General features: G+C 45.7%; 1 protein-coding gene and 1 long non-coding RNA gene across 8 annotated transcripts; both read left to right on the top strand.

Annotated features, from left to right (window-relative positions):
- The first annotated feature begins 17,718 nt into the window (after nucleotides 1-17,718).
- LOC122918732 lies at nucleotides 17,719-28,657 on the top strand. 2 transcript variants are annotated; one of them, XR_006386674.1, is made up of 4 exons: nucleotides 17,719-17,976; nucleotides 24,991-25,092; nucleotides 26,469-26,663; nucleotides 26,890-28,657. It is a non-coding gene; the product is annotated as an uncharacterized LOC122918732 (long non-coding RNA). The 2 variants fall into 2 exon arrangements; XR_006386675.1 differs by lacking the exon at nucleotides 26,469-26,663.
- A 4,496-nt stretch (nucleotides 28,658-33,153) lies between these two features.
- Nucleotides 33,154-73,904, top strand: LOC122918729 (membrane cofactor protein-like). Of its 6 annotated transcripts, XM_044267500.1 has the most exons (15): nucleotides 33,154-33,410; nucleotides 41,252-41,437; nucleotides 41,821-41,923; nucleotides 46,719-46,813; nucleotides 48,343-48,540; nucleotides 56,078-56,260; nucleotides 56,648-56,692; nucleotides 56,893-56,937; nucleotides 57,046-57,090; nucleotides 58,204-58,257; nucleotides 62,779-62,832; nucleotides 64,270-64,305; nucleotides 64,841-64,895; nucleotides 65,482-65,514; nucleotides 71,254-73,904. In XM_044267500.1, exons 1-14 carry the CDS (start codon nucleotides 33,290-33,292, stop codon nucleotides 65,489-65,491), a joined length of 1,230 nt encoding a protein of 409 aa, XP_044123435.1. In that variant the 5' UTR covers nucleotides 33,154-33,289; the 3' UTR covers nucleotides 65,492-65,514; nucleotides 71,254-73,904. The 6 variants fall into 6 exon arrangements, with proteins under 6 accessions (XP_044123435.1, XP_044123432.1, XP_044123434.1 ...); XM_044267497.1 differs by lacking the exon at nucleotides 65,482-65,514; XM_044267499.1 differs by lacking the exons at nucleotides 56,648-56,692; nucleotides 65,482-65,514 and having other exon boundaries at nucleotides 33,155-33,410.
- Nucleotides 73,905-132,555: the final 58,651 nt, after the last annotated feature.

Here is a 132,555-nt window from a genome sequence, read left to right as displayed (position 1 = left end):
TAGGGATGCCTGGGTGCCTCAGTCATTGTTTGCCTTCAGCTCAGGTCATGATCTCAGACTCTCTGCTCAGCAATGACTCTGCTTCTCCTTCTCCCTCTGCCTGCTGATGACCCTGCTTGTGTTCTATACTCTCTCTCTCTGACAAATTAAATAAATAAAATCTTAAAAAAAAACACTAATAATTTTAAGGCTCTTGGTATTCATGGTTTTATGATATAATTTGCCTTTTTATTAATTGTCTGGTTTAAGCTATATAAAAAAACCATATTCTTTAGGGGCACCTGGATGGCTCAGTGGGCTAAATCCTCTGCCTTTGGCTCAGTCGTGATCCCAGGGTCCTGGGATGGAGCCCCACAACGGGCTCTCTGCTCAGCAGGGAGCCTGCTTCCCTTCCTCTCTCTGCCTGCCTCTCTGCCTGCTTGTGATCTCTCTGTCTGTCAAATAAATAAATAAAATCTTAAAAAAAAAGTATATTCTTTACATGTAAAGGACTCAAACTTTTTTATATTATTGGTTATTATTTTTAAACCATAGTGCCTTTGTTTGAATCTTCAATCTTATATTTTTAGAACACGTGATATGCATATTGGATTTCTCAATCAGTAGTATATTTTTTAGTACATATACACAATAGCATGAGAAGGAAATAGTGGAATAATTTTACGAGTCCAAAGGTTTTGTGTAGAAATAACTTCTCAAGAAAGCAAAACAAAATAGACTTCTGCTTCTTACTTTCCTTTTTTGCTTAAATTCTCTGTGTCAAAATACTTACTGGGTCCTTAGCAAGTATTACTTAAACTCTCTGTAGTTGCCAGTTAATGGGTCTTGTAACCTGAGCCTCTGGTTTAAGATGGCATCATAAGAGGATCCTGAACTCACCTCTTCTCAAACACATAGAATCTACAGCTACGTACAGAACAATTCCCTCTGGAAGAAATCTGAAAACTAACTTGATGAACTCCTACACATTTGTTGGACAAAAAACCCACATCAAGGGGCACCTGACTGGCTCAGTCAGTGGGGCATCTGACTCTTGATCTTGGGTTTGTGAATTCAGGCCCCATGAGGCATGGAGCCTACTTTTAAAAAACACAAAATTGTACATCAAAATGGGTAGGAGATGACTGAGATAGTATCTCACCATAAAATCCTCCCCAAACGTGGTAACAGTCAGGCGGGAACTCAATTCTGAGCTTCATGGGAAGAAAAATGTTTGAACCCCACATCTGGCACCCCATCTTTTAAGACCTACACCTGACAGATGGGTCTGCAAACACATCTAGCTTTGAAAGCCAATGGGGCTTATGTCTATAAGGTTATAGCGAACCAAGAAACAGTTCCTGAAGTGCCCGTGTGGATGACCCGCCAGGGTCCGGTGGAGAGGTAGCTGACTGAAACGCCTGGTCTTTCTGTGAAAGAGATCTGTTTGCTTCTCTTAAAAGCTTTAGGCTGAAGGGCAGGTATCTAATGTCACCCTCACCTAACCCAGCTGAAATACTCTTCAAAGCCGGTGGAGGCTGCAGGGTGCCATCTTCCTGCTGTCCCTCTGCCTGCTCTCAGCTGCTGGTATCTTTCAGAAGGGAGCTTGTGCACACATCCGGGGCTTTGGCGTTTATAGCTGCCACCCAGGGAACACCGCCTGATTGCCTGGCAGTGGTGACCAGGGAGGCTGACATTGCAGGTCCCGCAGCCATAACAGAGAAGGACCTGTTAACGGGCCACACCCCAGGACACAGCACAGAGGCAGCCAACTGAAATGTGCCACCAGTCTTTCTGGAAGGAGGCCTCTTAGCGTAGCCACATCTCTGAGGCCTGAGGGACAGGCTTCTCACTAAAAAACGGCTGACTGCGGTCCTCTCCAGACACCTCGCTGTCTTCCTCTGTCCCTCTGCTGGACTCCGTATTGCCAGCAGCTCCAGGAAAGAAGCTCACGCAGCTATCAGGTGGCCCGTGGGGCTTATATCTGCAGGTCACACAGGACTGTAACAAACTGACCGTTGTTAACCGGCTGCCCAGTCCAGGACACAGCACAGAGGTGGCGACTGAAGTCATCCCAGTCTTTCTGTGACAGGCCTTTTAGCTTATCTGCATAGCTGTGGCCTAAGGAACAGGCTTCTAATGAGACACATGTGGGTGAGCCCAAGACAGTCCTCTCCAGAGACTGGCAGACTGACAGGCACCTTCTTCAAACTCCCCTTCTGCCCAGTCCCAGGTTGTACATGTCTCTGGGAAAGGAGCTTGTGTACATGGCTGACGCCGCAGCTTTTGTGGCTGCTACCCATAGGACATATCCCTTGATAACCGGCCCTGGTGGTCAGCGGGACAGTAACAAATAAAGCAATGGCTCTTAACTATCGCCATAGGGCCCCGTACAGAGGGAGCACCCCGAAGTGTCCAGTGCCCAGCATTCCCCTGAAGGAGGTATATTTGCATGCTTTCTAAGCTGCCACCCAAGGGGCTGGCTTCCAACCAGCCTAGGTGCTGACTGGGGTCTTCCTCTCCTGGACACTGACAAGTCTTGACAACACCCTCAACTCCTGAGAGCCACTGAGAATAAAGTCGGCAGCTTGGACAATCACAAAGGTTTGAGAGACAACCAAGAGCTAGGGCTGGGTTGAACAGTAAGTTATATCCCTACACCGGGGTGCTGCTTTAGGACTGGGAGAGCTGTTTCTCGAACACCTAGAAACCAACAAGGTCAAGAAACATAAGAAACAAAGGAACATGTTCCAAATGAAAGAACAAGATAAAGCCTGGGGAAAAGATCATAGTGAAATGGAATTAGTGATTTACATGTTCATCAATAGATGAGTGGATAATGAACCAGTGGTACATATACAATGGGATATTATTCAGCCATTAAAAAAGGAGGAAATCTTGTTATTTGCTACAACATGGATGGACGTTGAGGGCATTTGGCTAAATGTAGTAAGACAGAGAACACAAATAGCATATGATCTCACTTATATGTGGTCTCTTGAAAAGACAAAAACACAACTCTTAGATATAGGGAGCAGATTACTGGTTGCCAAGGAGGGTGGCAGGGGTGAGTGAAATGGGCGAAGGAGGTCAAAAAGGTACAAACTTCCAGTTACAAATAAGTCACAGAATGTAAAGCACAGCATGGTAATATAGTTAATAATACTGTATTGCATATTTGAAGGTTGCTAAGAGTAGACCTTAAAAGTTTTCATAATAAGAAAAGAATTATACCTGTATGGTGATGGATGCTAACTAGATTTATTCGTGGTGATAATTTTGCAAATGTACAAATCTTATTTAAGTATGTTGTATACCCGAAACTGATGTGTTATATGTAAATTACACCTCACATTTTTTTTAAAAAAAATGGACAAAGTGAATACACATTCTTCTAAAGAAGACATAGAAATTGCCAACATGTGTATGAAAAGATGTTCAAAATCACTAAACATCAGGGAAATGCAAATCAAAACCACCAAGAGAGATTATCTCACAACTGTTAGAATGGCTACTTGAAAAAGATATGACAGTAGAAAGGTGAGCCCTTGTACACTATTGGTGGGAATGTAAATTAGTGTACCATATGGAAAATAGTATGGAGGTTCCTGAAAAAAGTAAAAATAGAAATAACTTGCCCATCAATTCCATTTGTGGGTATTTATCTAAAGGAGATGATATCACTGTTTTGAAAATACACTTGCACACCAGTGTTCATTGCAGCATTATTTACAATAAGATGTGAAAACAACCGAAATATTCGTCAGTGAATAAATGGATAAAGAAAATATTGTACATATATATACATCATAAAATGAAAATATAGTGTCTGTGTATATACTATATACATATATATATTATAGAATGTGGTACATTTAAGTGTATAATGGAATATTATATGTAATTGTATAGCCCATTATATAGATTCCAGCATCTGATGATATGTTATTCAGCCATAAAAAAGGAAATCCTGCCATTTGTGACAGCACAGATGGACCTTTGAGCATTATGCTAGGTGAAATAAAGCAGAGAAGGACAAATACTTTATGATATCACTTATACGTGGAACCTTAAAAAAATGAACTCAGATACAGAGAAAATTTTGGTGGGTGCCAGAGATGGAGCAGAGTGGGAGAGGATGGGGAGAAGGGGTCTTAGTTGAGCTGAGTGAAGGTGGTCAAAAGATTTGCAGTTTGTAGGACGTACTACATCGCTGAGGACATAATCGACAGAATGGTGACTATAGTTAATACCATATGACATATTTGAAAGATGCTAAGGGAGTATATCTTTAAAGTGTCTGTCACACACCCACGATATATTTGTAACTGTGTTGTGGTGAATGATAACTAAACTTATTGTGATTATTTTGCAATATATATATTTCTCAAATTATTATGTGTTCATCTAAAGCTAAAACAGTGGTCTATGTCAATTATCTTTCAATTTTTTAAAAAGGCCATACTTGACTGCTTATCATCCAAATTTTCTTTGTAAACAGAATATTGCAATAATAAAATTTTTAAATATTTTCAGAAAATATATCTTTAACTGGTGCAATGTAATTAATCCTATATATGGTAGCATAATTTGGAGGGAAAAGAGTTTTTTAAAAAAGAGTGTGGGAAGGAAAATTCATAAATGCCTAATGAGCTAATTTATGAAAAATATTTTAGGATGTTACCCTTTTCATGACAGGAACATACTGCATTAGAAAATCAGTATTCTAGAACAGCTTTATCAATTTTAGATTCTCTAAATTATTTCATGTCAGGACATTGAACTATTTTACCAAACTCTTTAGGTTCTATGATGTTTCAAAGCTCAAGTCCCTCTCATGTGGGTTGATATTATACCTTTCTCCTTTACAATCTAGAACAATGCTTCTCTAACATTCATGTGCACATTAATCACCTGGGGTCTTGTTAAAATGCAGACTCTGAGTCATAGGTCTGGTGCAGAGACAGATACCCTGTCTATCATGAGTGCCCAGCGATGTTGCCGCTGGCCTGGGCTGCAGTCTGAGTCACCAGAGGGGGTGACTTGATGGAGACACTAACATTCCTAAAACCTGAAGAAAACACCGTCAAGCTCAGCAAAGTTTTTCTCCTATTTAAGATAATTGGACTTTTTAAAGATTCCTATGAGAGAGAGATTCTTTGAAAGAGAGTGTGGGCTAATATTTATATTTACATTGCTGTTGTTTAGAAAAGTAAAGATTTGTATTATATTCTTTGTAGTGCCTAATGCCCATCACCTTTCTCCCTGAAACTGAGCGTTGTCGCCTGAGAAACTTGCTTACGAGACTATAAAGTGTAAGCAGGCACTGCTCTGTTTCTAGGGGTAACTCTGGAAGCAGGGCACTAGGCACAGACCGTCCCAGATGGCTGCTGGAACTTGGTACAAAATGGATTTTGGTGGAAACTTGCACTTGTGATGACTTGGGAACAGGTCACCCTTCTGCAGCCTCCATCCCAAAGCACAAACATCATGGAAGTCCTCACGTTTCAGGTCCATGACCCCACACAGACGGGTTCTGCTGTGGTCATCTGTTCTTAGTCTCAGCTAGAATAGAATGGGATCCCCAGGGCATGTGAAATGGGCCCTTTTCCTTCAGTTTCCTTGTAGAACTCACTTGCCGCCAGACTTTCTCATCCAGGAGTCCGCTCCCCTTGTCCAGTGCTTTGCTACTGCTTGAGTCCTGTCTGGCTTCTCATGACTGTGTGGCTCTGGAAAACAGATGCATTTGCCTGGCATTAATGTGTTCACATGTGGGTGGTGATTTTCGTTTCATAAATGTATGATTTTCTCTACTCTGGTGACATCATCCCTGGAGAAGCCAGAGTTTGCTGAAGTCCCTTAGAATCATTTACATACTTTATGTATTTTTTTACCGGTGATGAAGCAGTTTTCCCATTTTTTTTTCTGTTAAGGGTATTTATTATTTGGTTTAACTCAGACCGATTTTTACAATAATGACTGAGCCAGTCACTGTAATCTTTAAGCCGTCAGTGCTTCAGTGAAGGTTATAGAGGTCTGGGAAGTCCTCCATCGAGTGGCCAGATCGGGCTGTGGGGAGAGGGGTGACAAGGGGCAAAAAACGGAAGGATCACATCAACTTGAACCTTTTTCTACGTGGCTCTCAAATTCTTGAGCTCTCAACAAACTCTTCAGACCATTTTAAACAGCTAATAGATAAGAAAGGATTTTGTGGTTAGTCGAGAGAGCAAACTTTAGATCCATCCCAGGAAAATGGGGTGTCAGGTAATAAGTTTTACGGAGGTCTTCCCTGGGCGGGAAGCAGATGTGCCTCAGGGAGAAAATGCTCGATGCGGAAGTCAAGATCTATCTGAAGATGTCTGCTTGTCATAAAACTGACTTCTCAGACAGTGTTCCATGGATCTCATATGTGCTCTGCGTGTTCCCTCTGAATCTAATGTGTGAGAGGCAAGGACCCTTTGTCCTCACAGAGAGTTTACACGATTTGCATCAGGCTAAACGGTTTCGGGGGTAAACAGATTGCACAGAAATTTAAAATGAATTCAAGTACAGGGAAGAAAAATGTCCTTTTTCAGAAGCCAAAATACATTTTATTTAATTTTATAAATGCATTTGACTTCAATTCATAAATATTAGCTCTGTAAATGCATATATTTGTTTTCCTTTACCAGATATTTTTAGCATATGAAAGAGACCAACAAAAAAGTTTAGATTTTGAAAAAATTTGAATTGCATTGCCTTAGACCTTTTGAGCCTCACTGCCCTCTGTCCTAATGAAAGGAACTGGAAGCCGTCCTCTGTGCCAGAATGTGTGTCTCCACGGCCAGGAAGAGACAGACACATATGCCACCACTTATGTGAGGTGCTACCCCACCTTACAGTCAGGAGTCTGGGAGCAGACTCTACAGAGGCCAATAGGAAAGGCAGTTTCTTGGCAAAAGCAGAGTGCTGTCTGGGGTCAGACGAGCACAGGGGAAGACCCATCGTACCAACCGGAAGTGGCAGGACGCGCCTCCCCGGTCCTGTGCACTTTCTTGGTCTCTCAGAATTCCTTTGAGGCTAAGGCCAACCAGGAAAGTAGATTTCAGTCTGTTGTGAGCTTCAAGGTGTCTGCAAACATCTGAAGGTCATATAATGGATGCTGAAGGTCATATAAGACATCTGTGATCAATAATCCAAGGTTAGATTTTACCATCTTTAAACTGCTTCATCGTCCTATCAAATAAGTGTTACCTTAAAATTTAGCTGAGTCCTTTTTATCTTTCTCTCTCAGACTCTAGTTAAAATTCTATGTGAAAAGGATCCCACCACCGCACAAACAAAAGGAAACACATGATTTCCTTGGCGGTGAGGGCTAAATGGGGCATTATTGGGCTCGAAGGCTGGTGGAATTGTTACCAAAAGTTTCTTCTCAGAGCCAGATTTAAGATTTTGTTTTTAGGTCCTACCTGTGTTTCTCCCCAGTCTTCCCAGTTAGCTCTCATTTTAATTGAAATGAAGAAATCTTTACTAAGTGCTTTGTATCATACTGCTCTCTTTCTTGCTTTGGAGAGACTCAGAAATGAGACACAAGGATACGACAGTTTCTATACTGAGACTAGTTGAAATTTTGCTACTAGAAATACATGTTTTGAATCGTCCATTCTCTCAGTGGGCTTCTGGATTTAATTTCTTTACTTCACTGATGTTTTCTGGGTAAATTGCCTTGTAGGAAACAAGAGGTTGGAGGTGAATATACCACTTAGCTGAGTAAATCAACCACTGAGGCAGAGCAGATGCACTAAATTGTTTCCACAAACCAGTGCCTCAGTTTATCTTTTGATCCTGTTAAAATCTCAAGTTCCTTCAAAATTATTCTGTAGTTATTGCACTCTCGTGAATGTAGCCACTAAGCCATAAGGCTGAATGTAGTCAACATCCTTTGATGATGCTTTGAATGGGGGATGAACTTCAGTATGGACATCAGGCCTATTTTCCCTTAAAGAACACTTGAATTTATAGGACAACTCAACAAGGTAACCCTGGTAGTATTTAGGTGGGGAAATCATTTTAAAAATAAATCTCCATAATTAGAGAACTATAGTTCAAAATGAATTACATTTCATTTGTAAAGAAAGTGATTTTGAAATCCTTTTTGTTCAAAGATTAATGCCAAGTCTGAAGATTCATTCTTCCAGGAACTCTAAGATGTGTTTTATATATTGTTTAGTGTTAAATGCCTTTACTAATATGTGTATGGTACTTCAGCCCTTAAACATTAAAAACAGGAACACTGCGTATTGGGAATTTGAACAAGTCTGACTTCCTTAACTAAGAATATTAGTGGAAAATGTTCTAAATAAGGTTTTTATTCAATTAGCCAACATATAGCACATGATTAGTTTTTGATGCAGTGTTCATTTCATTAGTTGTATGTAAAACCCAGTGCTTGTCACCTCATGTGCCCTCCTTAATGCCCATCACTCAATTACACCATCCCCCAAACCCCCTCCCCTCTGGAACCCTCAGTTTGGTTCCCAGAGTCGAGAGTCTTTCATGGTTTGTCTCCCTCTCTTGTTTCTTCCCATTCACTCTTCCCTTTCTTCCCCTGTGGTCCTCTGCTCTATATGTGTTTTTTTTTTTTTTTTAATTTCCTGGTGATTTAAGGAAGCTATAAAGTGTACAGATCTGTGCTTCACTTTTTAAAGCATCGGCAAGCTGTCTAGACATGCATGAGGCATCAGATCTGTTGCAAACTCCTGTACGACGTCAGGGAGCTCGCAAGAACGCCAGCCCGTGCCAGAGGGAACACTGTGGCCTTGCAGTTTTCTCTAAGAGGATTCCACTCTCAATTCTGGCAGGGGGCCCTCTTCTCCTGGTACTTAAATGCAGAGAGGTCTTACTTTAGACAAGGCTGTGTTAAAGGGGTGAGGTTTGCAGGAACATGGCCATCGGAGAAGCTCAGGTTCTCTCAGAATCTGAGTGTTCAGGCGCATCTCACCTTCTGTGCTAAAAGCAGAGCAAAGATTAAGGCGCGCGTTTCAGAGGAGGAGACTGCCTGCCGTTGGTCGTGCAGAGGGACAGAAAGGGCCAGCAGCTGAGGTGGCAGCGGATGCTTGGTTGGGACAGACTGTGGCCCCTGCATCCTCACCCCAGGCAGGGTCTCCTTCAGAGAAGCCCGAAGGGGCAGAGGAGGGACGGCCACTCAAACTCACATGACACTTGTATGAGTTTCATCTTTCACTTGGACGGTTAGTAGGGCCAGTTCGGCAAAGCAGCGTTGCCCAGAGAAGGATAAGGTTGGGAAAACAGCGCGGAGCAGCGTAAGTCCTGTCTGCAGATGAAGGCGTGTCTGTGGTGCACTGTCCGTGTTCCTTCCCTCTGGGATCCGCCAGCTGGAGCAGAAACAAACAGGAATTCTGAAATCAGTGCGGAGGGGAAGCCATACCCTCCCCAGTGGTACCCTCCCCATTGCCGCCTACTCTTCAGGGGGGTAGCACTGGCTCAAAGCAAGGGATGGCTGGGCCCTTTATTTGTAACAGGCCGAACTGAATCTTTTCAACCAAAGATTGTTATGCTTTCAAAAATAAATAGACTTGTACAGTAGTTTCTGCTTCAAATTTAATTTTCATTTTAGTAGATTTATATGGAAATTGTTATATATGTGTAAATATAAATTATGTTCTTTGTCAGGCAACTTGTCAATCACCTAACATAAGGGGAAAACAGAAAGTTTCTGTAATGACATAAAAACGTGTATGTAAATTTGCAAGTTTGCTGAAACTGTAAGAATGTATTTGCAGTGAAATGAGACGTCCCATGTGTCGGATCTTTATTGCTCATTGTTTTGAAAACTGGATCTTCAAATGTTGCAAAAAATAAAGTGTAGATTGGAGACTTTTCACTTGTGATGATGTGTTATTTCCAGCGTGCTTGATCTCAGAGGACACGTGCTTGCCCCTGGGGCCCAGCTTCCCTTAGCAACCCACTCCTGCCCGGAGGTGTTCAGCCACAGTACGTGACCTACAGCATCAAGTCCAAGTTGCTTCGTGTGCTCCCTGAAGGCTTCCTATGATTAAGTCCCAGCTTTTCTTCCTAAGATTTCTCCTCCTGCAGCTCCATGTACTTCTTCAAATAAGCTGCGTCTGCCAAGCAGACCGTGTGCCCCAAGTGCTCTGCTGAGTTCGTGGTTCATGGCTGCCTGGAGCCCTCATGGTCCCGCCGGGTCCTGGGCATCTTCCAAGGCTCAGCTCCCACTGCCCACCCACTGAAGCTTTTCCTGATTCGCCCAGCTCTCAGCCTCTGTGATCTCCCAAATCAGCCTTTGTGATTGCCCAGCTTCACTACACACCACCTCTGTATCCCTGCCTCTGGGAAGGAGACGCGCCTTCCTCATCACTGGAGTGCATGGGTGTGGTCAAGTACAGAAAAGCCCAAGTCCCAGCAATGAAAGTATAAAATTTGATTTGTGTAACTAATAATGGGCTTTGCTTTTGTTTATGCAGAAAACTTCCTGGTCCTTTTGCAAATTTAAATAAACTCAGAATGTTAAATGCCTGAGATTAGGCCTCAGTGCTCTGCACCATGTTGCACAGGGAATGGCCTCAGAAGCTTTACTGATGCTGGGGTCCCAGCCCCCTGGGTTTTCTTATGTAATTCGCCTGGGATGAAGTCTGGGCATAGGGAATTTTTTAAGCCTCCCAAGTGATTCTAATATGCAGTTAAGACATAGAACCTCTGCATTCGTGATTCTCAAGCTCCATAACCCATTTCTATATATAAATTCATAAAGACAGAGGTAAAGCTTATATATACAAAATGCTGTTTTTTATTTTTTTAAAGGTTGATTTTGGTTGGGGGGGAAGGACAGAGGGAGAGGGAATATGAATCTTAAGCAGACTCCTGGCTGAGCACAGAGTCCCATGCTGGGCTGGATCCCATGACCCTGAGATCATGACCTGAGGTGAAATCAACCGTCAGACACCTAACTGACCAAGTTACCCAGGTACCCCACAAGATGCTGCTTTTCAAATATAGCCTATTACATCAGAATATAGTCTGAGACATAAGATGTTGCCTAAGGAAACAAGGTTAATTGTAGTTTGAAAAAACAGAGGTAATCTTTCTGATAACACTGCATGAAAATTAGGTTGTCTATCAGTAAATAAAACAATTTATTAAATTGTAATTGGCTTTCACTTGAGACTATAGAATATTTTTTTAAATTGGCATAAAATGTACAGAGGAGCTTTTAAGGTAACAACCAGAAAGTCTTCTGTAAGAAAGCTGGAGAGAGAAAGGATGGGCAGGAATCTGAATTTGAATTGTTCCAGAATATTTTAGCTTTAAAGAAAATAGGTAGCTTTGTTATTTGAAAACTTAGTAATGACCCACAGCTAACATTTTAAGCAAGAATGAACTCTCTTATAGATTTTCACATTTGCATATTTCTATTCAAGAGCAGTATTTAACATAGTCTACCGACTCCCAGAAATGATGAAAAGTCAACTACCTGGGCACATCATTTTTTCTCTACTTAATTTTGCTTTCATCATTTCAAATTTCATCCTGAAAAGTTGAACTGAACTGAAGCGGTCCTTCTTTCTACGGCGTAGCTCTGCTGCCCTCCTGTGGACGCTCCAGGCATATGACAGTCCCCAAATCCTTCCAACCAGGTCATTATTCAGAGGTTCCCGTCCTTGCTATGATTCCCAAAAGACGTTTTAAATTTTGCTTTGGATCCAGCATTAACTAGGTCTTTTCTGCTTTCCTTCTGTGAAATAAATATTTTAAAAGGGCTAATCTCTGCCCCATCTTGCTTGAAAATGGGGAAGCAGAATACTGGGGGAGGTGGTCCTTTCCCTCCCTCTCACTTATATACCCAAAGATAAAGGAATCACCACAAGTATAGGTCCCAACCAGAAAGTTACCACCGCCCCCCCAAATTCCTGGCTCACTCTCTCCCTTATACAGCGTTTGAAAACTGGAATAGTTTTCTGTGGCAGTGGCAGCAAGGCTTGAGCTGAACAATGGGAACCAAGCAAGGGCTCTGGCATGCCGGTGCGTAAGGCTGGCGGCTTCAGAGAGAATCCGGAGACCGTCATTCAGATGAGCACTTAGTTACGCTGGCTGGGAAAATGCTGGTCATCAGATTACCCAACACCAGCGGAAAATGCTCCTGGGAAAACACCCCTTCATTCTGTATTTGACATGGGGCTCAATTCCTTACTGTAGAATTTCTTGGATGAGACCCCATGGGACCCCGCTTCTCCAATTGCAGTTTGCAGGTAAGTCTTGTTACAAAGCATATTCTGGGGGCACCTGGGTGGCTCAGTCGGTTAAACTGCTGCCTTTGGCTCAGGTCATGATTCCAGGGTCCTGGGATTGAGCCCCACATCGGGCTCCTTGCTCAGCGGGGAGCCTGCTTCTCTCTCTGCCTCTGCCTGCCACTCTGCCTGCTTGTGCTCTCAATCCCTCTGACAAATAAATAAATAAAACACTTAAAAAAAAAAAAAAAAGGCATATTCTGATGTAGCAGGTCCCAGCTGGGGCCCAAGGTTCAGCATTCCCAGGAGTTGTTCTACCTCCTACTGCTTGCGGTAGGCTAATGGCCTGCAGAGATTTCGGAGTCCTAATACCTGACCCCTGGAAATGGCCCTCCTTTCTGTGCCATAGGGTCTTTGCACCTGGGATCTTGGCTGGGGCCCTGAGTGTAATGAATGGCTCAGTTCCCTGGAAGGGAGGACAGTGAGGAAGCTGAGTATGGCAGGAGGCGGCCGCGTGTCCCAGAGGCTGAAGGCTCTGCTGGGGACCTGGGGGCCTGCAGAGCCAGGACCACAAGCCACAGGCGCAGCTCTAGAAGCCAGAAAGGTAAGGAAGCAGATTCTGCTAGGACCTCTCATGGGAGCCTGGCCCCGCCAATGCCTGAGTTCAGCCTAGTGGGATGATGTCGCACTATGGATGTCTGAGCTGAAAACAATGACCTGTGTTATTTTAAGAGTTACCGTGTGAATGTTTGGGTCCCGCCAGAATCCCCAGGTTCAAATCCTAACCCCCAAGGTGACAGTCCTAGGAGGTGGAGCTTTGGGAGGTGGGGTCATGGGGGCAGAGGCTTCATGAATGAGCTCAGTGCCCTTGTAAAGAGGCCCAAGAAAGTTCCGTCAGCCCCTCTGCCCTGAGAAGGCAGGGTCTTTGAACCAGCTAACTGCTCCCAGCCAGCACTGAATCTGCCAGCCCCTTGATCTTGGCCTTCCCGCATCCCAAAGAGAAGTATCTGTTGTTTAGAAACTGCTTGGGCTACAGTATTTTCTCAGAGCGGCCCAAGGAGACGAAGACCAACCCCAAGTTGCTGCATTTGTTACCGGAAACACACACCTGCGCTAGGGGTCCTCACAGCACTGTTTGAGTAGAAAAGCAAGACCACAGAGAGGGGGTTGTCTACAGTGGCTGCACCTGAGAGTCACCTGGGGAAACTAGAACAAAAATGTAGGTCCGATCCCAGAAGAGTATAACTAGATCTGCATGGTCTTGAAAAACAGATTCAAGATGTCTTCAGACTTCTTTGCAAAACACTTGCTCAACAGGCCACAGCCCTTTGACCTGCAGATTCTCCAGGTCTCACCCCCCATGAACTCAAATCTGCCTAATCTTTTGAATACCTTCCCAGAACAGGTTCACCCTCTCTTCAAGGGTTCACGGAGACTGCACACCAGAAGTAGACCTCCCGCGTCTTTTGTAAGTAAGGGGAGTCCTCAGTGCTCTCCTTTACCAGCCGTGGGACAAGGGTGTTCAGTTCGGCAAAATTTCTCAAAGGATCACGGGCCACCGAGGTGCCAGGGCTCGGGCCCGTTGGGAACCAGCCTCGGTTTCCCCTTCCGTGAGCAGCATCCCTCGGCCCAGGCTGGAACATCTCTGTTCTGGGATCTTTTCTCTCGTTTGTGTTTCTTGGCTCACAGAATTCCATCCTTGTCCTAACGGGCTGCCTTCTCAAATGCTTAGGAAGCGGCGAAACCTACACGGACCCCACTTATCACGGAAGTATGGAGAGGGAATGACCAATGAAAAACAGAGACGTGATGACTCGACTAGAGGGAAATATTTATTCAGGCAGGAGCACCAGCAGACCCGTCACAGAAGGAGAATTCAACAGCAACCACGGACCGCACGGGCGGCACCTACCACCTTCCAGCACCATGAAACCCGGACAGCAGATCCAGCACAGCCACTTCTCAAAATACATTCGGTTCTCTCTTACCTCTGCAGCAAGGGATCATAAATGCAGTTAAAGAAGTTAGGGGAAACGGCGCGCGGTGGTCCTTGCGCGCTCTCTGCCCGTCCGTCCTCCCGGAACCCGCAGGCGGTGGCTCCCCAGAGCCGGCACGAGGCTTTGGGGCCGCTGCTTTTCCCCCTACATCATAACCGATTTCAAATGGTGCTAGACAAAAACAGACTCTGAACACCAGGAGAAATCGGTCAGCCTGTGTAAGAGATGGGTCCGTCGGTGCTCCCGGGGGTCCCGCACTTAACCGTGCAGGTGGCGAGTCCGATTCCAGCCGCAGTGCCACAGCAGCGGAATGTTCCGGGGCGTCTGGAGCAGGCGCAGTGCGGACGCGGATGGGACCGTCCTCTGGGTACCACAAAAGAGAAAATCCCAGTGTTAGGATGAATCCCAGCGTTAGGATGAATCCCAGCGTTAGCTCTTAGGCCAAAGTCCAAACACCGGACAAGAAGCAGTTCTTCTGATTCAGGAAGATACAAAGAATTCAAACAGGCCAAGTAACTGTTAAGCAGAAGATTCCTGGAACCCACACCTTAGCATAGACTCATCTATTGGGTAGGACCACCTGTGAACTCTTTCATCCCTCTGGACTTAAAACAGACCCAGACTGGGGGCACCTGGATGGCTCAGTGGGTTAAGCTGCTGCCTTCGGCTGGGGTCATGATCTCAGGGTCCTGGGATCGAGTCCCGCATCAGGCTTTCTGCTCAGCAGGGAGCCTGCTTCCCTCTATCTCTCTCTCTCTCTCTGCCTGCCTCTCCGTCTACTTGTGATCTCTGTCTGTCAAATAAATAAATAAAATCTTTAAAAAAAAAAAAAAAAAAAAACAGACCCAGACTGAAAGGACAGCCCCTTGCACTTTTCGTTCTTTGTCTCTTTCTCCTCTGTAATCCTGGTCCTTGAAACCTTAAACATTTTGTGTGAGAAGAGGCAAGCAAAGATAAAACAGTGGAAAACAGAGATAAAAGAGTATTTTCCCTAAGGCTTAGGATTGCTCAAGATACTAGTCCTAGGCCTTCCTAAAAAGGAAGCTAGGGAAGTAGACCAGGGACTTGGAAGAATTCCGAGAGGGCAGTTTGAGAGAAAACAACAAGCCAAGTAAGAAAAGAATTCTTTGGATGCTAGCATCACAGAATGAAGAATTTCCTGGATTTCTCAAATCTACCACTTCTCGGGGCACCTGGGAGGCTCAGTGGGTTAAGCCTCTGCCTTTGACTCAGGTCATGATCTCAGGGTCCTGGGATGGAGCCCTGCATGGGGCTCTCTGCTCAGCAGGGAGGCTGCTCCCTCCTCTCTTTCTGCCTGCCTCTCTGCCTACTTGTGATCTGTCTATCAAATAAATAAATCTTTAAAAAAATTCTCCTATTTCAATGGCCCAATTATACCAGACACCTGATTGATATCATCTTCCTCACTGTAAGGGGTGATCTCAGGCTCCCCTTTAGGGCTAGAACATGCCACTAACCTATATTGACCTATATGACCTATATTTAACTGCGCTGTCTCAAGAGTACCATAACAGTATTGCCTGAGAGCTAAATAAATTTAACTCCAGAAATAATATAAAAACTAAGACTTTACTGGAATATCTCAGTGAGGCTCAAGGAAGTATTTTATCATGTAACACTCATAAAAATGTCACTAAAATCCACTTCACCCATTTCAGTCCCCCCAAGGATCCATCTGTTAATGCAACTGCTTTCCTAGAACCTAGCTTCTCTCTTCCACCCAGATTTTCTCAAAAGTTCCAGCTCAAGTTGGCTTATAGTTGGTTCTACTACCTGCCCTCACTATCTGGATCTCCTAATTTACAAAAAGTCTCCATGATCTTACTAAGGTAAGTTAAATTTTTTTAGCAGCTTTCAACAGAACACAGCACTAAAAAAGAAGCAGGGAGGGGTGGCCGGGTGGTTCAGTGGGTTAAAGCCTCTGCCTTCAGCTCAGGTCATGATCCCAGGGTCCTGGGATCCAGCCCCACATTAGGCTCCCTGCTCAGCAGGGAGCCTGCTTCCCTTCCTGTCTCTCTGCCTACTTGTGATCTCTGTCTGTCAAATAAATAAATAAAATCTTTAAAAATAAAAACAAAATAAAAAAGGAACAGGGAAATGCAGAAACTATCTTAGAATGCAGGATAGGGAGACAGAATATAAGCATATATTCACCCTGGCCCTTAGATCTGGAAATTTTCACCTCATGAAAACTAAAGAATTGCAAAATCAAAGAACAAGATACCTTTAATCCCCATTATATTAAAACAACAGATAGCTTCTTATGTGAACACCCAATAAAAAGCAAGGAGGTGATGAAACAGATATCTTCATATGTTGAAAGTACTGCAGCAACTGGCAAAAAGCCTATGAAAAACAATAAAGAATAATACAAATATTCATGCCAATTAGCCTTCCTAGGAATCCACTCTAATGGAATACTTTTTTTTAAAGTTTATTTATTTGACAGACAGAGATCACAAGTAGGCACAGAGGCAGGCAGAGAGAGAGGAGGAAGCAGGCTCCCGGCTGAGTAGAGAGCCTGATGTGGGGCTGAATCCCAGGACCCTGGGATCATGACATGAGCTGAAGGCAGAGGCTTAACCCACTGAGCCACCCAGGCGCCCTAATGGAATATTTTGATATGAAAAATATTTCATGCATTTTTAGCAAGGGCTTCATTACCAGTAAAACTGGAACAACTTAAATATATAAGAGCAATTTTGGACTACCAAGATACAGCCACTAGAATAAGTTTATATTTCCCTGTCATGATTTAGATTTTTATTGCATAACTTTGTAAAAACTTAGATGCCTGGGAAAATGTACTAGAATGGATGGCACCAGAACATTTCAGGGTAGGAGGAGTGTGGGTGATATTGTGTTCTGTTTTACAAATTCTCTGTAATTTTATGAAAAAATATTAAGTTAAAAGAAGAAAACACATACTTTGCTGAGTGCACAAGATAAAATGAGGTTGTATGAGGGAAATAAATGGCTTTTCATACTAGAACAACATCAGACCGTATGCTGAAAAAATCAGGATGAATCATCAGCGACTGATCTCCTGTTGGTCATGCTGTGGGCCACACTGACGCTGTCCTGCTTTTGTCTTCCCCCAGGCACAAGTGCTCTCATAGTCGGTAAGTTTTGGGAAGGGCTGGATGAGGAGCTCTAGCACTGTGAACAGTAAGTATGCTCTTACACGACTGAAACCTAAAAGGAGAGACCTGTGTCTCCTACATTACAATTTCGGTTAGAAGGAAAGTAAGTCAAAATTCAGGCCACAGTGTGGCAAGACTGGTATCCTCACAGGCATACAGAGTGAGTGTCCTTGACGGAAGGTTCTATACTGCCTTTAAACTGTTACAACCGAATAATCATCCTTCGTGTTGGTAGCTGGAGAGCCCTACTTCCTCTTTGGTTTATAAGCCAGGAGGTTTCCTCAGGATGGTATCACGCCCACTCCCACAAAGTGGAAGCCACAAAGACCGACTTCCTTAGCCCATTTAAGAGGAGTGGTTTGGTGGCAGACTCTGTGGCGGAGGACAGCTCCTCCCTGGGCCTTACACAAGGCGGGAGCACAGGGCCCTTGAGCGCCGGGGCCAGGAGCTCCAGGGCTGTTGTGACCGAGGGGTTGAAAGGCTGCTGTGGACTAAAGGTTACCGACTGCCCTGCTCACCCCTTATCAGCCACCCTGCGGCAATAAGACTAATGCGCTAGATTAAACCGTGGGCAGAGGGAAACTCCTAAAGGTAAGCCCGTGGGAGGTGTTTCTTTTTTTTTTTTTTTTTTTAAAGATTTTATTTATTTATTTGAGAGAGAGAGACAGTGAGAGAGAGCATGAGCGAGGAGAAGGTCAGAGAACGAAGCAGACTCCCCATGGAGCTGGGAGCCTGATGTGGGACTCGATCCCGGGACTCCAGGATCACGCCCTGAGCCGAAGGCAGTCGTCCAACCAACTGCGCCACCCAGGCGTCCCTTTTTTTTTTTTTTTTTAATTAAAAGATTTTATTTATTTATTTGAGAGAGAGAGACAGTGAGAGAGCGTGGGAGGTGTTTCTTAAAAGTAGAATTTATCTGCTTCCTCCTCTCTCTCTGCCTTCCTGTAATCTGTCAAATAAATAAAATCTTTTTTTTTTTTTAAGTAGAATTTATACTTTCATTTAAAGAACTCACTGGCAACCTTGAGTGGGACTAGATGTTTAGAGTTTAAAACGTATGGGTTATATTTTCTGTGCATTCAATGACCCTGTTTTACTGCCTAGGTATTTTCTTTGGCGTGATCTTCTTTCTTTCATCTGTCATTGGCTCTTGTTGGATAACTGTAAAGCGCAAAAAAGGATAAGCATAGCCATATTGTCCTAGAAAATGTCTACGACTATACCTGCCTCCTCTTGAGAGCCAAAGAGAAGTGAAAGTAAACCTCAAAAAAAAAAAACAAAAAACAAAAACAAAAACCAAAAACCACTACTACATAACCAGATGTAATAATTCATAATTATAAAGAAGGCCCTTGATGTACATTATGGACACTAAAAGAAATACATATGATATTAAGAACACCTAAAAGTTCTTAAATATATATGATATTAAGAACACCTAAAAAAAAAAAGTCTAGGATTTTATGGAGGATTAAAGTTTTACCAAAAGGAAAATTAGGCAGGAGGAATTTTTCCAAAAGTGTTGATGAGACACTTGGTATCTCAGTCTTGCTGAAACATTCCCGGCTCCGAGCTCCATACACAGACCTCATCCAGGCTCTAGAAGTTACACAGTGTGTCCTGCAGGCCCACACAGCACAGGCTGCCAGTGTCAAAGAACTGAGGCTTTTTTTTTTTTTTAAGATTTTATTTTATTTTTTAAATTTATTTGACAGAGAGAAAGATCACAAGTAGGCAGAGAGGCAGGCAGAGAGGAGGAAGCAGGCTCCCCGCTGACCAGAGAGCCTGATGCGGTGCTCCATCCCAGGACCCTGAGATCATGACCTGAGCCAAAGGCAGGAGGCTTAACCCACTGAGAACTGAGGCTTTTTACAGGGCATTAAAAAGTAAATATTTTATAAACCCACCTAATTTTGAAACTTGCTAAAACCTTCCAAGGATTAGATCTGAATAAACATTTGTGACCAGGAAGAGAAGGCATTCAGCTTTTGTATTCGCTGATGTATTTAGAACATCTGTGAGGTCAAAGTCAGTAAGATCAATGTTCAACGGTGATAAGCGAATTCTATACCCATGAGACATAGCTCACACCTTCAAGCAGTTTGCTTCAGTAAACATTCTAAACATAGACACACACAGTCCCCCAAAACAAGCCTGACAGAAACTAAAGTTGCTACTTCACACAGGATGCCACGGTACATGTTTTTGGTTTTGTTTAAGATTTTATTTATTTATTTGACACAGACAGAGAGCACAAGTAGGCAGAGGCAGGCAGAGAGAGGAGGGGAAGCAGGATCCCCTCTGAGCAGAGAGCCTGATGTGGGCCTCAATCCCAGGACCCTGAGATCATGACCTGAGCTGAAGGCAGAGGCTTAACCCACTGGGCCACCCAGGCGCCCCAGGGTACGCGTTTTAAAAGCAGAATATCACAGCCGAGGGTCCTACAATCTAGTCAGGAACTCCATTTCATGATAAAGTAATTGGTAGAGATTTACATTTAAGTTCAATCTTTAGCCTTCCTAAGTAACATTCTCTGTATGTTGTGGTTTGACAGATAAAAACACGTTGCTCTTCTTCATTATTTAAAAAAAAAAAAAAAAAAAGTGAAAGTAACCCTGATACTTTATATAAGCAAAAGTCTTTGTGCCAAAAAGGTCTTCCCCTTAACGTTTTTTTAGTGCTATCGTTTGTGAGTCACTTTTTTTAAAAATTAGGCTTTTAAAAAAATTGAGGCTGAATGAAAGTAGTTGGGGCTTCTAATTTTCTATTTCCAGACCACTGTCCAGGTAAAACCAGCCAGGGCAAACGATTCTCTTTCTCTTAGAGACATTTACGGCAGTCTCGCCCCTCCTCCCTTCTCCCAACGACTCCATTCCGCTTTCCTAGGGCCTGTTCCTAGTTCATCGACTGAGGGCTCGAATTCCCGAATCTAGCTGTTGTTTCCCTCATGTAACTTAAGATTATTTCCTCACATTATTATCTACAGGCATAAAAAGGACTCGATATCCATTTCATAAAAATCATTTCTTTAGAAATGATTATCCTGTCTCATCAAAACACCCTCCGATCGCACAATTTCTTCATACGCTCCGTGTCTTAAAATCCGCCTCCTGTCGTTGCCATGTTCTTTCCGAGTGTGACGTGTGATGGCCTCGCACGAGCCTTCTGTGAGCAGCAGCAACCAGGGATGGGGCGGGGAAGATGATTATGGTCTTCCCTGACCCGAAAGCTCAGGGAGCAAACCCCCAACCAGTAAAGTAACCCACTATCGAACCTATCGTATAGTGATCCATAAACATTTCAAAACTTCTCTAAGCCTTTATTTTTTGGGCCCGTGTTTCACTTCTTGGGATAATGAGTGGATTACTATAAGAAAATGTTTTGTTTTCATGTTAGAAATTATATATAACTAACAGGAGGAAGTGCTGAGTTTAAATAATCAGAATCTCCAAGGTCCTTCCCTTGGAAGCAGTTGCGTGATTAATCATTGTTCTATGTCCATGTATGGCGAAGCTGATAGACTATGGAGCGGAGCTGTGGCTTCTTATCTGGATCTCAAGCTTTCCTCACAGGAAGGGCAGGGAAGCCCTCTCACAGAAATGAGAGGGAAGTCATATGAGGCACAGAATAGAAGTGGAGGGGACCTTGGCTCTTGCCCTGCCAGCAGAGCAGTTTACGTCAGTGCCCCAAGACGGACAGAATAGTGTAGAAGGAACGGCCTGTTCTGTGGGAGCTACAGGATCAAACCAGGCCTGGGGTCGGGGAGGGGGGGGAAGGGTGTGCAGGCACAACTCGGCCTCTGACAGGAGACAGCTCAGAAACTGCCCAGTTTCATTTTGTGGTAGCCCTCTGAGGGGATGTTTAGCACACTCATTTCATTCTGTAAACACTTGAGCAACTGCTCTGTCCCAGGGACAGCTCTGAGGCTGGTGTGAATGTCCATTAGTGAAGATGGACTCCTTTAGGGAGTTCTCATTCCAGTGACGGGAGACAGAGCACAAACGAGACACGTAATTAATTAATTATAATAAAGGGGATAAAGACTAGGAGAAAATAGAGCAGAGTAAGGGAGCTCGGGAACATGGGTGTGGGGGAGACGCCAAATTTAATACGATTAGGTGGGTCCCATTTGGGAGGGCTTTAAAGTGAGGTCATGTCTATGGGTGTATATATAATATAGCCTTTCTATGTTTGTCTAATTTTAATTTCTTATAAATCTTCAAACTGCTTATTTTTTTAAATTACTTTTTGTATGCCTTGTACAACCAGCAAGTGAGGAGTGAAGTAGCCAGAAGTGGTGTTAGCAGGGAAAAGTGCAGCTATAAATCCAAGTCACCTGCCCGAGGTGGTGGTTAGGGTCCAGCCGAAAGCGGTGTTGTAATTAGTGGCGTCTTCCCACGGTGGCGGTGTGATCCAAGACTGAAGGACCTGATGGCTGTAACTAGCCCTCTCCTCCATCACAGGATTCTGCTCCAACTGTTTACCAGGTAGTACATTTCTAATTGTCCTATACTTACCCTAGGTTTCAAGGTTGCTCTTTGTTTGAATATACTAATGCTGAATTTGGGGAGCAAGCCTGTTCTATTCTTTTTTTTTTTTTTAAGATTTTATTTACTTATTTTACAGGCAGAGATTACAAGTAGGCTGAGAGGCAGGCAGAGAGAAAGGAGGAAGCAGGCTCCCTGCTGAGCAGAGAGCCCGATGCGGGGCTCGATCCCAGAACCCTGGGATCCTGACCTGAGCCGAAGGCAGAGGCTTTAACCCACTGAGCCACCCAGGCGCCCCGAGCAAGCCTGTTCGAGACTAACATCACATCACTGATGATTTCCTATGCCTCCTTGATCTTTAGCTTTCCGAGTTTCAGGATGTCTAATTACTCCATGCATTTCCTCCCTCTGCCCTCACACCGCACTGCCCAGTCTATTAAATTATTATTATTTTTTTAATCTCTTGTGTCCTTGGTCTCTATTATACTCCTTAACAGTGCCACCGGCAGAAAATGAGCTTCTTGTGAGCAGAGACCACCTATCATATCAGACTCAAAATCATTTTTATTTAGTGATTTCTGACTTCCACTTCTACAATAGTTAGGATTAATAATAAGAATAACAATAGTGGGGGTACCTAGGTGGCTCATTCAGTTAAGCGTCTGCCTTTGGCTTAGGTCACGATCCCAGGGTTCAAGGATCAAGTCCCACGTCAGGATCTCTGGTCAGCACAGGGAGTCTGTTTCTCCTTCTGCCCTTCCCTGCTGCTCACTGTCTGCCCCTACCTTACAAAAATAAATAAATGAAATCTTAAAAAAAAAATAACAACAGCTAATATATTTGCTTACAAAATACTTTAAAATGTATTGTCTTTGGTCTCCAAAGGAACTCTGCGATGTAGATAAGCCAAATAACATCGTTATCCCAAAGCAGAGAAGACTCCCAAAGCAGAGAATTTCAGTGACTTGCTTAAAATCATACCAGCGGGAAGCTGCTCAGGGTTAGGGCTTTGGTCTTGATGATGGAACTCAGAATCCTGAGCCCATTCGGCTTCCCGGTAACAACTGCAACTGTCACGACTTCTGAATCTCATTCTGTATCACCCAGAGCTGCATATAGTACAAAGGGGGAATATTTCCTTTTTTCTTTCAATATTGTCCCCCTATCAATTTTACTGAATTTTTTAAAGCTACTCTGGTACATTAGGCCAGTATCCTTCTAGAAAACAGTAGGAAATCTCTCCCTTTTTATGCTAGTCTGTTATTAGCTTATAAGAAAATGACAGTATTTCTGTAAAGGACTCTGTCCCTAGTAAGGTTTGGTGAAAATGTTCCTGTCCCTTCACACAAACTAGCAAGTTCTGTAATTTAACATTACTGGCCTTTCACTAGCGAAAAATGTGTCATCTGCTTACTGTATATTTCACTGTATATTTATACAATAATTTGTGACAAAGATTAATTAGCAGAAGTCATGCATTGGTCACTCAGGAAAAATGTTCGACTCCTCCATTCACAGCCCATTTATCCCTGCCTCTTGTTTCTGCCTCTGATCTATTCCTATTCCTATACAAATGAGCCTTCTTGTATATACTCAGATAAGTCATTAAAATCTTCATTAGTCTGAGGCTTGGAGTACAAAACTATTAAGACCACTCACTATAAAGCATCCGTGCATTACTCCATGTTCCCATTGACTCCCATCAGTCAGGTGGCTAGCCATCCCACATCTATGTCCCACTCATCACTCAAAACCACTTAGAACCATTCCTCAGAGAACCACTTAGCCATTGTTCCTTGGAAGCCCCTCCCTGAATACCAGTCAGTCCAACCCTCTGCTCTTCCTCACGCAAGGATCTCCAGTTGCCCTTCCTTGCCCTCTGAAAACTTTGGCTCCTGATTCACTCTTGCTCTTTGTCTCAAGGGATGCCCTCCTTGTAATTTCTAAGAAAGGATAAAGAGTAACCTAGTAATGAAGTGCTGGCAAGTGGCCAAGTGACTTAACTCTTTGTGCTTCCACCCTGAAATCCTTAATACCAACACATACTCAAAACCTAAAGGTACCAGGATTGCATCATGTCTCATTAGCCCTTGAAGAGGGAGAGCAGCACACCACGTGAGATCCTAAGACTTTTGAGCAGTGAGCGCTGTGTTCACTCCCACCTATTGGCTATGAAACCCCCAGGGAGACACTTCCCTTCTCTGAACTTCATTTTCCTGGTCTGTGAAATAGGGACAGTATTTCCAAGCTCACTTAACACAGTGCCTCGCTTAGGATGAAGGTCAGAAAATGTGAGCTATTGGGGCACCTGGGTGGCTCAGTGGGTTAAAGCCTCTGCCTTCAGCTTAGGTCATGATCCCAGGGTCCTGGGATGGATCCCTGCCATCCAGCTCTCTGCTCAGTGGGGAGCCTGCTTTCTCCCCCTCTCTGCCTGCCTCTCTGCCTATTTGTGATTTCCATCTGTCAAATAAATAAATAAAATCTTAAAAAAGAAAGAAAGAAAGGAAGGAAGGAAGGAAGGAAGGAAGGAAGGAAGGAAGGAAGGGAGAGAGAAAGAAAGAAAGAAAATGTGAGCTATGGTTCTTCAAATGTGATCATTACTGATATCTCAAAGCATTAAATCCTTGGAAATACTGTCAGTCTTCCTATGCTTCATGACAAGGACTGCTGCTCTCCAAACTGTGGACATTAATTGGACAGAACACAGAACTTCTACCTTCACTAAAGCAGAAGAGGAAGCTTTGAGTCAGACCCACTGTACAGGGCCCCTGACCTTGTGAGGCTTCAATGTCACAATCCAGCGGTACAAGGTTATTTGCCAGTCAGAGCTGCTTTGGAAGGAAGTGTTGCTTTAGGCAGGGACACTTCTCTGTAAGAATTCAGACTCTTCTGACACTATGTACAGGGGAGTTTTCATAGCTTTTTCTCCTTCAAGTTTTGACTTAGTCTTGAAAGGTGGGATTTGGTTATGTTTTCCTTTTACATATCTCACAAAGATTTCAGAAACTTAGGCAAAGTCTGCCCTAAATTTCAAAGTGAAGGCCACTGACGAACTTCTTCCAAGACTGAAATGTATATAATTAAGCTATTTTCCTGTTTTTCCTCTTCTGCCCATTAGCAAGAATACAGATGGGAAACCTAAAGAGATGATCCATTTACATCCTCAAGAAGACAATAGTGTAAAGCCTCAGACTCTACAAACCAATCAGGAAGACAGCAGGTACCTCATGTAAATCCTGAACTCATGTCTTGGAAAGCTCAAGTACTGAAAAATGAGAATAGGATCTGCATAAGTTGCTGGTCTAGCTGGATCCCTGGGGCTGGGGGTCAGAAGGTACTACAGGAAGTGGAAATGCCTTGGTTGCTGTTGTGTTGGATTCTGGCTGTTTCCAGCAGTTGGGTGAGGACTGCCATCTGTGCTGTGCACGGGCACTGTTTTCACAGAGTATTCCTGTATTTTTGTGCAGGGGTGCCATAAACCTTTGAGAGGGAAGCTTTTGTTTTTCTTGTGGAACCCAAGCATTTGCCACACGGATGTGCCTCCGGGTCCCCCACTCCCCTTAAGTGCACAGGGTCACCTCAGGATCCTGTGGAGACTTTGCATTTCCTGCTTCCCAGCTCTGACTCAATTCTCTGCCTCACCTGTCCTCCTAGGACTGCTCTCTCCCTTCTGTGCCCCTCCCCTGCCCCCAGGGGCTTGTCACCACACCTCATGCCTGCATTCCAGGAATGAGAGCCCCAGCTTGGCCTCACAGGTGTTGTGTAGTAAATGTTAAGCTGTTTGCTAAAGGATTGGGATATAAAGGGAGATTATGCTACAACCCAAATGGGCATACAACGTATAACTGAATAGTAGAAATCATGGAACCTAAAAGTACCTGTTTTTGTAAATAAGGTCTTACTGGAACACAGCCTCCCTCGCCTACTGTTGACCTATTTACAACTACAACAGCAAAGCTGAGTAGAAACCACAGAGCCCCAGAGACTGTGTGTGTCTTTACAAAACTTAATTTAAAAACTGTTTCACAATGCTTTAAGTAGCATTTAATTCCTCTTCATTCCTGCCAGGTTACTGACATACTAAACACTTTACCAGCTTTCTTCCCATTTAAGGTGCATTCATCAGGCTCAGACTCGACTCACCCAAGGAGCTCTCCCCAAAGTGCCCCAGTCCAAAGTGATGTCAATCTTTAAAACTCCCTGCACTTGCTGTCTATAACATTTTTAAAATAAACTATTTCCTTTTAAGAAGAAGAAGTGCCCATTAAGGAAAATATAGAAAATAAAGAAAAATATTAAAAAATATAAAAATGACCTGAAATAGCCTCCACCCACTGGGTGGTATGCTTACGCTTGTTTGCCTACATTTACATGTGCAGGGCTATACACTGAAATTGTACTTACTTTATAATAGTGAATATTGATTTTGTTTTCACCAAATGACAACCATTTCCTTTATCAGAAAACCTATATTCCATAGTATTCAACACAATATTTCTTGTTTTTTTGCCTATTAACACTCTTCTATTCACTTGGTCACTCCTACATTCTACAAACATGGATTAGTCACCTTTTTTTTTTTTTTTAATTTCATAGAGAGTGAGAGAGAGCACAAGTCAGGGGAGAAGGAGAAAGAGTAATTCATTCCCCACTGAGCAAGGAGCCTGATGTGAGCCCGTACCAGGACTTTGAAATTATGACCTAAACTGTGGTCAGATGCTTAACTGACTGAGCCACCCAGGCACTCCTGGATTAGTCAATTACAACATGCACCACACTTTGTATTTATGGGTAAGGACCTCCTTTTAAAATTTCCCTAAATTTCTGAGTAGAGACTTTATCAAATGAGAAGTATTAATATGTGAGAGTAAATTTACCAAAATTTTATTTTAACTAACATTTTGGAAGTGTTCTTTTGGATCAAGGTACATGTCAAACTGTTTACCTTCACCGTTGACAAACTTTTAATAAATGGTAGGAAGTCCTTAATGAATTTGTCTCCAATCTCTTTTCTCAGACTGCAGTTTTGGCCATAATGTTCTCCAGGAGCAGGGCTGATCATCTGTGGCAAGATCCGGTAGACAAGAAATGAGTCAGAATCTGCACCCTGTGCCCAAGCCAGGTGCAAGGGCCGAGAGGGTGACACGGGTAAAGAGGCAGATTCAAAGACACAGCTGCACGCTAAAGGACATGAGAATGTTCAAAGATGACGCAGGTAACAAATGATGTTGGGCAATCTTGTGAGGTGGAGAGAGGAACACCGAGGGATCAGGTAGCAGTAATAATAGGGGGTGTCAGGTGAGTGGCTGGGCCTCCACAGGGATCTGTCCCCTGGTGGGAGGACAGTCATCCTGGCCTTAAGCATGGCCGGGGAAGTGTTTGGACATCTTGGACTCTATGGTATCTTCTGCAAATCGTGACTGCAGTAGGGGGAGGACATGCTCTCAGAGGCAGAGCCTCGTCCAAACTACCAGCTCCTGTTTACTCTCCCTGCCATGGCCTGGCTCAGAGAAAAGAGAGAAGATATATTTTGTGTGTTATGAGGGACCTCTATGTTTCTGGAACAAGGCTCTTTCTATTTAGTTGCTCAATGGTGAGAACACTTTTCCTTTGGCAAAAAAAAGGCGACGAAGAAAGGTCAACTTCTTCATTAATCTCTCTCTTATCTACTCAGTGTCTCAACTTTGGCCGTATTTTCTTGGGCCCTACACAGCAACCACTTCAAGGAGGGCAGAAACACGTCTTATGAACTCGTAATTATGTATCACCATTTTAAGCAGTATCACCATTTTAAGCAGCAAATTCTTGGGTCGTTCCCTTGTCACCCATGCTGTCACCTGAATAAAAATATCCTGCTATTTCAGTGCCCTTCCTTGACAAAGTACCACAGAGCTGAGGAACATCTTGAATCACAATGTTGTTGGAAAGGAGCCTATTCAACAGAGTAAGATGTGAGAATCATACAATGACAGACGTGACCTCGCAGACACCAGACATGTGCCCAAGAAGATGCTGACACATTCCCAGGAGCCCGTAAAAACTCCCTCCTCTTAGCCTGGATTACTGTCAGTCCTCCTGCTCTCCCCTGCTGAATGCACACCTCAGCTAGTAAGGGGAAAAGACTGCACTCAGGGTTTATAAATAGTCTCAGTTACGTAAAGGAAGACGGCGTCACTTTGGATTTCTGTTTACAAGTTTGTGATTTCCCTTTCTCACTTTCAAATAAATGTTTATACTATGGAATGGGCTCATTAATGAGAGGATCAAAATCCAGGAGGAAGAAATGAAAAACAAATAAGTCACACATAATTATACTATTCAGTGATAACAACTGTTAATATTTTGCTTTTGGCTAACCTTTCTTCATACATGTTTGCTTCTTTATACACAGATCTTTCTTAATAGTCACTTTTTCTTCTGTAGAGCAAAATCTATTAGAACAGAAAAATATAGCTAGATCCGTTTTTGCTATCACTAGGAAAAAAGTATTTTCTGTTTATTATATACAATGCTGAAGCAATAACAGTGTCTTTTGTTTAGACAGAAGGGGGAGAGGTTTTCAAGAGAAACATCTTAAACAATGAGATCTGGGTATTTCCTAAGCTCTATTTCAAAAGCAATTTGTACTGTGTGTCTGAAACATACTAACTTAAATAAAAGGATAACTTTATTATAAAGCAAGTGACTTACTTTTTGTATAGATTCAGAATATACCCAATAAACTAGGAAACCCTGAATTTAAGAATTGCAACATTAATGTACAGGTCTCTAAATAAGTGGTCCTGGAGTCCATAACGGTCCACACACTTATAGATCGGCTAACGATCTAGAAGATACCAGAATCTTTCTGGGTAGTTAACAATAGACTTGCATATGACGACTGCTAACTGCTGTGTAATTCTGGGTTGCTTTTCAAGTGCCACACTTACCTTGATAAATATAAAGAGGGAACTGGACATCAACTTGAAGTTTTCTTTAAAATCATAAAAGAGGGGCGCCTGGGTGGCTCAGTGGGTTAAAGCCTCTGTCTTGGGCTCGGGTCATGATCTCAGGGTCCTGGGATCGAGTCCCGTGTGGGGCTCTCTGCTAGGCGGGGAGCCTGCTTCCCTTCCTCTCTCTCTGCCTGCCTCTCTCCCTACTTGTGATCTCTGTCTGTCAAATAAATAAATAAAATCTTTAAAAAAAAAATCATAAAAGAAAGGGGAAAAAACAGCATTAACGAAGTCAACTGACAAACTAGGAGGAAAAAATTACAACTTATATCATAGACAAGGGTAACTGAGATATTTAGAGAGTAAAAAAATAAAAGACCAAACCTCCTCACCTCTCCTCCCTGTAAATAGGCAAAGGATATCCAACTGGGCCTTCAATAAAAGAAAGGCAAGTAACCAATCAATATATGAAAAGATCCTCAATGGTTTTGCTGAGTTGAAACTTGGGGAAACTTTGGGACCTAATATATTAGGTCTTGAGTTTCTGAAGAAGTACACTTTAAACAAGGGCTAGAAATTAACTGATGGGAATTGGCCTTTCTTAGAATTAAAATTCCCTATCACAAGAAAAAAATGTAAATTCCTTTATCCCCCCAGAATTCAGTAGGTCAGTAAGTATTGTGATGACCATGCCATTGAATTTCAAGGAATTCATAAGATTTTTTGCCTGTGACATCAGTGATCCATGGGAAATACTGCTAATACTAATTATGGGTAAAATACCAACCTAACTTCATTTGTATTGCTGAGTAATTCTGTTAACCTCTGGCCTTACATTTTTCATCTGAGAAGCAGGTCTCCAAGATTATTCTTAGTGCTAACAATCTAATTTTGTTTCTCATTTCCTTTTTGTGTACATGTAATTTTGACATGTAAGTTAAAAATTCTATGACATTTAAATGGTATGTTCTATTTTCATCACTATAATGGGATAGGAATAAAAGATTTTTTTTCCTTCTAAATCTGTCTGGAACATGGTTTGCAATATATTTACTTTTTAAAGCTTTCAAAATCCAAGAGGAAACAAAATGAATATGCTTTCCTTCTGAGAAGTGCCGCCCTCTCTGCACCTAATGGTTTCAGAATCCCTCCCTGCATGGGGTGTGGCTTATCACTGGAATGTTCTTGCCAGTAACAGCTAAATATGAAGGTCAACTGTCTGGCAGGTGCTCACCAGGTACAAACGGAGGTGGCACAGCTCCCAGGGCCAACATCAAAAAGATGGCTTATCTTAGCTCTGTTTAGCCAGTCTAACCTAGTGTGTAATTCACTGTGACAGTGGAAAGCCTTTTCTGAGAGTCCTCACAGGCCCATTTCTCTGAAAAGCATGATGGAAATACACTAATTTAGGAGGCCAAGAAGCATCTGGCATTCAGATTAATTTTACACAAGTTGGCCTCTGTTTCATGACATTCCCACACCCTTCCCTCCACCCTAGTGCCATTCATAAGGCCTTAAAGGAGATCTAGCACACAGCTCCAAACCTGTTCGACACACAGGCGTACTCTCCATGCTCTCCTCTTTGCCACTTGGGCAGGGTGACAAAACTCTTTAGGGGAGTTGCAGGCACCAGGAGCCTTTACTGCCCCAACTCACTCAAAGCCTTGGCTCCTGAGTTCTATTCCTGTCCAGGCTACAGGATGTTCAATGTCAACACTCTCCCTTTGAACTAAGTCACTGAAATGAGCTCAAGGCTAAGGACAGACAGTAGCTCCACTTCCTATCACAGCTTGCACTGCCTGAGACAGGACGTTTTCTGGGCAGACAGTTGTAGCTCCCTCCTTTAGAGGCAAACCCCACCGTGTTCCTAGTGTCTAAGATTATTAAAACAAAATCTCTCAGAACCTTCCCATCCCTTATTTGGTAAATCCATGCTGGGGGAGAACTGGCAGAGACAGGTTAGAGGCATTTGACAGCAACACCCATTTATTTCATGCAGTATTCATAGGCATTTATTATGCACCTACGACAGACCTAGAACTGTCTTAGCACTGGAGCTACAGCAGGAAAACTCTATCCCTGTGTCAAGGAGCTTGTCAGAAAAATACGGAAAAGGGCTCCAAATTTCCAATGGAGCCTTTATTGAGGCAAATGAAAATAAATTAATCTATGTGAAATTATCCAATTATATTTAGAGTGTCTGGATGATCCCCCAGTACAGATTTTACTGATTGAAAGAAAGTTCCAGTAAAACCCCAATTCTTGACTCTAATCTAGTTTGTGTAACTAGGAAACCAAACACCAGCCATACTTTGCCACCTTTTAATTTACTCATGAGAATAAACTTACTTCTAAGACTAGAAATAGATGGGAAAGTATTTTCATCTTACTAAGATGTAACTGACATATAACCGTTGTATACAGATGGTGGCCGAGAAAAATAGACTCTCTGTTTTTACGGTTAATTGTCAACATTGGACAACAGGACATTTCTGTTATATAACTCTTTGTAACAGTAATAACAGAAATAATCCCCTTTCATTTTCTTACTCACTCTCTCCTTAATTATATCTCCTTTAAATCAGTGTTGTGATAGAGTGTCTGGATTTTAGAATCTAAGACAGTGAGATGTTTTAGGTATTATTTCCACAGCTTTTGTTTCATAGGCCATCAAGAATCCAAACATTGTGTTGTTCTGGGAAAAGAGACAATTCCATGGTTTGATGAACCCACAAAGTGTTTAGTACCTCTCAGCTACAGAAATCTTTAAATATACAGAGAGTTTTGTAATTCCAGAAGATGCATTTGAGGTTAATACAGAAAGCTTACCTTTCCGCAGCATTCTGTTATACCCTAATTCTGTGTGATGCGGGATCAAGCAGCATCATTCTATGAACAAAATAGTAGTTGATACATAGGTTGGACTGAAAAAATTTTTTCTTCCTCTCATTCCTAAAACACAGGGTCAATATAGAAAACTGAATAGCATAAAGAAAATGAAATACCCATAATCCTATCACTGATGGTTAATTTTAAACTAATTGCTCTATGAGAATGCCCAAGACAAACATTTATTTGGAGTCAGTTATTTTTTTTTTAACTTACATATATATTGTAGTTTCTCACGTAGATTTTTTTTAAAACTCCTGCTGCATAGATGTGCACAAAACCACCTATCAAAAATTCCTTGTTCTTTGGCTAGACACTGAAGATTTATTTATTTTTCCCAAAATTATACATCTTTGGTCACAGCTCTGATGATTTCTTTGGGATAAAATTCAAATGCAACCAGTGGTTTAAAAGTCACGGCCATTTAAAAACTTAACATATGGAAAAGTTAAATTGAAAGCCTAAGTTTGAAGGTGTTGTTCCCCCCCAATACATTTACTCACACTGGCTGACATTTGTCCTTCTTTGCCAGCTAATGGGAAGAAAATGTCAATTCCTTTTGTGTACTCTTCTAATACAGGTTGTGACTTTTTTTCCCCCCCTTCCTAGTCATACTGGTTTAGTCAGAATGCTACAAACAGGTCTGACTCATTCTTAATTTTCCACTGAGAGATTGGGTCATCAGGAAATTTCCCCTTATGGATTCCTCTCCATTCCAACAATAATGGCTTTAATTAAAGCACTTCCAGGAGATGAGCAATTAATACACCCTTGTCCTTACTTTTCTCATGCATCTTTTTTCCCTCTTCAATAAAGCATTTAGTTGCTCAAGGGCAGGGACCCCAGAGAGGTGAGGCCCCAAATGTTAATGGCCCGGTGTTGTTTAATAATTCATCTACCTTCGCTTTACTTGAGCGGTCGGGAGTGCAGTGGCCAAACCTTTGAGATTCTGAAACCTATCAGGCCTCCAGATCATCCCAGAGCAGATGCTGAGAGCCCCGCAAATCACAAGCACTGTCCCTCCATATGCCCGACTCATGCCAACTCTTGAAACAAGGGCCAGGGAGTCCGGGCCGTTCCGAGGCCCCAATACACACAGCACCCGCGAGGGATGCGACCCCATGACGACCCGCCGCCTAGCCTTGGGTTTCTAGTTTCAGGTCACTGAGGTCGCCTCGCTCAGTGAGGCATTCGGTTCCGGAGAAGGGACAAAGAGGACCCCGCCAGCTCTGCTTCACTTCGCACCCTCCTGAGTCCGGGCGGTGAGCCCGCCGAGCCCCGCAAGCCGCCGGGGACGTCGGGTCAGCGCGCAAGGCATCGTCGCAGGGCCGCCTGGCGCCCGCGGAGAGGACCTAACAGCTCTGTGACGCCGCAGCCAGACCCTCCCCTTCCCACGCCGGGTCGCAGAGGTCAGCGGGGCTCCGCGCCCAGGCCCCGCCCAGTTCGGAAAGGAGCGCCACTTCCGCGCAAACGGCGCTGAGGCCACGCCCCAGGGCTGGCGCCTGACACCGGGCCCCTGGGGATTGTTGCGTCTGCTCCCCGACCTGGGAGAGTGTCGCTTGGCCGACTCTCAGGTTCCCGCGGGTCTCCGGGAAGATGACGGTGTCCTGCGCGCCGCGCGCAGCCCATCCCTGCTGTCTGCAGAAGCGCTTTTCCTTTTTGTGTTGCTTTGGGATCTCTTTGATGGTCGCAGTGCTCCTGATACCCAAGCCCTCCGGTAAGAGCCTGGAGGGGGTGTGCGCTTCCGCGGCGAGCTGAACGGGTCGGGGAGCTGGCCGACGGGTCCGGGAGCTGGCCGACGGGTCCCGGAGCTGGCCGACGGGTCCCCAGGGCCCGGGAACTTTGCTTGGTGGTCGGGAACAGGCGCGGTGCTGGGGCGGCCCCAGTCGTGTTTTGCGGGTACCCAGGGGGTGGAGGCCCTGTGGTGCGGGAGCTGAAGGTTTGGGAGCACTTGGGCAGTGACCCGGGATGGTGTTGGGTGCGGCTTGTGCTTTCCCGTGGCGGAACTGTGACCCCAGCGAATGCTTGCAATTTGCTTCCGGGCAGAGGCACCCGGGCCAGGGGAGCGCGGACGCGGGGCCTGGGGAGACTGCTTGGTCTCCGTACCGAGTGCGTGTGGCTGTTGCTAGGATCCGCGGTGTACCCGTGGGAGGTTTTCCTGTGTTCCTTGCCGGGGTGATGGCACTGGGGAGAGGGGCGTTGTTTGTGCCGGGCTGGGAGACCCCGGGTTGGGTGTTACCGGGTGTGTGCTTTATGGAACTAACCAGGCTTGTGGTATGGACGTGGTGTGGGGTAAGAAAGCTCACCGTCTGCTGTGCATGGGGGCTGGGAATCGAGTGTGGCAGCTCTTGGGTGAGTGGGCTCCAGGGGCAAGCATGCTGCGGGCCCCTGGGGCTTAGAAGGTTTTGTGTCTAAAGGCACAAGTCTCCTTGCTGTCCATGATCATACTGGTATTGGTTTGAAGGGTGTTCCTCTTTCAGTTTTTTTTTTTTATATATATATAAAATCATCTTCCTGTTCCATTCAAGAGACATTATCCAATTCCATTACCCAATGGCTTTTTGCTACTGTTTTCATTTGGGTGGGCCATATTTGAGGGGAATTCTAAATTAATCTTAAAAGCTTTGGTAGCTTACTGTCAACTGAGTAAGAATAACCCATATATAATGTCATTCTGGTTTCCCCTACACCCATTAACGGAAACTGAAGATTCCCACCCAATAAATTTGTTTACTGTATCGCTGAATAAGAATTAGTGTTCATGCTAAAAAGACATGCTAGGTGTGTAACACATTTACAATGAAGTGTCGACCATTTTCAGTACTTTGGTATATTTCTGTCTTTATCTGCACCTGTGTTTCTCTGCCCAAGTTATTTCTAGGATCCTGTTGCATGTACAGTTTCTATGCTGCATTCTTTCCTTAGTAGTATTCATTCTACACATATTTGCCTTGTATGTGCTAGGTTCTATACTGGGTCCTGAGGATACACTGGTAAGTGATAAAAAAACTGTCCGTTTTATGATCCTGATTTCACTATTGATCTGCTTGCACTCACACAAATAGAAGCAGACACATTTGCTCACTTTTAGAGCCCCAGTGCCAGGCACACAGTGGTGGTGGAGAAATAGTTGTTAAAATTGATCAGGAGTGGCAGAGCAAACATACTACTCGCGAGTACGTTATAACCCAAAAGGAGTGCTTTGGGGGAAAGGAGCTTGATCCTCTGATAGCATTTACCAATTACTAGGAACCGTTGGTGGGCCAAACTCCACCTCTGTGGGGCTTCTGTACCTACTATTCCCTCGGACTTGGAACATTCTCCCCTGGCTCCTTCTTATCTCTCAAGCTCAGTGGAGGTGTCAGCCCCTCAGGAGGCCCCTCTCTGACCACCCTATCTCAGACAGACGCACATGCTCCAGCTCAAATCCCCCGAGAGTCACCCCTGCAAACATGTTTTCTGCTCTCCCCACGAGAATGTAGAGAGCTTCTCTGTCTTGTCACACTTGCGGTTCCAGATTTGCAATTTTTTGCCCAGTGTCAACGCTCTTGTATAAGTATTGAGTACCAGAAAATGAATTATAATAATATAATATATATAATATAATGAAATATATAATATACATATTATATATATAATATATATAATAATGAAACTGGGGCTTAGAGTGCCAGCAATAATTCCTTCCGCTTCCAGGAAGGAGGTTCTTTAAACACCTGTCCTCAGGATGGCCTTTCTACGGTGCCTGGTGCCCAAGCTAAGCCAGGGGAAGCTGACCATCACAGAGGCTCTGTCTTCCCTGTTCTGTAGAGTCTGCAGAGCTCACCATACTCTAATCTTGCTTGTTCCTGATCATGAAAAAGTTCATTTCTGTGGGGGAAGTAGCGTGGGAAGGGACCAGAGGCAATAAAAAGAAAACAAAAAAGTGTTGTAAAAAAGGATCAAGTTTAGGTGAGCCTTGGAGCTAACGTTGGATGTTGTTTGGAAGAGAAAAAATAAAATGACTGGGGTGCAACATGGAAGGTAGCAAAACTTAAAAATGCAGAAAAGGAAACACAAGACCAAGTGGAAAGTTCAAAGGTAAAATCAGGATAGGTATGAAATTAGAGAAAGTACAAATGAGCCTCCTTATGTCGGGCAGGGAAAATACGGGACTAGAATACACATTCAGTTCTGAAGCAGCTCACAGGCCGGGAAGCAGGTTTGTAAGCAGGCAGTGTTGTGCCTGGAGGCTTCCCATCTCAGAGGTAGTCAGTTGCCAGTTGCATGAGGTGGTAGAAGCCAACATTCGTCCAATTCAGAACCAGTCTCATTCTTCTAGAAGGGGTCTGCGTTTTGGACAGAACCCACCACCTCCTGCTGAGTGGGGTCTCTTTTAGGTCTTTTCTTTCTCTCTGGTGGATGAAGCCAGGATAGATCCATTAAGTGTTTCCAGGGTAGTTTCTTACTTCCTAACTCTACAGGTTATAATGCAAGGAGAGCATGACCTTATCTGGTCAGTTGCTAGGTTACCAGAATACTGGGAGTTAGGCAACAGAGGAAATCTCTGGCCAGGTCTTTCTGGCCAAAGCTTAAAGATGATGCTTTTCAGTATTAGATACATCTCAGTATGTTCTTTCAGCGAGGTGTTCTGTTGGACACCAGTGGTCCTTTGAATGCCAGATGGTTTTGCCCAGCTCCTCTGAGGGACATGCTGTGCTTGGTGTTATGGCCGCATGGGTGAATGGAATCGGCCAGGGGAACTACTGAACACAGAAACCCGTGATAGTGACTGAGTGATCCATGCGGAGGACAGTCCAAGAGGAGGCCACTGGGCGCTGCCTCCCGAGGGAAGCAGATGGTGCTTGCTAGAGGAGTAGCTGAGTGGATTCAGTATAAGGAGACAGGAGTTGAGTGGGGGTTGCAGCTGAGCAGGAAGGAAGGATGTTCAGAGGGGAGCAGTGTGATCAGAGGCTTAGAGCTGTGACGTAGCTGGGGACTCCCAAGGACCACGGAGCGGCCCGGTGTGGCAGCTCGAGGGCAAGGGAGGCAAGGGAAAGGCCAAGGCCTAGAACACAGAGCCAGTCACTGTGAAAAGCAACAGGATAGTTTGGAATGAACAATCCCTATCGTTAAAATTCAGGCATGATGTTATCTGTCCCTTCAGGGCACTTGAGCCCTTATGTTTGACTTAGCACACAGCAAATCTAAACCAGGGTTCCTTTAATTTCTCCAGACTCGGTAGAAGACCATTTCTTGAGGATGGCATTGCAGGGTGTTGGTGTAAGCGTGGGAGGGTTTTAGGTGAGTGTGGTGAGAAGCAGTGTCCGTAGTGGAAGCAGGCTGCCTGGCTGCTGGAGATGTTGGCCTGGGCAAGTGACTTAACCTACTGTGCCTTAGCTGGCCCATCTTAGAGAGGAGGCAATAGTGCCCAACCGTAGGATGAGTATGAAGACAAGTTAAATTGTACTTAAAATAATAGTATAGGTAGTGTTGAACGTTTGCTATTTTAAAAATTATTAATACTAGCACAACTATTGTTTTAAGAAAAAAGACGTAGAGTCTTCAGTTACCATACTTGGGAAAAAATAAAATCTCCATTATTTGGAGTTCTCCATTCGTAATATAAAAATGTTGTTTCTAATAATAGCAGTAATGGAGAATGGGCCCAAAATATAACAAGAAAGCGTAAATATTTTGACATCATAGAAATCAAATATCCTGATTAAGGAAAAGAGCTATCATTCAACCAATGAAAAAAGTTGAAGCCAGGTATACAAGAACGAAGAAAAAAATTATGATTTGTAGATGTCTCTGAAAGAAGTTGGCTGAGCAGAAAAGGATGTGAGCTTTGGTCTAAGATAGCGTCTGGAACTGACAGCGGCGCTCATTCAGCTCTGGTGGTTGGTGTTACAGGTGCAGTAAGGTGTCCCCCATAGTCCTCAGAGGTAACAGTCTGGTAGGGAGCAGAGACAATAACGAGTCCCACTGTGGGGTAGTCTGTGGACGAAGTAAATGTGGATCATGAGGAAACTTACCGCGGTTCTTTGCTGACACATGTCAAGAGCCACAAGAAGCGGCCTGTCAGCTGAAACTGAAGGATGAGTGGGTGAGAGGGTGGGAGGCACGTGGGGTCTCTGCTCAAAGCTGAAGTTAATTGAGGCAGGGAGGTCCGGAGTGCGGACATAATTGAGGTCATTTAATGGACACTGCCAGGAATTGAATAGGGCTTGGGAATAGGATGCACGAGTGAGCAGAGTCCCAGTAATGACGAGCTTTACAAGACTGCCGGCCATGATAGGGAGCCCTAGACATTGTCATGAGGGTATTGGGAAGTCATTGAAAGATATCAGACTTAGATGAGCTTTGGTCACTGTGTCCTGTCAGCATGACTCTGGCATGAAATGAATGAAAGGTGGCGAGGTGGCTAAGGGGGCCTGTTCAGAAACGCTGGTAGCACTCTAGAGAAGAAATGGCAGTGGTTTGAACTGGAGCGAAAGGTGGAATTAGAGAGACGGAATCAGTATTTGAATTGTCAACATCAAAAAAAGAAAAACAAAAAAACCCAGATAATCTATTTATAATGGACAGGAGACATGGACAGTTCTCCATAGAAGGGAGACAGATGGCCAAGAGACTCATGCAAAGGTTGATCAGTATCACTGATCATCAGGGAAATGCAAATCATGTCACACTTGGCAGAATGGGCAAAATCAAAAGGATAAAGATGTGGATAAATGCCTCCTCCTCCACTGTTGGTTGGAATTCAGACTAGTACAGCCATTGTGGAAAACATGGAGGTTCCTTAGAAATTTAAAAATAGAATTACCACATGATCCAGTAATGTCATTACTGAGTATTTACCCTAAGAATGTGAAAACACTAATTTGATAAGGTATATGTACCCCTGTTTTTACGGCAGCATTATTTACAATAGCCAAAATATGGAAGCAATCCAAGGGCCTATCAATAGATGAATGGGTAAAAGAAGGTGTGATGTTTATATGTTTATACACACACACACACACACAGTGGACTGTTACTTAGCTATGAAAAAGAATGGAATCTTGCCATTTGCAGCAGCATGGATGGATCTAACGGGTATAATGCCAAACGAAATAAGTCAGTAAGAGAAAGGCAAATGCCATATGTTTTCATGCACATAATGGAATTTTTTTTTTTTTTTTTTTTTTTAAGAGAGAAAGCATTGGTAGAGGGTTTGGACAGAGGGAGAGGGATTGAGAATCTCAAGAAGCTTCAACACTCAGCACAGAGCCTGATGGGAGGATTGATCTCATGACCCTGAGTTCATGCCCTGAGCTGACATCAAGAGTCAGATGCTTAACCAGCTGAGCCACCCAGGCACCCCCATATATGGAATCTAAAAAACAAAACAAATGAACAAAGAAAAAAGAGATAAACTAAAAAACAGACCCTTAAATTTAGAGAGCAAACTGCTGATTACCAGAGGGGAGGTGGGTGTGGGTATGGGGGAAGGAATGGTTGAAATAGGTGAAGGGGATTAAAAGCACATTTATTGTGATGATTACTGAGTAATATATAGAATTGTTGAATCTCTATATGGTATACCTGAAAACTAATATAATACTGCATGTTAATTATTGAGGAATTAAAAATTTAAGAACTCATCTGTCTTGCTTGCTGGACCTGTGTGAGTGTGAATAATCAAGAGTCTACACTTTGGCTTCAAAATGTTATATGGATGGGGTGCCTGGATGGCTCAGTTATTAAGGCTCTGCCTTCTGCTCAGTTCCTCATCCCAGGATCCTGGGATCAAGCCCTGCATCCAGGTGTTTCTCCCTCTCCCGCTCCCTTTCCCTGTGTTCCCTCTCGTGCTGTGTCTCTCTCTGTCCAAAATAAATAAATAAAATCTTAAAAAAATTTTTTCTTTAAATGTTGTATGGATAGCGGTATGTGGGGAGGCAGTTGAATATAAACAGTTGGCCCCTGGGCTAGAGGTCAAGCATGGAGACCAGGATTTAGGACAGCTCTTCTCAGTGGTGATGAGGTCATGGGAGTGTGCACACTCCCTCACAGGGATGTGCAGAATGGAGTAGCCAGGATTCCTACAGCAACCCATTAGGAGCATACATTATCCAACTGGGCAGAGAAGGAAGGGTAGCCAGAGGATAAAAAACATCAGTGTCCTGAGGAACAGAAGTAAGTTTATTGTGAAATAGTGTAATATTTGGCACAGTTATTATAGTGTGTAAAGCTTACAGAGCAAGTTGTAAACTCTGCATATTTTTGAAAGCGTGTCATATAACTGCAAATGCGAGGAAGAGAAATACTGCAAATTAGTTGGATGGATAAACCATCCCATTGACATTTCTTTTCCCAAACAGGTGATTTTATATGAAAGTCATACTTGGAATTCTGTCTTCTTCTTTTTTTTTTTTTTAAACTCTAGGTGTGTGTGTGTGTGTGTGTGTGTTTTAAGATTTTATTTATTTATTTGACAGACAGAGATCACAAGTAGGCAGAGAGGCAGGCAGAGAGAGAGGAGGAAGCAGGCTCCCTGCTGAGCAGAGAGCCCGTTGTGGGGCTCTATCCCAGGACCCTGGGATCATGACCTGAGCCGAAGGCAGAGGCTTTAACCCACTGAGCCACCCAGGCGCCCCTAGAATTCTGTCTTCTTTATCTGCTTTCAGAATAGTTAATGAAATTGCATAAAGCAAGGAATACTTGTATTATTTAATCAGTGGCATGCTGCTGCTTAATTCTTTCTTGGTGGTTCCATGATTTTTATTGATGTAATGGATTGGTATCTAGAATGGAATTATATAGAATTTCTAGCTGAAGGAATGTGGGATCCATTAATGAGTGGAGGAAGATGAAATTATATTTAAAATAGTGCCCCCAAAGCAACATTTTTTTCTTGTGAGGATATTCATGGTAAATTTTGATATTTGAGTGGCATCCGTTCACTTGTGAGAAGCTCAGTTCACTTATATGAAGCATGAAATGAAGTCTTACATGGAAGAGTTTGTGCATATTTATCTTGATCTGTGAACTACACAATGCTTGTTTAAAAATCACTTGATACTCTAGCATTTCTAAAGTGCCCACTGGATACTGAGTGATTAGAAGAAGAAGACGTGTGATCTCGGGTCTCTAGATATTTGCCTTCTGCAAGGAGGAGACTGAGCCAGAAGTGACGGGTTGTCATTAGTATCTTTCAGACTGTGGGAGAGTCATTGGAGCAGGGTGCTGTGTCCTATAGAAGGCTTCTTAAGGGAGAGGCGAGTTTTGACATGAATTTAGAAAAAGTGGGAAAGGATGTTTATCTACATATATTGTTAGACCTAAACCATTCATTTTGTTTCTTCAGTTATTGTCGAAAGAAAATTCATCACCTAGTAGGACGTTACTGAAAATAAGCAAGGCACAGCCTCAACTACTATCACCACTTGGTTAAAAGCTTGGGAGAATCATTTAAAATCTTGCCAAGGATCATTCCGTTTATTCTGTATTACCTTTCTGCTGGGACATCATCGTTCCTGGTTGGCCAAAGAGAGAAAATACTTCATTTTCACGTTCTCGTTCTCTTATCTCTAGATGCCTGTGATCCTCCTCCAAGATTCGAGTTTATGAAGCCAAATGCTACTAAATCCAGTTATAATCCTGGGGACGTGGTATACTTTGTTTGTCGGCCAGGATACAAGCCTGTTGTACCTTCTCTTCCCATGTTTTCCGTTTGTCAGGATAATAACATGTGGACACCTCTTCAGGAGGCTTGTACAGGTAAGGCTACAAAAGTTTTGTTTTGTTTTTTCTAGAAATTTCACATATTTTAGGTTGCATACTGCACTAGCACAATGATTGTTTTCTCATGTGAATGTAGGTTTTAGATAACAATGTAGCTTTTCAGGTTTTGAAAAATCCCCAGGGAATCTTTCTTGGCAGTTGGTTACCTGGTTAAATGTGAATATTAAGTTTGGCCTTACAATAATCAAAGAAAGAAAGTAACACTCTCCTGAATTCAGAAGAGCAGTGTAAAATTTTGATTTTAATTTAAATGTTTTGAAATTGCTATGAAATAGGCTAATTTAAACATTTAAGCATTTAAATATTTTGAAGTGTTTTGAATTCACTGTGAAATAATGAATTTATAAATTTTCTTTTAGCAAAACAATGTCAGCATCCAAGAGAACCCATAAATGGCCAGATAGTCGCTGTAAATGGATCTTTTTCCTATGGTTCACAGATTCACTATTCTTGTAATGAGGGGTAAGTTGTTCCTTATTGGAAATAAGATAAATACTACTAATTCCATTTTTTTGTTCTGCTTCTCTTAAGCATTCCCATAAAGTTGACTTCATTTTTGTTTTATATGACAAGTCATACTTACAGCCTAACAAGTCTCGGGCTTTTTATTGAAACTAAGAAGATGTGTAATTAGTAGAAAGAAATATAAATTGAAGAAAAGGAAAATTCTATAATACTTACTATATTTACTATAAACATACTGGAAGCATTAACAATGATGACTTCATTTTTTTTAAAGTGGCTCCTTTCTTTTTAAAGATTGTATTTATTTATTTGACAGATAGAGATCACAAGCAGGCAGAGAGAAAGGTGGGGGAAAACAGGCTCCCTGCTGAGCAGAGAGCCTGTTGTGGGGCTCTAACCCAGGACCCTGGGATCATGACCTGAGCCACCCAGGTTCCCCTGATGACTTCATTTTTGACAACAAAGTGCACCCTATTTAAAATGACCAACTTATAGAAATGGGAGGTCGAATCGCCAACTATAGATATTCTTGCATTGAGATAATTCTAAGGTGTTACCATGTCAGAATTCACCTGGTTAGCCTGGGCCATTATGTTGATGAGGATTTGTTAGTTGGATTTTTGTGACTACTATGAAGTTTAAGTATGTCAAAAAGAGATACTGAGCCCTTAATAATAAAAACCTCCATTCTTTAGGGCTCTTTTAATATTATATATTGGGGATACTGGGCATTTATGAAGCGTTCACCTAGAGGACAATACGGAAATGTATCTTTTACTTTTCTTTTCTTTTCTTTTCTTTTCGAGTGATTGAGTGAGAGAGAGCGTGTGTGCATGTGAGTGGCGGGGGGAAGGGGCAGAAGAGAGGGAGAGAATCTTAAGCAGGCTCCACTTGTAGCAGAGAGCTGGAAGCAGGCCTTGATCTCACAACCCTGAGATCATGACCTGAGCCCAAATCAAGAGCTGAACAACTGAGTCACCCAGGTGCCCTGCATCTGATTTTTTTTTAATATTGATTTTGTATCCTGCTACTTTGCTGAATTCATTTATTGGTGCTACTAACACCCTTGTTCTGGTGGAATCTTTAGGGTTTTCTATAGAGAAGATTGCATCATCTGCAAACTGATAATTTTTCTTCTTCCTTTCCAGTTCGGATGTTTTGGATGTCTTACTTCTTTTTCTTGTCTAACTGCTATGGCTTGAATTTCTAGTACTGTGTTGAATAGAACTGGTAAAAGCAGGCATCCTTGACTTACTCCTCATCTTAGAGGAAAAGCTTTCAGCCTTCAGCTTTTCACCATTGAGTATGATATTTGCTGTGGGTTTCTTATGAATGGCTTTTATTATCTTAAGATAGTTTTCTTGTCTTCCTACTTCATTGAGTATATTTATCATGAAAGAGTGTTGAATTCTGTCAAGTGCTTTTTCTGCATCACTTGAAGTGATGATGTGGTTTGTGTCCATTCTGCTGATGTGGCATATGGCACTGATCATTTTTCATGCTGAAATATCCTTGTATCCCAAGAATAGATCTTGCTTGTTCATGGTGTATATAATATGCTACAGAATTTTGTTGTTTAGTATTTTTTGATGATATACGCATCACTGTGCATAAGAGATATTGGTCTGTAGCTTTATTTCTTTGCAGTGCCTTTGTCTAGTTTTGGTATCATGTTGATGCTGATCTCATAATGAATTTGGAAGACTTCCTCTTGAATTTTTTGGAAAAGTTTGAGAAGAATAGGTTTAGTTCTTCTTAAATTGGTGGAATTCATCCATGAAACCATCAGGTCTAGGGCTTTTTTTTATTGGGAGAATTTTGATTGATGATTCAATCTCCCTACTAGTTATAAGTCTATTCATATTTTTTGTTCCTTCATGGTTTAGTTTTGGTAGGCTTTGTCTTTCCAGGGATTTGTCTGTTTATCTAGGTTGCCCAATTTGCTGGCATAAAATTGTTCAGAGTGTATTATATTTTTATTATATTTTATTATATTTTGTATTTCTGTAGAGTTGATAGTAACCTTCTTACTTAAATTTCCGATTTCAATGAATTGAGTCTTCCCTCTCTTTTTCTTAGTCCACCTATCTAAAGGTTTGTGAATTCAGTTGATCTTCACAAAACCAACTTTTGGTTTTGTTGATTTTCTGTATTGTTTTTCTCATCTATTTTATTTATCTCCCATCTAGTCTCCCATCTGCTACCTTGGTTTAGTTTTTCTTTTCTAATACCTTTAGTTGTAATGTTTGGTTGTTGATTTCAGATCTTTCGTTTTTTAAAGTAAGTCTTTATGGTCATAAATCTCCCCCTTAGCACTGCTTTCACTGCATCCCATAAGTTTTGGTAAGCTGTGTTTTCATTTTCATTCACCTGAAAGTATTTTCTCATTTCCCTTCGATTTCTTCTTTGATCCACTGGTTGTTTAAAAGCATGTTGTTTATTTTTCACAATTTTGTGAATTTTCTGGTTTTCCTTTTAATATTGGTTTCTCACTTCATTCCATCATGGCCAGATATATCTATCTTTTAAAATCTACTGATGAATTAATATTAATTTGTGGCCTAACATAATTATCTTATTAACTATTCATTGTATAATTGATCATGTTATTAATATAATTATATTATTATTTTGTGGCCTAGCTTATGACTATCCTGGGAAGTGACCCATATGCAATTAAAAGGAATGTGTATTTTGTTGTTGTTGGATAGAATGCTCTATATATTGTCTGTGTCATCTTGTTGGTTTATTACTTCGTTGAAGTTCTCTATTTTCCTTATCTTCTTTCTAGTTGTCTTTCCATTCTTGTGAGTTGGGTCTTGAAGTCTCCAACTATTAGTATAAAATTACCTATATGAGAAATGTGTAGTCCCCCCTTAATTCTGTTTTTGATTCATATTTATTTATGTCATGGCATATATAAATGTTTGTAATTGTTATATTCTTTGAGTATTTAACCTTTACTAATATAATGTCCTCCTTTGTTTCCTGTAATCGTTTTTTAATTTAAAGTCTATTATATCTGAAGTATAGCCACCCCCGCTCTCTTTTGGTTACTATTCATGTGGAATATCTTTTTCCATCCTTTCAGTTTCAACCCATATGTGTCTTTGAAGCTTAAGTAAGGCTCTGGTAGATGTTGTATAGTTGGATAATGTGTTTCTTTCCATTCTGCTGATCTCTGTCTTTTGCTTGGAGAGCTTAATCCATTTACACTTAAAGTAATTAGTGACAAGGAAACACTTCTGAAATTGTGCTGTTTTTTCTATATTCCTTATAGCTTTTTATGTTCCTCATTTCCTGTATTGTTGTTTTATTATGTGTGTAGTTGATTTTTGTAGAGTTATGTTTAAATTCCTCTCTCATTTCCTTTTGTGTATATTATAGTTGTTTTGTTTGTAGCTCCTATGGGGACTACAGTTAACTTTCTACAGGCCTAGCACTCCAGTTTGAATTTCAATAAATTACAAAAACTGTTCATTTACAGCTTCATCCCCACCCCTTTTGGTTACTGATGTCATACTGCTCTCTATACTAATTGTAATATTAGCTTCTACACTAATAATCTATTTTCTTCTAAAAGATTACCGTCTTAAATCACATAGAAAACAAAAATTTTACTTATAAACCATTGTTACAATAATATTAGCTTTTATAATATAATTACTCAGGTATTTACCTTTAGTGAGATCCTTATTTATCCATACAGCTTCAAGTTACTTTCTAGTGTCCATTCATTTGACCTTGCAGACCCCCTCGTACATTTCTTGCAAGTTAAGTCTAATGGTCACAAACTCCTCAGATTTTTTTCTCTATTGGGGAAATCTTAATTTTTCCCTCGCTTTCAAAGGATAGTTTTGCTGGATAGAGGAATTTTGTTTGCAGGTTTTTTTTTTTTCTTTTAGCAACTTGAATATTCAGTCAGCCCACTGTTTTCTGGCCTCCGAATTTCAGGTGTGAAATCTGCTGATAATCTTATTTAGGATCCCTTGTAGGTGATGATTCATTTCTGTCTTCAAGCTTTCAAGATTCTCTTTCTTGGTCTTTTGAAAGTTTGATTATTATGTGTCTTAGTGTGGGTCTCTTTGAGTTCATCTTACTTGGAATTTTGGAGCATTTTAGATATTTATATTCATATCTATCATCAAATTTGGGTTTCCAGACATTATTTCTTCAAATACTGTCTGTGCCCTTTCTATCTTCTTCTGGAAGTCTTAACAGTGTATATCTTGGTCTGCTTATTGGTGTCCCAGTAGTCCCTTTGCTTGTGTACTTTTCTTTAGTCTTTTCTCTTTCTGCTCAGTAGTTTCCAGTTTGCCAGTTCTTTTCTTCTGTGTGCTCAAATCTGTGTTTAATTCCCCCAGTCAAGCCCTACATCAGGCTCCCTGGTCAGCAGGGAGTCTGCTTCTCCCTCTGCATCTCTCTGCTTATGCTCTCTCTCTCTCTCTCTCTCTCAAATAAATAAATAAAATATTAAAAATAAAAAAAAGGTCAGGAGCATAGGCATAGAAATGAATGTGTAAGGTGATTGCTGGAGATAGCAAAGTGGCCAGACTGAGAGATAGAACAGATTTATTTGGACTTCTTTGATCTAGGCCAATGTATATTTAAAGCAGAAACTCTTTGGTTAAATTACTGATATAGTCAGCATTCTCATTATATGTCACTTAAAGAACATCTTCAGCAAACTACTATAGCATAAGAAACAACCAAACAACCAAATTTTTTTTCATTATTATATACATCTTGTTAACGGCTAAAGAATCCAATAACTTTTTCTTTTCTCATTCAGTTATCGGCTTGTTGGAAAAAGAATTCTATACTGTGAACTTTCTACTAATGACGAAAAAAAAGTGACTTGGAGTGATGATCCCCCACTATGTATAAGTAAGTATATTCTTTCGTTAGAATCTAGAGCACTAGTTCTTAAAATTTTGTTGTTAGGATCCCTTTATGCTTTAAAATTAGAAACCACAATGCACTTTGCTTTATGTGGTTAGGTCTGTTGGTAGTCATTATATTAGAAATAAAAAGTTTTTAAAATAAATATTTATTAATTCACTTTTAAGAACTGTAAGCCCAATGCATGTCAATATATGCCACATATTTTATTTTTTTATATTTTTTATAAAAAAAATTATTTTCCAAAGGAAAGAGAGTAGTGACATTGTTTCACAGTTTGGCAAATCTCTTCAAAATCCGGCTTAAAGGAAGCTGTGTGGATTCAGTCTATTGTGCTCTCACATAATTTATACATATTTGGATAATTTCACCATAGACTCATTAGGATGAAAGTGAAAACAGACAACAGACAATAGCATCTTGATACTGTATACTGTACATATACAATTGATCCTTCAACAACACATATTTTAACTGTGTGAGTCCACTTATATTTTTTTTAACTGTACAGTACTATAAATGTATTTTCTTTTCATTATGATTTTCTTAATACTTTCTTTTCTCTAGCTTATTTTATTGTATGACTATAGTATGTAGTACATACACACAGTGTGTGTTAATCATCTCTTTATGTTCTTGATAAAGTTTGTAGTTTAAAGGTTAAAGTTAAAGGTTAAAAGTTAAAGTTAAAGGTTAAAGGTAAAAGTTAAAGTTAAAGGTTAAAGTTTAAAGGTTAAATACTCAAAGAATATAGCAGTAGGCCATTAGTAGTTAAGCTTTGGGGTAATCAAAAGATACATGAGGAGTTTCCACTATACAGAGGATCAGTTCTTCTAACCCCTTCGTTGTTCAACTTGTCAAGTATATTTATAAATTATAAAGCATTTCTCAGCCCTGAGTTTTATTTTTAGTCACAAGCATATTTTCTCATTAAATTCTCATTCGAATTTCTCTTTTTTAAAAGATTTTATTTCTAAATTGTCAGCATCTCTTTTTTTTTTTTTTTTTTAAGATTTTATTTCTTTCTTTGACAGACAGAGATCACAAGTAGGCAGAGAGGCAGGCAGAGAGAGAGAGAGGAGGAAGCAGGCTCCCTGCTAAGCAGAGAGCCTGATGTGGGACTCGATCCCAGGACCCTGGAATCATGACCTGAGCCGAAGGCAGAGACTTTAACCCACTGAGCCACCCAGGTGCCCCATCAGCATCTCTTATAATGAGAACTTAAAATGGCTTTTCTGGTAAACATAGGTATTTCATAGGTATCTTATATAGGTATTTAAGAAAATGAGTTCTATTAAAGTTCACATCTACCTTACTGGTCTGAATTTGGGATAATATATTCTCTCACAGAAACCTTTTTCTAAATGAATATTGGAGTTACACCTAGCTTGAAGAAATCATATGTTAATGAATTTATTGAAGGCAGTTCATAGGTCTTCACTAACGCTATTGTAATCTTTTCCTTTCCTTTTGCCTTTTGTGTCCTCTCTTTTTTTTTTCCCCCACTTTCTAAGGGATAATGTGTCCACCACCTGGAAAAATACCAAATGGAAGATATACCGGTAGTGAGAAGGATGAATTTGAATATAATGAAGTGGTAACTTACAGTTGTAATCCTTCAAATGGACCAGATGAATATTCACTTGTTGGAGAGAGTAATCTTATTTGTACTGGCAATGGTGTATGGAGTAGTAACCCTCCTGAGTGTAAAGGTAATATTTTCATTTCTTTCCTTCTTCATTTATAAATATTTTGGAAACACTTGGTAAATACTTACCTACCAGTAAACAAAACAGCCACATGCGCTTGCTCCTCCCATTAAATTGGCTTCTCATTTAATTTTTTAAAAGATTTATTTATTGAGAGGGAGAGAGAATATCTGTAGCAGACTTCCACTGAGCAGGGAACCTGAGGCAGAGTTCACTTTCACCACCCATTTAATTTTTTAAAAGATTTATTTATTGAGAGGGAGAGAGAATATCTGTAGCAGACTTCCACTGAGCAGGGAACCTGAGGCAGAGTTCACTTTCACCACCCATAAGATCACAGCCTGAGCCAAAATCAGGAATCAGATCCTTAACCATCTGAGTCACCCAGGAGCCTAATTTAGTTTAATGTAGGTCCAAGCGACTCAAAAGTAGTTCTGTTTATAGAACTCCCCAGCGCTTACCCTACATGTTTTTGGCCTTCTAATTAATACATTGTGAACTCCTGTGTGTGTGTATGACTTAGGATTTTTTTCTTTGGAAACATCAAAAGAGCATACAGTGGCTTAAAAATAAGTTTTATCCAAAACCCATCAATATGCTCTCTACAAGAAACTCATTTTAGATCCAAAGACACCTCCAGATTTAAAGTGAGGGGCTGGAAAACAATTTACTATGCTAATGGACATCGAAAGAAAGCTGGGGTGGCAATGCTTATATCAGATAAATTAGATTTTAAGCCAAAGACTATAATAAGAGATGAGGAAGGACACTGTATCATACCCAAATGGTCTGTCCAACAAGAAGATCTAATAATTTTAAATATCTATGCCTCTAACATGGGAGCAGCCAACTATATAAAGCAATTAATAACAAAATCAAAGAAACACATTGACAATAATAAAATAATAGTAGGGGACTTTAACACCCCCCTCACTGAAATGGACAGATCATCCAAGCAAAAGATCAACAAGGAAATAAAGGCCTTAAATGACACACTGGACCAGAAGGACATCACAGATATATTCAGAACATTCCATCCCAAAGCAACAAAATACACATTCTTCTCTAGTGCACATGGAACATTCTCCAGAATGTTCTCCATGAATTCGCCAGAATCTCAAGAATTCTCCAGAATCTTCCCAGAATTCTCCAGAATCTCAACTGGTATCAAGAGATTGGGATCATTCCCAACATATTTTTAGACCACAATGCTCTGAAGCTAGAACTCAGTCACAAGAGGAAATTTGGAAAGAACCCAAATACATGGAGTCTAAAGAATGAATGGGTCAATGAGGAAATTAAGAATTGAAAAAATTCATGGAAACAAATGATAATGAAAACACAATGGCTCAAAGTCTGTGGGACACAGCAAGGGCAGTCCTGAGAGGAAGATATATAGCAATACACGCCTTTCTCAAGAAACAAGAAAGGTCTCAAATATACAACCTAACCCTACACCTGAAGGAGCTGGAGAAAGAACAACAGAGAAAGCCTAAACCCAGCAAGAGAAGAGAAATAATAAAGATCAGAGCAGAAATCAATGAAATAGAAACCAAAAAAACAATAGAACAAATCACGAAACTAGGAGCTGGTTCTTTGAAAGAATTAATAAGATTGATAAACCATTGCCAGACTTACCAAAAAGAAAAGAGAAAGGACCCAAATAAATAAAATCATGAATGAGGGGCGCCTGGGTGGCTCAGTGGGTTAAAGCCTCTGCCTTCGGCCCAGGTCATGATCCCAGGGTCCTGGGATCGAGCCCCGCATCAGGTTCTCTGCTCAGCAAGGAGCCTGCTTCCTCCTCCCTCTCTCTCTGCCTGCCTCTCTGTCTACTTGTGATCTCTGTCTGTCAAATAAAATAAATAAAATCTTTAAAAAAAAAAAATTAAAAAAAAATAAATAAAATAAAATCATGAATGAAAGAGGAGAAATCATAACCAACACCAAAGAAATACAAACAACTGTAAGAACATATTATGAGCAACTATACACCAGCCATTTTGACAATCTGGAAGAAATGGATGCATTCCTACAGACATTTAAACTACCAAAACTTGAACCAGGAAGAAATAGAAAACCTGAACAGACCCATAACCAGTAAGGAGATTGAAGCTATCATCAAAAAGCTCCCAGCAAAAAAGGGCCCAGGGCCAGGTGGCTTCCCAGGGGAATTCTACCAGACATTTAAAGAAGAATTAATAACTATTCTTCTAAAACTATTCCAAAAAATAGAAATGGAAGGAAAATTTCCAGTTTTATTTTTTGAGGCCAGCATTACCTTGATACCAAAACCAGACAAAGACTGCATCATAAAAGAGAATTACAGACCAATATCCCTGATGAACACAGATGCAGAAATTCTCACCAAAATACTAGCCAACAGGATCCAACAGTACATTAAAAGCATTATTCACCACGACCAGGTGGGATTTATTCCAGGGCTGCAAGGTTGGTTCAATATCCGAAATTAATCAATGTGATATGATACATTATTAAAAGAATAAGAACCATATGGTACTCTCAGTAGATGCTGAAAAAGCATTTGACAAGGTGTACAGCATCCTTTCTTGATCAAAACTCTTCAAAGTGTAGGGATGGAGGGTACATACTTCACTATCATCACAGACATCTATGAAAAACCCACCATGAATATCATTCTCAATGGAGGAAAAACTGAGAGCTTTTCCGCTAAGGTGAGGAACAAGGCAGGGATGTCCATTATCACCACTGTTGTTCAACATAGTAGTAGAAGTTCTAGCCTCAGCAATTAGACAACAAAAAGAAATTAAAGGCATCCAAATCAGCAAAGAAGAAGTCAAACTATCACTCTTTGCGGATGATACAATACTTTATGTGGAAAACCCAAAGGACTCCACTCCAAATCTGCTAGAACTTGAACAGGAATTCAGTAAAGTGTCTGGATATAAAATCAATGTACAGAAATCATTTGCATTTCTATATACCAACAACAGAACAGAAGAAAGAGAAATAAGGAGTCAGTCCCAATTACAATTGCACCCAAAACCATAAGATTCCTAGGAATAAACCTAACCAAAGAGACAAAGAATCTGTACTCAGAAAACTATAAAGTACTCATGAAAGAAATTGAGGAAGACACAAAGAAATGGAAAAATGTTCCATGCTCATGGATTGGAAGAACAAATATTGTGAAGATGTCTGTGCCACCTAAAGCAATCTACACATTTAATGCAATCCCTATCAAGATACCATCAATTTTTTCCAAAGAAAAGGGACAAATAATCCTAAAATTTATATGGAACCAGAAAAGACCCTGAATAGCCAGAGGAATGTTGAAAATGAAGCCAAAGTTGGTGGCATCACAATTCCAGACTTAAAGCTCTATTACAAAGCTGTCATCATCAAGACAGTATGGTGCTGGCACAAAAACAGACACATAGGTCAATGGAACAGAATAGAGAGCCCAGAAATGGACCCTCAACTCTATGGTCAACTAATCTTCGATAAAGCAGGAAAGAATGTCCAATGGAAAAAAGACAGTCTCTTCAAGAAATGGTGTTGCGAAAATTGGACAGCCACATGCAGAAAAATTGAAACTGGACTGTTTCTTCGCACCACACACAAAAATAGACTCAAAATGGATGAATGACCTCAGTGTGGGAAAGGAATCCATCAAAATCCTTGAGGAGAACACAGGCAGCCACCTCTTTGACCTCAGCCACGGCAACTTCTTCCTAGAGACATCACCAAAGGCAAGGGAAGCAAGGGCAAAAATGAACTATTGGGCCTTCATCAAGATCAAAAGCTTTTGCACAGCAGAGGAAACAGTCAGCAAAACCAAAAGAAAACTGACAGAATGGGAGAAGATATTTGCAAATGACTTTATCAGATAAAGGGCTGGTATCCAAAATCTATAAAGAACTTATCAAATTCAACACTCAAAGAACAAATAATGCAGTTAAGAAATGGGCAGAGGACACGAACAGACATTTCTGCAAAGAAGACATCCAGATGGCCAATAGACACATGAAAAGGTGCTCCACATCACTCAGCATCAGGGAAATACAAATCAAGACCACAATGAGATTCTGCCTCACACCAGTCAGAATGGCTAAAATTAAGAAGTCAGTAAATGACAGATACTGGTGAGGATGTGGCGAAAGGGGAACCCTCCTACACAGTTGGTGGGAATGCAAGCTGGTGCAACCACTCTGAAAAACAGCATGGAGGTTCCTCAAAAAGTTGAAAATAGAGCTACCCTACGACCCAGCAATTGTACTACTGGGTATTTACCCTAAAGGTACAAATGTGGTGATGCGAAGGGGCATGTGACCTGAATGTCTATAGCAGCAATGTCCATAACAGCCAAAGTATGGAAAGAACCTAGGTGCCCATCAACAGATGAATGGATAAAGAAGATGTGGATATATACAATGGAATACTACACAGCCATCAAAGAAATGAAATCTTGCCATTTGCGACAATGTGGATAGTTTAGGAGTATTATTATGTGAGTGAAATAAGTCGATCAGAGAAAGACAGTTATCATATGATCTCCCTGATATGAAGAATTGAGAGGCGACAGGCGAGTTTTGGTGGGTAGGGAAGGAAAAAATGAAACAAGATGGGACCGGGAGGGAGACAAACCATAAGAGATTCAATCTCACAAAACAGACTGAGGGTTGCTGAGGGGAGACGGGAGGGAGAGGGTGATTGGGTTATGGACATTATGGGAGGGTATGTGCTATGGTAAGTGCTGTGAAGTGTGTAAACCTGGCGATTCACAGACCTGTACCCCTGGGGCTAATAATACATTATATGTTAATAAAAAATAAGAAATTAGAAAAAATTAGTTTTATCTTGTATTACAAGACGTCTAAGAGTTCCAGCTACAGGAACTGGTAGAGCAAATTGTAAAAGACTAACCCTCTCCCAAGTAAGAATGGTAAACTCTGGACAAAACGTATTTTAATAATAGTGTGTAAGGCTGTAAAGAGTGGCCAAAGGCAGGGAGACTCTGGAAGGGATTTGACTCTTGGAAGAAAGAACCACTGAAGGGCAGCAAAATATTTACTCTATTGAGGTACATGCGGAACATTCTCCAACACCATATTCTACAAAATATGGTAGTTTAAAAAAATTTTAATTGAAATCATGCAGAGTATAATGTCAGATCACAATGAAATGAATGTAGAAAACAAAGATATATAAAAAAGCCCCAAATATTTGAAAATTACACAAGACACTCAATCCATGAGTCAAAGGAGAAGTCACAGGAAAATCAGAACATGCTTTGAATTGAATAAAAATAAAGAGCACAACATATCAAAATACCACTCTTTGTGCAACACAGCAAACCAGGAATTGAGCAAAACTATCTGAACCTGACAAAGATGCCACAGCTTGCACTATATTTAATGATGAAAGACTAATTTATTTCCCTCTAAGGTAGGAACAAGACAAGCACGCCCGCTATCACCACTGTATTCAGCATTCAGCAAGAGATGGATATAGGAACACACTGGAAAGAGAGAAATAAAATATACTGTGTTCACTCATGAGATGATTAGGTGGTAGAAGATTTGAAAGATTGAAGTTTTAGCAAGGTTGTGAGACAGAAGATCAATGTACAGAAATCAACTCTATGTCTACATACTGGCAATAAACCATTAGAGAATGTTGATGTTCCATTTAGAACTTCAAACTTGTATAAATACTTGTGTATAATTCTGACAAATGTGCAAGATTTGAGTGACTAAAAACAGCCAAACACTTAATAAAAGAAAGAATATCTCAATGATATCAATAATAGAAATTCAGTAACATTAATTAGAACACTCAGTATAATAAAGATGTCATTTCTTCATAACGGATCTGTATATTCACAACCCCAATAAAACTCCCAGCAGAATTTTCTATATAAATTGACAAGCTGAATCTAAAGTTAGTATGAAAAGACAAAGCAAAATATTCAAAGCATTTTTGGAAAAAAATTAGAACTCTCCTTCTTCCTGGTTTAAGGACTTAATTATAAAACATAGTATGAAGCATATTATCAAGACAGTGTGGTATTGTTGAAAGAGTAGCCTTATACAGCAATGGAATGGAATAAAGTCCAGAAATAAACCCTTCCAGGTCTGTCTAGCTGATCTTAATCACAGTTTACAAACCAATCAATGGAAAATGATAAAAATACAGGCATATTTAGATATGCATATTCAAAAATACAAAAAGAACCCTTAACTCCTGTTAGTTTAATATAAAAATGTTTACTCAAAATGGATAATAGATTTAAATATAAAACCTAAAACTATAAAAGTTTCACTATAAAACAGAAAATGTTTGTGACCTAGCCAGAGATTTAAATATAACCATATAACCATAAAAGCTTGATCCTTTAATGAAGAAATAAATTAATGAAGTTGACTTTTTAAAAGTCCGCTATGTCTGTTCTCACAAGACACTGATAAAAGAATTTTTAAAAATTAGCCATGGACTGGAGACAAAATATTTGCAGAACTCACACCTGATCATGGATTTATATCTACAATATGTAAAGAACTCTTAAAATGCAATAAGAGATGCCTGGGTGGCTCAGTCAGTTAAGTGTCTGCCTTTAGGTCTGGTCATGATCCCAGTGTCCTGAGATCAAGTCCCACCTCAGGTTCCTTGCTCAGCGGGAAGCCTGCTTTGTCCCTCTGCCTGCTACTCCCCCTGCTCATGCTGTTTCTCTTTCTATTTCTCTGTCTCTCTGACAAATAAGTAAAATCTTAAAAAAAAAAAAAAAAAGCCCACAATAATAAGAAAACAGCCCAGTTTTTATTTTATTGTAATGGGCAAATGTTGAATGCAACTGTTTCATCAAAGAAAATATATGGGTGGTAAAAAGTACATGAGAAGTTGCTCAATATCATTAGAATTACAGGTATGAGGCTAACTTGTATTTCAGGCCTATGTGCTCATACACCAGTTTACAGCAGGAAATGTGTTGTTTGATCTCTGGATTGCCGGCCAAGATGTTTGGAAAATGCTGCCCTAACTCCATTGGCCTTTCTCCATTTGTGTATGTTATTGCTACCTGAGAACTTCCTTTTTGCCTCTCTTTGCATGGCTGCCTGCTTTTCAACTTCTAACTTTGAGCTCAAGTATTGCCTTCTCAGAAGGTGTTCCCCAGCTTTCTAGAAAAGCAGTGTCAACATGACCTTGCGAAAAATCCTAGAACAGAGGGGGATTTAAGGTTGCCCTTGAACTTACCCCAGATTTGTATGTGGCGGTCAGGCTTTCTCAAGCCTTGTCAGTAATGGGAAAAAATACAGGAAAGCCAATAAACTATAATGCTAGTCTTTCTAGGTGGAAAAAAGTTACTAGATATCTCTAAATCTGAGGGCTAAAATGTTTATATGCATACAGATTTCTTTGGTGTTTTTAAATTTTCTTTTATTTAACACCTTGCCTTTCATTCCTTGTATGTCTCTTCTGGCAGGAAATTATTTCGTACCATTTCTTCTGTTCCTGTGTTCAAGTAGCTTTCCATTAATTCTGGACTTTCTTTACATTTCAGTCGTCAAATGTCCATTTCCAAACCCTGAAAATGGAAGACTGTTATCAGGATTCAGAAAAAAATACTACTACAAAGCAACAGTCACATTTGAATGCTACCCGGGTTATTACCATGAGGGTGAGAACACAGCAGTCTGTGGTAGTAACAGTACTTGGGAGCCTGCGAAGCCAACATGTCTTAAAGGTACAGTGGGTGTCACTTACCTTTTTGTCTTTTTTTTTTCCTTTTAATTTTGTTTCCTCGACATTAAATAACAGTGATGCCAAATAGTTGAATAGAAGCAATTTTAGTATTTAACTTGTATTCATTTCCCTGACAGATGTATGACAGAATTCACAAAAGAATTATGCTGTGTAATTTTCTGTTTTCATAGGGTCTTTTGCATGTTAGGTATGTCACAGAGGAATATACATTTCTCGTTTGGCTTTTTTTATGTGCAAAACTGAATGGCGCCATTTTTCAGAAAACTGAAGCATGGAAATTTTTACCTAAATGAATTAAGAATGGAAGGTATGCTTCATAAAAATGGAAAGAAAGCAATAATTCCTGTCTACATTATTTTTTTTCCAGTGCTCATTCCTTCCAGTACCAGTCCTCCGATTTTGAATCATACAGGTTAAGAACTTTCTGCTTGTATTTTTCAAAAATCAAGTCTGATCAAGCTGATCAAATCTACATTATTTTTTTTCCAGTGCTCATTGCTTCCAATACCAGTCCTCCGATTTTGAATCATAGAGGTTAAGAACTTTCTGCTTGTATTTTTCAAAAATCAAGTCTGATCAAGCTGATCAAATCTACATTATTTTTTTTTCCAGTGCTGATTCCTTCCAGTACCAGTCCTCCGATTTTGAATCATACAGGTTTAGTAACTTTCTGCTTGTCTTTTCCAAAAATCCTTTAAATTCCTGATGCACATGCCAGCAATAACTCCCAATCATTTGATGCATCTACATTATTTTGTTTTCCAGTGTTGACTCCTCCCAGTACAAAACCTCCAATTCCAAGTGTCTCAGGTTTAGTACCTTCCTGCTTATATTTTTCAAAATCATCTAAATCTCTAATGTTTTACATGCATTCATTATGCTCAGTAATGAAAGGAGGAAGAACATACTGGTAGTCATTTTTAAGTTATTAACAGTCCCCAAAATGGATTTGCCATAGCATACAGTTAGAAACAGGTATGTAAACGTGGGCAAGTTATGGACTCCTAAATGTGTATGTATTTGTAAAATGATTTTAATGCCTTCCCTAGTGAGTGATGGTAAATGGGATTCATTTGAAACAGCACAGTCCCTCGCATATGGGAAGCTCCTAAAGGTAGCTCATATGACATCACTTGAATGAGTATTAGTGAAGAGGAAGGTCCTTGTCTTCTGTTTTTAACATATATATTTTCTGTGTCTTTTACTTTGCTGTTTTATTCTTTGTAAAAGGGATCTCTCGGGCCCTTTAGGGTGTCTTCCTGGTCCAGGACTGTTTCAGTTGCTGGACTGCAACCAGTTTAGTTTGGTTTTCAGTGTTGGTGTTGGTGCTGGGTGCTGGTATTGGTTTGTTTTGTTTTGTTTTTGTAGCACAGTTTAAACTGGGGCATTTCTGCTATCCAGAGTAAGACCTGTATTTCCATTCTCCACCCCCACCAAACTCCTTGTTTCATAGAATTATTCTTTTCTTTTTACTGGGCATTTTTATTTAGGAATCGAAAATAAATTTCATAGCCACTGAAGGCAGTACTAGTCCTTATTCATTGAAATGAAATGAGGGATTTCTTGCCAGTTCTGCTGATAAGCTACTCTGCTTAAGACCTGAAAGATTATTTTGCTATGGTTGGAAGGAAATATTTTGCAGATTTCAAAGTTGCTGTCTCTGAACTCCATTATTTGTATGACTTACTGTCACTTAACTTTGGGGATTTCCATTTTAAAATACAAAGCTATAGCAAACAAGGTTACACATACATTCTCATGTACTTGTGCAAATAGATATTTAGGTTAAATTCCCAGAAATAGAATTGCAAAGTTTAAAAGGTAAGTATTTTTCACTTTGAGAAATAATCTTTTAAAATCAAAATTAAATCCATAATTTTGTATTAATAAATTTGGTGAATTGAAACAAATTAATTTTTTCAGAACCCGAGTCTCCTCATACGACTATGCCTCCGAGTTCAACAACTACACCTCCAGGTTCAGCAACTCTTTATCCTACTCTTATTAACACTGGGGCCCCTGGTGGCTCAGTCTGTTGGGTGTCTGCCTTCTGCACAGGTTGTGATCTCAGGGTCCTGGGATTGAGCCGGGTCCAGCTTCCTGCTCAGTGGGGAGTCTGCCACTCCCCTTGCTTGTGCAAGTGCTTCTCTTTTTCTCTCTCAAATGAATAAATAAAATCTTTGGGAAAAAAAGTTTTATAAAGTGATGGGTTAAAAATGATGTCCTATATTAATTTACATTTCCTTAATTATCAGTGAAGCTGAACTTTTTTTTGGTCTGCTTTGATTTATTCATGCCCTTTGCTCGTTTTTCTGTTAGGTTTCTACAATATTTTTCTTGTTGATTTGTCAACTCATTATAAATGAAAGTACTGTTAACATGAAGTGAATACGTTTTTTCTAGACTTTTTTTCTTTGCCTTAATCTTACTAGTCAGGTTTCTTTTAAGATTTTTATACTATTGGGTATAGATTGCTTTTTGTAATTTTAATATGTAAGTATACGAATGTAAGTTTATAAAATTTCAAACTTTGCAAAAGTATACAGAATAAAAGATGGGTTCTTACTCTTTCTCTAGTCCATTACCTCAGTTAATCACTTAATAGTTTAGAGAGTTAATCACTCTTAGTCCATTACCTGACTTAATCACTTAATAGTTTAAATAGTAAACTTTTTACCTGTTTCTGTATATAAGTATCCTTTTCTGTGTAGTTACACATATTTTGGTATAAATTTTTACTTCATTCTTGAATAAAAGAATCATGCTGTTCATATGCTGTTCAAAAGGCATCATGCTGTTCATATTTTTCCAAAACTTGCACTTTTTCCACTTCCTGGATTAGTGTTGTATTCAGATTTATTTTATCCCATCCTTTTTAATGGTGACTTTAAGATATGCCACAGTTTAGGGGTGTGTGGGTGGCTCAGTCAGTTAAGTGTCTTGCCTTCAGCTCAGGTCATGATCTGGAGTCCTAGGATTGAGTCCCAAAGTCCACTTCTCCCTCTGTCCCTCACCCTGCTTGTGCTCTCTTGCTCTCTCTCTCTCTCTCTCAAATAATAAATAAAATCTTAAAAAAAAAAAAAAGAGATATGCCACAGTTTATATAAACTGTTCTCCCATCAGGGGACTTTTATATGTGTATTTTTATACTAACAGGTAGTAGGGTGTATTGCTCTTATCCTAATGGCTATGTGTGTTTTGCCTTAACCTTTTGGTCTTCCCCATGCTGAAATATACAGTCATTTCAACCATGCGTTCTGATTGCGTTGTTTGCATTTAAGTCGTTGGTGCATCTGAAATTCATTGTGGAATATGGTGTGAGATAGGGTTCCTCTCCACCCTACCCACTCCGACCCAGTGGCGAAGTAGGAACATCTATAGAATAAGTTGTCCTCTCTCCAACTATTTTCAAGTACCAGTTTTTATTATGAAATTCATGAGTGTTCTAGTCATTCTCCAGTACGCTTGAACTCTACATCCCTGAGCCAGTACCAGATTTTTTTTTTTACTGTAGTGTTTTTTTGTTGTTGTTGTTGTTGTTGTTTTAACTATAGTATAGTGTGATATGTTTTAATTTCTGGAAGAACACTTCCTTCTCAGAAATGTTTAGGCTATTCTCTATGTTAATTTTTTAAAAGATTTTACTCATTTATTTATTTGATTGAGTGAGTAGAGGGAGCAGCAGAGAGAGAGAGGGACAAGCAGACTCCCCACTGAGCACAGAACTCAGTGTGGGGCTCGATCTCACCATCCTGAGATCATGACCTGAGCTGAAATCAAGAGTCAGATACTTAACTGACTGAACCACCCAGGTGCCCTTGTGTGTTAATATCTCTGAATAAACTTATACTACCATTTTAACCACTTGAAATGTACATTTCATGTACATTTAACCACTTTAAGTGTACATTTCAGTGGCATTAAGTGCATTTACATTATTTGCAACCATCATTACTATCTGTATCTCCAAAATGTTTTTATCATCTCACTTTGAATCTTTATACCTATTAAACAATAACTTTCCATCTCTCCATCCTTCCCCAGCTGGGGCAGCCACTTTTATACTTTCTGTCTCTATGAATTGGACTATTGCAAGTACCTCACAGAAGTGGAATCATTTCTGGCTTATTTCAGTTAGTATAATGTATTCTGGCTTATTTCAGTTAGCATAATGTTTTCAAATTTCACCTATGTTGTAGCATATATGAGAACTTATTTCTTTTTCTGGCTGAATAATATGTTGTATTATGTACCACATTTTGTTTATTCATTCATCTGTTCATAAACATTTGGGTCATTTTTGCCTTTTGGCTATTCCAAATAATGTTACTCTGAGTATTAGCATTTGAGTAACTTTTCAGTTTTGGCAGTACGTATACCTAAGAGTAGAATTATTGGGTTATATGGTAATTCTTTGTTTACTTTTCTGAGGGACAGCCATACTATCTTCCACAGTGGCTACCCATGTTATAGTCCCACAAAGATACACAAAGATTCCAGATTCTCCACCTCTTTGCCAACACTTGTTCTTTTCCGTTTTTTTTGACAATTGCCATCCTAATATACGTGTAGTAGTATCTCATTGTGGGTTTTTGTTGTTGCTGTTGTTTGTTTGTTTTGCCTTTGGGGGGGTTGCTGAACTTATAACCCTGAGATCAAGACCTGGGCTGAGATCAGGAGTCTGTCAGAAGCTTAACCTACTGAGCCAACAAGGCACCCTCTGTCATTGTGGTTTCTATTTGCGTTTCTCTAATGACAAGTGATGGGTATCTTTTCACGTGTTTATTGGTCTTTTGCAGATCTTTGGAAACCTGTCTGTTCAAGTCCTTTGCCCATTTTTTAATTGTCTTGTTTTTCTGCTGTTGAGTTTTAGGAGTTCATTATATATTTTGTGTATCAGTGCCTTATTAGGTGTATGGTTTGCAGATGTTTTCTCATTCTGTGTATTGCCTTTTCACTCTTTGCAGTGTCCATTGATGAAGTCCAGTTTTTCTGGTTCTTTCGTTTCCTGTGTTTTTTGTGTCACATCCAGGCAATAGTTGCCAGATCCGACATCACAAAGCTTGTTCCGTATGTTTCCTTCTACGAGTTTTATGCTTGTAGCTCTGTGTTTAGTTTTGTATCCATTTTGACTTAATTTTTATGTATGCTGTAAAAGTAAGGGTCCAACTTCATCCTTTTGCATTTGGATATCCAGTTTTCTAAGAAGTATTTGTCAAAAATTTTGCCCTTTCTCCGTTCAGTATTCTTAGCACACTTGGTGGAGTCATTTGAGCACAGTCATAAAGGTTTACTTTGAATTCTCTGTTCTGTTCCATTGGTCTATATATCTGTCTTTATGCCAGTACCTCTCTATTTTGATTATTGTAGTTTTATAGTAATAAGTTTTAAAATCAAGAAGCATGAGTCCTCCCAACTTTGCTCTTCTTTTTCAAAATTATCTTGGCTATGAGATACTGTAGGAATTATGGGGTTTTTGTTTTGTTCTGTTTTTTTGTTTCTGCAACATGCATTTCAAGATGGTTATGGGGTTTGCATTCAATCTGTAGATTGCTTTGTGTAGTATTAACAGTTTAATGATATTAAGTCTTCTAATTCATGAACATGGGATGTCTTTCCGTTTATTTATATCTTCAGTTTGCTTCAGCTACGTTTTGTAGTTTTTAGTGTGTGAGTTTTTCACCTTCTTGCTTGTTTTGTTCCTGAGTATTTTGTTTGTTCTTGAGCTATTGTAAATGGTATTGTTTTCTTAGTCCCATTTTTGGATTATTTATTGTTAGTGTATAAAAATACAACCATTTGTTGTGTGTTGATTTTGTGCCCTGCAGCTTTGCTGAATTCATTTATTCTAATAGGAGTGTTTGTGATCCTTACAGTTTTCTGTGTAAAGGTCATGCATGTCATTTGGAACAGGGATCATTTTATTTCTTCCTTCCCAGTTTGGATGCTTTTTATTTTTTTCTTGCCTGGTTGCTCTGACTAGAATTTCTAATGTTATGTTGCATAGAAGTGGAAAACACAGGCATCCTGTCTTGTTCCTTGTCCTGTCTTGATCGTAAGCGAAAAACTTTCAGTCTTTGACCATTGAGTATGATGCAAATGACGGCCTTTTCATAAATGGCCTTCATCAAGTTGAAGTTTCCTTCTATTGCAGATCAATATCTAAATTGTTTATTAAGCCCCCCAAATTTTTACTGTTAAGTAGAATCACATTGAATCCATATTTTAACAATTAAATCCATAATTTTAACAATACACTTAAGATATAGTTGCTTACAGTACCACAGAATATTATCACAGGAAATATTCCTGGACAAGAAGAACGCTGGTCACATACAAATTTGTATTATGATGCCACCTTTAACTGGAGGAAAAGGAAATTATAAGGGTTTTTATACAAAGATGAAAAATCAAAACCTATGAATTTAGAGGTCTTTGAACTTTATTTTTTTTCTTTTTTTTTTAAACTTATTTCCTTGTTTGTTTGTTTTTTTCTAGGACCTCGCCCAAACCCTGATGATGACCCAAACCCTGACGGCCCTACGACTTTAGGTACTATTTTGGTTATTATGAGATCTTAGAGTTCTACGTGTAAATATCATATTTCAGTTACATGTAGTTAGAGAAGAAACAGCGTGTGTGTCACAAATTGGTAAAAATTGACACTTGTTATTTTAATAGTGTAGATACCATAGTAGAGGTAAGCAGCAGTCTTTGTAAACACATGTAGAAAATACAGTTTTTAAGAGATGTCCCCCCAAAATGATTCCTAGTAGGGTGAGGTACCTTCCTTAAATTCTATAATTATGTATAGATTAAAACACATAAAATGTAACTTGCTGTCCATGTGGTAGTGTTATTTTTTGATGGCAGTTTGTAGATCAGTTTTCTTTCTACTTGTACCTTGTATATATTAATTCTTAAAGTACTACAGGTTGGATTAATTTTTTTCTAGAATATGCTAGCGTGGCAAACTTTATATAGGCCCACATAGTTCACACAATGTACGTAAAAATGAAAAAAAAAAGTATAGTTGTGACAGTTAAAGATTTCTTGATAAGTAAATGAAGAGAGCTATCAATTACTTTTATTTATATTAGACAAGTATAGTAAGGTTAACCTTTTTATAACTTTAGGCTTGTTATATTTTCCCTCTGAACACTGTAGTCAGACTTCATTGTACAGTAAAAACAGTGCCATCTTAAGGTGCTTAAGAGCTTGGTAATTTTTTACAAAATGAAAAGATCAGACTTAAACATGATATTTTATGCATTGACTTTCAGAAATTTAGTTATAAATAATGGCAGTTTAGAAGTAGAGGTGCTCCTGACATCATTGCTAAGCATTAAGATTTTGTGGTATGATTTATTTCTCTCTGGGTAGTCAAAAACGCATGTTTAAGTTTCTGTGCATTATATTTTCATCCATATGCCTGGTATTCAGAATCTCCTTGGTAATGAGGATTATGTCTTGGTTTTAGGGGGTGGAAGGTAGAAGGGGTTGATGATAAGATAAACTATTACTTTTTAGTTCTGCAACTAACATCTGATGGATAGAAATTTATTTGTGGCAGTCCACAGGCCCCACTTTTGTGGAAAAAATACGAATTCCCAACAAAATCACAAATGATAGAATGAATACTGAACTAAACCAACTATAATGGAGTAATAAATTTTGAAACAATTTTCTTCTAATGTGCTGAATTCTCGCTGTCCTAGTAAGCTGTGCTAACCTGGTATGGTAACTACAGCACAGAACAGTCAAAAGTGAAGTTCCTGTGAAGAGTCTTACAAAGCTGAAGCCAGAACAGGGATCCGATTCCAAGAGTTACGGAAAAAAATGAGTCGGGCACACTAGTGCTCATGCTAAAACTAGACCGAGGAGCAGCTTCTCTGCCATAGCATTCGATGATCTGATCAACATTAAATGCAGCTACCTCCTGGGACCCTTGGGTGCTCAGTCTTGAAACTGTTTTCATTTTTTTCTCAGATGGAGGCATCATCGCGGTGATCGTTGTTTCTGTTCGTAAGTAGCCCCGACGTTGATGCCACTTAAATAAGAGTGTTACTCTGAAAAAGTGCATTATTTTAAAATTTATATAATTAAGTGATTTTTAATTTAACTTTTCAGTTGCTATAGTTACATAGCTTGAAATGAAGTCCACCAGTCTAGAACAGCCTGACCTTGATATGACACACTGCGTTTTGCTGGCGAATGTGTAGTCTTTTATACTGTACGTGTCCGCTTAGTCACAAACCCTGAACGTTACATGTGTTTTCAGGATGATTGGGCACGAGTTTGTGTCCCAGTGATGCTTCGGGTAATGTTCTAAATGAAGCAGGCATTCTTCTCTGGCTTCCTGTGGGTTAGTCCGGTGACTCCAGGGAATGGGCCTTAGATAGTAAGAGAGTCCAGAGGGAACATGGATAGATAGGTGCTGAAGTAAAGTAGCATTTTCTACCGACTGCAGTACAACCGGCACTTACTTATTTCTGCTGCTAAATCTTGAATCGTGACACCCAGCTCTGTTACATACTATTTTTTTCCTGGTTTCTTGTAGTTGCTGTTGTTGCAGTACTCGGCGGCTTCCTGTGTTATCGACACAAGAAGAAAGGGTAAATAAAAGTGTCTTCTTCTAACTCATGGTCCTGCTCACTCTTGACATCCTTTCGTGCAGCTCTTCTGTTTGTCCCGCATACCGCCTTTCCAGAAACTGTGCCTGCAAGAGCGCCCCATCCCGTTTGCTTGTGTTTACTGAAACCGCCTCGGGCTGCTGTTAAGGTCCCTTCAGTCAGAGGGCTCCCTGCAAAGTGGCTGCAGCTGGTAGGGCTACAAGAAACGTTTCAGTGGGATTTGAGATTTAAGTTGTGTAGCAAATCATGGACTGTTATGGGGCCTTCCCCACCTAAGTTTACCCTGCATCCTACATTGGACTAGTGGCCAAGATTAAATTTAGAACCGCTCACTGTGGAGGCTTAGCCAGTTGTACGCCTTGAAATTTTTAAAATTACATGGCTTTTGTCTGGGTAACTTAGGTAATTGTTTCCATGTGTCTGGGTAACTTAGGTAATTGGAAGAAGCTATGTAGGTTCTCATTCAAATACCCAATTTGATTTGTTTTTATGTTATTTATACATATTGAACTGGGGAAGGAAAAGCAGCACTATTTGATTTCCCTCTTATGTTCTCTTAATTTACTAGGTTGAAGTAAAACGGTTGGGGTTGCTGACAGGGGTAAGATTTACAAAGCACCTCATTATTAACTTTATCTGTGTTTTAATCTATAAAAATGAAAAGTGGGGAATCTTAAGACAGAAAAAAAGTGTACAAATATATGTCTTCTGAGCAGAATAGGGTTTTTAAGCATCAAACTTAAATCTTAAATAATTTACAATTTGCGAAAGACTTGAAATAAATCCTGGAACATAGACCAAATTAGGTGCTTTGAAATTTCTGATCTTTAGTGATTTATTTTTTCCCTTTTGCTTTGAGAAGAGCTTTGAAATCAAACTAATGATTTGAAGACTTTTGGTATTCATGGTTTTATGGAATATATTTCCCCATAAATTAATATCTGGCTTAGGCTATTGTAATAAAAGTACATTATTTACTCATAAAAAGCTCAGGCTTTTAAAATATTACTTAGTTATTTTTTTAAGATTTATTAATTTAGGGATGCCTAGGTGGCTGTGTCAGTTAAGCGTCTGCCTTTGGCTTGTGTCATGATCCCAGGGTCCTGGGATTAAGTCCCACATCGGGTTCCTTGCTCAGCGAGGAGCCTGTTTCTCCCTCTGCCTCTGCCATTCCCCTGCTTCTACTATCTCCGTCTGCCAAATAAATAAAATCTTAAAAAAAGATTTACTTGAGAGAGATTGAGCATGCACAGCATGAGGGGCAGAGGGAGAAGGAGAGAGATTCCCAAGCAGACTGCAAGCAGAGCGTGAAGCCTGACCTAAGGGCTCAGCCTCACCACCCTAAGGTCAGGACCTGAGCTGAAACCGAGGGTCTGAAGCTTAACCAACTGAACCACCCAGGCGCCCCTACTTAGTTATTATTTTTAAATACCCATAGTGCCTTCATTTGAGTCTTCAGTCTTATATTTGTCGAACAATGATATGCATGTTTGATTGCTAAGTCAGCAGTATATTTTTAAAATTACACATCACTCTGAGTAGGAAATTGCAGAGAAATATTTTTGCAAGTCCAAAAATTTTGTGTAGAAGCAGGTTCTCAAAACAAACAAAATAGCTCTTTGCTCCTTACTTTTACTTTGTGTACAACCACATTGCATCAGAATACATACAGGTTCCTTAACAAGTGTTGATGATAATCTCTCTGGCTACCGGTGGGTCCTTTAAAGCTGCACAGTTACCTGAGCAGTGTACCCCGGGTGAAGGGTTTCCGTAGCATTAGTGATCTGAGATCCCATGTCTCATGAGCCCCCACTGGTGGCGACACCCTGACTTGCCAGGCTGGAGACTACAATCAGTGCACCTATATTCTTGAAATTTGAAGAAATACTATCAAACTTAATGGTAAAATTTTTTTCCCTTTTAAGGTAATTGGATTTTCTAAAGATGCCACATCTGTGTGTATGTTTTTAAAAAGTGTGTGAGCGATGTAGCTTTATATTGCATTTTGAAAAAAAAGAAAAAGCTAAGATTCGAGTTATATTCCTTGTAGTGCCTAATACCCATCACCTTTCTCCCTGAAACTGAGTGTAGTTGCCTGAGAAACTTGCTTACAAGACTATAAAGTGCTCTGTTTCTAGGGGGTAATTCCAGCAGCCCTCTCTGCTGGGCACTAGGCACAGACCATCCCAGATGGCTGCTGGAACTTGGTACAAAATGGATTTTGGTGGAAACCTGTATTTGTGATGACTTGGGAACAGGTCACCCTTCTGCAGCTTCTATCCCAAAGCACAAACATTGTGGAAGTCCTCACATTTCAGGTCATCAGACATCTCTAGGTTGTTTGATGAATGTGACCCCACACAGATGGGTTCTGCTGTGGTCGTCTGTTCTTAGTCTCAGCTAGAATAGAATGGGATCCCCAGGGCATGTGAAATGGGCCCTTTTCCTTCAGTTTCCTTCAGTTTCCTTGTAGAACTCACTTGCCGCCAGACTTTCTCATCCAGGAGTCCGCTCCCCTTGTCCAGTGCTTTGCTACTGCTTGAGTCCTGTCTGGCTTCTCATGACTGTGTGGCTCTGGAAAACAGATGCATTTGCCTGGCATTAATGTGTTCACATGTGGGTGGTGATTTTCGTTTCATAAATGTATGATTTTCTCTACTCTGGTGACATCATCCCTGGAGAAGCCAGAGTTTGCTGAAGTCCCTTAGAATCATTTACATACTTTATGTATTTTTTTACCGGTGATGAAGCAGTTTTCCCATTTTTTTTTTCTGTTAAGGGTATTTATTATTTGGTTTAACTCAGACCGATTTTTACAATAATGACTGAGCCAGTCACTGTAATCTTTAAGCCGTCAGTGCTTCAGTGAAGGTTATAGAGGTCTGGGAAGTCCTCCATCGAGTGGCCAGATCGGGCTGTGGGGAGAGGGGTGACAAGGGGCAAAAAACGGAAGGATCACATCAACTTGAACCTTTTTCTACGTGGCTCTCGAATTCTTGAGCTCTCAACAAACTCTTCAGACCATTTTAAACAGCTAATAGATAAGAAAGGATTTTGTGGTTAGTCGAGAGAGCAAACTTTAGATCCATCCCAGGAAAATGGGGTGTCAGGTAATAAGTTTTACGGAGGTCTTCCCTGGGCGGGAAGCAGATGTGCCTCAGGGAGAAAATGCTCGATGCGGAAGTCAAGATCTATCTGAAGATGTCTGCTTGTCATAAAACTGACTTCTCAGACAGTGTTCCATGGATCTCATATGTGCTCTGCGTGTTCCCTCTGAATCTAATGTGTGAGAGGCAAGGACCCTTTGTCCTCACAGAGAGTTTACACGATTTGCATCAGGCTAAATGCTTTCAGGGGTAAACAGATTGCACAGAAATTTCGAATCTGTTCATCTGTAACCTAGAAGACCTCCAATGTCAAAGTAGCTTTTTTTTTTTAAAGATTTTATTTATTTACTTGACAGAGATCACAAGGATGCAGAGAGAGAGGGGGAAGCAGGCTCGCCGCTGAGCAGAGAGCCCGATGCGGGGCTCGATCCCAGAACCCTGAGATCATGACCTGAGCCGAAGGCAGAGGCTTAACCCACTGAGCCACCCAGGCGCTCCTCGAAGTAGCTTCTTGCACAAATTTCCCGTTTCAAGTTCCTAAATGAGAATCCGAAAAGTTGTCATTTATGATTCTGTCAGCTGATTTTTCCTGTCATTGATTTTATACCACTTACTACGCTGCTCTGCTGCCTTTTGGTTTGATGTGACTGTTTTATTCAGCCTTTCCCCTTCCTCTGTTCAGCACATACCAAACTGGTGAGAGCCACAGAGAAGTAAAATTTAATTCTATATGAGAATAAGAGTTGAGAGAAAGGTTTGCTTTTATCATGAAAAGGTATTGGCTTTGTGTGCTTCTTTTCAGAGATGTCCTTTCTAGAATAGAAAATAGTCAATGAATATTTAGATGTCAATACTCTGAACTAAGATATGTTGGCAGTAAGCATCAAAGGGGACACTTCGATTCCTATGCCCTTCGCTAAATTATTGATGTTTTTGTACCATTCCTGTTTTAAATAACATGTCCTGGCAGGCGTTTACTTTGACATAGGCTCCCACTGAGTAATGTCCCCGTTGTCCTTTTATCAGATTGCCAGGCTTCCTTGACCTCCTAATAGCTGTGATTCCAAAGTGCCGGAATTTTTTAGCCCAGTGGGAAGAAATAGCATCTGTACATTTTAAGTGCAGGGAGGAAAATGACCCTTTCTTAGAAACCAAAATATATTTTACTTAATTTTGTAGGAAAAAAAGCATTTTACTTCAGATTGTAAATATGGAGTTTAAAGGCATTTATCTGTTTTCCGTGAACAGGATATCTGTAGTGTATGAAAGAGAAACCAACAGAAAAAATCCTTAGATTTTGAAAAACTATGAATTGCCTTGCTTTAGACCCTCTGACTCCATCTACCTTGTGTTGTTGAATGAAAGGAACTGGAAGCTGTCCTCTCTCTGTGCCAGAATGTGTGTCTCCACGGCCGGGAAGAGAGAGATACGTTATCCCATCACTTCTAATGTGAGGTGCTACCCCACCTTACAGTCAGGAGTCTGGGAGCAGACTCTACAGAGGCCAATAGGAAAGGCAGTTTCTTGGCAAAAGCAGAGTGCTGTCTGGGGTCAGACGAGCACAGGGGAAGACCCATCGTACCAACCGGAAGTGGCAGGACGCGCCTCCCCAGTCCTGTGCACTTTCTTGGTCTCTCAGAATTCCTTTGAGGCTAAAGCCAACCAGGAAGGTAGATTTCAGTCTGTTGTGAGCTTCAAGGTGTCCGCAAACATCTGAAGGTCATATAATGGATGCTGAAGGTCATATAAGACATCTGTGATCAATAATCCAAGGTTAGATTTTACCATCTTTAAACTGCTTCATCGTTCTATCAAATAAGTGTTACCTTAAAATTTAGCTGAGTCCTTTTTATCTTTCTCTCTCGGATTCTGTTTAAAATTCTGTGTGAAGAAAAGGATTCCACCACCACACAAACAAAAGAAGTATTGACTCCAAAAAGTATAAAAAGATGTCAATCTCAGAGAATTCACTAACTGTGCTAACTCACAATATAAAAGGGCTCACAGTAGTCCCCCGGAAATTGCTCGAACACAAGTACTTTTGTGACCGTGGTGGCTCATGGGATGGCCTCCCCCAGAAAGGAGTAGTAGGGCATCCCAAACTGACAGGGTTGCTCTTATGTTGGGTCGACATCACTGAAGGGTTCGCTGTGACTTGCAGACTGGTGAACCACTGAGTCATCCGTGGGTAGTTTTCATCTGTCCATTCTAGTCATTTTACTAAGGCAGGGACTAGACCTGCGTTTTCCAGTTCAATAGTCCATAGTCTGTGCGGTTACTAAGGACTTTGCAGTGACTAATCCTGTGTCAGTTGTCCTGTAAGTGTAAAATACACACCAGACTTTGAGACCTAGTACGAAAAATGTAAAATAACATGTATGTTGGGTTAAGGAAAACACATTAAAAATAACTTTGCGGGCGCCTGGGTGGCTCAGTGGGTTAAGCCGCTGCTGCCCTCAGCTCAGGTCATGATCTCAGGGTCCTGGGATCGAGTCCCGCAGCAGGCTCCCTGCTCAGCAGAGCCTGCTTCCTCCTCTCTCTCTCTGCCTGCCTCTCTGCCTATTTGTGATCTCTCTCTCTGTCAAATAAATAAATAAAAAATATTTAAAAAAAAATAATAATAACTTTGCTAGCCTCTTTTACTTTTTTTAAATATGGCGTCTAGAACATGTAAAGTTAGCCAGGTCACTCATAGTATATTTCTTTGGACAGCACTGGGCTAGAATAATACATTTTAGAAAGATGCGTATTGTTACCATGAAATTTTGATGTTATCCTTAATTATTCAGGAGAATCTCTTAGAGAAACATACGATCTCCTTGACAGTGAGGGCTAAATGGGGCATTATTGAACTTAAAGGCTGGTGGAATCATTACCTTTTCAAAAGTTTCATCTCAGAGCCAGATTTAAAATTTCAGTATTAGGAAAATGAGTGTTTCTCTCCAGTCTTTTCCAGTAGCCCTCATTTTAATTGAAATGAGAAAATATTTAGTAAGTACTTCATAGCATACCACTCTATTGTTTTGAAATAAAAAATATATAACAGGGATAGAAGGATTTCTAGAGTGAAACTAGTTATACATTTGAAGTTATTTTTTAGAAATCATTTATTTCCTAGTTCATGTACTCCTACTTTTCTTTTTTTCTAATTGTCAATTTTCTAAATAGACTTTGGAATTGAATTTATATACTTAATTATGTTTATCTGTGATACTTTTTACCTCGTCTTATAGGGAAAGAGAACCTGGGGCCAGATACCATCCTTCTCAGGTTAAATCAACTATGCCAGCCGATCACTAAAAGGTTTCTACACACTGGTAAATCCTTTGAGATCTACAGTAAATTCACACAGCTTTATGGAAAACAGTACAAATGTTCCTCAAAAGATTAAGAACAGAGAATCACTGGATGATCTAACAGTTCACTCATGGGTATATGTCCAAAGGAAACAAAATAACTGTACAGCACTCTTCACTGCAGCATTATCTATAAGAGCCCCAACGCAGAAACAACCAGTGTCCACGGAGGGAGGCGTTCTCACAGAAAACGTGCTACGCAAATATGGCGGCATACTATTCAGCCATAGAAAAGAAGGAAATCTTGCTGTTGAGGGCAGAATATATGGACCCTCCAGGCATTTTGCTAAGTAAAATAAAAGTGAAACAGAAGGACACATACTGTAGGATTTTACTTGTTGTAGAATCTAAAAACAACAACAAAAAAAATAGAAAAAGCTCCTAGAAACCAGATTGGTGGTTGCTCCGCGAGGGGGGTGGGCAGAATTGGGTGAAGAATGTCAAAGGGGACAAACATCCAGTTTTAACATTAGCAAATACTGGGATAGAATTAACGTGTGGCCTGGTGACTTTCAGCAGTGCTGCTATATTATATATTAGCAAGCTGTTAAGAGTAGATCTTAAAAGTCCTGATCAGGAAGGCAAAAATTTTTGTAATTGTGGTGCTATCAGCTAAATTCCGTGGTGAGCATTTCACAACATACCTTATCAGTTCAGGCTATACACACCTTAAATGTATACAATGTTACATGTCAGTTACATCAGTAAAACCAGGAGGGGGAAAAAAGGGTTCTATAAAAATCATTGTCTAGGTTTTTTTCACTCAGATAAGTGCAGCCTTAAGCCATAATGCTAGCATTTTAATGTGGTTTGAATGCTTTGATGCTGCTTTGAACAGTGTATGAATATGGGAATGAACTTCTGGCCTGTTTTCCTTTAAATAACATCTGCATTTATAGGACAACTGAACACAGTATCCCTGGTAGTATTTAGGTGGGAAGATAAGTTTTTTAAATGAAATACCCAAATTTAGAGAACTATTGTGCAAGATAAATTACATTTTATTTGTAAAGAAAGAGATTTTGAAATCCTTTTTGTTCAAAGATTGAGAAGTCTTGATTCATTCTTTCAATAACTCTTAAGATGTGTTTTATGTATTGTTCTGTGTAAAAAGCCTTACAAATATGTATATTCTACTTCGGCCCTTAATATTAAAAATAGGAACACTGAAAAGTGGGATTTCGAACAAGTCTGATTTCCTTAACTAAGAATATTATTGGAAAATACTCTGAATGGGGAAGAATTCTATATATACATATTTTTAACTATTTGTAATTTTCCTGGTGATTTAAGGAAGCTATAACATGTACGGACCTGTGCTTCACTTTTTCAAGCATCAGCAAGCAGTCTGAGACATGCATGAGGGATCAGATCTGTTGCAAACTCCTGTACAACATCAGGGATCCAGTGCTCACTTAGCAAGAACGCCAGCTGGTGCCAGAGGGAACACTGTGGCCTTGCAGTTTTCTCTAAGAGGATTCTACTCTTTAGGAAAATTTGATTCCACTCTAAATTCCGGCAGGGGGCCCTCTTCTCCCGGTACTTGAATGCAGACAGGTCTTACTTTAGACAAGGTTGTGTATGTAAAAGGGGTGAGGTTTGCAGGAACGTGGCCATCGGAGCAGCTCAGGTTCTCTCAAAAAGCAGAGTAAAGACTAAGGCGCGCGTTTCAGAGGAGGAGACTGCCTGCCTTTGGTCGTGCAGAGGGACAGAAAGGGCCAGCAGCTGAGGTGGCAGCGGATGCTTGGTTGGGACAGACTGTGGCCCCTGCATCCTCACCCCAGGCAGGGTCTCCTTCAGAGAAGCCCGGAGGGGCAGAGGAGGGACGGCCACTCAAACTCACATGACACTTGTATGAGTTTCATCTTTCACTTGGACGGTTAGTAGGGCCAGTTCGGCAAAGCAGCGTTGCCCAGAGAAGGATAAGGTTGGGAAAACAGCGCGGAGCAGCGTAAGTCCTGTCTGCAGATGAAGGCGTGTCTGTGGTGCACTGTCCGTGTTCCTTCCCTCTGGGATCCGCCAGCTGGAGCAGAAAGAAACAGGAATTCTGAAATCAGTGCGGAGGGGAAGCCATACCCTCCCCAGTGGTACCCTCCCCATTGCCGCCTACTCTTCAGGGGGGTAGCACTGGCTCAAAGCAAGGGATGGCTGGGCCCTTTATTTGTAACAGGCCGAACTGAATCTTTTCAACCAAAGATTGTTATGCTTTCAAAAATAAATAGACTTGTACAGTAGTTTCTGCTTCAAATTTAATTTTCATTTTAGTAGATTTATATGGAAATTGTTATATATGTGTAAATATAAATTATGCTCTTTGTCAGGCAACTTGTCAATCACCTAACATAAGGGGAAAACAGAAAGTTTCTGTAATGACATAAAAACGTGTATGTAAATTTGCAAGTTTGCTGAAACTGTAAGAATGTATTTGCAGTGAAATGAGACGTCCCATGTGTCGGATCTTTATTGCTCATTGTTTTGAAAACTGGATCTTCAAATGTTGCAAAAAATAAAGTGTAGATTGGAGACTTTTCACTTGTGATGATGTGTTATTTCCAGCGTGCTTGATCTCAGAGGACACTTGCTTGCCCCTGGGGCCCAGCTTCCCTTAGCATCCCACTCCTGCCCGGAGGTGTTCAGCCACAGTACGTGACCTACAGCATCAAGTCCAAGTTGCTTCGTGTGCTCCCTGAAGGCTTCCTATGATTAAGTCCCAGCTTTTCTTCCTAAGATTTCTCCTCCTGCAGCTCCATGTACTTCTTCAAATAAGCTGCGTCTGCCAAGCAGACCGTGTGCCCCAAGTGCTCTGCTGAGTTCTTGGTTCACAGCCGCCCAGAGCCCTCATAGTCCTGCCGGGTCCTGAGCATCTTCCAAGGCTCAGCTCCCACTGCCCACCCACTGAAGCTTTTCCTGATTCGCCCAGCTCTCAGCCTCTGTGATCTCCCAAATCAGCCTTTGTGATTGCCCAGCTTCACTACATACCACCTCTGTATCCCTGCCTCTGGGAAGGAGACGCACCTTCCTCATCACTGGAATGCATGGGTGTGGTCAAGTATAGAAAAGCCCAATTCCCAGCAATGAAAGTATAAAATTTGATTTGTGTAACTAATAATGGGGTTTGCTTTTGTGTATGCATAAAACTTCCTGGTCATTTTGCAGATTTGAATAAATTCAGAGTGTTAAATGTTTGGGATCAGGCCTCAGCGTTTTGCACTATGTTGCACAGGGAATAGCCCGAGGTACCAGCCCCCTGGGTTTTCTTATGTAATTCACCTGGGGTGGGGCCTGGGCATAGGGATTTTTTTTAAGCCTCCCAAGTGATTCTAATATACAGCTAAAGTTAGGAACTTCTGCATTAGTGATTTATAAAGTGATTTATAAATGTACAATTGCAAAGTAAAAGCTTACTTTTTTATAAAAGAAAATTAGAGTTTTATTAATTCAGTCTATTTAATAAATTAGAAAATATCTTAAGACTTAAGGTCTTATTACCTGGCTAACCAAACAAGGCTCTGGTTTTAAAGAAACTGAAGCAATCTTTACTATCAACACTTGATATAAATTAGGTTGTCTCTAAATAAGGAAAATATTTTACAAATTTTTATTGGGCCTTGAGATTATAATGTATTTTTTAAACTGGCATCAAATGTAGGAAAGTTCAAGATTTCTAACAAAGTATTCTTTCTGTGGGAGTGCTGCAGTGACATGGGATAAGCTGGAATTGTTAAAGAATAGTCTTGGTTTAAGGAAAACAGGCAACTTCAGTATTCTAAAATTTCATATGGCGCGATAGGCTGCAACCAAGAATGAACTTCCTCACATATTTTAAGCGTTTGCATATTACTCTTCAAGACCCGAATTTAACATAGTACCGACTTCCAGAAACGATGCAAAATTGAGTGCCATGCACACACTTTTGTTTGTTTTTTCCACCTAGGGTATGTTGCTTTCATTATTTGCAGGTTCATCACCAAAGGTTGCACTAAACTGAAGCGGTCCCTCTTTCTACGGCGGAGCTCTGCTGCCCTCCAGTGGACGCTCCGGGCATAGGACAGTCCTTCCAACCAGGTCATGATTCAGAGGTTCCCGTCCTTGCTGTGATTCCTAGAAGACATTTTAAGTTTTGTTTTGGATCCAGCATTAACGAGGTCTTTTCTGCTTTCCTTGTGCGAAATCAACATTTTAAAAGGGCTAATCTCTGCGCCTTATTGCTTAAATATGGGGAAATGGAATACTGGGGGCTGTGGTCCTTAAACTTTTTCCTTCCCTCTCACATACCGGAAGGTAAACAAATCACCGGAAGTACAGGTCCCAATGAGAAAGTTACCCACCCCGATTCCTGGCTTGCTACCCCCAAGAAAACTTGTATATGGGGAGTAGCAGGAGAAACTGCTTATGTTTACATCATAAACATCGATCTCCCTTACACAGCGTTTGAAAACTGGAATAGTTTTCTGTGGCAGTGGCAGCAAAACTTGAGCTGAACAATGGGAACCAAGCAAGAGCTCTCCATGCTGGTGCGTAAGGCTGGCGGCTTCAGAGAGAATCTGGAGACCATCATTCAGATGAGCACTTAGTTACGCTGGCTGGGAAAATGCCGGTCATCCGATTACCCAGCACCAGCAGAAAATGCTCCTGGGAAAACACCCCTTCAATCTGTATTTGACATGGGGCTCAATTCCTTACTATAGAATTTCTTGGATGAGGCCTCATGGGACCACGCTTCTCCAATTGCAGTGTACAGGTAAGTCTTGTTACAAAGCATATTCTGGGGGCGCCTGGGTGGCTCTGTTGGTTAAGCCACTGCCTTTGGCTATGGGTGGAGCCCTACATCTGGCTCTCTGCTCATCAGGGAGTCTGCTCCCCACCCCAACCCCCCACCCCCTGCCTGCCTCTCTGCCTACTTGTGATCTCTGTCAAATAAATAAAATCTTTAAAAAAAAAAAAAAAAAAAAGGGCAGATTCTGGGGACCCGTGGTTGGCTCAGTTGGTTAAGCTGCCTCCTTTGGCTTGGGTCATGATCTCAGGGTCCTGGGATCGAGTCCCACATCAGGCTCCTCACTCAGCGGGGAGCCTGCTTCTCTCTCTGCCTCTTCCTGCCTCTCTGCCTGCTTGTGCTCTCAATCTTTCTGACAAATAAATAAATTCTTAAAAAAAAAAAAAGAAAAGAAAACAGATTCTGATGCAGCAGGTATCAGCTGGGGCCCAAGGTTCAGCATTCCCAGAAGTTCTCTACCTTCTGCTGCTTGTGGTAGGCTAATGGCCTGCAGAGATTTCAGAGTCCTAATACCTGACCCTTGTGAATATCACTCCCCTCTTTGGCAAAGGGTCTTTGCACCTGGGATCTTGGCTGGGGCCCTGAGTGTAATGAATGGCTCAGTTCCCTGGAAGTGAGGACAGTGAGGAAGCTGAGTATGGCAGGAGGCGGCCGCGTGTCCCAGAGGCTGAAGGCTCTGCTGGGGGCCTGGGGGGTGCAGAGCCAGGACCACAAGCCACAGGCGCAGCTCTAGAAGCCAGAAAGGTAAGGAAGCAGATTCTGCTAGGACCTCTCATGGGAGCCTGGCCCCGCCAATGCCTGAGTTCAGCCTAGTGGGATGATGCCGCACTATGGATGTCTGAGCTGAAAACAATGACGTGTGTTATTTTAAGAGTTACCGTGTGAATGTTTGGGTCCTGCCAGAATCCTGGTTCAAATCCTAACCCCCAAGGTGACAGTCCTAGGAGGTGGGGCTTTGGAAAGGGACTAGGGTCATGGCGGCAGAGGCTTCATGAATAGGATCAGTGCCCTTGTAAAGATGTCCAAGAAAGTTCCGTCAGCCCCTCTGCCCTGAGAAGGCAGGGTCTTTGAACCAGCTAGCTGCTCCCAGCCAGCACTGAATCTGCCAGCCCCTTGATCTTGGCCTTCCCGCATCCCAAAGAGAAGTGTCGGTTGTTTAGAAACTGCTTGGGCTACAGTATTTTCTCACAGTGGCCCAAGGAGATGAAGACCAACCCCAAGTTGCTGCATTTGTTACCGGAAACACACACCTGCGCTAGGGGTCCTCACAGCACCGTTTGAGTAGGAAAGCAAGACCACAGAGAGGGGGTTGTCGACAGTGGCTGCACCTGAGAGTCACCTGGGGAAACTAGAACAAAGATATAGGTCCGATCCTGGAATGGTATAGCCAGAGCCCGTATGGAGGGGAATCTAAGAATCCCTAATTGAAAGGCTCCTGGTGAGTCTGTTTAGAAGTTATAGTGTGTGGAGTACTACTGACTAAGAATAAACCCAAATTGTAACTTCTCTTGCCCCATGTATGGACAGCCTAGTCTTCGAGGTAGCCCCTGGCACCATATGCCAGCTCCTCCTTGCAGGCCAGGGCCAACACCTTATAGGAATTAACAGGGACACGACTTAACACATTCTGTCTTGCCTAAATTGGTCAGATTGGATTTGTATCACTGGTACTCATTTCCACAGACTGGAAGTGTGTGCCAGTTTACAAAGTACGTGAGGCTTCTGCCCAGTTCTCCCTCTCCACCTACACACCCACAGCTAAAGAGATGATAAAACAAACAAACAAAAGAAGAGGTGGTAATGGGGACTCATGTCTGACCCGGTGCTTTCTAAGTGGAGAGCATGGCCCCAAACACTGGGTTCAAGATGTCTCCAGAAGAAACATTCTGCTTAACGAATTGTTATGAATACCACCTTGAGATGGGAATTTTCGGTAAAGAGCTGTAGCATCTCGTTGAATAAAGCTAATGGATCCTCTGTGAGGCACCCTGGTCATGTGGGACATGTGTTTTGCTTCTCATGACCTAGCAGTGTGGCACCGTTGAAGGACTCTGTCACCTTTACAGAAAAGAGGTCTCAAGTTATGGTTTTTGTGCGAGGTCTCAAGTTATGGTTTTTGTGCTTGGATCCGAAACTTGATTTTCTAGCATTTCTAGAGAGCATTTGGGGACCAGAATCCATGTTGTCTACTAGTTCCACGTGGAATACGGAGGCTGGGTCTTGGGACACGGGAGAGGAACCGAATGCTGGCTGAATTGTGGCCACTGGGCCATTCACAGGTCTTAGTGTATCTAGCTTAGCCAAAAAGGGAGTAAAACAATCTTGGGTCCTAAGGATTCTCACCATCCCATCCTGGGGAGGAGCACATAGATTCTTCACTCAACAGCCCTAAATAGCACGGCAGCTGCAGTGAGGGGGTGTGGCACGTTCCCCCGGGCAGGGTTCCCGGCAGAGGCTGCACCGCCCCCCATCCCCACCCCACCAGGCGCGGCAACCATCTGGGGGTGCAGACTTGGGAAACCTTCCCCCAGGCAGTAGAGTTGCCACCACTTCTCGTGAACCGCAGGCATGAAAGGCAGGTGCTGCAGGCAGCTCACGGGCGGCCCCATGGGTCTGGTGCAAAACCCTCGCTTGAGGGGTCACAGCCCTGTGACCTGCAGATTCTCCAGGTCTCACCCCCCATGAACTCAAATCTGCCTAATCTTTTGAATACCTTCCCAGAACAGGTTCACCCTGTCTTCAAGGGTTCACGGAGACTGCGCACCAGAAGTAGACCTCCCGCGTCTTTTGTAAGTAAGGGGAGTCCTCAGTGCTCTCCTTTACCAGCCGTGGGACAAGGGTGTTCAGTTCGGCAAAATTTCTCAAAGGATCACGGGCCACCGAGGTGCCAGGGCTCGGGCCCGTTGGGAACCAGCCTCGGTTTCCCCTTCCGTGAGCAGCATCCCTCGGCCCAGGCTGGAACATCTCTGTTCTGGGATCTTTTCTCTCGTTTGTGTTTCTTGGCTCACAGAATTCCATCCTTGTCCTAACGGGCTGCCTTCTCAAATGCTTAGGAAGCGGCGAAACCTACACGGACCCCACTTATCACGGAAGTATGGAGAGGGAATGACCGATGAAAAACAGAGACGTGATGACTCGACTAGAGGGAAATATTTATTCAGGCAGGAGCACCAGCAGACCCGTCACAGAAGGAGAATTCAACAGCAACCACGGACCGCACGGGCGGCACCTACCACCTTCCAGCACCATGAAACCCGGACAGCAGATCCAGCACAGCCACTTCTCAAAATACATTCGGTTCTCTCTTACCTCTGCAGCAAGGGATCATAAATGCAGTTAAAGAAGTTAGGGGAAACGGCGCGCGGTGGTCCTTGCGCGCTCTCTGCCAGTCCGTCCTCCCGGAACCCGCAGGCGGTGGCTCCCCAGAGCCGGCACGAGGCTTCGGGGCCGCTGCTTTTCCCCCTACATCATAACCGATTTCAAATGGTGCTAGACAAAAACAGACTCTGAACACCAGGAGAAATCGGTCAGCCTGTGTAAGAGATGGGTCCGTCGGTGCTCCCGGGGGTCCCGCACTTAACCGTGCAGGTGGCGAGTCCGATTCCAGCCGCAGTGCCACAGCAGCGGAATGTTCCGGGGCGTCTGGAGCAGGCGCAGTGCGGACGCGGATGGGACTGTCCTCGGGATAGACAGCCTCGCCCCTCCCCTGATACAACGGAGACCCCCCACCCCGCCCCAGCGCGCATGGAGCAGGGCCCCACCTCTGTGCTTCAAGGCGCAAAGGGCAGGTGAGCCCCGGGGGCTGCTAGGAGCCGGCACCGTGTCTGCCCCTGCTCAGATGCGGAGTTTTTTTTAAGCACCACACCCGCCCTGCGCTGTCACCCCAGCACAGCCCACATACGCGAGGGTGCCTCCTCCTCTGTAAGGTCTTCCTTCCTTGAGCTGGCTCAGGTGGCAGGCGGAGGGCGCCCGTCCCACCCGCGGAGGCTCCTCTGCAGGTGGCCCTTCGCTGCGCTGCAATTCTTACTCCTAAAACACTGATTTCAAATGGTGCTAGATACAAAGATGGAAAAATCTAAGCCACCATGTGAAACCAGCTTCCAGAAGAAGAGGATCTCATTGAAGAAAGGAGGAAGATGACATCGGAAGCCCCAGGCTCTGCCCGGAGGAGGGAGGGAGGTCTTCTTGTGGTTCCACTTCGGCCGTGAGGTCACCATCCGTGAGAAAGGCCCAGCGAAGAGCTCCCCAGGGATGCTGCAGGACGGCTGACGGCTCGGCGAAGCTTCACACACCCCGTGGCCATACACAACTCACGAAGTCTAGTTAATGCAGTTTAATTCCACAACGGGTCCTAACAGAGTATTAGCTATAGGATAAAATCAAGTCTCCCAGAGCTATTATTAAAATGCACTGATAGCTTCATTAGCACCGTCCTGCTGTATTAAATATTTCACAGTGCGCAAAGGGCTTTGCGATCCTATCTCACGTCATCAGGAAACAAGCTCCCTGTCTGCCCAGCAGGCTCTAGCCAGTACCCAGAGGGGGGTTTCACTGGCCCTGGGCAGCCCTTCCATGCGCCCTCCTCAGAAAGAGCTCAGGCTCCTCCTTCCCGGCCTTACGTAAGGCTCAGAACATTGGCAATCTTACTTATTCTCAGCCCTGACACAAAAAAATGTGATGTTCTAAAGCTGTGTTAAGTAGATAATCCTCTAACAGGAGAACAGAGTTGTGTGTGTGTGTGTGTGTTTTCGGAATTTGTCTGAAAAATAAGATTTGCATCGTCTTCAAATTAGATTTCTCATCTCCTAAATGGGCTGTTTCTGGTTGTTTGAAGCTGAGAAAACGTGTATTTTCCTGGGACAGCACAACCAAGGAAAGAGAGAGTGGAATCTGTACCTTTCCGGCTACCAGCTCCGTGGTAGAGACAGGCCTGTATTTATTGTAGCTCCTGGAAATAACAGCATGCACTGCTCCAGGAAAGAGGAGGAAATAAAATTTGAACACTGAGGTGTGTGGTTTAACCGTGTCAGTCCCGGGAAGCATGTACTGTTCCCACGCTTGCTGGAGAAAATGCTCCTTATGCTTTAGTAACTCGCCCACGGCCATGTGACCAACACATGGTGCAGATCCCAGATCTAACCCCACAGTCTGTGTTACTGCCCCTGGGCCTACTGTGCCTGCTCCAGGCTGGTCCATAGTCTCATTCTGTTCTTGAACTCAACTGTTAGCAAGGTTGAGGTGGGGTTGGGGGGGCTAGTCCTAGGCAATGTTTATACATGGCCATGGATGTGACTGACAACATGTTTAACTTGGGGTGAGACAGGCCCCCTCGTTCTACAGGGGTCCCGGTGCTGGAAGCTGGCCTCCTGTGTCCTCCCGCACGCACAGCATGGCTGTGGTAGGGGAAGGCACTGGAGAGGAACTGCCCACGATGCCTGTGCTGGACTCCAGATTCTGACCCCAGCACTGGGCTTGGAGCCCAGGGCCTTTGCATGGCCTCAGCCACTGATAGGAAGCAGGGCAGCAGCTCCGATCAAGGACACCTGCAAGTCAACAGCTGGGCCTCAGAAAGCAGGTAACTTGCAGGGTTGTAGGGTCAGGAAGTTACTGATAAACGATAGTCATTTTCATGGGGTCCTATAACATGAGGGAGTTGGAGCTCTACATTTGGTCCTTCTCAGCTTTTCTGCCTCTGACCCCAGGTGGACTCCTCCTTCTTAGCCACTTCCAACTGCCAATATCCACAGAACTTTTCCAAGCATGTTGTCACACAGGTGTTTTTCAGTCATCCAGACGGCCCCCGTCCTCCCCCAGCAGGCCTCTGCATACATTGCTCCCTCTTTCTGGAACATTCTCTGTCTACCCTCCCAGAGCAACCACCCATCAACCCTCCCCCAGGTAACACAGGTCGCCTGAAGCTTTCCCAGGTGAGCCAAGCATTCTGTCACACCCTCTCCCAGCACCTAGTTCTTGTCCTTCAGGACACACAGATGTCACGTGGTCATCAGGGTGATTAATGACTGTCTCTCCTGCTACCCAGGGAGCATCAGGCCAGAGTTCAGGGCGGGAGGGCATGGCAGAGGACCAACTGTCACTGAGGGAACTAAGGACCACGACCCAGAGTTTGGGCTCCCAGTGCCCGAGTTCTAGGATATTCAGTTCTCTGGAGAAAGACAGCCATCATTCAGAACACATCATCATAAACACTCTAACACAAGAAGAGGGAAAGAAAGTAATCTTAGTACCAAAACCCCTGCTCCTCCAACCCCACTAGATACAAGAGTCTATGCAGGTCTCAGCCCTCCCAAAAGAACCAGGCTTCTCTCACGAAGTCTGCCAAGCAATGACTCACTCACCTGAAGTCAGCTGGCGTTTTCGTTGCCGAGTATAGCGGGGTGGTTGGATGGGGGCTGGAAGGGGCTTGGGCTCCCTGGCACCCAGCTCCATGGCCACCTCGATCTGCAGGAAGGCAGCCCATCGAAGCCCCAGCCTGCAGGGACTCAGCCTGGCCTAATGGCCCCATGCAAACTGGCCAGTGGGAAGGGTTTGGTGCGCTGTCCGGTAGGAAAACCAGGGGGGGGGTATGTCAGCTCGGGGAGGTGCCACCGTGCGGGAAGAGGGTTTGGGCAGCCCGCTGAGGCCTCCCTCCATTTCTGGGCAGACATTCCATGTGGAGGTTTTTCCACGCCCTCCTGCCTAGGACGCTCCTCTGCCTGGGCAGGGACCGAGGGTGGAGGAAAGGTCACCACACAGTGAATCAGAACACCGTGGCTTTAATTCCTGCTCGGCCCAGACTCTGAGAGCAGGGGCCTGCACTTCCCCGGAATGGACCACAGTTCTGAAAAGCAGGAGGGCTCCCGAGGCCTGGTCTCAGTGCATTCAAATGCTCCAGGGCTGGGACAGGAACTAGGACAGAAGGAGCGGAGCATGCATGCGCGGCAGGAGTAGGGACCCGGAGAGGCTGTGTTTTGTCTAAAAGCATGCAAATCAGATACATTAAAAAAAAAAAAAAATCAACAAAAACTCTGTGGAGGCCAAACAAAAACATCCAAGGGTTAAATGGACAGAACTCATGGGCCATGGGTTCAAGGGCAGTCTGGAGATTTCAAAGAGAGCGTCTACTGCCTTCTAGAAATAATGCTGTGTCTTTTAAAGTCCTAAAAAATCCCATGCCAGGCCTGGCACCCACAAAGTAACATGGGAGGAAAATGGAGAGCAGAGGAGGAATCCGGGTTTATGAGATCCACAAGCAAACCCACAGAGCCAAGAGACACACGCCCCCAGGAAGCTGATGCTGCCGGCTGGTACTGTGCGACCAGGACGTGTTCAAATCCAGAGCACTGGGAAGGCTCCCGCGAGGCAGCAGCTTCTCCCTCCCGCCCGGGCTGGGTGCTGAGTCACGGCTACTTACGTGACTGACGCCAGCTCCAGCCAGCGCGGGGGAGGGGCGGCGGAAGCCGGGCCCAGCTCGGCAGTCTTCCCGCCGCCCAGAATGCTGGTTCCGAGGCTCCTGGCAGTGAGGGAGAGTCATTTTGGTGAGAGAGGGGCCTAGGAGGGAAGACACTTTTGAAGATAGGGTCCGTTCTGCCCCCCCAGGACGGTCCTAGCCCATTGTATGTGCCAAGGGCCCAGCTTCCTGTCCCTCGGCCCCAGGCCAGACCCAGTGTCCTGGACATTTTGTCTTGAGCTGTCAGGGTGGGGCCTGGTGCCAACTAGCTGTGGTTAATGAATCAGAGGAAAGGGTGATAAAATGAAGGGTATGTGTATGGAGGGCCGGGGAGGAGGAGAACAAGGAGCCTGCTGCTGAGCTGCCTGCTCAGCCCCCCAAAAGGATGGCTCAGCATCTGGGGATCAGTGCATTTTCCAGAGCCTGGGATCCTGAAGTGGGAACGGCACGCTCGAGACCCACGGAGACCCTCCAATGTCTGTGGAGGTAATAGGGCAAGAGGTCACAGCCTTCTCTGCTCACGCGGACCCAGCCTCACCAACTCTGGTTTCCTCTGGGGCAGGCGTTCAGAGGCCTAAGTGCCCAGGCGGCTGCTTTCCACAAAATTCGGTTCTCTATCCCTTCCTGGACACCATCGATGAAGACCTGCACCTGGAAATCTCCCAGATTCAGTACAGGCCCGAGGTTGGAAGGGCCGGCCGGCTGTGAGGATGGGATGCCTTGGGAAACTGTGGGGTGGGGGGGGGCAGCAGGTCCCCACGTTTCCCCAGAGAGTGGCTCAGCTCAGGCAGAGGACGATGGGCCCAGCCCTGAACTGCTTCCCACACGAGGAAAAGCGAGCATGCCTACAGCCCGTTACATAGACACAACGCCCACCCCACGGTTCACAAGTCCAACAACCCCCAGCTGAAGGCAGACCACTGCTCCTTCCCCCTCATCATTCCCAAGCTCCAAGCAGGCAAGATGCATGTGGCAGGGAAATTTCAGTCTCAGGTGAAATCTACCTGGGAAGGCTGGAGAGAGATGGGCTAGAGCCCAGCATCCCCCTCCCCAAGCGGAGCTGGGTCACCCACTCCTTCGACGGCCAAGAGTAACTAGCAGACGCGGCCCCCCACCAGATACCCCCACTCACAGGACCCTGTGCCTGCCTGCTGCCGGCAGCATGTCTCTGGGGCTCCAGGGCTCCCTAGCTCAGCCCCTGCTCCTCCTGGAGGGAGAGCAGGCCCCCTGCCACAGGCCCCAGGACCCACAGCCTCCCTGGAGCATGGGCCCTCACAGGCATCAGGCCGCTGGGGACAGACCGACAAGCCGAGTGGTGGCTGTACCCGATACTGGGGCACATAGCTGGTGCAGCACAGGGACCAGGCCACAACCCGTAACGTGGTTCCACTTTCCTAGCTGGGGGCAGAAAGCTGGGCACACAGAGGGTATGTCCAGAGTCCAAAGCCAACTCGGGGCACCTTTCCTGCTTGCCTCCCCTGCCGGCAGCTGGCGGGGGTCTGCACCTGCATGGCAGGCCAGCCTTGTTCTGTTTTCGGGGCCTGGCCTGCCAGTCTCAGGACCTGGAACAGTCACTGGTGGGAGGAGGCAGGCAGAGGGAGGGTGAAGGGGAGGGGGGAGGACCGGGACATGGGGGAGGAGGAAGTTTCACAGTCTAGCACACTCCCATCAGATCAGAGAGAGGGGAACACATACAACTTCCCCTTTTTGGGAGCTTCTCTGCCCCTGCTTTTGTTTCGGTTCCTTCCCCTCTGGACTGGGGATGTCTCGGCTGGTGGGCTGGGCAGGGGCAGGCGCCCAGGTACTCGGCCAACTGGGCCCTCACCCGGCTCCGTCCTGGGCCTGGCAGGCTCCCGCGGCCGTTACCCGGCATGCCCTTCTCCTTGTCAGGGAGGCCTCACCCTCTTGTTTTCAAAGTTTTATAACAGTATTGTTTGTTGTCCAGCAGATTAAATTCTTTTGGAGGCTGGAGGGCGGAGGCGGGGGCGTTGAGGGAGAAAGAGGAGGGAGAGAAAATACAAACAACTTTCATTAGGGCCGAAAGATTAAATGAGTTCCTCTCTGGACACAGAGTTCACCTGTCTTGGAGAAAGGCCAGTGGCCAGGAGCATGGGTTCCCTTCCCCTCTGCCCCTGTCCCTCTAGGTCATCCTCACCCAGCAGGGTGACACGTGGTCTCAGACCTTCAAGGTCGCTACTCAGGGTTCAAGCGGAAAAGAAGAAAGAGCTAACAGTGTTGGGGGTGGGGGAGTCATGCCTGAGCCGCCACCGCCCCCAAAGAGGAAGCATGATGGGGGTGCCGAGCTGGGCCCAGCTGAGGGGCCTTGATCTCATCTCCCCAGGGCTCCCGATGGCCTGCTCGAGGATGAGGTGGGAAGGAGGTTTCTGGGGATGGCTGCCCCATCTCAGAGACGGCTCCCCTCTGCAGTGAGCCTGCGGTCCGCTCACACGTGGAAGGAAAGTAATACATTCAATGTTGTCAGAGCCTGGAAGAACGGTACCCCCAGGAGACAGGAACACAAGTGTGCGGACAAACACTCAGGTGTTCCTAAGGACTGTGTGAGAGCAGGAAACAGGAAGGAGAGGGGACAGAAAATCAACATAAAATAAGCATGATTTTACAGACAGAGGAGGGCCCAGGGAAATGTCCTCAACCCGTCAGGCCTTCAGATGCTAAATCCGCAGACAGGAATAACACAAAAGGATATACGATTATCCCCATGAAAATAACCCTCGTTCAGCCATTAACTGGTTTATTTCAGACTTCGGGGGTCCCAACAAATAGTAGCCCATGGGGGCACATGCGTGTGCCTCTGGCGTGGCAGGCAGCTTCACGGTCCCAGAGCCGTGGACCTGCCCTGAGGCAGTCCTACTCCCACCTCCGACCCTTTTCCCAGACAACCCTGTCTGGCCCAGCCCCCACTCCTTCACCTCTCCAGGGCCTTCTCTGGAAGCTCCCTAGGGCTGGGGGAAGCAGCACGGGGCAGGGGGCGGCAGCGGTTCAAATACAGGTTTAGAGCAGCTCAGGGCTCTTCCCAGACAGCAATGGGGGACAACCTGGCTATCTCCTCTTTTTTTATTTACAAACGGTATTCGTCCTATTGGGTCAGTTCCAGAAGTTCTGACTGCATGAGGAAACAAGGGTACAACTGCAGGCCCAATGCTCCTGTGCCCCGACCCAGGTCAGGCTGGCCTCCGAGGCAGAAAGAAAAAACAGAGCCCGCTCTAGGTCCTGGCACCTAAAGCTCCTGCTGTTCTAGGGATAGTCGCAGAGCCCCACAGACGCGGGACGGGAGGGACCTTGTCAGGGACATCCAGTCTCTCTTCTCAGATAAAGAGGCTCTGTGTTTCTTTGGAAGCCCTCAGCAAAGGGCCACCACAGTTCTCCCTGAAGTCTGCTCTAGATCACCTCCCGGCTTTGGGTTCTGCCACCCTCCTTCCCACCCTCCAGGAGAACAGAAAGTTCTGGATGCCATACGACAAATCTTCACATAATAGTTATCAGAAGCTCTGTCCGGCAAAACCACTGCCCTGTGGATTTCCCATGATACGGCTTCTCTGTGAGCCAAGGCTGCATCTGAGGAATACAAACAGACAGACGTATGCACACTGCCCCTCTGTCCAGCCCCAATCCTTCGGATTCATGCCCAGGCAGAGCCTAAACCATCCTGTGTTAGTGCGCTCTAAATAAAGACAAACACTTCTCTGCCCCTTCATATACACTCTGGGTCTCTCTGAGCAAAGGCCACTCAGAGGGCCACACGGACAAGAAGACGACCAGTCTGAGCTGTGCCTTGGCCCCCCCTCCTAGAGAACGGGCTTACACGCAGGATCCGGGAACACGGACGTCTAGGCATTCTCTGACTTTCCTTCCTCTCCATGGGTAAGGCCCACTTTTTCAACTCTGTCAGGAAGCAACAGCCAGAGCTGAAGCCAGTGGTTCCAGTATCTCACACTGTCCCTTAGCCAATACTTCCAGCGGGGGCTGATTAGCCAGCAGAGAGAACAGCCACACAACCCTCAGGCTCAGCAAAGCTCTGGGCCTCCCTTATCGGTATGCTGGGAAACATCTCCCAGATCCCACAAGACAGCCTTATTTCTAAGTGAGCTACACCAGAAGTCTAGCTCAGGACTAGAGACAGGACTATATGCACGTGCACGAAATGCCCTACAAATATGTCGGAATGGTTTGAGAAGCACTGCATAATTCCAGAAGCTTCCAAACGTAGGCAGTCTCACCAGAAACACATGGGGAATGGCTGGCTTCCTGGCCAAGGAGTGCACGCCAGGTTTACCAAGAGCTCCAAGAAGCCAAAAGAATCTGAGAACAGGGGGCACCTGGGTGGCTCAGTGGGTTAAAGCCTCTGCCTTCAGCTCAGGTCATGATCCCAGGGTCATGGGATCGAGCCCTGCATCGGGCTCTCTGCTCAGCGGGGAGCCTGCTTCCTCCTCGCTCTGACTGCCTCTCTGTCTACTTGTAATCTCTGTCCGTCAAATAAATAAATAAAATCTTAAAAAAAAAAAAAGAGAACAGGAGAAGCAGGACATTCTGAGGCTCCCTTCCCCATTCGGTGTATAGGAAAGCAATCTTCGACCTACAGAGATCAAGTCAGCTGCCCAAGGCCGTTCCCTGGCCCTGGCCCACTGGTCAGTGGAACAACAACTAAAACCAAGAAAATGACATCTGGAGTCGGGGGACCTGGGTGGGGGACCGCAACTCAGCAGGTATAAGTGGATCTTGGCAAGGCTGTGGCTCAGTTGCAGCGACTGTGCCTCGCAGGCCGCATGAGGACCAAATGAACTAGCAAATCGGAAAAGAGCAGCAGACCACGGCATGGTGCGCACAAGACGTCAGGTCACCAGTCCCTTCAGCTCCTGCCTGAATCCTGGCCCAAAGCCCTGTTTGCCACACCACTCAGGGCGAGACAGGGGGGACTCACATCTCCGAGGCCCATGTAAGAGTCCAGCAACGCGGCAAGTGCACAGTGTCTTGAAGCAATGGTGCCAATTTTAAAACTCTGCATTCTGTTTGGTGGCTTGTGGGGCAGGTATCCGCAGCCCCAGCCCCAACCCCCCCACACACACAGTCTCAGAGCAGGGCTGGCCACTGGAGACGGAGGCCACCACGGTCGCAGGCTGGCCTGTGAGGGCCTGTGACCCTGAGCTTGCCTGCATGTGCTTTATTTTTGCTACTTCTTAAAGAGTGACTCAGGACTAAAAAGTCAAAATGGAATGGGTGGCTTGAAGATATTTTTGTTTTTGTTTTTTTTCTTTTTGCCTGTCTTTTTTCTTTTCCTTTTCCTTTTTAATTTTTTTTTTTTTTTTTTTTTTTTTTTTAAATAGAAGAGCTTCAACAACCACATGAGAAGAGATGGCTACATATAAAGGAAAACTTCCTGACAGCAAGGGGCACAGACCCTGAAGAGGGAAAGCCTGGGACACCTGACCCACAGTCCCACATTCTCTCTAGGATTTAAGACCAGAAAGCCCAGAATTTCTTTCATAGAGCACGGTGGCATCTCCAGTTAGACCCTGTGACACAGAGAACCCCCAGCAGCTCCCACATCACCTGTTTGCACACAAGCCACTAGGTGGGAGCCAGAGTTCACGTCCTCTGTCACCTGGATGACCTTCCTCCATCAGTCACCCTCATGTAATCTCTGGCCGCTTTCTGCTTGCAGCCGGGGGTCCTGGGCAAACTGTCTCCATCCGCCTGGCCTCACTGATGGGGACGGCATCTCTTCAGAAGACAGGACTGTAGCTGTTCTCAGTCTTCTGCCTGAGAAATACCTCCAGAAACATCCAGGGAACCCCTGCATCAGAGCTGGCAAGGTGCTTTCTAAAAGGTTCTGGTTCAACTCCCTCAATTTATAAATAATGAAACTGAGTCCCAAATACGTAAAGTGAGTAAGGGAGCCAGGGCCAGAATGCGGGCTTGCTGAGTCTTCGACACCACACCACATAAGGCCCACTTTCCCTGAGTCCCCACAACCACACCCCAAGACCCACACCTCATCCTTGGGCAATATCAGCTCCCCCACCCCTCAGCAGCAGGTGGCATCCTCTGAGGTCCAGGAGGGCCAGGCTTGGATCATGGGGCCCAAGAGGGAAGAATCACATGGCCAGACACACCACGAGCCCCAGGTCTACCCTGTAAACCAGCCCTGAGCCCAGCAGCGGCACACGCCAGAAACACCCTCCCCCATACTGGAAACACCTTCAGCCACCAACCTGCCTCGACCTCTCAAGACACCCAACTCATCCAAGCCTCCGGCACACGGGGACTTCTCCCTCTGTTGCCCCGTGCCCTTTCTCTATCATGAGGATGTGGGAACGCCGGAGAGGCTGGGCTGACTTCCGCCTCTCGCAGGCACCTACTCCGCCAGTGACTCGCTGAAGACTTAACCCGAGTGTTCCCCTATCTGTAGGATGAGAGAGGCGCACAGGGACAAGGCTGCAGCAGAGCCACCAGCTGGCACCTGGGGAGGGTGGCTGACAGAAAAACCTTCATCCGCTGGTGACCAGAGGTTCGAGATCTACTGCCGTCTTGATCCCTGACTGCAAGTTCTTGTAAGCCGTGGGGACCTTGGGTAATTTTCTAGCTGTCGGGACAAGAGAGGGGTTAGCCCCTCTATCACTGTGAACTCTGGGGGCTCCATCAGTCTGGCTTCCCCAGCCTCTTAAATTCCCTCCTTGGCCACCATCTGGATCACTGGACCCTTCTGATGCGTGTGGGTGTGCCCCTGCCCATCTATGCCTGCTCTGCAGATTTCCTGGCTCCCTCTGTCATCATCAGGAATGGCCTCTCCCCACACCAGAGAGCACACCTCATGAGAGCAGGGGCTGAATGGGGGTCTGGAGAAGGGCTGCATCTGCCACGCTTGGCCCTGCCTGTTCGCGGGCGCCGACAGCCAGCTGCCTCTGCTCGGCCTCCCCCAAGAGGGAGGGAGCACAGCCGTCACCGCCCACTGCCACCTTCCCCGAGACACCCAGCCTTTCACTCTGCTCACCATCCGTTCTGCTGGCTGCCTCATCTTGGACGCTCTTATTAGCTCCCCCAAATGTCTGAAGTCATCCAAGAGGGTAAAGAGAAAATACAGGCTTTGGAATCAGAGGTGCCTGGGTTTAAGTCTTGGCGTTCCCACTGGCCAAGTGTGTGACCTTGGTGAAGTCACTTAATATGGACCGTTTCTTTAACAGGAGATGGGAAGTCACCCCTACTTCATGGGGTTGCTCTAAGAATGAAATCAGATAAGCCAAAGGAGCCCCTTAACGAAGGTGAGTTTCCCTTCCCTGGGACTCACTGGGATGCCTGTCTCACATCCCCACGCCTGATTACAGATCCTGACCTAGGCTCCATGCACACACAGGTCCCTTCCAGACTGCAGAGGGCCACGCTGGTTGAACACAAGACATACCCTCACCCTCACCCCCGGATCCTGGCCTCGGCCCTGCGGTCAGATGGTGCACAACCGTTCCCTGAGTGCCTCTCTCCATCCCCAGGCCCCTGTGCCACCTGCTCAGGCTCCACACTACTGTAGCATGCTCTGCACAGATCTTGGGGCCTGGAGGTGTTCTCTGGCTTTATCAGCTCACGAGCAGCTCCTGCGGAAGAAGCCAGCAAGGAACCAATCCCAGCCTCTGCTTTCTTCACAGACACTCCAAGGCCCAGAAAAGCAAAGCAAAATGAGGGCCTCCCACGGACAGCCGGCTAGTGGAAAAGGCAGTATCTCTTACATATCTCACAGGGAGGCAACGTGCCCAAAACAGTGACCAGCGCAAGATACACATCCTCTCTAAAACCGGGGCTGCAGCCTCGAAGGACCTCGTGCCAGGGGACAGAGCCAAGATATGCATTAAACAGTTCACAGCCCTGACCAGACCAGGATTCAGTGGGACAGAGCAGGTGCTGACCAATCAGGCCCCCTGGCAGGGCCCCTTCCCGACACCTCCCGGCCAAGCCACACCATCACGGCTCCAGCGCCACCCGCTCCGTCCACCTCTGCTGGACCCCAGACGGAAAGGCCCCACACCGCCTCCTGGCTCCCGGACCACAGGGACTTCAAGGGTTGAGAACCAAGTGCCAGAGAGGCCTGGTCCCCCTCTCAGGGGGTGCCAACTGTTCTGGCTTGGCTTGTGACATAATGCCCGTGTCATGTCAGTGGAAGCCAGACTGGTAAGCAGAGAGGAAAAGACTAAATGAGGATCGAAAATAGGAAAATCATCAGGGAGATGTTTCCCCCCCCATCCCCCCTGCCCTCCAATTCTGGGAACACCAGAGGCCCCAGAGACAACTGCGTCACAGGGAGCCAAATCAACTTTCCCTTTGCTTCCCATTCTGGTTATCTCAATCCCGCCAAGGGCAGGGCAGGGCTGTGCATGGGAGTGGCGGTGACCCCAAGCCAGGCCCGGGTCTGCACCGCACATACGGGAGCAGGGGCGCCCGAGCATGGCCCATGGCCCCAGCTGGCCCTGGCCCGGCAGCCAGTGCTGGCCGGACTCTAGCCGGCACGTCTTGAGGGAGTCGGCCGTCTCCTCCTCATCTCCCCAGCTGCACCCAAGCTCATCTCTCCTTTTTATTCGTGTTCCAGGCCCAACACCCCAACATCCCTCCCTACGTTACTGCTGGAGGGGCTAAGACTTGTCCGATTCCTTTAGGAGAGAGAACCCGGGCTCTTCCCAATGGCCCTGGATGCCTCACTCGGTGAGGTCCTCGGGCTGCTCACCGCCAGCTCAGACTCATCTCTAATGGAGAGAAGAGAAGACAACACACGGACAGGCAGAATTCGCCAGTCCCTCCCGGACAGCGGTGGGAGGCGGGTGGGGAGACATCCGTGAGGCAAGAGCAGAGGTGGAATCCCAGGGGTGCCTCCAGAAATTAGCCAAGCATATCCTAAAACTGCCCAGCACCATTCCTTTTATCTGGAGACCCCAGACAAAGGTGCTGTTCCAACCTGACTCTGCTCACCCAGAACATTGCAGGAATGCCTTCCATAGGAGAGACGTCCTGGTCGGGAGAAGGGTGAGCGCCAACAGTCTGCTTCCTGAGCTGTCTCTAGAACATGACAGACTACCCCTGCTCCCGTCCCGGTTCTGCTGACCATTTTCATGGTCATTTAATCACCATCGCTATTACTGTGACCAGCATCAAGTGAGGCAGAGAAAAAAGATTTCTACGTCAACTGCTTAGAGATGCTATGCAATGCTTACTGGGCCCAGAATTTTTTTTTTTTTTTTTTTAAGGTGAAGGCCATGAGGGCCCAGAGGAAGAAAGTGATTCACTCACTCAAACAAACAAACAAAAAGCCCCAAAACAACCCCTCCCCCAAGTAGGCCCTGAAGCCCACCACCAAGCACACACTCTAAACTCCAGCGAGTAAAGGGATCTAGAGTAAAAGTGAGCACCCCCTGGGGTACACAAGGAAGGGAAGGCCTGCAGGCCCCCGGCACTAAAGGGCTCTAACCCAGAACCTCACTCTGGATGTTGGGGGCCAAGGCGAGTTCTAGACCAGTCACCGAGGGAGGCCGCACTGCTCGGCTAACTGACTGCCACACCCAGCAACACGTCCCAGCCTCTTCCACATGATCGCCTGGGTCAGCCCTTCCCCCAGGCCCTTGCTGGTTACGAACACCATTCACAGAAAAGCCAGGAGTGGGAGAATGAAAAGAAGAGGGCATTGTTTGGGAGATTCTGAATGGAGATGTTTGAGGATTCCCTACTGACTAAGGAAAATGGTCGCCAGGAGAAGAAAAGGGGCTGCGGGTAGGCCAGAAGCGGTAGCCCACACCTGACTTACCTGGGAGGCAGCAAAGCGGTTAAATCCCATTTTCTTGCACCCTATGGTTTCCAGTAAGCAGCCTGGAGATGATTCACTGATAAGACCGGATCATGTCCCGGTCCGTCATCGGCCCTTGGAATCACAGAACCACAGACACTGGTGGCTCCACAGGACCTACGAGAGGAGGCGGCAAATATCCAGCCCGTTCTGCCCTCTACCACCAAGGATGACATGCAAAGTCACCACCCAGTTCCTCCCGAGAACGGCTGACTAAAGGCAGATCTCCCTGAAACCCCCAACGGCTGGTGAGGGCGGCGAGCAGACACAGTTCCCGGATGCCCGGAGCCACATCTGCCGTCACAGAGCCTAAAGAAAATCAAAGGAAGGAGGAGGAAGAGGTAGAGGAAGGCAGGGAAGACAAGAGGCCCAAAAGAAGCATGAGAGGTCAAAAGGCATCCTTGGGCAACACAAGGCAAAGAGGAAACCAAGAAGACATGTGGGAGGCCGGTGGGTGACACGGGCCACTCTGTGCCGTCGGCCACATTTTCAGCCTCTAGCCTGTCCTTCTCTGAGCCCCCAAATCCATCGAGAACCATCAGCCCCGCCTGGCCCTCACCCCACATCAGACTTTCCGATCTAGCAGCGTCTGGTAGAAGGAAAAGGAAAGAAAGCTTGGCATTCCGGAACCAGCCGCAGACACACAGCCCTTCCTGGAATGAAAGGCCCCTTGGAGATGATGGCTCACACTCTCGAGGTTCTGGTTCCCTGGGAGAAGGGCTCCTCTCCCGCAGGGGAGGGCAGACATGTCCGATAAGAATTGCTTAGCACAAAGCTATATATAGTCTAGGTTCCTAGCGGCCTAGAGATTTGGAGCTAGAACTTGGCAGAGAACCACGCTAGATGCTGGCAAGGACCGTCCTCCCCCAGCCAGCCAGCTGAGAGCCTCTCCTCCCTGCTGGGGGCAGCGAGGGCAGGCAGGGCCCTTCCCATCGGCCCATTAAGAACACGGCACTGAGGGACATGGGCTTTTGGCTCCGTCTTAGGGAAAATCGACGTCTCCTGAATGTGAGGGCGATGTGCGGGGGCTAAACACTGAGATCTAGCCTCTCCGCAGCTCTCCAGCGGCACGAGAAAATCGATCTCGTCCTGTCTGACGGAGGACTGGGGGCAGGGGTCTGTGGGGAAAGGAAGGAGAAGGCCCCGCAGCTGGGTGGGTTCAGTCAACAGTGGGGGCTTCCGACATTAGAAGGAAGAAGACTACACAGACGAATACTTACCTGCAGAGCCGGGCTGACAGGCCTCTCCTTTCTTTAGCTCCAAATAAATGCAAACGGGCCATTCCATTGGGCCTCTGACGGCCGTCTTCTGCATACCGCTCCGTCCTCAGTTAGCGTGAGTCTCCAAGAGGCTGTCACCTACTCACGTCGCTCAGCTCGCCTGGGTTCTCTGTGGGGAAGAAGTGAAAAGGAGACAGTAGGCTCAGCTCTCAGGCCCCACCAACTGAGCGATGTTTTGCACGGGCCCAGATCGGGGGCCCGTTTGGGGCTGATATGTGGCCCTGGGACCCTAGCCCTCAGCAGCTGATCACCCGTCAATGGCAGAAACGAGACAAGGTTGGGCCCCTTGTCCTGAAGAAAGGCCAGTCCCAGTGGGCACTGGGCCTCATCAAGGAGGGCCTACCGTCTCTTTTGGAAAACAAATCTGAGAGACAACAGAGCTCTCTGAAGTACAGAATCTGGGCTCTCATCATATGCACGGCTTCTGGACAAAGACACAAAGGATCTAACAACCACATACATACAATTTTTTTTAGGTCAAGTTGCTCTCTATTCAGGCTCAAAAGACATGACACAAAGGGGCTGGGGCTGCCTTTGCACTCTGGGCAGGGACAGCTGGCTCCTGTCCTTTGCCCTGTGTACCTCTCCACAGTGACCTCAGCCAGGTCTCCCTGCTCCCTCTGGCTCCCAAGGCCCCAAAGCCACTCCCTGAAAAGATCCCAAATGAGTCATGCCCGCAGGTCCTTGGGGGAGAGGAGGAGGTGCTCAGTGACAAACGTCAGTGCTAAGCATCATCTAAGGAAAGCATGCGGCTGAAAAATGGCACAAGGGATGCGTAGGCCGGGTGGTCCCAGACCCTGCCGTCCCTCAATCCCCACCCACAAGCTGTTGGCTTCTCTGTCCCCAGCCATGGCCGAGGGAGACAGAACAGGAAAGAAGGGAAGCCAGATGCCGAGGGCAATGGCTTGCCTGCGATTCGGTGGCAATGGAGGTCCAGGTCTCTCTTGCTCCCGAGAAGGCACTGCTGGGCATGGTTGGACACGGTTGGGCGGGGCCGGGCGGGCGGGGCAAGGGGGGAACGTCACGCGCACTTGACGTGCGCTTGGCGCAATGCTGCAGATTCGAGAAAAGCCTGGAACCCTGAGCCGCCATGATGACGCACATACACAGGCACAAAGGTCAAGGGCTCGAGGCCCACTGTTTCTCCTAAGAAGGAACTGAGGAAGATGCAAGGGGAGGGGAGAAGTCTGATTTGGGACCATAAGGCAAGGGGAGGCTAAAGCAGACTGCCCAAGGGCTAGTCTTCAGCTCGAGGCTGGTGATGCGGACCTGGGATCTTCATGTGACGCCAGCAGAGGACACTTAAGAGGCCGCATCTCCATGACGGGCACTTCCTCCTGGGGTCTCTGAAGGCCAGGGCTCACTAGGGATTGTGAGGCCCACCATACTCAAGATGGGACTCACCCTCTATCCAGGCCACAGAGAGAAATCCCAAAGGGTTTTCTGGCCCCGAGAAGATGCCTCTTGTTGCGGAAGAGCGAGAGGAGGTTGAAAAGTGGCTGTTTGCCGAGCGCACAATAATAAGAACGTGAGCAGCTGCGTTTTCTGTTTGGTTTCTAAAATTCAAGACTCCACAGAGCCCCGTTGGGATACCCGGTGTCACCCCCAACCCGATGCCCAGAAGTGGTCTTCTCGGCCAAGCCCTTCCTGAAAATGACCCCAGCCCCGGGGTCGGCTCCAAGCCCCGACAAGCTGTTCTTGCTGCTTTCATGGTGACAGAACGCCCTGGCGACTCGGCTGAGCGCTCCATCTCCCAGCTCCCGACATACTGAGTCATCATCCAAAGAGGAAAAAAACAACAAAGCAGTCGTCACCAGGGTCCCCATTGCCGTCGGCTGACGACTCATGGGCTGTCGTCACTCTCTGTTCTGCAGCCTCAGAATTGGTGACGAGGGGTTCCAGGGTGCCCAGCTCCCCTCCCACGGGATGCAACGGCATCAGGAAGCAGGCAGCCACCGCTGCCATCAGAAAGAAGGGAAACTAACCTGGCATCACGAGGCTCCCCGGAAGGACCACTGGTTAACCCTCACTCTGCCACTGCCCACCCTGTCCTCACGGCTCCGCTCCCACAGCGCTGCCTCGATGCAGACGTTAAAGGGGTCTTTACTGCACGTGGGAGAAGGCACCCCCTCACGGGTTTCAGGTGTGGACTGCCTGGTTACCTCCTCCTCTGCCTTCCAATACCCCTGAAGGCATTCAAGCTCCTTTTCCCCCATTCCTTCTCCAGCCACCTGCTATGGTCCCTTCTAAAGGCCCCGATAAGACAGCTGGGCAGGGGAAAGGGGTGTGCATCACTTTCTGCAGGGATCCTATCTGCTTGGCAATGTATTAGGCATTTCTGTGTAGTAGATTATGGTGGCTCCCTGTCACTGACTGACATCACAAAGCCCTAGAAGAACCATCCAGAAAGACGAGGCAGGGTCAAGATGCAAACCTAGGGCAGTCCAAGTGCAAAGGCTCTGCTTCCTGCCTTGTATGAGGTCCACTGATTCTGGGTCTTGGAGCTCCTTCTGCTCTGAAGGTGCTACAACCATCCCACCTCCACCTCCTCCGCTAGGAGGAAGGGGACCAGGATAACGGAGGGCTGTTAATCCACCAACTGCAGCTACCACAAAAAAAAAAAAAAAAAAAAAAAAAAAGCCATCATCTTGCATGAACCTGACCACAAAAGAAGAGGAGAAAGTTAAGAGGGTAACAGGGAGGGTAGCACGGAATGACTAAAGGACCCAGAAGCTGGGCTCAGGAAGGTTGGCCACCCAAAGCCCATACAGCATTAAGGATGTAAAAAATTCCTTAAATAGACAAATTCTGGGGATCTACCTCATAAGAGGCATTTTGCAGACACGGAGAACTAATAGGTAAAAAAATGCAAAGACTCTGGAGAGAACAGGAGTTCTAATCGTGAGCAGAACACTTACCAGACATAGGACGCTCCCTCACAGCGCTGCGGGAAAAAGATACATGAAACAAGTTCTGAGAAATCGCCCGACATGGTACCTGGCAAATGGAAGGCACCAAATAGGTAAGTGCTTTCCTTCTTTGTTCCCCGGCCTCTGGGAGCTCACCATCTAATAGGTGACTGTAGGACTTACACACAAAGAGCCAGACGATAACCAAAGTAGCATCCAAGAAGGATGAAGTGTATGAGAGCTTGGCCGGAGGGACCCAGGGGTGGTTCCGAGGATTGCTTCTCGTGAAGGGGATCCGCAAAGGTCCACAGAGAACGGCGGGCTGCCGCAGGTGGGTGCGGTAGAGCCAAAGAGTCATGGAAAATACCAGTGGTGCCAACAGAGAGGTCAGAAAAGCAAGAAAAAGTGAGTTGCCTGGTTTTGCTGGAATACGTGGTCTGCCTGGGGAAACGCAGAGACGTCAGACTGAACAGGAGAGCTAAGGCTGGTTACAGACAGCCTTCAGCATTGTGCTACAGAGGAGGAATTTTATTCTGGAAACGATGAGAAACCATTTTAAATTTCCAAGCAAGAGAAGACAAGATGGCCGCTGCACGCAGAAGGGCCTGGAGAGGAGAGGGACGGGCAGCAGGGAGCCTCACTGGAGGACTACAGCTGGAACCATGGCACTGGCAGGGGGCATGACAAGGAGCAGAGAAGAAAAACAATAAAAAGGGAGGGCCATCAAACAAATCTGCCTTGGACCGCCCCCCCCCCACTCCGTCCCCATAGAGAGACTGCCGGAGACAGAGCCTATTTGGGGAACACAAACCACAGGTCTGACACATCTCAGCAGCCATATCTCTGCCTTCACTCTCCCCCCCCTCCCCAAAACTCAGCTTGTCCTCTGGACTGCTTTAAGCCTCAAGCCGAGGAGGGCATGGGAAACCTAGGCCTTCTGTGTGCAACACCCACCCTTCGGCCAACCCCAGACCCCCGGTCGAGGAACCCCCACCCAAGGCTGTGACCGAAGGTGGGACTGGGCAGTCCTGCCCCTGGGGCCACCTTCACTGCGGCAGCCACCACTGTGCCCGCCTCTGCTGCGTTTTTGCCCCCCCTTCCCCTCCTCCGTCATAGCCCCCGCCCCCCGCCCACTCTGCGGAACTGGCACAGCAGGACCAGAAAAACCAACGCCACCATGTCAGAGACCAGCAGAAATGCCTCCAAAATGGCAGCCTTAGGATAAAAAGGAGTCCGAAAATATTATCAACCCACCCAAGGAAAGGCAAGCCAGTGACAAGGAGAATGAACTGTGAACCCACTCCCGACTGGGCACTCCCCACCCTTCCTCACTCTTACAACTGTCACGTCTTTCCCATCAGAAACTTCCTCTAAAAACCCAGAGAGCGTAAGAGGGCAAGAAGGGCATCACCCCATGCCCCCGGGAGGTTCTGGGGTCCATGGGTGACACAGGGCATCCAGAAGGACATTCTACGTTCAACACTCCAAGAAGGGGGAGAGCACCCCGTTCTGTCTTCAAACCTAGCTCCTACCACTGGCTGGACAAGAGGGAATCCTCTGAGGGAGCAAAGTCTTCCACTGCTCCCAACCAGACCCTCCCCAGCTCTGTGGGCCCTGGGGAGCCAGAGACAGGGTTGCAAAGAAGGGCCGAGAAGGCACAGCCATGCCTCCGTTATGTAATAAGAAGGGCGGTGCTGTCCTAGGCCGGCGACCCAGGGCGCACTGCGTTCCCCGATGCGCAGTCACGGGCGGGGGCCACTGCGCAAGGCGCAGGGCTCAGAAACCCCCTCCCCACAAACACGAGACCTCCCACAAGGACCCGACGGGGAGCCAGGACCCTGATTTTTCCAAGTCTCCCTCCCCCAGCCACAGGCGAACAGCCTGCTGCCCTAGTTTTGCTCTCACTCTCCTCACTCCCCAGAATGACAAACCTTTCTAACCTGGGACCTCCAAACCTCTCGAGGTCCAGCTGCTTTCCTGGAAATCCCACCAACTACGCAGTTTCTGAGCAACCCCCTGGGGTCGGTTCTCATCCTCACCTTTCCCGGCACCAGGGAGCAGCAGCTTCCAGAAGGCAGGTCCTTCCCACACTAGGCTCAGCTCTGGACAGCCCCGTCAATGCAAATCTCTGGTCCCCGGGGAGTAGCCCAGAGGCAGCAGGAAGCCCATGGTGGTGGCAGTGTCAGCAACAGCAGCTCTGTCCTACCTTGCCCGTGCGTTTCCAGGGGAGCCAAGAATTATTTTGCCGCAACACTGAGGTGTGGCAGACCGAAAATTCCCTTTTCCAACACCAAACTAAGGGACAGGTACCTCCTTCCAGTTGGGTCGACTCTCTGCGCACCCATCTCTCCAACCCTTCCTCCTTCAAAAAAAAAAAGTTTGGGGAACCCTGAGCTCTTCTTCCTTAGAGTGCACGAAATAAGAAAGGCAGAGCAAGAGGCTTCAACCGGTCAGTCAGAAGCAGGCACTGACACAGGAGCATACGCACACCCCTAAACAGATTTTAGAAAGCTGCTGGGTTTCTCCCCCCTCCCCTTTAAGCAAGTGAAATGCAAATTCAGATTTGATACCCTGCCCTCAACCAATCAAAAAAAGGTTTTCACCTGCCATTGGCCCGCCCACCAATCAGAAGAAATGTCTGGAGTGAGAGCCCTCCCCTGGCCAATGGAAGGCCAGCTCAGTCACTTAGTTAATGATGCAGCAGTACAAGGAAGGCCATCACATGTGAACTGGAAGGGTGCCAACATGGAGACACAGAGAGCACAAGGTAAACAACTTTCCAACGCCAAAAGGATGACATTTAATCTCTAAATGCTAGCTTCCCTTCTCAGCTCATCCTTAACCCCTCTCAGCTGGCCCTACAGATGCCGGGAGCCTCACTACCTGTCCCCCTGGAGCTCCTAACGAGATGCAACAGTGACTGCGTCACCATTCCCCACTTTTCCCAACTACGCAGTGACAAACCTACCAGCTTTACCCCACTGCTCCCAACCCACGCCCCATCCTGCCCACCTGCTCCCCACCAGCTCCAGGTGCCCAGAGGTGAACATTTCAATAAGGCAACCCCTGGAAAGCTGTGCCTTTCACCTTCCTCCCAGCACCTCTCCTCCCCACTCCCTACCTTCCACCTAAGAATCTCATGGACGGACAGACAGACGCTGACACCCAAACAACCTGGAAAACCAGTCTGTCTGTCCAATAGAAGGAAATGGGGGCAAAGGCTGGGAGGTCAGGTGGGACGCCAGGGACAGCTTGCTCCTCTCTCCTCTACCCCGGTCAGGCTTGAGCAGCTGACACTAAGAGAAAAGAAATTAAAGTGGGGGAAAAAAAAAAAGAAAAACAACAAAAAGCCCTCTCTTGGAGAAAAAATAGCAAAAAGCGAGAAAGAAGGTGAGAAAGACAGAGCACCCACATACGCAGAGACATCGCCCCCGATCCCAGCAAATACGTACGTGGGGGAAGAAGGGGGTTACGCCATCAAGTCCTGAAGCCCGTCGGACCACCCATCGCCGCCTGCGCAGACCCAAATTTTGGTCTGGCCGTAGGGTGCCGCAGTCCCGAATGTTCCAGAAATCGGTCCCACCTTCCACCATCGCCCCGCAACCTCTTGCTCCCACCCCTGCCCCCCCCACCACCCACCTCCCCCCGGCGGGAACCGCCCGTGCCACCTTGCGTGTCATCTCCTTAGCCCGGGCTACCCAGAGGCCTCCAGCCCCCCGACAGATTTCTGAACGCTTGGCAAGTGAGCTGGCAGAACCTGGTGCCCGGTGTTGCTATGACTTGTTTCTTGATTTCTCTCTCTCTCTCTGCTGCAGCACGGCTGTTGCTAGCAGACCTATCGACGGAGCGCTCTCTCTCTCCTCTCTCTCTCTGAGCTCTGTGACGCAGATCTAAATTCTCCAGTCTGCTCCTTGTGTTGCAAGAGCAGAACTGCAGCTTTTCCCCTGGAGAGCCGGAGGGCAGTGCCAAGGCTGGTCAAACAAGGCAAAAAAAAAAAAAAAAAAAAAAAAAAAAGAAAAGAAAAGAAAAAAAAGTTGGGCCTACACTCCACTTCCCTGGCCACACTTTGCAGCCCATTTTCTTACCCCATACACCTCACTGCTCTGGGGCAGAGAGGGCCTGGTCCCTGCAGGCTCCTGCCTTCCCCGAGGGCTTCCCAGCCACCAGACCAGCTTAACTCTTTGAGTGACAGCGCCTGGAACCCAGACAGGGCTGTCCCATACTCAGTGTTGCCTCATCTTTTCTTGAACCGTGTGAGCTTCTCCCTGACAGGAGACCAACCCTGACACCACCATCCTATTAACTCTTTCTGCCACGGACATGTCCAGAATGACGACCGTGGCTTGACTTGTGCTGTCTGCTGCCTTTATTTTTTTTATTTTTTATTTTTTTTGCCACACACCAGGACCTTTTTCTCCCAGGAATTTCTTAAGGACCAAAAAAGTGTGATTAAAACATTGCCTGCTTACCCCACGAATGCTATCCTTTTATCGGGGCAGGAGCTGGAGAAAACTAATTAAACAGCAGCCCGAAAAATCCAGAATAAAACCAGTCTGGATCTTGATTCTTTCCGGGCTCAGGATTTTAGGGCCTCCGTGGAAATGTCCGATCACTTCTCAAAAGGCACTTAGGCCACTCAGTCCCAGAGATTCAGGTTGCTGAGTCATTTGTTCCCAAGAAGATCCTCTGACAACATGGAAAGCAGCAAAACAGAGCAGCGGCCAAGGCGAGACCTGGAGTGGCCGAAGGCTGGGTTCTTCTCCCCGGGGTGGGCAGCCCGGGGAGAGGAGCACCGACAAGCTCTCCCAACAGCCCCCGTGATGGTGGCAGGAGGCCTGCGCACACCTGGGAACTCTCACAGGGACGGGGCTTTCCCAACGGCGCTGTGAAGGCCGCCTGGGGTTGTTTTTGGGATACTGACAGGTCCCTGCGGCAGCTAAACCACAGAGCTCCCAACATTTTTCTACCCCCAGACCCAGAAATGCTTCGGGATCAGCTTAGACGCTAATTCACTAGACCCTGTATACCCAGAAAGATCTGGGGAGTGTCAGGTCCCCACAACACTATGTCCAAACAATGCAGACCCACGTGGGTTTCTGACAACCAGTGACGCCACATGAGCCTAGACATGACCAGAAGTGAGCGATACACTCAGGTCCTGGGGTAGCTGACCCAAAACGTATGTCACATCAAGAACCTTACGACTTCTGAGAAGAGGACTTGAGAACAAGAGACCAGGCCACCACCTTGTCCTGGACCCTGCTTCCCAAGCAGTCTTCTTCGGGCAACTGCTCAGGGCCAAGCTTTCACCCCACAGAAAGAAGACCACTCGGAAGACGACCGTGGCACTCCACGGGTTTAAAAGAAGCCCAGAGCATCTGTGCCAGGCTCCCAGCAGGGGGGAAAGTGGTTCGAATTCACACCTTCTGGGCTCCGGGGTGGTGCGTGCCAATAAAGAAGTCACCTACTGGTCTGATGACCAAAGGAATGTGGCCTTGATGGCACTAAAGCAGGTCCCTCAGAATGGTCCTCTGCCTACTTAAATACCGTTTGCCGTAGTTTCCTTTTCCATGGAAAAAAAGCATGCCTAAGTTCATGTCAGGACATTCCTGATTTATCCAAGGGCCCAGGATCAAATAAACAAAGGGCTCTGGACTCTGCCAGGGAGCCTCCTGCCTCAGGAGGGAGAACCAGAGGGAAGTAGGGCTCAGCGGAGTTGGCCCATCACCCCCATGAACTTGGTGAATGACGCGGCTGCTCACTGCCAGGGCGATGGAGATGTCAGGGGTGGGTGGAAGTGAGAGAGGAAAGGCAAAGAAGTCACGAGAGACAGAGCAAGCAGCAAGCGAGGGGCCGAGGAGGGCCGCACGCAGCCACGGGATTCACCGGCAGAGGCCGACCGTGGTCAACCACGGCACCACGGAGCCTGGGTCCACGCAGAGACCGGTCTCCCCATTTCGGAGACTCGGCCAGGCCCCCGTCTGACTTGACCCGCATTAGGATGGCACTATGTCTGGGGAGGCTTTTCTTCGTTTCACTTTTCATCGAAGTCTTTGCTTTTTCTTCCCATGACTGTGTTATTCCTCTCGCAATTTTCCTACAACTGAAACGGTCATTTTAGGCACCCCTGTCCCCACTCTAGGTCTTCCTTCTATGAACCCGACTGTGCGTAAGGCCCACAACAGAAAAACCCGAATGGGATGACCAGGAAGCAGAAATGAATTCAGTTCTAAAACACGGGAGGATGTTTACTTAGCCAGCACACTCGCGTCTACAAGGAAGTTTTACAGGGCGCTGCACGCAGTGTTTGATTTCAGGGGGTAAAGATAACTTCTGAGCGAGGAGAAGGTGCTGGCTCCTTCCGTCCACCCCGTGAGGCCCGGGGAGGCTGGGCCACGGCAAACTTGAAAAGGCAGGGCTTCCTCCCGGGCCCAGCAGGTTCCCTGCTCCCTTCTGCTTCTCCGCAGCGACAGGCCCAGGAAGCTACGCACACTTTATAGTCCACATGAGCTCTCTGTGGCCTCTGACTGATCTGGGTCAAAACTATAAAATGCCAGACATGAAGAATTATTTTCTTTACAGAGAAGGTGCTGAACTTTTACTCAGTCCTTGTCCAGGGTGTGGAAAGCAATCACTCGGTCACCGCCACACACCCCGGGGCGGTGGGCATCAGACAGGAAAGGAGGCTCAGCGCAGGCCTCTGTTCTCTCCTCACCTCATTTGGGCCTACTCTACGGTGACTGCACCTCTCATCGGGAAAGAAAGGGTTTTTCTCAAGACAGGGTAGCTGTGCGGCGGGCTGATCTCAAACTCCACGCAAGTGTCTGGGGCTAGAGTAGGTGTTCTAGATAAACTGACAGGTGGGTCACAGCGAGACAAGTGTTTCGGTTTACCACCTGGGAGGCATCAGACAACAGGCCCCCAGTGGCCCCATGAGGTAAATCATTTATCAGGTACCTTCTACGTGCTAAGCCAACACACAGCATAGGAGAAGACACAGGCCATCCCCCTAAGACCTATGCATACGAGCTGAGGACCCTTATCAACTTCCCAACAGGTAATTTTTGATATTTTGAAAATGTCCTCTTTACTTAAAAAAAAAAAAAAGATTTTATTTACTTGAGAGAGAGATAGCTAGCAAGAGAGATCACAAGTGGGAGGGAGAAGCCAACTCCCTGCTGAGCAGGGAGCCAGATATGGGGCTCCATCCCAGGACCCTGGGATCATGATCCCAGCTGAAGGCAGATGCTTAACCAACTGAGCCACCCAGTCACCCCAAAAATATGCTCTTTAAAACCTGGAATTCATTTTCCCATTGAAATGACATTAAACACATCGGCTGGATTCCCAGGCTAGCCCCTTTGACCCACTTCAGGAAGTCACAAACCCCAATGCCCTTGCGTTCGAGGCAGGTAGGAAAGGTGGGAAGTGAGTTAGGGAGGGAGCGTGCCAACTGGAAGGAGGTCCCCACTCCTCACTGGCAGCCCACCCTAGCCCTGCCTGCTGGAGGCCACCTGCGAACAGAGGCCACCAGGAGCCCACATCGTCCGGTTGTTCGGGCGAAGACAGAAATCCAGACTCCTATTTCAATTTTTAAACACTGTCAAAAACTCTTAAATGTCAGAACATTCCTGCAGAGCGTCCAATTTGTTTTCTTTGAGGTAATGGCTCCAAAATACAGCATGTTTGCTACAGAAAAGACAGAAGCAAGTACTTCCAGAATGAGGGTTTAAATACAATGAAGGAATGAAGAATGTAACTGCAAAAAACTTCACCTCACAGACGCTGGTACCGGAAGAAAAGGACAGCAGAGAGAAAAGTAAGGACAATCTCAGCCTTCAGGTCAGTGGGTGTCAGCGAGCCCTACGTGGAGGCCTATGAACGGAAGGGGGCTCTAGGGTTATTTTTAAATATAGATGCTACCATTGAAGAGCTGGTATCTGGGGGGTGGGGGCAGAGGGAGACGGAGAGAATCTTAAGCGAGATGACCCTGAAATCACAACCTGAGCCAAAATCAAGAGTCAGACACAGAGCCGACGGAGCCACCCAGAAGACCCAACAGCGCTAGTACCTATGCCTCATCCTGATCCACCAGAAAGACAAGGCAGTCATTCCAGCATCCTGGCCCTCTCTTCCAGTTAGGAGTTGCTACTGTGCACGCCATCCAAGGGTCTGTTGGGGCTTTGCTGGTAAAATTGAAAGGGACAATGCAGCCGTCCATCAAGGCCCAGAGTCCTCAGAAACCAACACGATGACCAAGGCGTTGTCCAACCTCGCCTTGGTTCAGTAACTCCCATCCCAGCTCGGGAGGTCTCAGAGAACAGAATATAACTAAGGATAAACTCTCCCTCTACGTAACTAGCTACTAGCCCCCAGTCTTTGCTCTGCCCCTGGAACCCACGAGAACAACCCTAGTCCCCCAAACACGTTCAGATATTTCGGGATAACTTTTACCACCACAAGTTTTATTGGGTGAAACAAGGAGGCACAAAAAAGGGAAATGAAAAAAGAGGTGTGGGGGGGGGAGGGGGTGGCGGGGAGGAAGAAGCCGGAGAGAAATATTCTTAAAATAGCTGATCAAAAGTTAACAACCCAAAGGAAAAGGGGAAGAGACTTACGCATTACGTCTTCATGAGAAAGGAGGTGATCGTGGCAGAACAAACAGTTGAGTGCGTCAGGACACGCGAAAGGAAGGGCCCTCAGTCCACACACAAGGGAAATGTCAGCAGGAGCCACGGGATTAAAGAGTTCCCAAGGACAGCCACCAGGTTGTGCCAATGATCTGGGACAAACGGAATGGAACCTGGAACTGGGAGAGGGAAACTACATGGCTCACAACTGTATACCTGTGGGATATTCGTTTGCCTATTTTGAGCACAAGGGTTCTTTTTCTTGTGCATTTCTTGGGAGTCTTTACATATTCTGGCTACAAATCCCCTTGCCCGTTACAGGTACTACCTGTGTCTTCTCCACTCAGCTTGTCTTTTCTCTTCTAGTGATGCCTTTGAGGATCAGAAGATTCTCTTTTTCATGTCATCCAGCATATCAATCTTTCCCCTTATAGCTAGTGCTTTTGGGGTCTTCCTAAAAAATGTATGGCTACCTCAAGGTTATGAAGATCTTCTGTGTTATCCCATTGATGGAGTTTTACTTCGTCTGAACCCGTACATGTAGAAGGATGATCTCTGACTTTATTCTTGTGTATGAAGTGAGATGGGGTCGAGATTCATTTCTTTCCTTGTGGCTATCCTACAGTCAGTCCCAGCACTGTATATTAAAATGACTGTCATTCCCTACTGCTCAGCAGAGCCCCCTCTGTCATCAGTCTGGTGTCCAGATACGTCTGGGTCTGATTCTGGGCTCCCAGTTCCATTCCTTTGGTCAGAAATAAGACAGATGAATAGGTCTGTCACTGTGTCACAGAGCACTAAACTTAAAGCAGGTGATTTTAACACGAGGACTTGCCAACAAGTAAAGCTGAATAAAATACAAATCAAGGAACAAATTTTGCAAAGTGAGTTTAGTGTAGACAGGCATAACCCAAGAAGAGGGCCCCAGTGTGGACCTCTCAGAAGGCAAAAGAGGAGCAGGAAGAGAGAAAGAATGGAAGAAGCAAGGGACAGTGGTAAAAACGAGCCTTGTTTTTTGTAGACAGTAACATATGATCAAGAGAACAGATTCATTCGGTGCAAGAGGTAACCTGCCTCCAAATCCTGCCTGTCTACTACCCAGCTGTGTGACCTTGGGCAAGTTAACTCAGCCTTCTTGAGCCTCAGTTTCTTAATCTTCAAAATGGGGAAATTCTTCCTCATTGGGCTGTGCAGTTCAATAGGTTAAGTGACATACGTCACTCAGTCCAGGGCCTACCACTGTACGTATTCAAAAAGATGCCGGGTGCTGCCCTCATCATGGTTAGTGACACAATGGAGACCAGTTAAACTGCTGAAGCAGTCTTGCCGTTCAACAAACATTTAGGGCGCCTGGGTGGCTCAGTTGGTTAAGCGACTGCCTTCAGCTCAGATCATGATCCTGGAGTCCCAGGATTGAGTCCCGCATCAGGCTCCCAGCTCCATGTGGAGTCTGCGTCTCCCTCTGACCTTCTCATTGCTCATGTTGTCTCTCACTGTCTCTCTCTCAAACAAATAAATAAAATCTTTAAAAAAAAAAAAACCAAACAAACAAAAAACCCATACATTTAGTGAGTACATACCACTAAACAAAAACAGCATATATAGTAGTTAAAAACTCAGACGAAAAAAATGAGACAGGTTTGAATCTAAATTCTAGTATAGCCTCTTTACTTGTTATGTAGACTTGAACAACTTATTTCTCCTTTCTAAGTTTCTAGTTTCAGCTTCCTCCATAGTTCCTATGGGCTTTCTTGGTAAGGCTATAATGAGATACAGAAGCATTCTGCACAATGTCTGACAAGTGAACACCCTTCTAGAAAACCCCACCAAAAGACTATCAGAGCTGAGAAACGAATTCAGTAAAGTTATAGAATACAAAATTAATGCACAGAAATCCATTGTGTTTCTATACACTAATAATGAAGTAGCAGAAAGAGAAATAAAGGAAACCATCAAATTCACATTTGCACCAAAGAATAAAATACCTAGGAATAAATTTCACCAAGGAGGTTAAAGAGGACCTCGTACTCTGAAAACTGTAAGACACTGATAAAGAAACTGAAGACGAAAAAAAAAAAAAAGAAAGAAACTGAAGACGACACAAATGAACAGGAAGATATTCCATGCTTGTGGACAAGAAGAACCAAGATTGTTAAAATGTCCATACTACCCAAAGCAATCTACAGATTCAATGCAATCCTTAGCAAGATACCAAGAACACTTTTCACAGAACTAGAACAAATAATCCTGAAATTTCTATGGAACCACAAAGACCCAGAATAGCCAAAGTAATCTTGAGAAGAACAAAGCTGGAGATATCACAATCCCAGATTTCAAGCTATGCTACCCAAAGCTAAAGTAATCAAAACTGTAGTATGGTACTGGCACAAAAACAGACACACAGATCAATGCAACAGGACAGAGAGCCTAGCAACAAACCCATGCACAGACGGTCAATTCACCTATGACAAAGAGGCAAAAAGATACAACAGGGAAAAGTCAATCTTTTCATCAATAAAGGGTGCTTGGAAAACTGGACAGCAGAAGAGTGAACATGGACTACAAGCCACCCCATACACAAAAATAAACTCAAAATGGACTAAAGACCTAAAGGTTAGACTTCAAATCCTAAAACTCCTAAAAGAAAATTTAGGCAGTCATCTCAGACTCAGCAACATATTTAGGGATATGTCTCCTCAAGCAAGGGAAACAAGCAAAAACAAACTATTGGGATTACACTAAAATGAAAAGCTTCTGCACAGCAAAGGAAACCATCAACAAAATAAAAAGGCAACGTATTGAATAGGGCAAGATACCAATATATCCAGTAAGGAGTTAATATATAAAATACGTAATTATATTACACAACTCAACACCAACCCCCCCCAAACAATCCAATTAAAAAATGGGCAGAGGACATGAACAGACACCTTTCCAAAGACATACAGATGGCCAACAGACACACGAATCTATACTCATCTATGCTCAATATCACTAACCATCACAGAAATGCAAATCAAAACCACAATGAGATATTTATCTCACACCATCAGAACGGCTAATGTAAAAAAGACAAGATTTAACAAGTGTTGGCAAGGAGGGAGAAAAAAGGGAACCCTTATCTCACTTCTGGTGGAAATGTAAATGGGTGCAAACGCTGTGGAAAATAGTACGGAACTTCCTCAAAAAAGAATTAAAAATAGAAATACCACTTGATCCAGTAATTCCACTGGCTATTTACCCAAAGAAAACGAAAACAGTAACTCAAAAAGATACACGCACCCCTATGTTTACTGGAACATTTATTACAATAGTCAATACATGTAAAGTGTCTATCCACAGATGAATGGATAAAGGAGATGTGGTAGACACACACACACACACACACACACACACACACTGGATTATTACTCAGCCATAAAAAAGAGTGAGCTCTTGCCATTTGTGACAACACGGATGAACCTAGAGGATATTAAGTGAAATAAGTCGGAGAAAGACTAATACCATATGATTCCATTTACATGTAGAATCTAAAAAATAAGTGAACAAAGAAATGAAAAAACAGACTCCTTAATATGGAGAAAAACCTGGGGGCTGCCACAGGGGAGCTGAGTGGAAGGATAAGTGAAATAGATAAAGGGGACCAAGAGGTACAGACTTCTAGGTGTAAAATAAGTCAGTCATGGAGATAAAAAAGTACAGCAGAGGGAACAGAGCCAATAATATTGTAAGAACATGGTGACAGATGGTGACTGCACTTCTTGTGGTGAGTACTGAGTGATGTATAGAATTGTCGGATCAATGTGTTGTACACCTGAGACTAACATAACAGCGTATGTCAATTAGATTTCAATCACGATTTTTTAAAAATTCAGGAAAAGTACTCCAAAATAAATGCTCAAACTGGTGCCAGCTATCATGACGATGATATCAACGATGCCAGACAATAATGATTTGGGGGATGGTACTATCAGGCCCTAGAAGGAAAGGCTTTCTTACACCTTGGAAGCCCTACAGTCCCTGGCATTCCTGGTCTTACATCCAAGTATTAACCAGGCACAGGCAGCCTCGCTTCACAGTGATAAGACAAAGTAGTAGATAGGATCAAGTGTGTCCAAGTGGTAGGTCCAAGGCAGAGGAAGGGCTTGAAGAAGAAAGGTTAGAGGTGCCAAGTAAAAGCCAAATTGCTGTAACAGTTAAATGCTTATTAAAATAATTTCTAATCTCTAGATACTGTAAGAAGAAACAAAAACATAGGATCTGCAAATGTTATACAATTAGACAAAGTCTCAACTGATGCTGGGCTAGGCGTGGGTGTCAGACACAGTGCTCATAGATTAGAAGTCTGATGGGGAGAAGATTCCGGAAGGAACAGTGCTGCCAACAGCTTCAATCAATAATGATGACCATGATGCGGTCAGCCTGAAGACTGCGTCTTGTCAGTCTCTTGGAACAACCCCCCAGGGCCACTGAGAAGTCGCTCCCCTCAAATCCTCAACCCAAGGACCATGGCACTTCTACCCAGATGCCTGAGCTAAAGTAAAACTCGGCCCAGCAGTGGCAACAAACACCCCAAGGACACAATGCAGTACCACGTGCCAAGTGCAAATCCGAGACAAGGGCTGGGGACAGCCTGTGCTGGAGGGTAGGTCCTGGCAGAGGTGAGATGCAGATCCAGAGCCGGAATGTCGCCACAGATGGGGAGCAGGAGCCAGGCCGCCGCCGACAGTAAGTGGCCTGGCAGACGCTGGCCCTGAGAGCACAGGCCTCCCACGGGTGCGCGGTGAGGGAAGAGGAGTGAAGGCCAAGGCCAGGCCTGAGCTCACCTCACCCATGGAAGGGAGCCCCGGCACCAAAAGAGACTCCCTTGTGGAATGTGCCCAAGGGAAACAGAATAACGGGGTGTGTTTGTTGTCTCGGGCGAGGGGGGTGGCCAGGCCTGGGAGGGCAGATGCTGGGACCAGGATGCCCTGTTCGTAAGCAGATGCCTTCTCCTGGGCAGACTGGCTCAGTCTCCCTCTCTGGCCAAAAGTCCAGGCTCCAAAGCGTCCTGCCTAAGCTGGCTCCCATCACCTCCTAGGAAAGAGAAAGAGGCTAAAATGTCTATCTTGTCCTGGGCCACTGACCACGAAATCTAAGCTCCGGCCACAGGGGTCTCTGGGCTCAACTTCACACAAAACCTAGGCTGACAACGGGACCAGCACCAGCTCCTTGGACAATGGACCAAGGCTGGCTGAACAGGCACTCCACCAGCCGAAGCCCCTAAATCCCTGGACCAGGGGCTTCTGGTGCCACCTGAATCACAGGGGGACAAAGTCTGCTTGGGACTCAGGGAGTAACCCAACGCACCCCTTGGCTGGCTGCTGTTGAAATCCTGGCCCGTCAACGGATGGAAATAATTTCCAGAGAAATGGAATGTGGCTGGGCCACGTGAGGTGGGCTGAAGGGAGCCCCACCCCACCCTTGCCCAGTGGAATATGCAGTCGGTCTGTGCCCTGGGCCCACGTGCCCGGGCGGTGGGGGCGGGGGTGGTGGTGGTGCTGTCAGAGCTCTTGCCCAGCTGCCCTCCGGCACAGGCTGGGACCCTTAGATGCTACTGCTGCTCTTGGGGTGCTTTGTCTCAATCCAGGAGGGAAGCTCCAGGCAGGAGGAGAGGTCTCTAGGGTATGCAGATCCTAGGCAGCCGATGATTCATGGAGCTGTACTGACCTTTGTGTGAACACACAAGCTTAGCGCCATGTTGCTCAAAATGAAGTTTCTGTCCTGCTCCAGAACAAACTACTGCTTTGCTTCGCTGAGTCAGATCTAGACAGCAGGAGTCACAGACACTAGTAGGACGGGGGTTCCCCAAACAACTCTGACTTGAGCTTTAATTTCCATACCGCATTCTCCCCCACACAGGGGCATGCCTGTGCCCATCCCCACAGCCCAAGAAGGAAGAGGAAAGACACCGGGGCCATCACGCACGCCAGCGTGCAAGTCTGGGCTTTCCGCAAAGTGCGAGCCTTGCCAGGAGCTGGAGCGGGGACAAGGCCTCTGGGGCTGCGGCGGGTGGGGGAGGGGCCGGGGGCAGTCCAAAACGTGATCGTTAATGTCGTGTTTGGGGGTGATCTTGGGAATGCATTTTCATAACACTGCTTTTGATTTCTGGATATTGTTTTCATAAGATGAAACCTCACCCAAAGTAAGGTTCCAAAAATCTTTGATGGTGTGAATGAATACATCCTCTGCCTACAGAGAGCTCATGAGCGTGGAGGGTTTGTTGACCAGAATTGTTGGGGGTGAGAGACAGTCCTGTGATTGTCTTCTTGACGGAGAGAGAGTGTTGGGAGCAATGTTCTTCTGCAGGGCTCTGACTGTGACTGGTAGGCCGCAGTTACTCTCAGGTTAGGATCTGGGGCAGGCCTCTTAGGTCAATGTTCTCTCCCCGAAGGCAGACCAGCAATAACTGCTCTGCCTTAAAAAACTATAGATCACATTAGGAGGTTTCCCCCAATGCCACGTAATTTGAGGTGAGTGGGGCAGCTCACCTCACCGACACTCTCTCTCTAAAAACCTTCAAAACCTTCAGGGACCCGGTGACTACTAAAAAAGGAGGCTTGTCCTACAACAAGAACCATGTCCTACAATAGGGACCATCTATTTATTCCAGAAAGTGTGCCTGAGGCCTACTGTGTGTGCATCAGGCACAGCGCTAGGCACATTTTGTGGAATTCAACTTTGGCCAGCAGGGGCTTTCCCAGATCACCAGAGGCTGGTAATCTGCAAAAGCAGGGCACTGGGATGACAACTGGCTCCTTAATCGCACCCTGCACCCCCCCCAAATGAGGGGGCTCAAGTCTTGCCACCCTCCAGGCCACAGCACATTAAGCATCACTTCCTGCCTTTCTGGAGAGGCAGAGCTGAGTGGTGGGGGCAGACCAGGAGACGAGGTGCACCGGCAGCACCAGTGAGAAGCTTCTGCGTAGGGTGACATGGAAAGGGTGCCACTAATCCTTCTGAGAACCCAGAGTCCCTAGACAACTGTAGAGGACCCTGAACATGAGCCTACCAGCCATCAGAACAGCCTTCGAGGAGCCCCCCCCACCTAACAATGACCTCGCAGTCAGGCGAAGGCACGGCTCGTGAAGTCACCGCTAGAGCAGTAACACCATCTCTGCCCCAGACCTAACAGAGTGACCCAGCCCCAAGCAAAGGCCCGGTATAACCCTCCAGATAAAGCCTTTAGAGTCCTGGTGATGTAAGAAACCCTCAAGGTCATCTGGCCTCACCTTTCACCAATAACAAGATTGGACTTAGGTTCAAGGCCAAGGTGGAGGGCCCTGGCTGGGTGACTGTCTCTGTGCCCAAATTTACTCCCTGTAAAGTAGGGCTAACGAGCTATTCATACCCCTTCTTGGTGTTCCCGTGAGGAGCAAATGAGTCCCTACCAGTAAAGCACTCGTTAACATCGCCTGGTACGCAGGAGTCCACGGAGGGGTAGCTCTCGTTTTTATCATCAACATCCATGGGAGGTGGCCCCTCTGCTTACCTGGAAACACTGTTGACCCCGTGGAAAGAGCTCCCTACCCCATGGGGATCACCCATCTTCCCTCCCTCACATCCTTTACAGCTCAAACGCTGGGAGAATATTTTAAGTTCCATGCACCAGCCTCAGCCTCTCTGCCACGGTCACCCACTGGCCCCAGAGCTGCCCTCCGGAGCGCACAGAGTAAGCCCAACACCCACATCACCTGACAGTCCTTTAAATACACAAAGCAAATAAGTACCCAGCAAACCCACTCCACAGAAACCTTTCCCTCTCCGGGATCAATACTGCCAGGTTTCACAGGCCAGCCACCCCTCCTCTCTACCTGCTCGAGTGTGACATTTTCTCTCCTAATTGGGAGCAATGACAATGCTCCAGAGACGGCCCTCGCAGGCCAGGGGGCAGCACAGTGGCCTCCGGCAGAGCCTGCTTCCTTCCCCCCTTCCTGTCTCTGGCTCAGTCCGGTGCGGCTGCCCTGCTCCTCCACTCCTGTCCTCACTCCCCACGCTCCCTTGGTGTCTTCTTTGGGACTCTCATGTTCACCGTGATCTTAGGGACAGACGAGCGAACCTTTGCTGAATTATTTCTATATGAAAAACACTAAACCAGATGCTTTCGCACGTATTATGTCTACTCATCTGCTCTATCCCCCTCAGCTAGGAAACCAGCCCTGTTCTCTGATCCTGAGCTTACCTGCCCCCCTTTCCCAAGTGCTCCCTGGATGGATCCCTTCTTCCTGGCCATGTTCCTTCAAGGAGAAGGTGCTCGGACACGGCGGATGCTGGCCCAGAATCTGAGGCCGTGGTCTCTGCAAGACGAAGCAATACATCCACCTTCATTCTCCATTCTCTTCCAGGCAGGCCACACGCTGGCCACCACGATGTTCTCCCTTGTCTAGACACCAACAACGGGTATTGCCCCATGTTACAAGCGAGAGCCTGGGAGTCTGGAGTCACGTGTCATCACGTGTGCTCAGCCAGCATCTCCACCTAGATAGAGCGTGAACATTTCAAAGATGGGGCACCAGCAAGCTTTGGAGTTCTTTCATTCTTCCCGAAGCTCAACTCCCCCCGGGCACTGAGCCAGTCCTTGTCGAATGGCTGATGGGGCTAGAGCAGGCCTCCCTGTCACCACGACCACTCTGAGTCCCTGACAAACACGCTGGAAATGGGTCCATTCGTCCAAGGCCATTTTCTTACGCCCTTGATTTCCGCTGCTCTCTCTTTCCTTCGAACCAGACTTGTCGAGCACGAGTTTACTCATCTTACTCTAGTTTCTAGAAAGGCTTCTCAAGCACATGCCAAAGGGACATCTGACCTGTGCTTTCACAAACACGAGTGATCACCTCGCCTTCTGGCTGAACGGTTCTAGGAAGGTGCTAGGCTTGAAACAGTGAACCCCAACCCTGAACCCTGGCATCCCTCCCTTCCATGGTTCTCCCTGTGGCCTCCTGCAAGGTAAAGAATGCAGGACCCAGAAATCAGCTTTCCTCACCCCACAGCGGGGAAGACCACTGTCAAACCCAGCCACATCCAAAGAATCAACGACCAGAGACGAACAGTTCCGCATAGCTATTAACTGGACTTCGGCTAAGGAAAGAATAGAACACTGTCCTCACCTGATCTGGCGGCAGATGAAGAGAAAAGGAGCAAAGGGACAACATCCACAGCCCCCAGGAGGCAGGTGGAAAGCTGGAGGCTTGCCACCTTCCAGGGCCTCCTGGGGTGGGCCAAAATTCCTGCTGTTACTACAAACATCATGAACAAAGGAAAAGAGGGGGCAAAGCCCACCACCTTGTGGCTCCAGATACTTCGCTGATACTGATATGCTCCAGACAGAAGCTCAGGGTCCTCCGAGACATGAAAAGTGGTGACCACATGGGGAAGGCCCAAGGTCCTTGGGAGGCTGTGCCGGGTCTAGTGAATTAATGAGCTCTTACCAAGTTATTTCTGATTCCTCTAAATACTTGCAATGCTGAAGACAACGCCAGGCACACAGTGTTTGTTGATGCTGTTACTGAATCCAGGACAGGAGGAGAAAGAGAATCAAAATTAAATATAAGATATGGTTCATAACCAAAGGAGTTCTTAAAATAGCCTCCAGAGCTAACATGATTTGGGAGCAGTTATAAAACAGCCTAACTGCAAGGAAGCTTCTCGTGGACCTGGACTGCGTCTCGTGGCCCTTGATGCCACCATGATGGCTACATCCATTTCCAGAAATCATCTGCTAGCTGAATGGACAAATGAACACAAGAATGGGAATACAGCACAACTTCTTTGGGGCCGACTTCGAAATATCCCAAACACCAATGTGTACCTCCCATTTTCAGATCATAAAATGCCAAGATGCTACTGACTGACCACTTCTTACCATGAGGCTATACTCAGAGTTATGACACACCACCTTGTGCAAGGAATAAAAAAATGTGTCCTAGCAAGCCACGCCCAACATGGACCTCCCTCCCCAACTTCTGGCTCCCCTGTCTTTCACACATAGCACCAAGTAACAAGTTAAAAAAAACTCTTTGTGAAGAAACTTTTTGCTCCTCAGCCAAGAGGATGACGCTAACTCACACCACAGAAGGCATCCCTCCTCCTGCTGATTTGTAACCTGCTCAGACCCGAGATGGAATCTGCCCAGTTGACCTCTAAGACATGGCCTTCTCCCTGGGGCCTACAGGACTGCAGGCAGAGGCTACCTCCCTCTTCCACAGTCTTGACCCCTACTGACCCTTAGGTGAGGAACAGTAGCAACCTTGACCCCTGCTGACCCCTAGGTGAGGAATAGTAGCAGAGCCTCTATTTGGCTTAGAGGCCTTAACCAGAGTTTGCCTTCCTACCAAAGTTGCCTTGTGGCCTTTGCCCTCAGTGCCACAGATCTGGATGTTCCCTTGGCCCCCCTCCTGAAAGAGCCTTCAAATAAGGCCAAGTCCCCAAACTCGGATGCCCCTTGCCTTTGATGTCCCCAAACAGTATCCTCCTCCTTATGAACGTGGAGCTCAGTATTCATGAAGCCTGTCAGACATCGGGCCTGGTACTGGGCCCTTGGTAGGCCTCACACGCACTCGCTCTTCACAATGGTGCTACGAAGCGGAGACTACTGTTGCCTGCACTTCAAAAGTTAGGAACTGAGAAGCATGTTCAAGGATGTACAGCCAATAACCAGACCTATAAGCCCAGCCTCTTCACCCTTGTGCTAGACATGCTAGTGACATCCCTTCCTCTCCGGAAACTTCCTCCAAACACCTGTCCTTTGTGAATGAACTACTCCCCACTTTCCCAACAGACAAGCCCAGTCTAAAGGTGAGACTAACCACATTTCTTACAAAAAAAGAAAAGAAAAAGCAGCCAAACATACATGTCTTTTTTGTAAATAAGTATTTTTAAAATAGGTTTTTACTACGGACTCATTTACATGACGTGTAATGTATGTGTAACTCCTTCCAGTTTACAAAGGAGTTTTATGACCGATTATTCTATCACATCCCCCCTGGAGGCCTTGTGAGGAAGACACACTTACTTCCTTTTCACAGATGAGCAAATGAGAGAAGCAAGGGGAGCTGACCAGGCTGGCCCAGCCGGTGAGCAGCAGAGTAATGTTAACTGACCCCCGACTCGCAGACCCCCAGACAGCACAGCCTGATGCTAGCATGAGAGGTGGCAGAGCCCTGGGGCTGACAGTGGGGGTCTGGGAGTCAGGAAGACTCCCCCTCACTGGCTGTGTGACCCAGGGCCAGTTAATTAATCCATTTCTTCATCCATAAACAAGTGCTAATAACAACTGTGACACAAGATTACCATGAGGATTAAATGAGATAATATATATATATATATATATATATATATATATATATATGAAGGACTCAGCACGCAGATCAACACCCAGTAAACACTCATTACAGCAGTCATTTTTATGACTCCCTGCAGCCCAGGCAGGGACTGGGTGTCCAGGGTGTCCCACATTCCCACAGACTCACAGGACACAGCCCGAGCAGGCCACGAATACACAGGTGCATGATACCTAGGACCTGTGCTCTCCTGCTGGGGAGGCCGGGCACAGGATCCCCCGAACACCGTACACCATGGGGAAGCTGAGAACAGCTCCCTGACCGTCAGGGAGTCCATGGCGGCGTGGGTCACAAACAAGATGGTGCCATGGGCCGCAAACAAGATGGCGCCATGGGCCGCAAACAAGATGGTGCCGTGGGCCGCAAACAAGATGACGCTGTGGGCCGCAAACAAGATGGCGCTGTGGGCCACAAACAAGATGGCGCCGGCCGCAGGGCTGGGCTGGCCTGAGCACACGGGAGCCTTCCTCTCCACATTCTGCCTCACACGTCCCTCCCCCGGGGCTCCGGGGCTCTGCTCCCAGGGCTTGGGAACATGCCTGTCCTTGGTGAGAAGAGCAAATAGAAGCTTGTGGCCTACTTCTAGCAACCTCGCTGTTTCTCACTTTAAGATTAAAATAATAAACACACAGACAGAGAGAGGCTGGAAAGCGCAGGGTGGGGGGAGAGTGAAGTGCCATGGGAGCTGCGGCGCAAGGACTCACGCAGCACAGGGCCGCCGTAGCCTGGCAACCTGTGGAAGGTGTGTCAGAGGGAGTGGGACGCGCACAGTCAAGTACCAGGGCTGGGAACAGTCAGGGCTGGACAGGGGAAGGTCACAACAGGCTGGCTGGGTTCCTCGGGGCGCTGAGAAGGGAGGGAGGGGGAGCACAGAGCACGCTGCCTGCCCACACAGCTCGTGACTCCCAGCTGTGTCCCCAACGCCGCCTAGCCCGTGGCCCTGCTAGCACCAAGCTCTCTCTTCTGCCGTTCAGACTCTAGATTCCTCTCCCAGCATCTTCCCTGAAATTCCGGACTATCATGTCCTCCTGCTCAGACATCTTCCACGGTTCCCCCATGTCTTGCCTAGGTATTCTCCTACTGTTCCAGGCCCCCTCGCCTCTGGTCTCAATCCACCCCTCTGACACGAGTTTCCGTGTTCCTCCCATACTGCCCTGGGATCTGCCTACTCAGCCTTTGGCCCAAATCCGAGGTCCCTGCTCTGTCAACAAATGTCTGCCGAGTGCTTACCATGGACCAGGCACAGGGCTAGGCACCGAGACTACAGGAATACCTAGGACGTACTGCCCACGGTGAGCTCGTGGTCCTCAGGCCAAACCGACCCACCGACACAACACAAATGAGGCAAGTAATCTAGGATTACCAGATACAGTGCACTTACCATGAGCCAGACACTATTTTAAGCACATTATAGTCTCTCCTTTAATCCTTTCACTAACCCTATGAGGTGAGTGCAATTATGACCAGTCCCATTTTATAGATGAGAGAACTAAAGCCGAGCACGTAAAACTTCTTCAAAGTCACCTTAAGTGAGGGACAGACAGCCACGGACACGGGGCATCCCTAGCAGAGAGGCTGGTGTCAGCGCTAAGGCATGGCTGGACAGTCAGCGGTGACAACAGTCATGGACAGAGCCATACACCAGGATGGCCGCTACACAGCAAGCCCCCTCTACTTCCCAAACAGTCACCCTGGGCGTGGGGGCTTCCCACCTGGCAAAGAGAAGCCTGCAAGGAGGAGGTAGAACATCACCCAATGCTGCCCTCCCCCATTCTAGGAAGAAAGCCAAAAGCAGGAAGGGGACAGGCACACAGGCAGCAATCACTGTCACGGGAAGATGTGATCAGAGACCCAAACCCACAGCAGCTCCCCTTAGTATCTGCGCTCACCCCAGGTCAGCAGGCAAACTTAACCCCACATCTGTTCGGGGCTCCACAACTCCAGCACCGATCCCCCCCGGCACAAGTTGTGGGAGGGATGTCCGGGGGATGCGGAAAGGCCTCTTCTTCCTGTTCCTGCATGGCTGTGAGCCTCTGCGTGGCAGGGGACATCCGTGCCCCATCCAGCCCGGCAGCCCCTGCACCCATCTCAGGCAAGCCTTTGCCACCACCCAGGAGGGCTGGAGCGACGAGGCTGGCACAACACTGAGGCCCAGCCGGGGACGGGCTTGCGGAGCCGGGGCCCTCAGCCTGGGGCATCTCTACCAGGCCTGGGGTCTCCTGCTCTCCTGGAGCTGCAGCCATGCAGAAGGGGTGTGCGACCTCAGGGTCAGGCACAGCAATGCGGCTGGGAGCAGGGGACAGACTCGTTGCCCTTTCAGGCCAATCCAGGTGGCCTTTTCCCATCCTCTTCTCCTTACTCACAGTAGGAATCCCACCCGGGAGTCCCCGTGGCCCACACCAGGCACCCCCACATAATGTTTCCACCTGTGACTGGCAGAAGGACTCTTCTTTCCCCCTCTCCTCTGAGCAGCTCTGGGGGCTCCACCTGAGAATGGCTGTAATGTACACACCCGTAAGGACGGGGCCTTGTCTGCTCTGTAAATTGCTGAACCCCCAGGGCCTAGAACAGTGCCTGGAATACAGTAGGCACTCAGTAAATACATATGGAAGACATGCATTATCGTTTCCAACTTATCAATAAGAAAAACTAAGTCTGTTTCCCAAAGTGACAGCTCCGCTATGGCAGAACGAAGGTTCATGGCCAGGCATTCCCAGGCACAACACACCCTATCACGTAATCATTTGACACTGGTATTTACTGCGTACCTGACAGGGGCGAGATGCTCAGGACAACACAGAAGATGATCTCCACAATTAAAATTTTATTGGGGGCCTTTTATACACCAGGTGCTGGAGGACACAAAGACATGGCCTTTCTCTAAAGGCTATGTGTGTGTATGCACACACAAGCATACACACACACGTACATACACATACACACACGTATACTTGCATATATGTAAATGCATGCAAATATATGCTATTTGTATACCCAGTATATGTAAATACCATGTGTATTTACAAATACCTTATACACGTAAATTCCTTTAAGCCACCCCTAAGCAATACAGAGGACCCTAATAATTAAAATAGTTAATAAATGCAACAGGAATCTGGAGAGAGGATTCACCAGAGGCAAAGAGGTTCCACAAGGGAGGTAGAAGCTGAGGGGGAAATCTGAAAAATCCAAAACTTTCAGTAAAAATGGGAGGAACAAAGGCAACCCGAGGGGCAGGAACAATGTGTGAAAAAGCATAGAAGCAGAACTCTGCAGGCTCGGGGAACAATCTGTAGGGAAGTCTGACCGGCCTAAGGTTTTCTTTCCCTTGTTTATTTTTTGCAAAGTTATACCTCTGCTTTCAACTGTTTCATATTCTGTTGCTGTCAGTCACGTTTTATTTGAAGAACAGGTTCTGCTGCAATACAAAAATATATTTTTGAAAACCACTGCTCACGTTCAATCTTGTCATGCGACAGAAGCTGGAACCGCCCTGGGTCGCAGAGCTAGCTCGGGGCCGAGCTGGTGCTGGACCACAGTCTGGGCTGCCCGTGAGCTGTCCAAGACACTCTCACATCCCACAGGGTGTGATGGGGCGAGCAGAGAGAAGGCGGGCTGGGCTGCTACAGGGCCTGACTGCCAAGTGGCTCGGGCCTCGGGACCCTGAGCACTGAAACAAGGGGTCTCAGGGTCCCTCTTAAGAACAGATGCCTCTGACAAGGACATAACTAGACACCTTCTGGGCCCCTGCCCTGGGGTGTCCCCTTCAGCTGGAGAAGCTGCAGAGCTCTTTCTGCTCAAAGTCATGAGTCGTTTGTTGGTTTTTTTTCCTGCTTGGCTTGTTTTGACAAGAGGAAGAGGTTAATCCTCTTGGCAAACGTGGGTCATACAACCAGGCAGCCGTCCCCTCCCTGAAGCAACAGGGGCAGCCGCCTCCAACAGGGAGAAACCGGATCTAGGAGTCTGACTGGTCAACAGCTGACCTCCCTGTTCTGGCCTCTGGTGGCTCCCACATGTCCCACTGGGGCCACCTTCCCTGAAGAGTCACTGGCTCCGGATGTGTTCGACTTCCGCCTCCACCTGGGTATTAGCTGGCTGATCTCAGGGAAAAGTACTTTATACTGCTCTGTGACTCAGTTTCCTCATCTGTCAAAAACAATGACCCCACAGAGTCACTGTAAGGTTTCAACGAGTTAATAAGCAGAAAACAGTTAGACTAACACCTGGAACACGGTCAACACTCAATAAATAGTGCTATTACTCTTTTTTGTTGGTTTCTTTGTAAGTCTCCCAGAAATCTGGGCTCTGAGGGGCTGGGTCAGACTAAGCTGGCAGCGAAGGGGCCCTGCTCAGGGCTGGAGCAATCCTCAGTGCCCAGATCGCACGGGCAAAAGGCTGCAGGGATCCAAAGCCTCCTTCGGGGTCTTGGGTTCCTTTCTAGCACCTCAGAGAGAGCGGAGGCAAGCAGGTGATGCTTCATGCTTCTCAGCTCTGCCAGGCAAACCCTGGTACTCTGAAGCAGGCGAGGACTCGGGTGTCTCCTGCCTTGCATGCTTTCTCTGCCGAGGTTCCTGCACTGGGAGGCAGCATCTGACTGGTTCCCGGCACGGAGGCTCCCCGTTCCACAGGCTTGGATCCTTCACTGACATCCCGTGGGGATGCTCCAGGTATTTTCCTTGAGATAAATAGCTTCTAGGCAGTGGAATATACCGGGGTGGGGGTGAGGGGTATCTGGATATTACCTTTAAATCCATTTCTGAATATTTGCTTAAGATAGGAGGCCAATCCTGTGGGTGTACGCAAGAATTTATCAAACTGCTTTTGCAAAAGGGTTATGTGTGCGTGCACAGCTTTCTGCCGGGTCCCAGGGTAGCGCGTGGGCAGCCTGGCACGCGTGGAGAGGCTTCCCAGAGCGAGATGGGGGCAGATGTGCCATCCACTTTCTCGGTCTCCAGTCCAACATCTCCCCGGTTCTGCGTGAAGGAAAGTCTGGAAGACTCGGGAGAAGTCGAGGAGCAGTCCAGGCCCACGTCCTCCTTCTTAGATCGCAGCCTTCTATCCCGTGCCTCAGCGGGGGCTCCGGGAACGCTGGTTACACGGAGCGCAGGCTCTGATTCTCCAGCACTCAACTCAGAAACAGCCACCCTCGCATCGGAGGCAGCTGCGTCTGTGACGTGCAACCGAATCTTTACAAAACCACCAGTGTCCATGACAGAATATTCTACTACACTTACAGGGCAATGGGGTCGTCCTGGGGACTCTCCGGTGTCGGAAACGAGGCTGCATTACTTGAGATGGAGATTACTCAAGCTTCCCCCACCCGCCATCTTTTAATCATCTTGAAAATGGAGGAAATAACAGAAGTGCCAACTGTGTGTCCCACATTCCCCTGCAAATAGGCTGCCTCGCCGATCTGCTCTCCTGGTCATCCCCTTGCACACCCCCATTCTTTCCCTAGAGCTCTTTCCCTCCCTGCTTCCACTTGGGGTGCCCTCCCCTCTCATCGTAACAGCAAGGAGCTCCAGCCATCCTCCAAGGTCACCGTCAGGTTCGAGACTCCCGAGAGGCCAGAGGACGACCTGTGCTTCCTGAATCTTTCTCTGCTGCTTCACACCTGCTGCCAGTGCTCGTGCCTCAGCAGTCAGCAGCTCTCTGGCTGCTTCAGGTGAGTTTCCCCTGTGGCCCATTCTGGCCTGTACCACCACTAGCAACTCAACAGGAAGTTCTTTCCAAAATGACGTCAGGCAGACCCGAGTTCAAGGTGTTGGTTCCATCACTGTTTGCCAATTCCATCATTCCTTCCTCGACCTCATTCTCTTGACTTGGATGTTACTTAACAGCATCCCCTTCTTAAAACCGCTATTCTATTTTTAAGTACATGACCCTGAGACCCCCTGTCCTGCATCTTTCTCGGTGATGCTTCCACCTGTCCTGAGCCCAGACACCTGCTCCTGACGCTCAGGCCCCGTGCCCGGGGAATATCTTCACCACACTGGCTTCATCCCTCCCTTCCCCTTTAGACCTGAGCTATCCTAGAATGCCAGCTTGGCAGTCCACTGCAGTACCCATCCCTCTGTCACCTCATGTTCAACACAACTAAAATTCATTCAACAATTCCTTGTTGAGCACCTTGTTGATCCAGGACCTGTTCTGGTTATTGATCAGAAAACCCTGTAAAAATGTGCGCACTGACGAATGCGTGCATACCTAAAATGGGGTGTATCCATATAACGGAACGTTATTCAGCTTCCACAAGAAAGGAAATTCTGAAATGCACTGCAACATGGATACACCTGAAGACATTCTGTCAAGTGAAACACGCCAGTCACAAAGGACTAGAGTGTGGGATTCCCCTTCCACGAGTCCTTAGAGCAGTCAGATTCCTAGAGACAGAAAGAAGAACAGTGGCTGCCGGGACCAGGGCGGGGGGCGCCGGGGAGAGGGCGAGCGGGGAGTAATTGTTAGTGGGTTAAGCGTTTCAGCTTCGCAGGATGAGAACAGCTCTGTAGATGGACAGCGAAGGTGGCTGCCCCACAGTGTGAATGCACTTAATGCCCCTGGGGCTGTACACTTACATACGGTGAAGGTGGTAAATCTAGGGGCGCCTGGGTGGCTCAGTAGGTTAAGCGTCTGCCTTCAGCTCAGGTCATGATCCCGGGGTTCCAGGATCGAGGCCCACATGAGGCTCCCTGTTCAGCAGGGTGTCTGCTTCTCCCTCTGCCTCTGCCCCTCCCCCAACTCATGTTCTCACTCTTTCTCTCTCTCAAATAAGTACATTTTAAAAGTCTTTAAGAAATTTTTTAAAAAGATGGCAAATCTATATTATATGTATCTGTCACAATGAAAGCAGCACTTCCCCTCTTGGCAGCTCGCCTCCATAAAGGACGCTTCAGTAAAAAAGCAAAAGACTCTGTCCTCATGGAACTTACATTCTGGAGTCAAGATGGCCGTCGTCACACAGTTTCCTTCCCCAAATACCACAGCTTGCCCTGCTTCTTGGGTGTGTCCTGCAGTCGTTCAGCTCCCCCTTCTTCCCCGTAGCCCATCATTCTCCCGATCACCCTTCTTTAAGGCTCTCACCTTTCCTTCCTCCTTCCCAGTATCACCACTTCCATCACCTCTTAATTTCCGAGGAAGCAGCAACACTGCGGTGCCTGTTTTCAACCCAGGTTCTACCCCTGGCTCCTAACAGCCTTGCACTTAGGAGCTTCCATTTCCTCGCCTGTTAAATAAAGAGTCTGACAAGGCCTTCAGGAGGGCTGCCGCTAGCTCCCGCACAGGAGAAGTCTCTGGATCACCGTGCCCTGAGGTCTGGAGTGTTCCTTGCAGGCACTGCACAGCCTGCGAAGAAAGGCCTCATTCAGGAGGGGAATCCAGCCTCGGAGACGACTCCCTCCAAGCGCTCCCTGGCTCTCTTTCCTGCCAGCCTGAACTTTTACTGCTTGCAACCTTGTGACTTTGGATTACCTGACCCTGCACCCTGCCAGCCCTGCACCACTGCTGGGACCTCTTCTGACCTCACGGCCTGTAACTGGGACAGCCTTGCCTGCTGACACTGGACCCTGTTTCTGTTTCCACACATGGGGCGGTTAACAGCCAGGGCACTGCTCGCCAGGCTCTGGATCGACCCTGGGCCATCCCCACAGCCCCCCGTGGCATGCCTGTCTTGGCCCTGGGCCTTGCAGTGTCCTCTGAGTTCATCCCCTTCGCTAAGCCGAGTTTGCAGTCTGTCTGGGATTGAGTCATTCACTCCACAAACGCCCACTGTGATGTCTACACCACCACGGGCACGGCTCTAGGCAAGACGCAGAGCAGGATGGAGCACTACTTCTCGTACCAACAGATCCACTGCCAGGACAAACTTCCCCACTCAACGAAGACTTGGGCTCCCCACTGTCGAGCTCTTTCCCTCAATGAGTATTTACTGAGCACTTACTATGTGCCAGGCGCAGTTCCAGACACGCTAATAAAACATTGATTTTAGGAAGTGCAACTTTCTAGGTAGTACAATGGTTATGGAGCATGAGCTCTGCAGCCAGAGTCTTAGCTGGTGACCCTCAGGAATGACAAAACCTCTCTGAGCCCGTGACCTCACTTGAAAATGGGGATGAGGGTAGTAACTAACAGATAAGCATGTCTAAGGAATAAACGAGAGAGCCCATACAAAATGCTTACAACAGTGTACTACAAGGCACCTGGATATCACAATTTTTATTTTTAGGGGACTCCAAAGGGACCAGTACCTAAGTAGGCCAAGAACTTCAAGAATCCCTGTCCCACCCTACATGACCAGTATTCCAACAGCGCCTTTGTAGGTGAGTACTGACAGAAGGATACTGCAAGCCAAGCATCACTAACAGAAAAAAGATCCCTAGACAGGGTGGCTCAGTCATTGAGAGTCTGCCTTTGGCTCAGGTCATGATCCCAGAGTCCTAGGATCGAGTACCTCATCAGGCTCTTTGCTCAGCAGAAAGCCTGCTTCTCCCTCTCTCACTCCCCCTGCTTATGTTCTCTCTCTCTCTCTCTGTCAAATAAGTTAATAAAATCTTTCTTCAAAAAAAAGATCCCTGTACACAGTACTACATCTAATCCCAATGCTTTCACATGGGCTACACTTGGGGATATCCCTAAAGATACAGACCCCAAAAGCTACTGAAGGGAGAAAATATTTACGATACAAATAACTAACAATATATGAAGAGTTTCCTACAAGCCAATGAGAAAAAGATAGGCAACCCAATAGAAAATAGGCAAAAGACCTGAACAGTCCCTTCCCAAGAGGATATCCATATGGCCAGTATCATGAAAATCCCAATGCAGAACAGAGTATAATACTACTTCCTGTCCGCCAGAGTACGATGGACAAAGGAGATTGTACCAGATGCCGACAAGGACATGGAGCAGCCAGAACTGTTTTATGTTGCTAGTGGGAATGTAATTGGTACAGCCACTTTGGCACGATGTATTGAAACAATGATCCAGCAGTTCTTCTCCTAGGTGTATATCCACACAGCCCAAACATCAACCACACATGATAATAAATCATGGTCTATTAATGGAATACTATGCAGCCAGCAGGATGGAAAGCAGCAAGAGCATATATTGTGGATGAATGTCACAAACAAAATGGCGGATGAGAGAAGCCAGACACAAAAGAGAATGTCCATTTATATAAAGCTGAAAAGCAGGCCAAACAGATGGGTAAATTTTAGTAGTCAAAATAGTGTTTATCCTGGGAAGGCGGGTTAGTAACTGGAAAGAAGTACAAGACGTTTTCAGCGTGTGGAGGGGAGGGGTCTTGTAATGTTCTATTTCTTTGCTTGGCCCAGATGTTGGTTAGAGGCTGTAAACACTTTATGCTAAAGTCTTAGGGGGCGCCTGGGTGGCTCAGTGGGTTAAGCCTCTGCCTTCGGCTCAGGTCATGGTCCCAGGGTCCTGGGATCAAGCCCTGCCTAGGGCTCTCTGCTCGGCGGGGAGCCTGCTTTCCCTTCCTCTCTCTGCCTGCCTCTCTGCCCACTTGTGATCTCTCTCTGTTGAATCGATAAATAAAATCTTAAAAAAAATAAAATAAAGTCTACGATTGTGTTTGCTTTTCTGGACATATGTTATATAACAAAGAAAAATACAGTTTAAAAAAAAGTAGCTAACAAGAAAGATTTTTTTAAAAAAACTCAAAACCCTAGGAAAAAAATGAACCTTTATCGAAATGGGTTGTTGCTCTAGCACCAATAGATTTTTGTATCTACTCTCCACTCATGAAATATAAAAGACACATATACATTTCTGATCACTTTCCTGTTGCCATTTAATAAATGGCAGAGAAGTTACTCTATCAAACTTCAAAAGCCTTATAAAATTAACATGTTTTCAAAACTCTAAATTAATTCATTAAGCTTTATGTTCTGTGAAACAGAGTCTGAAAATGTGCCACAGGGGGTGAGTGTCAGATGGGCCTGGGCCAATGACTCAATCACATTGGGTTTATAGCCCATGTTGAAAGAAGGAGTAATTTTTATGAGAAATCAGATTTTTTTAATTTTTAATTTTTTATTAACATATACTGTATCATTAGTCCCAGAGGTACAGGTCTATGAATCGCCAGATTTATACACTTCATAGAACTCACCATAGCACATACCCTCCCCAATGTCCATAACCCCACCCCCCTCTTCCTACCCACCTCCCCCCAGCAACCCTCAGTTTGTTTTGTGAGATTAAGAGTCTCTTATGATCTGTCTCCCTCCCGATCCCATCTTGTTTCATTTTTCCCTTTCCTACCCCTCAAACCCCCCACATTGCCTCTCAAATTCTTCTTATCAGGGAGATCATATAATTGTCTTTCTCTGATTGACCTAGAGAAATCAGATTTTTTAACATGACAGAAGTGGCAGGGACCAGGGTGCAAGGAGTAAGAATCAAAACTGAGGACAAAACACAGCTCCAAACCAGCAACCCAGGGCTGAAATTTCCAGTGACCACTGGGCAACTGAATTCACTCTGAGCCTGGAAGCCAGGGAGTCCAAGCAGAAACCAAGGATCCCCAGACAAGAGCAAGATCAGGAAGCAAGATGGCGGCTAGAAGGAGGCTCAGCAGGCTGGTAGGTGACTAGACGCTACAAAATTATGAAAGGGGTGATGGGCACTTCTTGAGCTGGAGCAGGAAATAGTGGCTGGGTGTGGGTAGGCTTGGGTACATAAGGAAGTGACTTCAGCTGATCATGGAATAAGAGGATATGACCCTGGGTGTGCTCAGACCTGTGGCTGGGATGAGCCAGCTAGGCTTACTGGGGGTTCTTTCTCGATGGGGTGTGACATTCTAAATATACACGCACTCATTTGTTCATTGCATTCAAATGCTTACTGTCATTGAACAAGACTTTGGAGGCTTTTGGTTTCAACTGCCCTAGTTGCCTGCTTAGCAAGCAGTAATCTAGAACCTGGGGTACTTAGCCCACAGATAGCACCTTGGTCCTGAACATGAGAATAAGGGAAGCAGTGAACCTGAACTCCAGGAACATCAGGATCTGCCCTATAACCCATCTCCCAGCGAATTCCACCAACCAAGGGGGACGGCAAACTCTCAGTGAAAACACAAAACAGGGAACCCCACATCATTTGTATTTACTCCTCCAAGTAGAATTACCTTCCTGTTTGGCTTGGGCTCATCCAAAAATCTACTGGTCTCATTAGAGCGCATGGAAATTAAGTGTGTGTGTCAGTAGACAGAGGAAATAACACTGAGAAATGACCTGGGGGCCAGGAGGTCCAATGCATCCAGGGAGTATCTGTCCATTTTCCACACTGCATGGCTTCCCTTGGCTTCTGTCCTGACCCCATTCTCACCATCTCTTCTCCCCCCAAGCTGGAAAGCTGCACTCACTGCTAAAGAGTCAGACAGGAAAGTCACACAGAAAGACCCTTGGAGCCTGTCCTGAAATGTAAAAAGTCAGTGCATTCTAGAATCTGTACACAGCCACCACCCACCTCCACCACATAGAGTAAGTGAAGGTCCTCACGCTGGGAGACTTCTCATTTCCCTGTTCTGGCCTTAGAGCAGCCCTGCCGACCGCAGGAGAAGGGTGCTGGCAGATGAGAGATGTGCCCGGCTGCTGAGGTAACCTGGCAGCAGGTTCGATGTTTTATTGGGTAAGCAACATCATGTTCTCCAGGGCAACAGATAATGTTTCCTGCATTTAAGAGAATTTAGCAAGCACCACTCAGTTCTGCAAGGTGGGAGAGAGACCCCCCGCCATTCCACATGATGTTTGCTCGGAGGGGCTTCTCGGCTGCACTGAAAAGTCACCCCAAAAGTATCAGCATCTACAAATGCTAACACCACAGCTGAATTAGGTGCACGGGGGACACAGCTGCTCCCCACCAATAGGACTGACAGAGGATACACACATGCTTAGATGGCGGACTTCCATGAGAAGCTATACCATATAAGGCCCAAGAATCTCCCCGTGTCTTATATTCATATAAGACAATGTAAATGCTAGGGAGAGGGGGAAACCTGGAGGATAAAGGGAAAAGACAATGGCAAGACAGCTCTTGGTCTCAAGTCATTTCTTTCCTTCTCTCCCTCTCGCTTTTTTTCTCTCCCTCCTTCCTTCCGTCCTTCCTTCCTTCCACCTCCTTTCTTTCTTTTTTAGTAGGCTCCATACACAGCATGGAACCCAACACAGGGCCCAAACCCATGACCTGGAGATTAAGACCTGAGCTGAGATCAAGAGTCAGATGCTCAACCAGCTGAGCCACCCAGATGCCCATCAAGTCATTACTAACAGGAGCAGGGATCTAGAAAAAATGAACTCTCAGGGCCATTTCTATAATCCTGTTTCCCTCTACCAGGGTTTCTCAACCTCAGGTAGAAGGGAACTCAGGTTGAGGTTTCTCAACTTCAACAGAGGACTAAATAATCCTCTGTTGTGGTGAGGGCTGCCCTGTGCATGGTATGATATTTAGCATTATCCCTGGCCTCTATTCACTAGACACCAACAATACCCCTGCTGCTTCTCCACTGTGATGACCAAAAACATCTCTACACTTTCCAAAGGTCCCCTGGGGAAATGCTCCTGGAGGAGAACCACTGCTTTAGACTCAAAACAAATCCTGTCACAGAGACAAGACCCCAGCCGTGGCCAGAACATAACCGTTATTCACTTTGGAAAGGGCTGAGAAAATGTAGCCTGGTCATTAATCTCCTAAGGCATTAAGGCAACAGAGACTTCCCCAGGCAAGGCGCCACCAGGAGATCTGAGAAGTGGGAGGAAGAGGTCTAGGAGGGAAAGATGACCAGCCGACCTCCACTCTCCAGTTTCACAAAACCCACCTCCTTCCAGATACGGTCCACGTCAGAGCAGAAGACGAAGCAACCAAAGAAATCTCCAACCACTAAAGCATCTCGCAGCTCTGTCCACACCCTCACCCCATCACTCCACATCATAATTCACTTCAAGTGGAGGGAAAAGACAGCTTAGTCCCTCAAAACCTTGTTCAGCCAACCATCCCAGCTCCTTTCTTTGCTCCACTCAATGATCTTGACCAAAAGGTGTCTGAAGATGTCAGACGCCCTAAGAGCAATCCACCAGAGCTCCCGTCTGCTCTCCAGGGCCTTGAGAATCAAGGCTGGCAACAGGGCCAAGAGGCATGGAAAAATGTGCAGGCCAAGGCTAACGTACTGAAGTGAGAATTCCAGACACGTGAGGGAAGGCGGGAGGAACCAAATCCCCAGGGGCTGTGGGGGTGGAGCCAAGCGTCCCAGGGGCAGCGCCAGGAGATTCTGCAGGACAGGCTGACAAGCTTCCAGGCTTCAGAAAGGGAAAGATCCTGTGCAACCACAGACTTGCCCAAGCAGAGACAACGCTGGCTGCATAGCTGACTATAAATCTAGTCCACTCGGGCCTGAGTTTGGCTCACTACAGTCCGGCCCCCCACCAGCGACAGTTTTGCTAAATTTAGTGCTGTTCCCAGCCACCCAAACGACTCTGCTCCTCGTGTCCATTTCAGGTTCACCCAGGGACAGGCAGAGAAGAGCAGGACTTGTAGAGAAGAGATCTGCCCTCGAGTGACCCTTGCCCCTCCCCGCTGAAGTCAGGGGCCCAGGGGAGCAGAAGACGTGAGAAACCACACTTGGAGGTCTTCAGGGCTCTGAAAATGTCCCTGCCCCAAGATGGCCCTCCGAAGGAAGAGGGACAGCAACCTCAGGAAAACACCCCCTCCCGCCCACTTCAGCCCACCCAGGTTTCATTCTTGGGGGTCCCAGATGCTGTGGGGTGTGAGGGGTCCTGCCCTAAATCCTAGAGTCACGCTCTGTGCCATGGTGGGAGAGCATCAGATGGGCCTGGGCCAAAGGCCTTGTTGCCTTGGAGACACAACTGTATTCAATCAAATATTCACAATTCCTAACCAAAACTCAGAGGTTAACCTCGTGGTTTCCAAACCTGGTCACCTGGGGAGCTTCAAACACCACTGATGCCTGAGTCCCAGCCCCAGAGACTGTGATGTAATTGCTCTAGGGTGTAATGGAATTGGCCCGCACTTCAGAAATTTCAAAAGCTCCCCCAGTGATTCCAGTGCTCAGACAAGTTCAGGAACCAGTGGGTTAAGACCATGGGCCTCTGCCCTCCGGTTGCCCCAGCTGGACTCCTGACCCAACCACTTCCTTGCTATGTGACCATGGCGAGTTACTCAACCTTTCCACGCCTCGGTGCCGTCAACTGGAAAGGGCAGATCCGTGGTGCTGTGCAGACTTCCTGAGAAAATCCACGGAAAAGCAGCCAGAACAGCGGTATGCAGTAAGTGCTCAGTGAAAGTTAGGAATCATTATTCTTGTTATTATCATGACAAAGAGCAGGAGAAAAGAGAGGGAATGCAAGAGCTGTCTCTCTAGGCCTGAGACAGACTGTTTCTAGAAGCGGGGTGTGTGGGGGGGTGCGGCAGCCACCGCATGCAGGAAGAGAACTGCCCACTCTTCCTGCCTGTTCACGCCATTCCTCCCACCTTCCATGTCCTTCCCTCTCCCATCCTTCTCAATGCCACCACTCAGGGCCCAGCTCTGACCAGCCTGGGGCTCTGTCCATTCTCAGACCTCCAACGACACCACCCCTGCCATGCCGATTACTTTGGAACTTGATTATGAGCTCCCCTAAGCAGCAGCTAGCCAAATAGGTACCAGCCTGTGGGACGAATGAACATTTTAATATGTCCTCGTCTGGTCTCAAAAAGACAATGAACAATTTGGGGGAGGCCCAGATTCTCATGTTTCTGTGTGTCCCCAACAGCCCTTAGTACCACACTGATTAATAAACATTTGTGGAATAAAAACAGATGTTGACCCAATAGAACTAAATGCACATTGGCAGGGACCCAGGCTCAGTTGCCCGGAGAAGCAAGGCCAGCACCCAAGACCCACGGAATTCCAGGC

The sequence above is a fragment of the Neovison vison genome, chromosome 10, assembly GCF_020171115.1.
Source record: "Neovison vison isolate M4711 chromosome 10, ASM_NN_V1, whole genome shotgun sequence".
In the NCBI taxonomy this organism is placed as follows: Eukaryota; Metazoa; Chordata; class Mammalia; order Carnivora; family Mustelidae; genus Neogale; species Neogale vison.
Note: the sequence above shows the minus strand (reverse complement) of the source record. Positions and strands in the feature narration are given on the sequence as shown.

Coding starts and splice junctions, on each gene's coding strand:
- LOC122918729 (XM_044267497.1), top strand. CDS start 33,290: ATGACGGTGTCCTGCGCGCCGCGCGCAGCCCATCCCTGCTGTCTGCAG. Junction 46,814..48,342: donor TGATCCCCCACTATGTATAA/GTAAGTATATTC, acceptor CCACTTTCTAAG/GGATAATGTGTCCACCACCT. Junction 64,896..71,253: donor TATCGACACAAGAAGAAAGG/GTAAATAAAAGT, acceptor CTCGTCTTATAG/GGAAAGAGAACCTGGGGCCA.